Source organism: Arachis stenosperma, chromosome 1, assembly GCF_014773155.1.
Source record: "Arachis stenosperma cultivar V10309 chromosome 1, arast.V10309.gnm1.PFL2, whole genome shotgun sequence".
Taxonomy (NCBI): domain Eukaryota; kingdom Viridiplantae; phylum Streptophyta; class Magnoliopsida; order Fabales; family Fabaceae; genus Arachis; species Arachis stenosperma.
Genome location: NC_080377.1, coordinates 115767161 through 115911339, shown reverse-complemented (window position 1 = coordinate 115911339; position 144179 = coordinate 115767161). Strand labels below are relative to the sequence as shown.

At 33.9% G+C, this 144179-nt stretch overlaps 12 protein-coding genes, 1 non-coding gene and 1 pseudogene across 17 annotated transcripts; 7 read left to right on the top strand and 7 right to left on the bottom strand.

Annotated features, from left to right (window-relative positions):
- Window positions 1–4682: 4682 nt before the first annotated feature.
- Window positions 4683–5627, bottom strand: LOC130983952 (uncharacterized). The gene has a single exon (XM_057907563.1). The coding sequence runs from the start codon at window positions 5625–5627 to the stop codon at window positions 4683–4685; it is 945 nt and encodes a 314-aa protein (XP_057763546.1).
- Window positions 5628–45149: 39522 nt separating this feature from the next.
- On the top strand, window positions 45150–47297 carry LOC130967008 (serine/threonine-protein kinase RIPK). Its single transcript, XM_057891835.1, has 4 exons — window positions 45150–45731; window positions 45816–45951; window positions 46031–46167; window positions 46260–47297. Exons 1-4 carry the CDS (start codon window positions 45321–45323, stop codon window positions 46899–46901), a joined length of 1326 nt encoding a protein of 441 aa, XP_057747818.1. The 5' UTR covers window positions 45150–45320; the 3' UTR covers window positions 46902–47297.
- Window positions 47298–81846: 34549 nt separating this feature from the next.
- On the bottom strand, window positions 81847–81928 carry TRNAS-GCU (transfer RNA serine (anticodon GCU)). The gene has a single exon. It is a non-coding gene; the product is annotated as a tRNA-Ser (tRNA).
- Window positions 81929–84087: 2159 nt separating this feature from the next.
- LOC130941153 (subtilisin-like protease SBT1.8) lies at window positions 84088–86974 on the top strand. The gene is made up of 2 exons (XM_057869593.1): window positions 84088–85849; window positions 85926–86974. The coding sequence occupies exons 1-2, from the start codon at window positions 84220–84222 to the stop codon at window positions 86600–86602; spliced, it is 2307 nt and encodes a 768-aa protein (XP_057725576.1). The 5' UTR covers window positions 84088–84219; the 3' UTR covers window positions 86603–86974.
- A 783-nt stretch (window positions 86975–87757) lies between these two features.
- Window positions 87758–89661, bottom strand: LOC130962258 (guanine nucleotide-binding protein subunit gamma 3-like). Its single transcript, XM_057888465.1, has 5 exons — window positions 89251–89661; window positions 89117–89169; window positions 88988–89032; window positions 88837–88881; window positions 87758–88295 (listed from the first exon to the last, which is right to left on the bottom strand). Exons 1-5 carry the CDS (start codon window positions 89383–89385, stop codon window positions 87758–87760), a joined length of 816 nt encoding a protein of 271 aa, XP_057744448.1. The 5' UTR covers window positions 89386–89661.
- Window positions 89662–90417: 756 nt separating this feature from the next.
- LOC130983921 (uncharacterized) lies at window positions 90418–92783 on the top strand (annotated as a pseudogene).
- A 1655-nt stretch (window positions 92784–94438) lies between these two features.
- LOC130966994 (protein LURP-one-related 6-like) lies at window positions 94439–95407 on the top strand. The gene has a single exon (XM_057891818.1). It carries the CDS (start codon window positions 94609–94611, stop codon window positions 95245–95247), a length of 639 nt encoding a protein of 212 aa, XP_057747801.1. The 5' UTR covers window positions 94439–94608; the 3' UTR covers window positions 95248–95407.
- A 3088-nt stretch (window positions 95408–98495) lies between these two features.
- Window positions 98496–99226, bottom strand: LOC130967001 (uncharacterized). Its single transcript, XM_057891827.1, has one exon. The coding sequence runs from the start codon at window positions 99156–99158 to the stop codon at window positions 98667–98669; it is 492 nt and encodes a 163-aa protein (XP_057747810.1). The 5' UTR covers window positions 99159–99226; the 3' UTR covers window positions 98496–98666.
- LOC130966967 (protein trichome birefringence-like 16) lies at window positions 99200–106713 on the top strand. 5 transcript variants are annotated; one of them, XM_057891797.1, is made up of 6 exons: window positions 99200–99708; window positions 99812–100013; window positions 102667–102818; window positions 103436–103828; window positions 104662–104857; window positions 105292–106713. In XM_057891797.1, exons 2-6 carry the CDS (start codon window positions 99967–99969, stop codon window positions 106118–106120), a joined length of 1617 nt encoding a protein of 538 aa, XP_057747780.1. In that variant the 5' UTR covers window positions 99200–99708; window positions 99812–99966; the 3' UTR covers window positions 106121–106713. The 5 variants fall into 5 exon arrangements, with proteins under 5 accessions (XP_057747780.1, XP_057747775.1, XP_057747785.1 ...); XM_057891813.1 differs by lacking the exons at window positions 99200–99708; window positions 99812–100013 and adding exons at window positions 101674–101894; window positions 102107–102250; XM_057891792.1 differs by having other exon boundaries at window positions 99200–100013.
- A 729-nt stretch (window positions 106714–107442) lies between these two features.
- LOC130966953 (uncharacterized) lies at window positions 107443–111921 on the top strand. Its single transcript, XM_057891776.1, has 13 exons — window positions 107443–107999; window positions 108094–108249; window positions 108346–108558; window positions 108661–108750; window positions 108835–108951; window positions 109058–109327; window positions 109432–109588; window positions 109746–109823; window positions 110002–110102; window positions 110311–110481; window positions 110932–111006; window positions 111086–111190; window positions 111394–111921. Exons 1-13 carry the CDS (start codon window positions 107610–107612, stop codon window positions 111733–111735), a joined length of 2265 nt encoding a protein of 754 aa, XP_057747759.1. The 5' UTR covers window positions 107443–107609; the 3' UTR covers window positions 111736–111921.
- Window positions 111922–112107: 186 nt separating this feature from the next.
- Window positions 112108–112996, bottom strand: LOC130966963 (uncharacterized). Its single transcript, XM_057891786.1, has 2 exons — window positions 112734–112996; window positions 112108–112665 (listed from the first exon to the last, which is right to left on the bottom strand). The coding sequence occupies exons 1-2, from the start codon at window positions 112858–112860 to the stop codon at window positions 112220–112222; spliced, it is 573 nt and encodes a 190-aa protein (XP_057747769.1). The 5' UTR covers window positions 112861–112996; the 3' UTR covers window positions 112108–112219.
- A 343-nt stretch (window positions 112997–113339) lies between these two features.
- LOC130972592 (uncharacterized) lies at window positions 113340–115963 on the bottom strand. Its single transcript, XM_057897186.1, has 6 exons — window positions 115582–115963; window positions 115383–115490; window positions 114721–114882; window positions 114464–114635; window positions 113848–113921; window positions 113340–113749 (listed from the first exon to the last, which is right to left on the bottom strand). Exons 1-6 carry the CDS (start codon window positions 115882–115884, stop codon window positions 113669–113671), a joined length of 900 nt encoding a protein of 299 aa, XP_057753169.1. The 5' UTR covers window positions 115885–115963; the 3' UTR covers window positions 113340–113668.
- Window positions 115964–116727: 764 nt separating this feature from the next.
- LOC130965777 (pollen receptor-like kinase 3) lies at window positions 116728–118578 on the bottom strand. Its single transcript, XM_057890540.1, has one exon. The coding sequence runs from the start codon at window positions 118576–118578 to the stop codon at window positions 116728–116730; it is 1851 nt and encodes a 616-aa protein (XP_057746523.1).
- Window positions 118579–121402: 2824 nt separating this feature from the next.
- Window positions 121403–125757, top strand: LOC130941488 (probable polygalacturonase). The gene is made up of 5 exons (XM_057870021.1): window positions 121403–122058; window positions 123084–123204; window positions 123450–123698; window positions 124510–124663; window positions 124938–125757. Exons 1-5 carry the CDS (start codon window positions 121624–121626, stop codon window positions 125461–125463), a joined length of 1485 nt encoding a protein of 494 aa, XP_057726004.1. The 5' UTR covers window positions 121403–121623; the 3' UTR covers window positions 125464–125757.
- Window positions 125758–144179: the final 18422 nt, after the last annotated feature.

The following is a 144179-nucleotide window of genomic DNA, read 5'->3' as shown; positions in this document are numbered from 1 at the left end:
TCTAAATTTATTTTATATCACAATTTTATAATAATTCACTTACTTCGAAATAGTGGCAGCACAAAGACTTTTTCAGCATCATGATAACGACGACGAATGGTGGGACAAATGAGTGTAAGGTTAGGGTTTAGCAAATACAAACAATGAAAAAAATAGAAGAAAGAAGAGAAGAAGACATACCTGAATGAAGGAAGAAGGGTAACGTCGCAACTGACGGTGGCAACTGGTGGCAGTGAAATGACGGAGGCAGCAACTTGCAGGGAGAAACAATTTTCTCAACGGTAGAAACAAACTCCTAGTGGATGCTCCTCGATGGCAACGATGACTGGAGTCTTGGAAAGCAGTTGGTGACGGCAAAACAACGGTGAATGGTGGCGATGGTAGGGCTAACGGCAAGAGAGAAAGAGAAAGGGGAGAGAAGTGATATTGAAAATATTGCAAAAATGGGATAAAGAGTTCGCAAATTTGAATTTAGGGTCCATTTTATCGGTAAATTTACTAGTAAAATTTTTTACAAATAACATGGGGCTTGTGACCAGAATGGGGCATTTCCTTTAATTGTCTTACCATCAGTTTTTTCAATCGTAAATCCAACACTAAAATACACACCATCTAAATTTATTTTCGCGTCATTTGATACCGTCGATTTAGGATAAAAAATATTAATCCGACGATAATGTCTCGTGGATGACGAATTTAGTATTGTAATTATCGCAAAATTTGCTAGTAAAACCGACGGTAATAATATAGTAATACTTGACACTAAATCTAATTGTAAAATCGACCGTAATTAACGTTTTCTTGTAATGTATTAACCAATCTTATCAAAAATATTTTTTTATAAATAAAATATAAATAACTAATTACTAACTAATCTTACAAATTTGATTTTCATAAATAAAAATCCCATGACTAAGACATAATTTAGATACTTTTTTAATTAAAAAACATTTTATATGTATTTTATTTTTTTAATTAATAACAAATCTCATGATATTCATTAATTGTTAAAAAATATCATCATAAATATATTATATTGTTCACAAATAACGTTGAAAAGAGAGACGGATCGGATAAAAATTCAAGCCAAAACACACTACATTGATATATTATTGTTATGCATTTTAAAATAGTATAATGTGCATTTTAAAATAATATAATAATAAATACTTATTATGATTTTGACTGTCATTCAATTTCTCATTCTTATTTGAATGTAAAACAAATAAATAATTTGAATCTTTTAATATTATTAATAATTTTACATACATAATTTATATAGTCAAATGACATAAATATTATCAAAAAATAATAAAAATAAAATTTTTCATTAACCATCTGCAAAATATTGAGAGATGCTAGAAAATTAGTAAATTTTATGATCTGTTGTCATCAATTAATTATCATAAGTATTAATTATCATCTTTCTTTAAAAGAACAATATTAAAACTTAGTTGGATAAATTTTTTTGATATATATATATATATATATATATATATATATATATATATTAGATAAATAAAAAATATTATGTATTTATATTTTATACTTTTAGCATTGATAAATAAAAAAATTATGTATTTATACTAACAGATTTTGTGATCTGTAGTCATCAATTAGTCATCACAAGTATTAAATATCGTTTTTTTTAAAGAATAACATTAAAGCTTAGTTGGATAAATTTTTTGATAGAGAATATATATATATATATATATATATATATATATATATATATATATATATATATATATATATATTAGATAAATACTTTTAGCATTTAAAAGTAAAAAATACTCTTTAAAATATTGAAAAGAAATATTTTTATATCAAAATTTATTCTTATATTTATGTCTATTAGACTGTCTTTATTTATCAGGACAAAATATTAAGACATAAAAATAGAGACACAAAATTGTATTTGACAAGTAAAACATAGATAATTTATTATATATTTATATCTTAAAACACTAAATTAGTGTATTTTGTCAGGAAAAACATAAGGCTCTGGACGAAGAAATAACTTATTTTTTTATTTTTTATTATCACTATCAACTTTTTAAAATTCAATATTTTATCATTTTATTTTTGTTCTAAATTTTATTTAAAAAAAATAACAGTAAATTAGACTTCTTGTTATTTGTTCTATTTTATATTTAGTTTATTACTAAATAAAATATAAAAATATTAATTTTTATATTTTTATTTTCTATATTTTATTCTCAATATCTTGTCTTATTATATTATTAGACATGACTTTATTTATAGTCTTTTTAAATTTTATCAATTATTTCACGAAATATAATTATTGTTGCTTGTGCTTTTAAAAATAATTTTTAGTTTAATTTAACAAATATAAATTATTTTTTAAAACTAATTTTATTAAGTTAGTTTTAAAAAATAAAAATAAAATCCAAAACCAAGTTTAAAATACAAGATTCTATCGAATTTGGGAAGTCAAATCATACCATTTTTTTTCCTGGATTTAAACTTATATATTTAATTAGCAAATCAAAGAATTAATTATTTATATTTGAATATCTTAATATAAATTTAATTTATTCAAAATATGCCATTATAATTAATTGATATAAGATTGTGCAACTATAAAAGGCACACCAAAACAGTGTTGAAATACATTAGATAAATTCAAGAACTTATCGAGACAATATTTATTTAATCTCTCAAAAAAAAAAATGGCTGTCACTAACAACATAATTATTGGCATATTTCTCTTCTTTGCCCTGGTTTCTCAATGTAATTATTTTCAAATGCATGAATTTCTATTCTTTATCTTTTTCTTTTTTTTTATTTTATTGCAAAGGTGAGAATTTCAAATGAAAAAGTTTAGGAGGCCAGTAACTTTATAAAATTCTGGCCAGTATGTAAACAACAAAAAAAATAAGTCATTAGATAAAATTTCACATCATCAAATTATCATGGATAACTATTTGATGGCTATAAATCACAAAAATTGCTGGTCTCCTAGCACTCCTCATTTCAAATTAGGTGTATAATAAAAATGAGTCATAATATAAAATATATGTTAGAATATAAAAAATATAAAATAATATGTATGTATGTATATATATACCATTATAACTGATTTAAATTTTTTTTTACGATTACTGATTTTAATTTATTTGTTATTTTGGTACTAATATATATATATATATATATATATATATCATCAGGTTATAGCCAGTGCAGAGAGTCTGATCTTTTTCTTACACAAAAACCAACAGGGGCTAAAGTAAAAGGAAAGCCAGAGTGGCAAGTTGATATAAGCGCCAATTGTGCTAAATGTTATTTTCGGGGCGTAAGTGTATTTTGCTCAGGATTTCAAACCGTAGAGCCTATAAATACGTCAATTTTAGGCAAAGAGGAAGGAGGACTTTGTCTTGTTGCTAATGGTCGACCTATTACTCATTCGCAATCTGTTACCTTCAAATATGCATCGGACACTTCTTTTCCTTTTCACGTTCTCAAGCAACAAATTGTTTGCACTTGATTTTCCTGTACTTAAACATCTCTTTGGATACTTATATTATGTAATTAAAGAATAAAAGTTTCGTACTAAGAAACAGAAATAAAAGTGAAAATATATTATATATAATATTATCTTATCTTTTGATACACTATTTTTTATAATAATAGCATTTGAAAATTATCATTCTATATTATTCTATCTATGGTTTCAATACTATTAATATATTTAATTTAAGTTGTAAACAATAAATTGTATGTTTAATTTGTGATTTGATAAGTGTAACCTAAAATTATGGCTTTTACCTTTTATGCATAAATAAATTAAAAAATATTTAAGTTACCTGAATCTCCTAATTAAAATAAATTAATTACACAAAAATGTATTTTTATAACATTATATAAATAATATAGAATGATGTTATTTTAGTTTGTACACAGATAATGTTATAAGGTAGCACAATTTGTGTTAAAACTTTAACTCATTTAATATATAAATTATCCAAAAATGTAATAATTTATATTTGTGCATAAATAGTTTTGGTGATGTCAAATTTTTGTGTAAAAATTTTAACTCATTTAACATATAACATGTAAATCTTACGAAAAGTTATGAGTCTTAAATGGATATAGATCGTAGTAAGCTTTTTCAATTTATATCCTGTGGTTTATAGATAAAGACAAAAGTCCATCATCATAAATAATTTTAAATAAGATATTTTTTATATTTTTATTTTAAATATTTTGTGAAAAATAATAAAAACATATTAATTTATTTCTATTCTTACCTTTTCTTTATGAGATTCTAAAAAAAAACATTGGATATAATGAGATATATAACAAAAAAAAAATTAGTTTAAATCAAAGCCTGATATTTGTTATATTTCTCTTCTTGTCTCAATCTACAGTCACTGTTCTCATTTACTAATATTTTTCTCCTGTACAATATATTTTTTAAGAATAATAATGTTATACATTTTAGCATTTTTAAGAATAAAGTCCAATCAAATTAAATAATAAGACTTGAGATAATACTAATTCAGGGCGAAGCTAGACTAACTATTTAGGGGGGGCGATGTTTAATAATTTACTAAAAATATTTTATATTACTATTTCTATCGATAAAATAAAAAATTAAATATATAATCTCAATCAAAGTAAGACAATAATATATAAAAGTTACCACTTACAATTTTGTATCATGAAAATGCTATTCGACGTTTTTTTCTATTTTCAAAATCATCTATAATTGAATTTGTGTCGAAAATAGCTACTAATTCTTTTTCTATATAGATGACCAAATTGTCTGCAAGAAATTCATCAGCCATCTTACTTTTGAGTCTTGTCTTAACAATTTTCATTGCTGAAAAAGCTCTTTCTGTTGTTGCTGTAGACACTGGTAGAGTCAAAACAAGACGTATTAATCTATCAACCATGTGATAAGTTCTTGATTTCCCGGTTTCTTGCAACTTCTTGCACAATTCAGAAAGTGTACCAATGCCTTTCAAATGATTTGGTATATCATGCTGATAATGTTGCAACTGAGATTTCAAAATATTAAGCTCATTAGAAGGAAAGTCAAGGGGATAAAAATTCTCTGCTAACTTGCTAATTTCTTCAATATTAAATGATTTGAAATTGTCCTTAGGATCCAAAGCACAACTCAAAGTTAAAAGCTCTATTGTTTGCTCATTGAATCTACTATTCAACTCTTGTATTTGAGAGTCAATTGTTGCCAAGAATACATCTATTCGATAATGATGCTCAACTGTCACACTTGATTGACGAGATCGACCTCTTCCAAAAATATATTGTGCACTCATATTAGGGACTTCAATTTCATGTTTTTTACAAAAATCTTTAACATTTGCAAGAAAATTGCACCATCCACCACCTCTTAATTGTTGAAGAAGTAACTTTGATGTAGAAACAATATGCATTGCATTAAGAATATCTTGAGATTGTTGTTGCAGTGCTTGGCAAAGAACATTAGTGATTCCCATAATCTCTTTCATCAAGTGTAAAGTGAAAACAAATTCAAATGACAATAATATTTTACTAACACCATAAGCCTCACCTCTTTGTGCATAAGTTGTCCTGTCTTCAATGATATTATTGAGAACAATGTTGGTAGCAGTAAACATTTTAACCAAACTACAAATAGAATTAAAGTGAGAGCTCCATCAAGTATCCCCAGCTCTTTGTAAAGTGCTTATTTGATTCGCACCTTTGCCTATTTTTAATTCATTTTGAGCAACCAAGTTTGCATTTTCAATTGCTTGAACTTCTTGTAATTGATCATGTCTTTTTGAAGAAGCACTAACAATAGTGACAATAGAGTTTAATTGAGTAAAAAATTCATGAATTTGAAGTACCTCTCTTGAAGCTGCCACCAATGCTAATTGTAACCTATAAGCAAAACAATGTACATAATATGCTTGAGGAGAATCTTTAAGAAACAAAGCTTGCAAACCATTCCACTCACCCTGCATGTTGCTAGCACCATCATACCCTTGACCCCTAATATTTTCAACTTGGAGATTATAATGAGAAAGGACAGAAATCAATTCTTTCTTTAAAGTTGTTGCACAAGTATCAGTGACATGCACAAGATCAAAGAATCTCTCTTTAACAAAACCATCTAGAGTAACAAATCTCAAAACAATGACCATTTGCTCCTTTTTAGATTCATCTCTAGCTTCATCAACAATAATATAAAATTTGGCATCTCCAATCTCTTCTCTAATTGAATTTCTCACCTTAGTAGCAAGAATATGTAGAATTTCTTTTTGGACATCATTTGAAATATACTTAACATTTTTTGGAGCATTTTTCAAAATATTCTTTTTCATTCTTTCATTGTAAGATCCCAAAAATTTCAACATTTCCAAAAAGTTACCTCTGTTGCTTGAACTTTGCCTTTCATCATGTCCTCTGTATGCGCAACCTTGAAATGTCAACCATCTAATGCAATCTATAGATGCTCCTAGTCGAATTCGATTATTTTCAATCTCTTCTGATGTTTGCTTATAAAGAAGTCTGTCGATATGTTGTGATTATTTCATCAAATCATCACATGATTTCAACGCTTTATGATGGAATGAGTTGGGACCTTTGCCAATGTGATTCAAAAGAGCACATTCTTTTCCACTATTTACTTTCTTCCAATTTCTGAAACCATTCTCAATAAAAGCATTTGAACCCGTATTGATTGAAGGTTCCTTAGCAAAAAGAAAGCATGAAAAATAATATATAGCATCATCTTCTATAGAATATTCTAACCAAGATGGAAACAATTTAAACCATGAAGCTTGAAAGCGACGATGACTTTTATCACCAGAAAATAGATAATTATCAAGAATTGGTTGATTTGGCCCAACTTTAATATAAGCCCGACGGATTTCATCTCTTTGATTTGGAGAAAACTTCCAAATCATTGGTCGCATTCCAGGATCTCTTTCCAAACGAAAAACATCCAGTTGATTTGGAAGAAGTCGAGGACGCTTTGAGCTATTCAATGGAGAACTTGAAGTAATGAAATTTGATGACCCCTCAAGTATTGGAGTAGTAATAGTAGAAGCATCTTCATTCTCTTGATCTTTTCTTTTAAAAAATGTATCAATGGTTTTGAACTTACTCATAATTCAAATGGCCAAATAAGTTTCTATAATTAAAAATATATTTAGCAAAAAGTGTAAATTACAATCTAGATCTTTATAAAATATAAAAATTATATTTCAATTCAAAATAAGATATTAAAATTCAGAACAATAATACTAATATTGTAGTATAAATAATATAACCTTGTAATTAAATAGTTAACTAATAAAAAAAACTAAATATATAAACTAAAATATAATAACAAAAATTTAATTAACAAATAATAATAAATTAAATAAATAACTAAATATATAAAAAAATTAGACAAAACTAACAAAAAATAATAATAGAAAAGTCAATAGTTCAATAATTTTCTTAAAATAAAAAAGAATAAAAATAGAACCTTTTTTGATAAACAGAAGTAAATAATTACTTGTTGAATTACTATCTTTTTCTTAATCTGCAAAAAAAAAAGTCAAAGAGGTAAAAGATAAAAAAATTAAAGAGATAAAGAAAAAGAAAAATAAAAAAAGTCAAAAGTTGTTACCTGCAAAGTGAAAGTGAAAAGTATAAGAATAAAAGAGGGATTGGAAAAATATACAAACAAAACAAAGAGGAAAGAGGCTAGGCGGCTGGCAAATAAAAAAAAGGGGTGAGAATTGGAAATTGAAAAATAGGCTATTAGGAAGGGGGGTTGGACAGCTGGCAAATAAAAAAAGGGTGGGAACTAAAAATTGGCTATTGGAGTATTGGGCTATTTTTTTTATGAATTAAGGGGGCTGAGAAAGTAATATAAAAAAGAGAGAGGGGGGCCATTGCCCCCTTTAATAGCATGTCCTCCGCCCTTGTACTAATTATAATTAATTTTTGTTATACTAGACTAATTTGGCTGAATTTAGTTAACAAAAAAATTTAAATGTATAACATTATAAAAAAATATTATATAAAATAGACAATATTTTTAATCACTTGAAAATTTTTAACCAATCAATTATTCTCTACTTAATTAATATTTAGAAGGAATAAATAATATTATCTCTATTTGTAATGTTATCTTTCAAACATATTTATGTAATAAAAAATTAAGCATTATAAATTATTTTAGAAAATATACCTAAATGAATAAACTACTTATTATTTATCTCTCATATATTATTGATCAACTTAAAAATAGTAGTATGAAAATTTTGTTTTGTATAAAATTTTACTAGCAATAATTAACGAGTTGAAAATTAAACACATAATTCGTGACATTTTAGGATTATAACCTAAATAGTTATACCCTAAAATGACTTATGTGTTAAACGTTTTAAAATTTTAACACAAATTGTAAAATTTTAGGATTATTTTATATACAAACATATATAACTACATTCCATGATGATTTATTTGTTAAATGAGTTAAAATTTTAACAGATAAATTTGTGGCATTCTAGAAAAACAATTTATGTATCAACCAAAATTGACATCATCATATATAGGATGATTATTTATACTATATTAAATAGACGACATTCATATAATTAATTTTGTTTCAGAAGATTCTAGTCATTTGGATTTATTTTAGCTTATTTATGCAACAAAGTCTAAAATTACTTGCACTAAAAAAATATAGTTGTCTAATAACAAAAACTAATCATATCATTATACTAGAACAAAAATATTTAAATAATACTTGACTTATCTAACACTAAATCTTAAATACATATATGTTAAAGAGTTATTCTTAAAACAGCAACTAATGAAAATATTATAACTATATTAAATATGTAAAATTTGTACAAATTCAGATTATATTATATTTTAAATATATCTCATTATCAGTTATCCATAAATACAAAAAACTGTAATAACTACCACATTAAAAAAATTATGTTTACCTTTATGCTTTTTTAATGACAATGCATTAGTACACTAGATGGCTGAAAATTTTTGGAATGTTAAAAAATAACATTAAAATTTTGATAAATAAAATCACTTAGTGTAAAATATTTGATGAGAATTAAAAAAATTAAAAAGATAGAGTATTAAAAAACTTATACAAATCTTTCAGGTTGTATTTCTAATTTTGATACAATGTTTTTAAAAATGAAATCGAAAATAAAGGATCACAATCCTATTATATACTCCACTTTAAATATTTTTTGCTATACTTTACAAAAAATTATTAGAATAGCAACTAATATTAATGACTAAAAAAATTAATGGATAATAACGACTGATAAAATTTTTAGGATCAAAGATATAAGATTCTAAATTTTTGAAAATTAAATAATTAACTACTTACAAGCTAATATTTTATATTAAAAATTAGTTTTAGAAAAAAACTAGTTTTAACAAAAAATAATTTAAATAAAATTTTATGAATATTAAAATTTAATTTAATTATAATTTATTCTATTAAATTTAAATTATTCAACGGAAAATATTTTGATAAAACAAAAATTAAATTATTATTATTATTATTATTATTATTATTATTATTATTATTATTATTATTATTATTATTATTATTATTATTATTCCTAGTCCATCCGGCGGTGCATTAAAGGAACAAAGAAAAGCAAGAAAAATATTATTGCAATGATATATATATATATATATATATATATATATATATATATATAATCAAATGCCATAAGGAAACAAAAGCATACTTAAGCATAAACCGTGGAACATACTAAAGCATGCCACCTGACCATTTTCATCAACATCATCATCATCTAGCTAAGCTCAATCGGTGAGCAATAGAGAGAAAGATCAGAGTGACCGACAGAGAAAGAGAGAACGTAACCCCATCGAACTTATGGTTTCGATTTTTTGAGATCCGCAATTCGAATTAAAATTTAATTCGATAAAAATATTTATATTTTTTTTATTTATACGTTGATGTTACGTTTGTCTAGTAGAAATTGACGGTGACGTAGCTTTTCTTTTTCTTAAATTCGGCCAATTAAAATTTTAAGAGGCACATAAAATTATGTGAGACACCTTATTGAGTGTGTTGGACTCTTGATGAAATGAAGACTTTATTACTTTTGGATTTATTTTGATCTATGTAGTATTTTTCTCCACTTTTTTATATGTATTTGTATATTCCTCTCAGAATTTTGTATTTTAGAAAAACAAGTTGTATTATGTTTTAGCCTGTCCTTTTTCGCAGGACGAGACTAGTACTCTATGTATGTTATCTATGGATCTTATATATATATATATCTTTAGTTTTGTATACCAATGCTTTCTTATCTTATGCACTTCGAGTGTGATAACGGTTATCACTTTGTTCATCTTATATATGTATGTATCTTTTTTTTAGGTGTTGTAATGCCTCACCACCTCTGATTTACGACTATAGCGTAAGGTTTTGTGTGGTAGGGTGTTACAATTTCGTCAAAATTTCTTCTATAATTTGAACTCTCAGCCAAATATAATTTTTATTTTCTCACAAACCAAACATATTTTTAGATAATTTTAATGAAAATCGGCAGAGTTTTTCCTTAATTTAAAGACCTTTGCCAAAAAAAATTATCAATTTACGAAGAAAATTGTTACAGGCATAAATTAAACAAACATTAATTCAATAAAACATCAAATCCTAGCCGTTCTAGAGTGCAACCTTTTATTACTTTGCAATTTTTTTTAGCAAACAAAGATTTAGAGAAGGCTCCACTAGACAACCTTCTCCCACTTCTGTCCTTAATTTCTATCATAAAAAAATAAGTACAGCATAAAACTTAAACAATATAGCACATTTAGAGACAAAAAACCAATCTGAGTACTGCACGAACAACCCACGATTAAAACTACACGACGTTCAAACAAAAAAAAAATCCTAAAATAGAAATAAAGTTTGTGAAATATAAAAATTAATGATAAAAACTTATATATATTTGCAAAATTAATTAATCTAATCCCAAAATTCTAATTAATAATAAAATTAACTTAATTAATCTAAAATTAAGTCTAAATTAGTCTGAATCCAAACCTAAAATAATTTATATCCTAATTATCCTAAACCTTAACCTAACAAAATTTAAATCCTAAATACTCTAAGCATAGCTAATTTACTATATATCACAATTTCACAACATATTATTTATAAATGAGAATTAAAATACTATGTCATAATTAGAAATAAAAATTACGTAATAACTTTAAACTAATTATAAGATTAATTATTTTAAACTAATTATAAAACTAATTACTCTAAACTAAGTATTCTAAATTTATTTTATATCACAATTTTATAATAACTCACTTACTTCGAAATAGTGGCAGCACAAAGACTTTTTCAGTATCATGATAGCGACGGCGAATGTTGGGACAAATGAGTGTAATGTTAAGGTTTAGTAAATACAAACAATGAAAAAAATTGAAGAAAGAAGAAAAGAAGACATACCTGAATGAAGGAAGAAGGGTAACGTCGCAACTGACGGCGGCAACTGGTGGCAGTGACAAATGACGGAGGCGGCAACTAGTGGTGGCGGCAAACGACGGAGGCAGCAACTCGCAGGGAGAAACAATTTTCTCAACGGTAGAAACAAACTCCTAGTAGATGCTCCTCGATGGCAACGATGACTGGAGTCATGGAAAGCAGTTGGTGACGGCAAAACAACTGTGAATGGTGGCGATGGTAGGGCTAACGGCAAGAGAGAAAGAGAAAGGGGAGAAAAGTGATATTGAAAATATTGCAGAAATGGGAGAAAGGGTTCGCAAATTCGAATTTAGAGTCCATTTTACCGGTGAATTTACTAGCGAAATTTTTTGCAAATAACATGGGCCTGTGACCAAAATGGGGTATTTTCTTTAATTGTCTTACCATTGGTTTTTTCAATCGTAAATCCAACACTAAAATACACGCCATCTAAATTTATTTTCGCGTCATTTGATACCGTCATATTTAGGGTAAAAAATATTAATCCGACGATAATGTCTCGTGGATGACGAATTTAGTATTGTAATTATCGCAAAATTTGCTAGTAAAACCAACGGTAATAATATAATAATATTCGACACTAAATCTAATTGTAAAATCGACCGTAATTAACGTTTTCTTGTAACGTATTAACCAATCTTATCAAAAATATTTTTTTATAAATAAAATATAAATAACTAATTACTAACTAATCTTACAAATTTAATTTTCATAAATAAAAATCCCATGACTAAGACACATAATTTAGATACTTTTTTAATTAAAAAACATTTTATATGTATTTTATTTTTTTAATTAATAACAAATCTTATGATATTCATTAATTGTTAAAAAATATCACCATAAATATATAATATTTTTTACAAATAACGTTGAAAAGAGAAACAGATTGGATAAAAATTCAAACCAAAACACACTATATTGACATATTATTGTTATGCATTTTAAAATAGTATAATATGCATTTTAAAATAATATAATAATAAATACTTATTATGATTTTGACTGTCATTCAATTTCTCATTCTTATTTGAATGTAAAATAAATAAATAATTTGGATCTTTTAATATTATTAATAATTTTACATACATAATTTATATAGTCAAATGACATAAATATTATCAAAAAATAATAAAAATAAATTTTTTTCATTAACCATCTGCAAAATATTGAGAGATACTAGAAAATTAGTAAATTTTATGATCTGTTGTCATCAATAATTTATCATAAGTATTAATTATCATCTTTCTTTAAAAGAACAATATTAAAACTTAGTTGGATAAATTTTTTTGATATATATATATATATATATATATATATTAGATAAATAAAAAATATTATGTATTTATACTAGTAGATTTTGTGATTTGTAGCCATCAATTAATCATCATAAGTATTAAATATCATTTTTTTTAAAGAATTACATTAAAGCTTAGTTGGATAAATTTTTTTGATAGAGATATATATATATATATATATATATATATATATATATATATATATATATATATATATATTAGATAAATACTTTTAGCATTTAAAATAAAAAATACTCTTAAAAGTATTGAAAAAAAATATTTTTATATAAAAATTTATTCTTATATTTATGTCTATTAGACTGTCTTTATTTACTAGAACAAAATATTAAGACATAAAAATAGAGACACAAAATTGTATTTGACAAGTAAAACATAAATAATTTATTATATATTTATATCTTAAAATAATGAATTAGTGTATTTTGTCAGGAAACATAAGACTCTGGACGAAGAAATAACTTATTTTTTTTATTTTTTATTATCACTATCAAATTTTTAAAATTAAATATTTTATCATTTTATTTTTGTTCTAAATTTTATTTGAAAAAAATAACAGTAAATTAGACTTCTTGTTATTTGTTCTATTTTATATTTAGTTTATCACTAAATAAAATATAAAAATATTAATTTTTGTATTTTTATTTTCTGTATTTTATTCTCAGTATCTTGTCTTATTATATTATTAGACATGACCTTATTTATAGTCTTTTTAAATTTTATCAATTATTTTACGAAATATAATTATTGTTGCTTGTGCTTTTAAAAATAATTTTTAGTTTAATTTAACAAATATAAATTATTTTTTAAAACTAATTTTATTAAGATAGTTTTAAAAAATAAAAATAAAATCCAAAACCAAGTCTAAAATACAAGATTCTATCGGATTTGGGAAGTCAAATCATACCATTTTTTTCCCTGGATTTAAACTTATATATTTAATTAGCAAATCAAAGAATTAATTATTTATATTTGAATATCTTAAATATAAATTTAATTTATTCAAAATATGCCATTGTAATTAATTGATATAAGATTGTGCAACTATAAAAGGCACACCAAAACAGTGTTAAAATACATTAGATAAATTCAAGAATTTATCGAGACAACATTGATTTAATCTCTAAAAAAAAATGGCTGTCACTAACAACATAATTATTGGCATATTTCTCTTCTTTGCCTTGGTTTCTCAATGTAATTATTTTCAAATGCATGAATTTCTACTCTTTTTCTTTTTCTTTTTTTTCATTTTATTGCAATGGTGAGAATTTCAAATGGAAAAGTCTAGGAGGCCAGTAACTTTATTAAGTTCTGGCCAGTATGTAACCAACAAAGAAAAATAAGTCATTGGATGGAATTTCACATCATCAAATCATCATTGATAGCTATTTGATAGCTACAAATCACAAAAGTTGTTGACCTCCTACCACTTCTCATTTCAAATTAGGTGTATAATAAAAATGAGCCATAATATAAAATATATGTTAGAATATAAAAAATTTAAAATAATATATATATATATATATATATATATATATATATATATATATATATCATCAGGTTATAGCCAGTGCAGAGAGTCTGATCTTTTTCTTACGCGAAAACCAACGGGGGCTAAAGTAAAAGGAAAGCCAGAGTGGCAAGTTGATATAAGCGCCAATTGTGCTAAATGTTATTTTCGGGGAGTAAGTGTATTTTGCTCAGGATTTCAAACCGTAGAGCCTATAAATACGTCAATTTTAGGCAAAGAGGAAGGAGGACTTTGTCTTGTTGCTAATGGTCGACCTATTACTCATTCGCAACCTGTTACCTTCAAATATGCATCGGACACTTCTTTTCCTTTTCACGTTCTCAAGCAACAAATTGTTTGCACTTGATTTTCCTGTACTTAAACATCTCTTTGTATACTTATATTATGTAATTAAAAAATAAAAGTTTCGTACTAAGAAACAGAAATAAAAGTGAAAATATATTATATATGATATTATCTTATCTTTTGTTACACTATTTTTTATAATAATAGCATTTGAAAATTATCATTCTATATTATTCTATCTATGGTTTCAATACTATTAATATATTTAATTTAAGTTGTAAACAATAAATTGTATGTTTGATTTGTGATTTGATAAGTGTAACCTAAAATTATGGCTTTTACCTTTTATGCATAAATAAATTAAAAAATATTTAAGTTACCTGAATCTCATAATTAAAATAAATTAATTACACAAAAATATGTTTTTACAACATTATATAAATAATCTAGAATGATGTTATTTTAGTTTGTACACAGATAATGTTATAAGGTAGCACAATTTATGTGTTAAAACTTTAACTCGTTTAATATATAAATTATCCAAAAATGTAATAATTTATATTTGTGCATAAATAGTTTTGGTGATGTCAAATTTTTGTGTAAAAATTTCAGCTCATTTAACATATAACACGTAAATCTTGCGAAAAGTTATGAGTCTTAAATGGATATAGATCGTAGTAAGCTTTTTCAATTTATACCCTTGTGCCTTATAGATAAAGATAAAAGTCCATCATCATAAATAATTTTAAATAAGATATTTTTTATATTTTTATTTTAAATATTTTGTGAAAAATAATAAAAATATATTAATTTATTTCTATTCTTACCTTTTCTTTATGAGATTCTAAAAAAAATATTGGATATAATGAGATATGTAACAAAAAAAATAAAAAATTAATTTAAATCAAAGCCTAATATTTGTTATATTTCTCTTCTTGTCTCATTCTACAGTGACCGTTCTCATTTATTAATATTTTTTCTGTATAATATATTTTTTAAGAATAATAATGTTATACATTTTAGCTTTTTTAAGAATAAAGTCCAACCAAATTAAATAATAAGACTTGAAATAATACTAATTATAATTAATTTTTATTATGCTAAACTAATTTAACTGAACTTAGTTAACAAAAAAATTTAAATGTATAGCATTATAAAAAATATTATATAAAATAGACAATATTTTTAATCTCTTGAAAATTTTTAACCAATCAATTATTCTCTGCTTAATTAATATTTAGAAGGAATAGATAATATTACCTCTATTTGTAATGTTATCTTTCAAACATATTTATGTAATAAAAAATTGAGCATTATAAATTATTTTAAAAAATATACCTAAATGAATAAACTACTTATTATTTATCTCTCATATGTTATTGATCAACTTAAAAATAGTAGTATGAAGATTTTGTTTTGTATAAAATTTTACTAGCAATAATTAACGAGTTGAAAATTAAACATATAATTCGTGGCATTTTAGGATTATAACCAAGGTTGCGAGAACCGGACCGGTCAAAGAATCGGTGAAGTTACTGGTTCAATGATTTACTGGTTCGACCGGGGTTTAACCGGTTTAATTAAATATTAAATAAAATTATTAAAAAATTTAAAAATAATTTTAAATAATAAATTATTATAAATATATAAATTTAATAATTTTTAACTTAATAAAATTTAAAATATCACATAATAAAGAACAAAACTTCAAGAAGAAAGCTGTGTAGAGTGAGCACCTAAGCATAAATATGCAGCATATACATATAGTATTCTTCCATACATTTTTTGAAACAGAGGAAATTTCATTCAGGATAAAGGAAAGACATCTAACATAGCCAAGTTCTGAACATGGCTTGGGGCATCTTCCATCCACATGCAATTTGGTGTGGTAAGAGCTAATGTTGCTAATTCATGAGCTACTCTATTTCCTTCCCTCTTAACATGACTAAATTCCACAAATCTAAAATTTCTAATAAGTGAAATGACATCAGTAATAGAAGTTCCAAAACAAGAATTAAAACACCTTCTCTGTTTGAGGACACCCATTACTTCTATATTGTCACTTTCAAGAATCACCTTTGAAAAACAACAGTCTTTTACAAAATTCAACCCCCAAAATGCTGCATATGCTTCTGCTCATGTGCTTCAAGGGGATAAGGTATTGCCTGGGTTGCTGATGCCTCCATTATGATTCCCATCTCATTCCTAATTACAACACCAACTCCTCCATTAATATCGTGTGACTCATTATGTATTCTTCCATACATTAGTCTTTGAAACAAGACTAAAAATGCACAAGCACAAGCATAAAAATCAAAATCATATAAATAACATGACACTTATGTTTAAATTGTTAATAACCACAACACCAGCAGCAGTTTAAATACAACACCAAGAACAACACAGCAAGATTATTAACAAAAAAATACAGATTATTGTGTAATATAAATTATTAACAATTAATCAATAACACAGCAAAAAGAACAATTATTAACACCATAACAAGAACACAGTAACAACCAAAAACACAGCAAAGAGGATTGCAACAGCATACCATTCCATACCATAACACAGCAAGAACGACTTTCCAATACACAACACAGCAAGAACACAGCAAAGAGGAGAGGACTCACCTACCAAAATCTTCAGCGAGCACGGAAGAGCAGAGGGAGGCGACCACGTCAGAGCAGAGGGGGCTGGAGAAATTGCGGTGAGCAAGGCAGAGCAGAGGGAGGGGACCACGGCAGAAGATCAATAAAAAGCCTTTTGAATTGAAGTTCAACATCTTCAGTATCTTGTGGTTGTGGGTTACTTTGTGATTGTTCTATCTATAACAATCAGAAAATCAAATTCATGAAGCAGCAAATAAAAATCAGAAGCAGCAAACAAAAATCATGAAGCAATCAAAAACAAATTCACTGATGAACAAATAACCTCAGCAAATAAATCAAAAAATTCATTTAACATAGGAAGTTACGAACAGAAGCCAGAAAAATTTATTCAACATTTCAACAAATTTATTCAACATACAAAAAATTGAAGAACAAATTTATTCCTCTCACAAAAAATTGAAGAACAAATTTATTCAAAATTCGAACGGAAGCTAGAAACCCAGAACTTACCGCAAGTGAAGAACGAAAAGAAGCCAGAAAAATAGCACGAACAGAAGCCAAAAACCCAGAAACCCAGAAGCCAGGAACCCAGAAACCGCAATGTGCTTCACAACCAGCGACCAAAACCCAGAAACCCAGAAGGCAGAAACCCAGAACCCGCAACGGTGCTTCACGACCCGCGACCAAAACCCAGAAACCCAGCAGCCGCAACGGTGCGCGACGACCTGCGACGGTGGGAGTGTTCTTCACGACGATCGTCAGTTGTCCGTCGTTTGCAGATTATCCAGCATCGAGCTTAGGGTTGGGAGTGGAGTGTTGAGTGTTCTTCGAAGATTAGGGATTGATTTAGGGTAAACTGATGCTTCTACCCGCGTTGCTCAGCGCTTCGGCCTGTTTTTCTTTTTTTTTTTATAAAATAGCCAAACGACGCCGTTTCAATAGTAGGAGGAAAAACCGGTACTTGAAAAAACCGGTCCGGTTCGCCGATTAACCACCGATTCGTCCGGTTTTTCCACTGATTTTTTGCAGCGCGGTTTTACATGTGGACCGGACCGGCTAGGTGACCGGTTTTCGGTTAACCCAGTTGAACCGACCGATCCGGTCTGGTTTTTAGAACATTGATTATAACCTAAATAGTTACACCCTAAAATGACTTATGTGTTAAACGTTTTAAAATTTTAACACAAATTGTAAAATCTTAGGATTATTTTATATACAAACATATATAACTACACTCCATGATGATTTATTTGTTAAATGAGTTAAAATTTTAACAGATAAATTTGTGGCATTCTAGAAAAACAATTTATGTATCAACCAAATTGACATCATCATATATAGGATGATTATTTATACTATATTAAAAAGAGGACATTCATATAACTAATTTTGTTTCAGAAGATTCTAGTCATTTGGATTTATTTTAGCTTATTTATGCAACAAAGTCTAAAATTACTTGCACTAAAAAAATATAGTTGTCTAATAACAAAAACTAATCATATAATTATACTAGAACAAAAATATTTAAATAATACTTAATTTATCTAACGCTAAATCTTAAATACATATATATTAGAGTTGTTCTTAAAACAGCAACTAATGAAAATATTATAACTATATATATTAAATATGTAAAATTTGTACAAATTCAGATTATATTATATTTTAAATATATCTCATTATCAGTTATCCATAAATACAAAAAACTGTAATAACTACCACATTAAAAAAATTATGTTTACCTTTATACTTCTATAATGACAATGCATTAGTACACTAGATTGCTGAAAATTTTTGGAATGTTAAAAAATAACATTAAAATTTTATTAAATAAAATCACTTAGTGTAAAGTATTTGATGAGAATTAAAAAAATTAACAAGATAGAGTATTAAAAAACTTATACAAATCTTTCAGGTTGTATTTCTAATTTTGATACAATGTTTTTAAAAATGAAATCTAAAATAAAGGATCTCAATCCCATTATATACTCCATTCTAAATATTTTTGGCTATACTTTACAAGAAATTATTAAAATAACAACTAATATTAACGACTAAAAAATTTAATGGCTAATAATAATTGATAGAATTTCTAGGATCAAAAATGTAAGACTCTAAATTTTTGAAAATTAAATAATTAACTACTTACAAGCTAATATCTTTTATTGAGAATTAGTTTTAGAAAAAAAACTAGTTTTAACAAAAAATAATTTAAATAAAATTTTATGAATATTAAAGTTTAATTTAATTATAATTTACTTTATTAAATTTAAATTATTCAACGGAAAATATTTTGATAAAACAAAAATTAAATTGATTATTATTATTATTATTATTATTATTATTATCGCTAGTGTTAATTACTATTAGTATTACTATCATTGTTATATCATCATTATTATTCCTAGTCCATCCGGCGGTGCATTAAAGGAACAAAGAAAAGCAAGAAAAATATTATGAGATTATACTTGCAATGATATATATATAATCAAATGCCATAAGGAAACAAAAGCATATTTAAAGCATAAACCGTGGAACATACTAAAGCATGCCACCTGACCATTTTCATCAACATCATCATCGTCTAGCTAAGCTCAATCGGTGAGCAATAGAGAGAAAGATCAGAGTGACCGACAGAGAAAGAGAGAACGTAACCCCATCGAACTTATGGTTTCGATTTCTTGAGATCCGCAATTCCAATTAAAATTTAATTCGATAAAAGTATTCGTATCCTCCTTATCTATATGTTGGCGTTATATTTATCTAGTAGAAGTTAACGGTGATGTAGCTTCTCTTTTCCTTGAGTTCGGCCAATTAAAATTTTGGGAAGCACAGATAACTTTTGACGTTTTTTTCTTCAGCAACTCAGTTAGAAAGCTTATCCAAAATTTTCGTTGATTCTGATTTCGTACGAAGGTAGGAGATTTCATGTTGAAATTAACTGTTTTAATTTATGAATGCCATGGAAGTCTAGTGGATATTTGCAAATAATTTATGATTGTTTAGAATGACTGAATGATAATTTTGAATTGTATTTGTGACTGAATGTGATGAATATGTATTTGATTTCTTAATTGTTTAGGAATGCTAAGAATTCTGATTGTTGAGTTGGAAAGTCGGTTTGATTTGTTGGTATTGAACTGAGATTTGAAAATGATTTCTGATTTTGGAAATGTTTGAAAAGAGGTTGAGAATGGTTTGGTTGAAACTCGAAAAGGGTGACAAAGTCCGAATTTTAGGGGAGATACTGTTGAAATTTTATTATGAAACTTAAGACTTTGTTTGAAATATTTAGAAAAAGGTTGGACTTGAGAAAATGTATTATTTGGCTTTTGATTTATTAAGAAAAGATTTTTGTTTGGGTTTGATTTATTAAGAAAGACTTTATGTTTTGAGTTTGATTGTTGTCCTCTCTAAAGTCTCGAGACTCTGCCGTGAGATTTATTTAATAAATGATTTTTTTAAAAAGGTTTAAATCTGAAATGGTTTTGAAGTTGGGTTGGAAAAATCATGGTTAAGAAAGAATTGGTTTTTGTATGAAAGAAGAACTTGTTATAAGTAAAGTAGTTTTGGAGGTTTGGAAAGGTTATAAAGAGAGGTGTTAGTTTTAAATAAAAATGACTTGAATCTGGTTTATTAAGTTAAAGGACCTCTGCCATAGAAGAGCAGAGAGCAGTGACTGAAAAGATATTGAGTGTTGTTGGGCCTTAGTGCCAAGTATCGAGTGAGGACGGTGATACGTAACGCTCACTAGAGGCTGTGGGCTTTATGTGTGAATGATTGTGCGGAGATGCTCGTGTGTATAGAATGGCTTCCAAGAAAAAGTGGTACATGTTTCAGCTGGAGAATCAGCGCCTGCAAGAAGAAGAAACTTGCAGAGGTTATGCCGCTGCAATGCCTTATCTAACTTGCGAGTTGGATTGCGTCGGGTGCGGGTCGAAACCGACAAATGAGCTCATTACCTGCGATAGGACTAGACATGCATCATTATTGTTTGCACATTTGCATTTGATTGTGTTTGCTTTTCTTGTCTCTTTGTGATTGTGCTGTTTGTCTTATTACTATTTGTTTGTGTGTTGATCTGTTTCCTGTGCTATTAGTTTGTGTATTGAGGTGACTGAGAACTGAGGTTGTGATTGAGATTTGTCTAAAGTTCGGAAATTTAAAGAAGGTAATTAATTATATAAAGTAATAGTAAAAAGTATTTTCAAAAGGTTTGATAAAAAAATATAGTTTTATTGAGTAAAGTTAATTATTTGCATTTTATTTCATTACTCTTACGGTATTTTCATTCCTTACTGAGAACGCATGGTTTGTTCTCACCCCAAAATCTTCCACCCTTTCAGTGACACAGGTTCGAAGACTCAGTTTGAAGTTGCGAGCGATTATTAGTCTTATTTGAGTTAAGTTTATGTGTTGAGTCGCTTTCCTAGAATTACATTGCCTTTGTTAGTTAAGATTTTATTTTATATAGAGGGATAGGAGTTGTATCTGAATTTCATTTGAATTCTTTTGTATGATATTTATTATTCTTACTGACTATGTGACTAGTATTGCTTGGAGATCTTTGATATATGATTTTAATTAATAGAAATAAAATTTTTCGGCTTTTTCTTAAAAATTGAAACGTGAAATCGAACTAAAGACTCAGTATTAAATAGTAAATACGGAAAACAGGTCAGTAACGTCTCACTTTTGGTACGATCATGATGTGCTGAAAGTTAGGGTGTTACAAGAGAAAAGTTGGTCGCTAAATCGCTCGCTAAATTACATTCAGCGACCAACAAAATCGGTCACTAATAGCAATCGAATTAGCTATTGATTAGTTTTTTATACAACTAGAATGAAGTTGGTCTCTAAATCGGTCGCTATTTTTTAATTTAACGGCTGAATTAGCAACCAAAACATGAGAAGTAGCATCTTTGGAACTCTTGGTCACAAAATCAGTCGCTATTTTTAATTTAGCGACTGATTTTATAGCCAATAGAGAGATAGGGTGAAAAGTTTTCAGTTGCTAAGGTAGTGGTCGCTAATAGCAACCGAATTAGCGACTGATGACTTTTTTATACAACCAGAATATAGTTGGTCGCTAAAATCGGTCGCTATTTTTAAATTTAGCAACCGAATTAGCAACCAAAATAAAAGGGCAACGTCTTTGGGACTCCTTGTCGTTGCAAAATAAAACTTTATTTGGATTATATTGGTCGTTGATATTCAACCCTTGCAAAAATTTTTAAAGAATAAAAATCTTTATATAAAATATATATATATATATATATATATATATATATATATATATATATATATTTAGTCTTTATTAAAATTGTTACTAGTTGAAAAATATAAGTAGATCTAGAGATACTAACATGAAAAACGGACGTGCTAAATGATTTGATTTTGGAAGCGGTTTGATTTTTAATTGGTTTTATTTTATAAATGTTTTGATATTAGAAATGGTTTTGATTTAATGAAAATGATTTGAAAGAGTTTGAGAAATGGTTTGGATGGGACCCGAGAAAGGTGACAAAGTCCGAGTTTTAGGGGAGATGTTGCCGAAATTTCTATAAAATCCGAGGCTTTGTTTGAAATGTTATTTAGAAAAAGATTGGATTTGAGAAATTGTATTATTTGATTTTTGATTTATTAAGAAAATAGTTATGTTTCAAGTTTAATTCATTTAAGCAATGTATATGTTTTGAGTTCGATCTATTTAGAAAAGAATTATTTTATGATTTAAATTATTTAAGAAAAGTATTATGTTTTAAGGTTGATTTAAATATGAAAAGGGTTTATATTTTGAATTTGACTTAAGAATTTTATTCGGAGGAGTTTTAGTGAACTTTAAAAGTAATTGAATTTGAATTGAATGATTTCGTTTTGCAAAGTCTTGAAAAAAGTTAGAGCATTAATTTTAAGGACGAAATTGGGATTGGTTTTGGTTTTAAAATTGATTAGAAACTTTTGATTTGTATGATTTGGTTTTGATTTGATTTAGAAACTTTATTTGATTGAATTCAATTTAAGAAAACAATGATTGTTAAGGATTTCTAATGAACGTAGAAAATGAGATTGGTTGTCATTCCCCTAAAGTCTAGAGGCCTTGCTGAGGCGTTTAACTAATAGATGGTTTCCATTTTTTTTTTTTGAAAGAAGAATTGGTTTAAGTGAAATTGTTTTAAAGGTTTTGGAGAATGTCACAAAGAGGTGATTTTGGTTTTAAAATAAAAAGAGAAGATAAATTGGCACGTGTGATTATGATAATGATTGAAAGGTTACGAGAGGGTGACGGAAAGTAAATAGTTATGGTGCCGATGTGAAAATGTTAAAATGATTGTGCGGGGACGCCCGTAAATATGGAATGGCTTCCAAGAGAAAGGGTCACATGCTTCAGCTGGAGAATTAGTGCCTACAAGTACTTGCAGAGGTCATGTTTGGCATACTTCAGCTAGAGAATCAGCCTCTGCAAGAAGTTTGAACCTTGCAGAGGTTATGCCGCTGGAATGCCTTATCTGACTTGCGAGTCGGATTGCGTCGGATGCAGGTCAAAATCGATAAATGAGCTCATTACCTGCGATAGAAATAGGCATGTGATGAATCCATATTTGACAATATATTTTGGTTTGATTTGAGTGGATTTCATCATATAAACCCACATTTATTCATCCAAATAGCATACTTTTGTGTTCTCTCCCTAAATTGAGCTTAATTGTAAAAAATGCTATTTTGTCCCTAAATTAGTCAATTTTATCCCACTGTTATCCCATTCGATGCCTTGATGGTTTGTTGAGTGATTTCAGGTGTAATAGGTTGGAATGGCTTGATAAGAGTGGAAGAAAAGCATGGAATTGGAAGAAAACATGAAGAAAACAAAGGAGAAGCACACATTGGAGTGTGCGTGCGCACAATCTTCTGTGCATACGCACAAGAAGCACAAAGCCATGCGTGCGTACGCACAACCATACATGCGTATGCACAAGAAGGAAATTGGCATGCGTGCGTATGCACGACCCTCTGTGCGTACACATAAGAAGAAAATCAGCAAGTGTACGTATGCACACATCTGTGCGTACGCACAGGTCCCAGTGCATGACTCATTTATTATAAATTGCTGGGGATGATTTTTGGGCGTCCAGGAGCTAATTTTGGGACTTTCTGAAGCTGATGAGTGCTATATCAAATAAGCCCTCTTTCCAAGTGAAAAGGGGGGGGGGGGAGCAATTAGGTTTTAGTTTAGCATAATGTAATTCATTTTCTAGAGAGAGAAGCTCCCCCATTGTCTCTAGAAATTAGTGTTCTTAGTTTACTTTCCTTGTAATTTTTCTTTTTAATTCTTGTTCTAATATAGTTTCTTCTACCTTTCCTTGTTTTCTTATTTTAATTTTCTTAGCTTATCTTGTCATTTTCTCCATTTTTGCCACTTTTATGTATTTGCACTCTTGTTACTTTAATTTACATTTAATGCAATTTTACGTTTCATGTCTTTTATTGTTTTATTGAATTGCTATTTTTATTATTCTTGCTTTTGGTAGTTGTAGAATTTATATTTCTTGTTATTTTACCATGCTTTATGTCTATGCACACCAAGTGTTTGATCAAATGCTTGGCTTAGTTTTTACCTAATTTTTTTCCACTCTTGGCTTGGAATTGATGACTTTGGTGATCCTTGAGTCATTGATGTCCATTCTTGTTTGATACATTTGAGTAGTTAGTTGATTTGGTCTCCATTGACTCTATGTGACCCTTAGTGTTGACATAGGACTTATGGATTGAAATCAACTATGCCTATTTGACTTATCTTCGATGTAAGGTTGACTAAGTAGGATTAACTCTTCATAATCATCATGTGTTTGTGGTCAATGATTAGGATAGGTAACCTTAGCTCTCAATTACTTGCCAAGAGCTTTCTTGCATTTTAATTTTCCTTGTTTTGACTTTTATTGCTTTGACTTTTAGTTTCTTGCATGTTTAGTTTTCACACTCTTGGTTGAGAAATTGGGTGTTTTGGTGGAATTGAGTTGTGGATGTCCATTCCACATTGTGTATGAATTGTTAATTGGTTTGATTTTCCTTGACTCTAAGTGACCCATAGTGTTGAATTAGGACTTATATATTAGAATCAATTATGCCCTTTTGACTAATTCTCAAGTAGGATTGACTAATTGGGATTAATTCCACACAATTATATTTGTGGTCCATAACTAGGATAGGAATCCTTAATTCCCCAATTCTCACCAAGAGCTCCTTTTAGTATCCAATTTCCATTTTCATTGACTTGCTTTTCATTTAATTTCATGCATGATCATTTACATTCCTTACTATTTACATTTCTTGCTTCTCTCTTGCAATCACAATCTCCAATCCCTCATAGCCAACAATTGACACTTAATTGCAACTCTTAGGAAAGAAGACCCGAGAGTCTAAATATTCTCGGTTTATTATTGTGTTTTGATTGTGACATATCCTTTGGATTAAACATTTGATTAGGGAATTAATTCTTGGTCTAGACTATACTTTCAATGATGGAATTCTAATTTGTGAAAATCTAGATCAATGATAAATTCCTATTATCAACATGCATCATCCTTGTTTGCATATTTTACATTTGGTTTGGTGTTGTGAATTGTTTATGATTGCTTGAGTGTGTTTGTAATTTTCATTGCTTGTTAATTTGAACTTCTATGATTGGTTATTGTTCTGGGTCCTTGTGTCGGGCTGCAAATGTTTGAGATTTGATAATACGGATTTAATTATCTACTCCCAACCCTACTAAGAACTCTCCAATTCTTACCCCTATTTCCACCCCTTTCAACTATAGGTGTGAAGGTTTACTGTGGAGCTGCAAGAGCATAGAAGAGTATGTTTACGAGTTGAGTTGTTAGAATTTATTTTTTACTCATCGTTTATTCTTTTAGTTTTTAGAAGGGTAGGACTTGTAATTGAGATTCTTTGAATAAGTCTATGTATATAAAGCTATCTGAATATATATACTTTTGTGATTAAGTTATTTAAAATAAAGTTTCCTTTCGTTTTCTTAATTAAAACTTCGGTTCGTATTTATCCTCGATATTGACCATCTCGAAACCATTACCTCCGTGGATACTTCCATACCCAGTCACTTCTCTTCCAACATGGTCATTTAAATCTCCTCCTAAAAAAATCTTATCTCCCAAAGGTATATCTTGGAACAACCTCTCTAGATCCTCCCAAAACCTTAGCTTGTGTTGCTCCCGAACCCACTTGCGGTGCATAGGTGCTAATCATATGAAAAGTACCTCCTTCCACCATAAGTTTGATAGAGATGATTCAATTACCCACCCTCTTGACAACTACTACGTCCTTCTTCCACTGCTTATCTACGATAATACTTACCCCAGTCTTATTCTTCACCTTTTCATGTATACCAAAGTTTGAATCCGGAAGTATCCAACTCCCTAGCCTTCGCGCCGACCCATTTTATTTCTTATAGGTACATGATGTTAATCTAATAACTTGTGAATTTGATTAAAGACCATGAATATGATTGATTTGGTGAGGACAGCGGTCTCATCCTGTTCACGGATTAGGCAAGTTTAGGATGAAGAATCCCCTCTCTTGTGTTATGATTATGATTGAGAATTGATATTGGGCACAATCTCGTGAGGACGGTGGTATGCAACACTCACTTGAGATAATGTGCATGAGGCTCAGTGGGGACGACGATACATAAGGCTCATGGAGAAAACGAATTTGATAAGTGAGAACGACGATACATAACACCCACTATACTTGAAACTAAGAGTACAGTTCTGTGGAGACAGCGATACGTAATGTCCACGTGAAATTGTTAGTACAACTCTGTAAGGACGGCGATACGTAATGCTCACTAGAGACCGGATGAATGATCCCCCATGAGGATGGTGATATATAGCGCCAATGGAGGGAATGTTTTCTGAGATAGGGACGGCCTACCAACCAACATGTGAGCTCATGGCCTATTTAGGAATAGACATGCATCATCTATATTTGTGTGTATTGATTGGGTGTGCATCTTATTTTTGGCTTGCTTTTGGCTTGATTTGTTGAATAATTGTATCTATATGCTATTTGAACTAATTGCGTTATCTGTTCTCTCTACTTGTGTATTCTTTGTATTGTTTTGTATGTGTTCGAACAACTGAGAAATCTCTTATAATAGCGATGGTAACGCTGAGGGTTGTTCGTGATGTGATATATTGATATAATTGGATAATCAAAATGAGTTTGATTGATACTTGAGTTGTTTGGGTAGAAACAAGGGTTGTGATTTGTCCCACTTGCTTTGGGTTGAGATTTGAGATCACTAGTATGATTGAGACTTAGTCTATTTACCTTGTTTGAATTAGAAAGGATCCTAGGCTTGAACCTTGAATGATTGGAGTTTAGAATTGCCTAATGGGTTCATATCTTTTTACATAGTCTCTATTTGGTATTATCACCTTATTGGAAACTTTTGGGTTCTCACCCGTTGTAGGATTTTGTTGATTTTTAGATATAAGATGTGAGGCACCTCGCTAAGTGTGCTGGACTCTTGATGAAGTGAAGACTTTACTACTTTTGGATTTATTTTGATCTATGTAGTACTTTTCTCCACTTTTTTATATGTATTTGTATATCCCTCTCAGAGTTTTGTATTTTGGAGAAACAAGTTGTATTATGTTTTAGCCGGCCCTTTTTTGCAGGTCGAGACTAGTACTCTATGTATGTTATCTATGGATCTTATATATATCTTTAGTTCTGTATACCGATGCTTTCTTATCTTATGCACTTCGAGTGTGATAACGGTTATCGCTTTGTTCATCTTTCTTTCACAGGCTCATAATTATATTATTCTTGTATGTATCTTTTTTTTTAGGCGTTGTAATGCCTCACTACCTCTAATTTACGACTATAGCGTAAGGTTTTGTGTGGTAGGGTGTTGCAATTTTAGTAAAGTTTCTTCTATAATTTGAACTCTCAGCCAAATATAATTTTTATTTTCTCACAAACCAAACATATTTTTAAATGATTTTAATGAAAATCGGCAGAATTTTTCCTTAATTTAAAGACCTTCGCAAAAAAAATTTATCAATTTACGAAGAAAATTGTTACAGGCATAAATTAAACAAACATTAATTCAATAAAACATCAAATTCTAGCCGTTTTAGAGTGCAACCTTTTATTACTCTGCAATTTTTTTTAGCAAACAAGGATTTCGAGAAGGCTCCACTAGACAACCTTCTCTCACTTCTGTCCTAAAATTCTATCATAAAAAAATAAGTATAGCATAAAATTTAAACAATATAGCATATTTAGAGACAAAAAACCAATCTGAGTACTGCATGAACAACCCACGATTAAAGCTACACGACGTTCAAACAAAAAAAGAAAATCCTAAAATAGAAATAAAGTTTGTGAAATGTAAAAATTAATGATAAAAACTTATGTATATTTGTAAAATTAATTAATCTAATCCCAAAATTCTAATTAATAATAAAATTAACTTAATTAATCTAAAATCAAGTCTAAATTAGTCTAAATCCAAACCTAAAATAATTTATATCCTAATTACCCTAAACCTTAACCTAACAAAATTTAAATCCTAAATACTCTAAGCTTAGCTAGTTTACTATATATCACAATTTCACAACATATTATTTATAAATGAGAATTAAAATACTATGTCATAATTAGAAATAAAAAATACGTAATAATTTTAAACTAATTATAAGATTAATTATTTTAAACTAATTATAAAACTAATTACTCTAAACTAAATATTCTAAATTTATTTTATATCACAATTTTATAATAATTCACTTACTTCGAAACAGTAGCAGCACAAAGACTTTTTCAGCATCATGATAGCGACGGCGAATGATGAGACAAAGGAGTATAAGGTTAGGGTTTAGCAAATACAAATAATGAAAAAATAGAAGAAAGAAGAGAAGAAGACATACCTGAATGAAGGAAGAAGGGTAACGTCGCAACTGACGGCGGCAACTGGTGGCAGTGGCAAATGATGGAGGCGGCAACTAGCAGCGGCGGCAAACGACGAAGGCAGCAACTCGCAGGGAGAAACAATTTTCTCAACGGTGGAAACAAACTCCTAGTGGATGCTCTTCAATGGCAACGATGACTGGAGTCATGGAAAGCAGTTGGTGACGGCAAAACAACGGTGAATGGTGGCGATGGTAGGGCTAACGGCAAGAGAGAAGGAGAAAGGGGGAGAAGTGATATTGAAAATATTGCAAAAATGGGAGAAAGGGTTCGCAAATTGGAATTTAGGGTCCATTTTACCGGTGAATTTACTAGCAAAATTTTTCGCAAATAACATGGGACATGTGACCAAAATGGGGCATTTTCTTTAATTGTCTTACCATCAGTTTTTTCAATCGTAAATCCAACAGTGAAATACACGCCATCTAAATTTATTTTCGCGTCATTTGATATCGTCAGATTTAGGGTAAAAAATATTAATCCGACGATAATGTCTCGTGGATGACGAATTTAGTATTGTAATTGTCGCAAAATTTGCTAGTAAAATCGACGGTAATAATATAGTAATATTCGACACTAAATCTAATTGTAAAATCTTATCAAAAATATTTTTCATAAATAAAATATAAATATCTAATTACTAACTAATCTTACAAATTGATTTTCATAAATAAAAATCCCATGACTAAGACACATAATTTAGATACTTTATTAATTAAAAAACATTTTATATGTATTTTATTTTTTTAAATTAATAACAAATCTTATGATATTCATTAATTGTTAAAAAATATCATCATAAATATATAATATTATTCACAAATAACGTTGAAAAGAGAGATGAATCGAATAAAAATTCAAGCCAAAACACACTACATTGGCATACTATTGTTATGTATTTTAAAATAGTATAATGTGCATTTTAAAATAATATAATAATAAATACTTATTATGACTTTGACTGTCATTCAATTTTTCATTCTTATTTGAATGTAAAATAAATAAATAATTTGAATTTTTAATATTATTAATAATTTTACATACATAATTCATATAGTCAAATGACATAAATATTATCGAAAAATAATAAAAATACATTTTTTTCATTAACCATATATGCAAAATATTGAGAGATGCTAGAAAATTAGTAAATTTTATGATCTGTTGTTATCAATTAATTATCATAAGTATTAATTATCATCTTTCTTTAAAAGAACAATATTAAAGTTCAGTTGGATAAATTTTTTTGATACAGATATATATATATATATATATATATATATATATATATATATATATATATATATATATATATATATATATATATATATATATATATGTTAGATAAATAAAAAATATTATGTATTTATACTTTTAGCATTGATAAATAAAAAATATTATGTATTTATACTAGCAGATTTTATAATCTGTAGCCATCAATTAGTCATCATGAGTATTAAATATCGTTTTTCTTTAAAAGAATAACATTAAAGCTTAGTTGGATAATTTTTTTTTTTTGATAGAGAATATATATATATATATATTAGAAAAATACTTTTAGCATTTAAAAGTAAAAAATACTCTTAAAAGTATTGAAAAGAAATATTTTTATATCAAAATTTATTCTTATATTTATGTCTATCAGACTGTCTTTATTTACCAGGACAGAATATTAAGACATAAAAATAGAGACATAAAATTGTATTTGACAAGTAAAACATAGATAAATTATTATATATTTATATTTTAAAACACTAAATTAGTGTATTTTGTCAGAAAAGACATAAGACTCTGGACGAAGAGATAACTTATTATTTTATTTTTTATTATCACTATCAAATTTTTAAAATTAAATATTTATCATTTTATTTTTGTTCTAAATTTTATTTGAAAAAATAACATTAAATTAGACTTCTTGTTATTTGTTCTATTTTATATTTAGTTTATCACTAAATAAAATATAAAAATATTAATTTTTGTATTTTTATTTTCTATATTTTATTCTCAGTATCTTGTCTTATTATATTATTAGACATGACCTTATTTATAGTATTTTTAAATTTTATCAATTATTTCACGAAATATAATTATTGTTGCTTGTGCTTTTAAAAATCATTTTTAGTTTAATTTAACAATATAAATTATTTTTTAAAACTAATTTTATTAAGTTAGTTTTAAAAAATAAAAATAAAATCCAAAACCAAGTCTAAAATACAAGATTCCATCGGATTTGAGAAGTCAAATCATACCATTTTTTCCCTGGATTTAAACTTATATATTTAATTAGCAAATCAAAGAATTAATTATTTATATTTGAATATCTTAAATATAAATTTAATTTATTCAAAATATGCCATTGTAATTAATTAATATAAGATTGTGCAACTATAAAAGGCACACCAAACAGTGTTGAAATACATTAGATAAATTCAAGAATTTATCGAGATAACATTGATTTAATCTCTCAAAAAAAATTAAGATGGCTATCATGAACAACATAATTATCGTCATATTCCTCTTTCTTGTCCTGGTTACTCAATGTAATTATTTTCAAATGCATAAATCTCTACTTTTTTTTCGTTTTCTTTTTTTTTTCATTTTATTGCGAATGTGAGAATTCAAATTAGGTGTATAATAAAAATGAGTCATAATATAAAATATATGTTAGAATATAAAAAATATAAAATAATATGTATGTATATATATACAATTATAACTGATTTAAAAACTATTTTTGTTACGACTACTAGTTTTAATTTATTTGTTGTTTTGGTACTAATCATCAGGTTATAGCCAGTGCGACCAGTTTCTTGATCTTCATTTTAAGCAAAACCCAACAGGGGCTAAAGTACAAGGAAAGCCAGAGTGGCTAGTAAATATAAGCACCACATGTGTTGTATGTGATTTTCGGGAAGTAAGTATATTTTGCTTAGGATTTCAAACCGTGGAGCCTATAAATACATCAATTTTAAGCAAAGAGAAAGGAAGACTTTGTCTTGTTAATAATGGTCGACCTATTTCTAGATCGCATCCTGTTACCTTCAAATATGCATGGGACACCTCTTTTAATTTTCCTAATATAATTTCCAAGGCAAAAGTTGTTTGCTTTAATTGACTTTATAATACTTAAACATCTCTTTGTATACTTATATTATGTAATTGAAGAATAAAAGTTTCGTACTAAGAAACAAAAATAAAAGTGAAAAAATATTATATATGATGATATTATCTTATCTTTTGATATACTATTTTTTATAATAGCATTTGAAAATTATCATTCTATATTCTACCTATGGTTTCAATACTATTAATATATTTAATTTAAGTTGTAAACAATAAATTGTATGTTTAATTTGTGATTTGATAAGTGTAACCTAAAATTATGGCTTTTACCTTTTATGCATAAATAAATTAAAAAATATTTAAGTTACCTGAATCTCCTAATTAAAATAAATTAATTACACAAAAATATATTTTTATAACATTATAATATATAAATAATTTAGAATGATGTTATTTTAGTTTGTACACAGATAATGTTATAAGGTGGCACAATTTATGTGTTAAAATTTTAATCATGTGTTAAAATTTTAACTCGTTTAATATATAAATTATCCAAAGATGTAATAATATTTATATTTGTACATAAATAGTTTTGGCGATGTCAAATTTTTGTGTAAAAATTTCAACTCATTTAACATATATAACATGTAAATCTTGTCGAAAACTTATGAGTTTTAAATGGATATAAATCGTAGTAAGCTGTTGCAATTTATATCCTGTGATTTATAGATAAAGACAAAAGTTCATCATCATAAAAATTTTAAATAAGATATTTTTTATATTTTTATTTTAAATATTTTTTAAAAAATATATATTAATTTATTTCTATTCTTACCTTTTCTTTATGAAATTCTAAAAAAAATATTGGATATAATGAGATATATGTAACAAAAAAATAAAAAATTAATTTAAATTAGAGACTAATATTTGTTATTTCTCTTCTTGTCTCATTTTACACTGATCGCTTATATTTATTAAAATTTTTCTCTTGTACAATATATTTTTTTAAGAATAATACTATATATTTTAATCTTTTTATAAATAAAGTCTAACCAAATTAAATAATAAGACTTGAAATAATATTAGTTCTAATTAATTTTTGTTATGCTAAATTAACTTGGTTTAACTTAATTAACAAAAAAATTTAAATGTGTAGCATTATAAAAAATATTAAATAAAATAGACAAATATTTTTAATTTCTTGAAAATTTTTAACTAATCAATTATTCTCTGCTTAATTAATATTTAGAAAGAATAGATAATATTGCCTCTATTTTGTAATGTTATCTTTCAAACAGATTTATGTAATAAAAAATTGAGCATTATAAATTATTTATGTAATTAAATAGTTACACCCTAAAATGACTTATGTGTTAGACGTGTTAAAATTTTAACACAAATCGTAAAATCTTAGGACTATTTATATACAAACATATATAACTACATTCCACGATGATTTATTTGTTAAATGAGTTAAAATTTTAACAGATAAATTGTGCCATCCTAAAAAAACAATTTATGTATCAACCAAATTGACATCATCATAGGATGACTATTTATACTATATTAAAAAGAGGACATTCATATAATTAATTTTGTTTGAGAAGATTCTATTAATTTGGATTTATTTTAGTTTATTTATGCAACAAAGTCTAAAATTACTTGCACTAAAAAAATATAGTTGTCTAATAACTAAAACTAATCATATCATTATACTAGAACAAAAATATTTAAATAATACTTGACTTATCTAACGCTAAATCTTAAAAACATATATATTAGTTATTCTTAAAACAACTAATAAAAATATTATAACTATAATAAATATATAAAATTTATACAAATTTAGACTATATTTTATTTTAAATATACCTCATTATCAGTTGTCCATGAATACGAAAAACTGTAATAACTACCACATTAAGAAATTATGTTTACCTTTATGCCTCTTTAATGACAATGCATTAGTACACTAGATGGCTGAAATTTTTTGGAATGTTAAAAAATAACATTAAAATTTTATTAAATAAAATCACCTAGTGTAAAGTATTTGATGAGAATTAAAAAAAAAATTAGAATATTAAAAAACTTATACAAATCTTTCGGTTTGTATCTCTAATTTTGATATAATTTTTTTTAAAACGAAACCTAAAATAATGAAGGAGCTTAATCCCATTATATACTCCATTCTAAATATTTTTTGTCATATTTTACAAGAAATTATTAGAATAGCGATTGAAAAAATTAATGGCTAATAGCGACAGATATAGAATTTATAAGATCAACGAAAAGTTGGTCGCTAAATCGGTCGCTAAATTACATTCAGCAACCAACAAAATCAGTTGCTAAGGTAGTGGTCGCTAAATCGGTCACTAATAGCAACCGAATTAGCGACCGATCACTTTTTTATATAACCAGAATAAAGTTGGTCGCTAAAATCGGTCGCTATTTTTTAATTTAGCGACCGAATTAGCAACCAAAATAAAGAAGTAACATCTTTGGGACTCCTGGTCGTTGATATTCAACCCTTGCAAAATTTTTTAAAGAGTAAAAAATCTTTATATAAAATAATTTATATATATATATAAATAGTGAATAACTAGTTTTTATTAGAATTGTTACTAGTTGAAAAATATAAGTGAATCTAGAGATACTAACATGAAAAATGGACGTGCTAAACGATAAAGGCACAAACAATAACAAACTTTACTCATATCAAATAATCATGAAAAAAAAACCACAATTGCAATCACTTAATAAAAATAAAACAAGACACACAAAAAATCTTAATTCTCTTAATTTGTATAACTATGACTAAAACAATCGCCTATTCTTCCTCCTTAATATGAATTTGGGTAAGCACTTAACGTTTCGTATCTACGTCCTTAATTAATATCTCGCTTCTAATTGTACACTTGTCTTTTCACCTCAATTGAGCACTGTATTGCTTTGTATTGTGTCGTTCCTGCAGATGATATGGAGAGAGGGGGGTTGAGAAATAAACGTTTCTCAATAGTTTCTCTATATGGTGTCATCATATCCATCCCTAACTACTACTCCGAATTTTAAAATAAAAATAGTGATGATGCAATGTTATTCAATTATTATTTTCAAAAGTCTTTGTTAGTCGGAGTGGTGTGACTTTTAGATGCTTCTCATTTACTTATGTTATGACACATGTGATACATAACGAAATGTCTATGACATTAAAATATATAGAATGCAAACTCATTAACCTTGATTTAATTTTCTTGTAGGTTATAAAGTAAGGCAAAATAAATAAGAAAAAAATAATAATATTGGCATTGATAAATCAAACAGAAAAAATCTTTGAATAAAATAATGATAATAAACATAATAATATATTAAATAGAAATAATCTTTAGATAAAAGAATGATCTTTAAATGAAATAAGAAAAATAAACATAATCATAAATCAAACAAAAAGGATCTTTGAGTAAAAAAAAAAAATCTTTGAATAAAATAAGAATAATAAACAGAATTATAAATCAAACAGAAAAAATAAAAGAAGAATAATCATAATCACACTTTTCTTTGTACTTTTCATTACTTTTTCTCGTAACTTTTATAGAAGGTATTAAGCTCAAATCGATACAAAAGGTGGGAGTCTCCTTCTCTTACCGAAGGTTCTTATCCCAAATGTTTTGGCGATCGCCTTCGTTTACCGAAGGATCATATCGATATCTTGTCCTTGGGGTCACCTTCCCTTACCGAAGAATTATTCCCTCAATTCAATTTACAATCAAGCTTATTTAGACATACAAAAAAGGGAGTTATGTCAACAAAGGGATATTATTATATAAAATTGATGGGAGTCCCCTTTCTTTATTGAAAGTTCTTATCCCAAAAGTTTGTCGATCATTTTTTCTTACTGAAGGATCATCTCGATTCGATCACCTTTCCTTATCGAATGATCATTTTGATTATCTTGTCTTTGGGATCACTTCGCTTACCGAAAGATCATTCCCTCGGTTCTTTAATGCACATAAGATGGTTATTATAATGCATAATGCATATGAAATAAAGAGACATTATATAATAATATACAATGCTAACATCTATATTCAAAACATTTAAGATAAGACATATATATAAAAAAGATAGTATAAAACCCCTACCTCCAATGAACTTCCTATATATATTCCAATGCAATTAGATACGATTCGTTAGTGAAGAGAGACTTGTTCCACGGCTAGATTTTGTGTATATTTTGATGTAGGTATGAATCTTTGACTGGATAGAAAGGAAATCTCCATATTTTGTAGTTTGCATAGTTTAGAGAAGATATATTATCGAACAATATATGAGTGAAATTTGTAAATAATTTGGCATAAGATTTAGAGTGAAGGTAATAAGAAAGTGAGAAGAGATAATGATTTTTCTTATAATAAAGTGAAAAAAGTATATGAATGACAATTTATAGAAATAATAGAATATAAAGAAGATAGGTTACCTAGAATATTTTGTATAAAAAAGATGAAACATAATAAAAAAGAAAATACTCAAATAGCTCTTAGAAATGTACAGATTGTATTAAAAAAATGTAATTAAGTGAAATCTCCAATCTGAATCCTCACTTTGCAAGTCCTATAAATTTTTTGTCCAAATACTCATCCCATTAAAAATTCGTTTCGAGCGGATTGAGGGGATGAATACCCACAAATTCAAATAGTGTTGTTACCCGTGTCTATTTTACTTACTGCTAGTTACTATAGTACTATCAATTATGTGATATATTCAATTTATACAAAAATATTACTTCTGTATTAAATCTAGCCATAAAAAATAGTTATTAACATAAAATATATATTAAAAATAAATTAAATTATATATTTTTATGTATAAATATATAATAATTAATTTTAATGTATACTTAATATAGTAGCATCCAGAGTTTTTTTTTTTGGCTAGGACATTTTATTTCAGTGTATAGAAAATAAATCTTACATGTTAATATAATGCAGTGTATTTTTTTTTGGTCAAATGAATTGGACAACCTCCAATTCTAGATATCACAATATACACCCACACTATGAGATTTTATCAAACCTCATCTCAGTCTCAGCTAGAGTTCGAACTTAGTGCAGCTTGTTTAAGAGACAATATAATTGCCACTTGGTCTAGACCTCCGCTGCCTCAGCTGCATGCAGTGTGTTAAATTGTTAAATGGAGCCGTCATGCTAGAAAAGTAGGAAGCAGGAACAAATTCCCACAGAAAAATGTACATTTTTTCCTGAGTTAAACTCCAAAATGGTCCTTGAGATTGGCGTTTTGCACTGAAATCGTCCCTGAGATTCCAATTGCACCAATTACGTCCCTGAGATTGAAAAAAATGCACCATAGTAGTCCCTGACCCATTTTCCATTAACGACGTGATGACATGGCATGATAACGTGGAGTGTAAGTGACACGTGTCACTTCATGATTTGGCCACGTGTAATGGTAGGATGATGTGGTGACCAGTGACACGTGGCATGCTGACGTGGATAGTTGTGCCACGTGTCACAATGTTATTTGGCCACGTGTCCCGTTATGCCACGTGTCGCAATAGTATTCGTCCACATGTCATCCATTATGTCATCGTTGTATATGCACCAAATTAGTCCATCACTTTGCATTAAGTGACTCATTTTAGTCCCTGAAATTGAATGTCGTGCACCAAACTAGTCCCTTCACCAATTTTTTCTCATTTTTTTTTCTATAAATTCAAAATTCTCAATATTTTTGAATGCATTAATTTCAATTCTATTTTTTCACACATTCTTCAAATAAAAGTGTTTTTATAAAATGTTTTTTCTCTTGCGAATACCCTATTCGCCGACTTGGAGTTAACGTGAAGGCTTTTCAAGCACCTTCACTACCATCTCCAACCTCTTTCAGTACTTTTATAAAATATTTTCTTTCTTGCGGATACCTCTAATAGCCGCCGTCTTGGAGTTGACGTGAAGGCATTTCAAGCTTCCCTTATTATCATCTCCGACCTCTTTCGTCTAGATTGCAGAGATCAAAAGTGGTAGTGAGAGTGGTTGAAGTGCCTTCAATCTAGCTCATTTATACATAACGAAAATGTGTATTTCATAAGAAAAAAATATTTATTTTAATTATTAATTTCTTGTTAAAAACACATGTTTTTTTATAAAAAAAATGTGTCTAATCAATCATATAATTATTTTTTTTATAATAACATACTTATATATTACAAAATTTACCAATATTAAATTATTAAAAAAATTATATAATTAAAACTAAAATCTTAAATTTTTTTATAAAAGCACTTGTATTTAAACGATATATGAAAAAATAGAATTGAAATTAGTGTATCCAATATATTAAAATTTTAAATTTAAAAAAAATGAGAAAAAATTTGTGAAGGGACTAGTTTGGTGCACGACATTCAATTTCAGGGACTAAAATGAGTCATTTAATGCAAAGTGAGGGACTAATTTGGTGCATATACAACGATGGCATAATGGATGACACGTGGACGAATACTGTTGCGACACGTGGCACAACTGGACACGTGGCCAAATAACATTGTGACATGTGGCACAACTATCCACGTCAGCATGCCACATGTCACTGGTCACCACATCATCCTATCATTACACGTGGCCAAATCATGAAGTGACACGTGTCACTTACAGTCCACGTTATCATGCCATGTCATCACGTCGTTAATGGAAAATGGGTCAGGGACTACTATCGTGCATTTTTTTCAATCTCAGGAACGTAATTGGTGCAATTGGAATCTCAAGGACGATTTCAGTACAAAACGCCGAGACCATTTTGGGGTTAACTCTTTTTTTCTCTTCCATTTTTTCTAAAATATGAGAGAGAACAAATTCAGACTCTATATTAAATAGTGTCACTACATTTTTTTAGCGGCTTTTGTTTTCGGTCACGAATCTCTTTTTTTTTTTTCGTCATGGGTCACCAATCTGAATTACCTTTGTTAACAGACCCAAAAAGGCCCTAAAGCCTTGTATTCATATTAAACGTAGCATAGCTTTTACCCTTTTTGTTGGTTCTTTTTTTTTTTTTTTTGGACGTGGACCGTTTTTGTTGGCTCAATTAGTTGCAGTTACTCTCTTGCTCTGTTGTGCCTTCAAGCCCATTATCACTTTAGAAGTGCGATGCACAGTATAGATTCTTTGGTGCCTCAATTTTTGCACCGATATTTCTATACAAATAATTGATGGTTGGATTAATAGAATAGAGATTTAATTGGTAATAATTGGTGACATTTACTCTTCATATTTTTCTCTAAAAATTTTTGTTATTTATTTGGTAAATTAATTCCAAATATGATATAAATTAAATATCACTGCCCAACTTATTATTTATTTATATACACACTTAAACATTCTTTTAGTTCCCGAACATAAGAGTTAATAAGGCCAAAAAACATCATCCCATTTTACCTTCTAGAATCCTTCGTTTTCTTTCTGATCGATCACATCATGTTAGGTGGTTTAATTAACGTATTGATAGAACGATGCTATAAATTATAAGTTATTATAGTATAATCGGGGTTAGTTTGTGTTGTTTTTTCAACCTTTAATTTAGTTGCACGTACTCTAAATTTTTTTCTCGAAAAACTGAATGTGAAAAATGTCCTGATCAACACGTTAAAAAATTCAATGAAATTAAATAAAATAATAATAAATATTAAAATATTATCAAAATTTATTATTCTTATCATCAGTTAGCTATTAATTTTAAAAAATATAAAATAAAACATATTATTAAATTACTAAATTAAAAGAATTAGATTAAGAGTTAAAATGCATGCTTAAATAATAATTTTTCTAAAACAATTTTAAAATGCATGCCTAAACACTATTATTGTGAATCACAAATTTTAGATGAAGAGTGTGATTTGTAGCTATTAAGTAGTCATTAATAATGTTTTTAATGATATGATATTTCATCTAATAGTGTAAGATTATTCACTTTTATTTTGCTGATCAGAATTTAATAAAGTTGTTGATTCTAGAATTTTTCATTTTATATTATATATCGATGTAACATACGTTTTTTAATAGTCAATAATCTAGATACATGAAAGATGTATACATACATATTCACCAGACCAAAGTCGTAATGCATACATAATATCTAGATAAACAACAAAATATGTCATCTATATTTATGATTCGTGAGAGAATATAGTGATTCTTGCAATGCACGCAATAGCAGAAAATAATTAATAATCCTTCACTTTAATTTTGTAATCTAACTCTTAACAAAAACACCAATATACGCGGAACTTGATCTGCTACTAAAAGAGACTCACCAATAGCTCCTCTATCGCAAAAATCAATTGTGTTTCACACCAATATGAAAAAATTAAATTTATTATCAGAATAATTATTAAACGGGAAATTAAAAAGAGTTGCCTGGCCGATTATAGTAGTAACTATGTAATAATTAAACAACAATCTGATAATTACCACAGAGGGGCGGGCACAAAACTCACCATCCAATTTTCATTGAATGATATGGTTTGGTCATATGAGAATACGGAATTAAATTATAACGCATAATGTGATGGTCCAAGAAAGGCAACTGGAGTTTGACATTCACATTCCCATTGTGAGAGTACGTTGACATGATGACCTAGCTATAATTTAATTAATTTATTTGTTTGATAAAATCAACTAAAAAACAAAATAAAAAATGAATCATCCCCAAGTGTGCTACAGCTCCTTATTACGCGCAATTAACTAAGGTCTAAGACTACTGAAAATGGAAGCATCTAAAGCCTCGGATCGGAGAATTCATGAGAATATGATTATTAGTGATTTAGGTAATCAGTATCTAGAAAAAACATTCTTCTTCGAATTCATGAGAATATGAGATATAGATGATTCACGAATTTAAGAAAAACCAATTTATAATTGACTGTATGTATCTATTTAATTATTCAATTATATTAATTTTATATGCCATGTATAACATCTTAATTTACATTAGAAACTGGTTTAGATAAAAAAAATATTAAAAAATCACATTCCTATGATTATGTATATGTCAAATTGTCAACTTTTATGACTCACATTACAAATATGAGTATGATTTAAGAAATAATTTAAATTTTAATAATTAATAATATAAAATATTTTATAGAATTATTATTTAAATTTTTGTGTATAATTATTTGCGTATTAAAAAATAATTATTTTATAGGTAATTAATTAACAAATAATTTACTTTTTTTATACCTAACAAACTACATACTTTTTTTTGTTATGGTGGTTAACTAGAGATTAATAAACTGGGCTTGTATGGTTGACCCAATCGTTAGGAGGAGGTGGTTTTTGACTTGGTTTACGTACCGTCCGACTTGTGTGTATCAGCATGGAATAGAAGTGGTACCTGCAAGAATACTCTGATGCCTAAGTCAGCAAAATATTTTAGAGGTTTTGAGAATATTGGAACTTAGAGATACCTGAGGGATGTTAGTGTATTTATAGTGGTGAACCAATAACCACCATTGAAATAGTTCCACCTTTTAAGGAGGATAACCGTCGCTTTATCTTATGGTAGTTGAGATATAGCTCTTGGAAGTGGGTTGAGAGATTTTAGAGACAGTTACTTATTTGAATAAGTGTTATCTGCCGGTTATCATTCGATCACAACTTCTTTAGAGTGGAATCTGTATTCGATCCGACCTCTTATAGGGAGGTCGGCTGGTAGCGAAGGCCAATTTTTAGATTGGGTCTGGGCTCTAGCGTTGAATCAGGGTATTAACACTTTTCTATGTCAAATAGTTAATATAAAAAATTAACTATGTTAGATATACACTAAAAATTATTTATTTACATATATATTAAGGTGAAAACTCAAATGAAGTTGACTTTAATCAGTCAAATCATTTAACAGCTCTCAGATATCAATTTCACGTGAAGTCGACTGCACCTGAGTTTTACCATATATTAAAATATAAAATATATATTAAAATAAATTAAACACTATATATTTATATATAAATCCAGAAGAATTAATTTAGCAAGTGATTTTTAGGTAAGAAATATATATGCAGATTTTTTACAATTTTTTTATTGTATTATAATATTATTCCTATATATATATATATATATATATATATATATATATATATATATATATATATATATATATATATATATAGTTTAATAGTTTTCATCCTTATCATTTTCACGTGTTTGTTTTTACTCTGAAATTTTGATAGATGAATTAAAGTACCATTTGACTGTTACTAGCTACCTGCATGCATAGACTATGTGATAAAGAAAAGGGTATATATTTTTGCAATTAATCATTGAAGACAGAAAAATAAATATAATAAGAGTCAGGAAAGAGAATATAGAAATACATTACTAATCAGACAGTCTGATTAATAAGTTTAATTTTTTTTAACGAAAAATTGAACTGATTTCTTCATTCCTGTTTCAAAAAAAACTATTCTCACATTCATATTTAACACTTATATTTTTCACAATAATAAACCATACACACATACTTCTCGTCTCCAAAAAAATGAGCCTCTAATCGAGCACCACCCTTTATTCCTCACTTCTTCGAAATGCATATCATGATATCGTTTAAATTAAAGAAGGATAGGTAGCCTTCGTCGTAGTGTACACTTAATTTCCCATAAACTACTTCAACGACTGTTACTTTTTCTTCAATTCTGCGCCTTTTGAGTTTTGACCGCTTAATTCCTTTACTTTTTACTTGTTATAATTCTAACACAAGTAATTGTGTGTATGTATGACAAATATAATATCATATTGTATTATATTTGGGGAAAAAAGTTTTGTAGCATTGGGTACTTCCGTACTTATAAAAGAAATGGTAATTAATAGTTTAATACTACAGAAATTGGATAATTGCATAAAGATGAAGATTTTACCATCACATGCTAAATTAAATTAAATTAAGTTAAGCCCTTTATGACTTTTTGTTAATTTATTTGTAATGACACGCATTGACTTTTAGTGAGGAAACACCTCCCTATCCTTCCGCCAAAATCGGGTTTGGTGATTTGACCAAATTGTCCTCATTCCGCGCACTCGTTGATTTGCAGGAATCGTAGTTTGTTACGCACCGCGGTTTTCAATTCGCCCACACTCAACACAACATTTAAGTCCAAATTATTTGGATCATATCAACGCATAACTCATTTTTTTTTATTTTTCTATACTAAATTAAATCCTCTTCTTAATAACAATTAATATTAATAATTAATATACTACAATCCACTCATGCGGCGGATCCCAACTACCTTCCCCGCCGCCGCACGGCCATGACTCATTGACTCACACTCCTTCCTTTTCCCTATAACAACAATTAACTCTCAAACCACATAGCATATATGTAACTGAGCTAATTCAATTCTACACTGCTTGATTTTTTTTAAAGGATAAGTTGGTTAAAATTAATTTCATAAATTCATCAGGTGGATCCATTAAAATCAAGCATCCTATTTATTACTTGCTGTCAACTTTTGTGGATTATGGTGTTTAACTTTTCTCCCGCACTTTGTTCTATTTCTACTAACTACATACCAAACAATTTCTCAAATTATGTTTCACTTATACGAAGTGGTCACGAAATTAAAGATTCCGCTTGCTATATATGTATGTGGAGATGTTCCAAAAAAAAGAGTAACTTGAATAATCTAAGTTTTTTATAAAAGGGCAATTGGCCATTAACGTGTTGCATAAATAATTCCTCCTTGTTTAAGTAATGTTTTTCATCTAAACCACCTAATTCATTAGTCAAAACAATAATTAGTATTTCGTCTATTATTTTAAATGAACTCGCGCGCGATTCATCCAAATAAAATATAACTCTTGATTATTTATTTTTTTTTGTAAAAAATTAACGTAACTAAACATAAACTAATTAATAATTCGTTGCCGTTGAACCGCAGGCATATAATTCCAAGTTTCCAACTACTATGATTTTTTTTTAAATTTATGTTGCTGTTTAATAAACATTGATGTTTTCTCTTGTATGTATATAGTGGAACGTAGAAACTAGAAACAAATTAAAATTTTCTATAAACTATAATCTAACAATGTTGCAAGAACATCGACTTTGCTTGTTCCATTTCTCTGCATCTGAAAGAAGAAACAAATTAAATCATGTTCACACATTGCTTGATCAAAGAGTCGCCTATTTATTTGTTTACGTCATCTGTCTACCCCTTTGCTAGCTGCCAAATATAGTGATGAAATAGATAACAAAAAAAATGGGAGTTTTAGATAACAAAAAAAAATATTGTGTTTAGAAAATACATATACATCGGGAAAAAAAAAAGGATGGCGCCGGCGTAAAGGCAATAAACAATTTAGATGAAATGGAGTTCTATTTTGCTATGTTTTTACATAATTATGGAATTTTTTTTTTTTTTAAACAAGATTGACTGAAAATATGAGTTTTTGTTAAAAGAAAAAAATATTTTTTTCTGGCGAAAATAAAATTGTAAGATTCATTTATTTACTTACAATTTATTATTTATTATGTAGTATATTCCACTATTGTAATAGCTTTTTAAAGCGCCACTTATATTATAGCATTTGAGTGTTATGAAATGAAAGCTAAGGAAACATTCTGGAAGATGGCATTCCTACTAAGAAGGGAGAAAGTCAAGGAGGGGTAGACATGTCATTTTACCGAAACCCAACATCTTAGACTTGAGAATAAGATATACTCGGTTCTCCATTAATCCAATTATTTAAATTTAAATCACTTTCAAAGGCTTTGCCAAACACCACAACCACCGCACCCCCCTATAAATAAAGAAATGGCACATAGAAGAAGAATAATTCCATTGCGTATAGGAGCTACACAAATCAAAGAGAAAAATTCAACACAACCAACAAGTTCTGCTGCCTAAACACTTTGTATCTATATATGTCACCAATTCTCTGAGGTTCCTCAAGAAAAAACAAACATTATTCTTTAATTCTTTCTATTCTTTTGGTTAGATGAAGATGACATTGAGTTCCTTGTTCCTGAGTTGTTACAAGGGTGATCATTCTGATTACCCACAGTCTCCTAAGAAATCAAACAACAAAGTGGTGGCAACCAAGGGTCATAGTACTACTAGGAGCGGTTCTAACAGGGTTTCTGTTACCGATTTGAGTTTTCCAAGTGCTACCACGCTCTCTGAGGATCTCTCCATATCTCTAGCAGGGACCAACCTTTATGTGTTCTCACTCGCTGAACTCAAGATCATTACTCAGAGCTTCTCATCAAGTAACTTTCTTGGTGAAGGAGGCTTCGGACCTGTCCACAAAGGCTTCATTGATGATAAGGTAAGGCCTGGTCTTAAGGCTCAGCCTGTTGCTGTTAAGCTTTTGGATTTGGATGGAACTCAGGGCCACAAGGAGTGGTTGGTAAGTCCCTTTTCTTTTTCTTTTGATTCATTCTGGTTTGTTTAGTAGTTAATTAAACCTTACAATTGTTCTGGTTTATGACAGACTGAAGTTGTGTTTCTGGGTCAACTGAGTCACCCGCACCTTGTGAATTTGATTGGATATTGCTGTGAAGAGGAACATAGGCTTCTGGTGTATGAGTATTTACCACGAGGCAGCTTAGAGAATCAACTCTTTAGAAGTAAGTTGTTGGGTTAGTTATTACTGTTTAATTTGTTTGACTGATAATGTATTTAATATGCTAATGTGTGAAATTGCAGGATACTCTGCGTCATTGCCATGGTCAACAAGAATGAAGATTGCTGTTGGAGCAGCCAAAGGTCTATCCTTTCTCCATGAACAAAAGAAGCCAGTAATCTATAGAGATTTCAAGGCTTCAAACATCTTGTTAGACTCTGTGAGTGTCACAATACAATACAATCTTTCTCTTGCATTATTATGATTATTGTTGTTGAAGTAAGTGATGATGATGATGGTAATGATGATCAGGATTACAATGCAAAGCTATCTGATTTCGGGTTGGCAAAAGACGGGCCTGAAGGAGATGACACACACGTGTCAACACGAGTGATGGGGACACAAGGATATGCAGCACCGGAATACGTGATGACAGGTCACTTGACAGCAATGAGTGACGTGTACAGCTTCGGAGTGGTGCTGTTGGAGATGCTGACAGGAAGAAGATCAGTGGACAAGGGGCGTCCATCAAGAGAACAGAATCTGGTGGAATGGGCGAGGCCTGCACTCAACGATTCAAGGAAGCTGGGGAGGATCATGGATCCAAGGCTGGAGGGACAGTACTCTGAGATGGGTGCAAAGAAAGCAGCAGCCTTGGCTTACCAGTGCCTCAGCCATAGGCCTAGGAACCGTCCTTCTATGCCCGCTGTCGTTAAGATTCTTGAGCCACTCCAGGACTATGATGATGTCCCCATTGGACCCTTTGTTTACACTGTTCCAAATCATGCTGATACCAATGCTACCACAGAAGCTCAAACTCCCAAGGAGAGGAAGAGGACTCACCACCATCACCACCGTAGGCATCCTCTCAAGTCGCCAAAGTCTTCACCAGATTCACACAATCATCATGCCACAACAAGTGCCTCTACTTCACCCGATGACAAATCCAATTAATTAATAATTAAGCTCCAATATTATACTGTAAAATGTAAATAATACATACATACATATATAGTTAAGTAATTTTATGGTCACTGTAATGAGCCTTCAAGCCCAAAGGAAAGCAAAGGAAAAAAAAGTTAAATGAGATATTATTATTATTAGGTGAAAACTCAGGTGTAGTCGATTTTAGATGAAGTGGATAGCTGAGAGTTGTTAGATGATTTGACTAAATTTTCATCTAAAGGCTCTATCTCAACTATCAACTTCAAGTGAAGTCGATTGCACCTGAATTTTTACCTTATTATTATTATTATTATTATTAAATTAGAGTGTAATGGGGCGTTTTGAAAATTTGAAGTAGGAGAAGAGAAGAGAGACTAGTTCAGCAATTGGACAATTATTTACCAACTACGATTTGTTGTGTTTGAATGACTAATGAAGTTGAAAACATATCTTCAAAGAAAACGAGTACAGCTAGATTACATATATAGATATAGCTGACCGGTTTGACCGGAACACATACATGTGAATAATATACACAACAAATTGCCAATCAGATCATACCCCAGTGCTGGACAGCACTAACACCTGCCCCTCCTATATAAATTATTAATATATTTTTTTTTCTACTTTTGTATTCTTATGCCATATACATACACTTCAATTAGTACATGAATTAAATATTGAACACGATTCAACTCCTCAACTTATTAACTTGCTAGCTATCTAGCTATATATCTTGGTTTCTGATAAATTATTATTCATGCAAATGAAATTCGTTATAGTAATAATTTATTCCAGCCATGCTCAATCAATCAAATAAAATCATAGATAATTGACGATAGTATCTTTGTATCGTGTTAACTGCTAGGCCGAGTGTTATAATTAATTTAAATATTGACTGGATATGTTTAACAAGCTTCATTCTTTAACTAATTTATTGAACGCTGTCTTTACTGTAAAATACTAAAATTTATAGTAAAAATTGTTACATAATTTAATAAATTTAATTAAATTTTTATTGATTTTACATGAAAATAATTGAATGTGAATTTTTATTGTCTAACTAATTTATTGAAAGAGTTGTGTCAGTTGAGACTTTGGGAGTATTATGAAGAGACAAAATAATGGGGGAATCTTTAATTTCAATAAGGTTTAATTGCCATCATGTAAGGCAGTAAGACTCTGATTAACCGAGCGAACCGCAAATTTGGTATGTTATAATGTTATTAGTCATGCTAAAAAAATAAAATAATCTAAACTTATTTTATTATTCATTAATTATTGTAATATTAAATAAAACAAATTTTAATTATTTTGTTTTTGTTAGCAAATATGTCCGTAAATATTATATAGTGTGAACAAGTACAAGGTTTGTAGAAGAAAAAGATATAACATACATTATACATATGTTCCATGATAATATTATGTGGTCCTCATAGTCATAGAGAGTAGCAATAATAGATGCAAGAAGATGAAAACGTGCATGTCTGAGTGACCGTATGATGCGCAAAAGCCTGGAATTCATCAATTTAAATATTTAATAAATTTTAGACACAATGAATAATATCATCAATTAGCCCACATCCCTAGCTACCACAAGAATTTATGCAGATATTTTCCCTTACAATGGCAATCAGGCCATATTTTCCAAAATGGAAGACAATATTATACTAATATGAAAATTAGTAGCCGTTGTAGTTGACAAATTAACAAGGGCTGTCTCTGCAATTCTGTGGGTTTTTCGACAATAATATTTTATTTTATTTTATCCACTTGGGTAATTCTCTATTCTTATAAATTAAATACGACAAATTAAACGCTTGGGTGATTGTCAAAGATAGATATTTGTAGAATGACATACATCATTATTACCTACCACAAATATTTAAATTTGATTAAGAGGCCAAGCCAGCTAATCAGAGCTCGTAAACGTTGAAATGGAAGACCAATTCCTTGGAAAATTATACAATATAAATAATGTACGCAATAATTTTTACTTCCTATTAAATTTATCTTGAGAGTGTTCATGCAATGCTCCAGTAAGCCAAGAAATATGTTGGCGGTGGTGGCTGCTGTGATTTTTTGAGTTACCAATATCTCAACTTGGTTTCATTGAATTCTGAGTTACTGTGGTGGCTGCTATGCTTGAATTTGTTGGTAAAACTATATATATATTTATGCCACTATAGTTCTGATAGATCTAGAATTTGTTCTCTCTGCACGCATATTATTGTTGCATTAGTGGCTTTCTAGCTAGCTAGTCATGATTTTATGGTTGACTTTTGTTAATTTTTAATCGTCTTTTTGTTTATCACATTTTTATTGTATTGAGTATTGACATGTATTAATTTATGATCGTAGCGAAGCAACCACCAGTTTTAAAAGATTGTGCGTCAGTTGCGGTGTTATTTACTAGGTGGCTTAATTAATAATTATATTGGATGTTGTTGGTTGATTACTCTGTTCTGAATTCTGATATCAAACATCCTCTTCAGGGATTGATGTCTAACTTTATTCAAAACTAATCCAAACGTGACTCTTATCATCAAATTAAAGGAATCAGCGGCCTTCTTGAATCTTGACACTGCAGATATTATAGTTGCCAGCCAGTTGTCATAAGTGATAATAATATAATAATGAGTAATACTACATATTTAAGTCTTTTTATAAACTAAGTTAAACAATAAAATTTAGAATAATATTAATCATAATTGATTTTTATTATGTTAGATTAATTTAGTTGAACTTATTTTAACAAAAAAAAATTGAATATATAGTATTATTCTAATATAATATTCACAAATTCACTCAAGTGCAAGGGAAAAAAAGGAGGTATTGGGGGCGCATTATTATTAATCCGGTGCATGATCATCATATCTAACATTAGATATATATTAAGTTCAACATCAAATTAACATGTGTATGATAATGTTTTTCTGGCGGAAAACATGTCTTAAAGCAAACCAATTATAAATTAGCATAGCAGTAAATTAAAGGAGTGGAAAAGGAGTTGGGATCTGTATATATGTAGGCGCACATAATCAATCAAACAACAATATGTAAGTCAATAATAATGATGAAACTAAGGTTCATATTCAACCATCTTATATATAACCCACCGCCACACATATCATTATCATGATTTAACATTTTAACTCATTGCATGATTGGGTTATGTCAGATTCCTTGTTGTTACATGAAAAATTTTAATAAAATAGTACATGTGGAGGAAAGATAAGGTATTATTATTTTATCTCGGTCCGCAGATGATTTTAAGAATTGAATATAAGATATGTACTTAATGCATTTACTATTCACTGATTGTAAGTTCACATGATTTTCGTGGGCATTCATGCAGTCGTATAGATAAAATTCTGATTAGCTTAGAGTGGCTAGAAGAGTTTTCTGAGACTCGGTTACAAAGTGAACCTAGGAACTTATCAAATTATTGTCCTATTTTAGTGGAAGACAAGAAGTTGAGGGGAGATCCAAGGCGATTCCGAAGCCTAGATTCTTGATTTACACATGAAGGCTTTCTCAGAATGGTGAAAGAGAAGTGGAGAGGATTGGGGGAGATACAGTTCACGGATAAATTGAAGGCTTTGACGACTTTGATAAGGAGGTGGCACAAGGCCAACTTTGGTGAGATGGACAAGAAGATTACGAAGTTTGAGGAATAAATTAAAAAGATTGATGATATGGTAAGCAATGTAGTGTATGATGGAAAGATGGAAGCTAGAAAAAAGACGCTAGTTACTTGTTGAGAGGTGGTATATGAGAAAAGAAGTTCACTGGAAACAGATGTCTCGGTCTAGGCAAGCGAAGGATATGGACAAAAATACAAGATACTTTCACAATATAGCTTCAGCAAGAAGGAGGAATGATGGTTATCAGTGGCTAAGAGAAGGGGGGTTGAATCTTAGCCCTCTTTCTCTGAATGTTACTTTCTGTTTTTTAGAATAGCTCCAGGAGATATTTCTACTTTTTGTCTCATGACTGATCAAGAGACATTTTCTTTTTGTCTTCTAACCGGTTAGGAGATATTTTTCAATTTTGTCTCCCACGAATAGAAACAGTAAAAGAGTAGAAGAGAAAGAGAGAATCACACCCAGAAGTATCCTGGTTCAACTGCTCAGTACAATGCAGCTTACATCCAATCTCCATCACAACTGTGACGGAATTTCACTATAATCAAACTGATTACAGACACCAATTCTCCCTAGGAACTACCCTTCCTATCCGGAACAAGTCTAGAATCTATTCCTAACCCTGAACATGACTTGGTCACCTACCAAGCTTTCAACTACTAAGTGCTAACCCAACTTGCTATGGGAACCGAACGTGTGCTCTCACTCATTGTCTCAAGCCTTGGCCGTTCACCCTTATTATAGAAGGAGAAGCTTCCAAGGTTGAAACGGTTGAACCGAGCCAATTTTCTTCTTCTTCAAATCAAAACCGGTTCGGCCAGAGAGAGAGGAGAGGAAACTGAACACTAAAACCAACATGCAATTTCCTCTGTGTCATCCCTTCTCACCAAGCTTCATTAATCCGGACCTTCCATCTTGACTTGCTCCCAAGAAGGATTCTTGACCCTTGATGAATCCTTGATACTTGACAGCTCCTCCTACTCTTATATTCTGCCTCTTCCTCTACGTAGCTATAGTAGCTACCTCCTGTGGTGGTTGATCAAAAGTAGAGACGAGCCATGCTTCCAAGGGATCTTCTTCCTCTGACCGAGATGGATTTCTTTCATTTTCGGGTATGGAGAGCTTGAGACTTCCTCACCACTTCTTACCATAAATGGCAAAGATCTCAGCCACACCTTACTGTGGATCTTCTTTCTGCTAATGTCATCATCACAATGGCCTCTTCCTTGCACATAGCTTCACTGCTACAGAACTTTACCTCTGATAGCTTACTTCTTCTTCTTTCATGTGACATGACCGAAAATAAAGAGAGAGAGGAGAGAGAAGATACAAAACTTTTCAAAGTATAATTAAATGAATTGAAATTCCATTCACATTACTCAATGAGTGGAGTAATGTATGGAACCATCAATGCAATTAACTCCATTTAATTTTTCTATTCAGTTACCAATACATGGAGTTTAATTTATTTAAAATTTGAATTTCATATTCTATGGAAGTAGGTAACCGAATGGTGCATCAACAAATTGGACCCCTTTGTTTTATCATCACCGTATGACTTTTTCAATGCAAATAAATTGAATTGAATTGATTTAGGGTTTCCAAAGCATAAGGTCATGTGTCAGACTTTTGGTTACCAAGGAATAAAGTTAATTGAATTGAAATTTGAATTCCAATAACCAAGGTATGGAGCAACGAAGCATGCTTGAGATCCTTGGGCTCCATTCTTTGATTTATCAACTTTGGTTTATGGGCTTTTGATTTGGGCTTATCTCAATCTCAAAATTTAGCAACTTATATTTGAATTAATTTTGCCCAAGACTAAATTTTCTTTAATAATCCATTTGGGCTTGTGATTTGGGCCAATTTGGTTTTCTTTTATTTCAAAGCACATCCACTTATATTAATTTTGTACATGGCTTGATTAATAACAAGTGAGGCTCATATTTCCTTTTGACCCAATATGAAACTAAATTGTTTGCCTGCACACTTGAACAAATATATCAAACAACTCATTGGAAGCAATTAACAAATTAATGATTTTTAATTAATATTTTAATAATATTTTATCATCATAATAATTCAAGTTTTCCAAACTCAACAATCTCTCCCTTGATGATAAACATTATTAAAACTGAATTGAAAAGGATTAGGATTAGAAGAACTTCCCTTTGCTGATTTGACCAAATCCTCCCCCTTTCCATTGTTCAAAATGCTCCCCCTTAATGTGTGCCTGATTAACAAAATATTCAAGAAGGCCATCACCTGTATACAAGCTCTAAAGAGTTCCAAGAAGATAGAGATTTCAAAACATGGAACCTTTAAGACTGAGCTATTATTTTCACAACTTGATCCAAACAGCACATATATGTATACTTGAGCAAATAAATTTTTTAAAATATAATCAGAGCTCAAGTTGAAATTCTCTAACACAAAGTGCTCAAAACAATGAGCCAAAACAGAGCACAAAGCAAAGCACAAATATGAAACAGAATGTTCATGTTCAAACAGGACAGCAAAGAAACAGTTTCAATTCAGCAATTCAACCCTTCTTTCATTTTTCTCCCTCTTTTGTCATCAAGGAGGGACACATCATTTGTCAAAATTTGCAAGGCTCTTATCAATTCACAAAAATCAATAGCCAGCCTTAAAAATATGCATGAATCAGAGCTAAACCAAATATTAATTAAATGCTACTCATTCACAAGCTCATATGCTAAGTTATAAACAAGATTCACAACTGGATCAAACTGCAATTTTTAAACACAAATTCAAATAATAAATAGCAGCTTCAAATTAAACATCATCATCATAGATCACACTGAAAATAAATAGCAGTCTTCCAATTTATTTTTCTTTCTCCCCCTTTTGTTATTAAGGAGGGATACCTGCATGAAAAAATAGTTCAACATATATACAAAAAGTGTAGAATAGGTAAAATTGCAAAAGCTAAGTTACAGACACCCAACAGAGATCCACAACTAAAATCCAAAAATAGGACAAAAATAATGATAAATCAGTGCTTCAGAAATAGTTTTTCAGCAGCAATATCATGGAGCAGCCTTAAAAAAAAACTCAAATACCAAAATAAAACAAAAAAATATAATAAGTATAAGCAATATTCACAATCAGACCAATGTGCATACTCATAGCTGTGTGAAATAATAGTGTAAAACCAATAAAATTACAACCAGTCTCAAGCATCATAAGTTCAACTATTTCACTATAACTGTTTCAATTTATTTTCACACAAAGCTTACTCCCCCTGTTGTTATCGAGAAAAGTAAACTTGCACACAAAAATAGTTTAATATGCAATCCATAAGTGAAAAACGGGTATGAGTGTTAGTGTCAACAGGAGTTGTAAAATGTATCATCAAAAAACAAATTATAAGAAATCAGCTGCATCAAATTGGGCTAGACATCAGATCCCTCATCCTCGATTGAAAGAGGATCTTTCTCTTCTTTCAAAATCGTATCCTAGGCTGTCTTTGTGCCCTTTTTCTTAGATTTCTTTACAACACCACTAACTTTAAGATATAAAATTCTGTCTTGGATTTCATTACTCAGATCGACATCAAAATACTCAAAAATGCAAGTTAAAAACATTCTATATGTAAGGAAAAATGGGAGTAGTGGAGAAGATGAGAAGTTATCATAATAACTGCTTTAAATGTTCGAAAATTCTTTGAAAACACAAACCAATTTAATAAAACGAGATTAAAGGAATTTTGAATTTTAAAAAACAATATGGGCAGTTTTAAAATGACAAGTCAAAATAAAAATTGAAAAGAATTTAAAACTTATTTGACTTAAAAAATGATGAATGCAAATACTCCTCTTTTTGTGTATGTGATCAAAACAAGCAATGAGACCCACTTCATAAAAGAAAACAACTTTCTCTTGGGCTTAGTGGTAGTTTTAAAGAAACACATTTGACCACCAAGAATTTAGTTCAGATCCAAATTCATTTAAAATTATCAACACATAGTCTGAACATTATGGAACCTAGAGGGAGTCATCATCTGTCCAGTTTTGTCTCCTTGTAATCTGAGAGACAAAAACAACCAAAAAAATCTTTAAGCGTAATTAATTCAAAAAACTCAACAATGAACAGTCCCTAGAGTAGTTCTCAATTTTTCAAATTGAATGTCAATTGTTCCCTTTAGCACATGTTCTTTTATGGAATGAAATCTTACTTTAATGTGCTTAGTTCTTGAGTTTAAAATATAATTTGTTAAAAAGATTTATTGCACTCAAGTTATCACAAAACATAGGGATACTATTGACTTGCAATATATAATGTGCAAGATGTATTTTAAACCAAGTCAATTGAGAACAAGAGGAAGTTGAGAATTCAACCTCAGCCGTCGACAGAGCAACAGTAGCTCGCTTCTTGCTTGTCCACACATGAATTTTCTAAGACAACAACAAATTTTTGAAATGCTGCTCCTATTCACACGATCTCATCAAGATCTTAAATTGGACCAATTCTTCCTCCTTTGCTTTTATTCAAGAAGAATTTTCAATGATGAATTCATGTGGATAGTTCTTCAAGAACTTCCATTCTCTTGGCTTTTTTTGAGGTGATCTCAGGTTGAATATGAAGATGATCTGTTCTATTGAGATTTTCAAAAATCTCTGTGTCAGGAAGAGACAAAACAAAATCATCTCCTAGATTCTGGTTTGCAGAATTGTGATCAGCATCTTGACCATTGAAGGTTCAAATTTGTCTTTTCCTTGAATTCTTCTGAATTTTGTGCAATCTTAGTTCATGCATCAATTTTCTCAACAACACTTGAAATAAAGTTAATAAGAAAATGGTATGTATGAACTCCCCAATTATTCCATGTTTCTTGATGTAAACTCTATAAACTTTACTAGTGGTTAAATATTCAACAAAGATACCTTCATAAGATTTTTTGATCAATTTTCTAAAAATATCTTTAGTGTTTAACACAAAGTATTTGCATCCAAAAGTATGAAAGTACTTAAGATTGGGTGGTACTCCTTTTCAAAGCTCATATAGTGTTTTCTATAAAACTTTCCTAATGATGATTTGGTTTAAAATATAGCTTCAATCCAAAAGAATTTCGGAATTTTATTTTCACCAAAACATAGCCCTACTCATTTTTTGAAGGCCTCTATTTCTCCTTTCAACAACTTTATTTTATTGAGGTATGCTAGGACATGAAAAATTATATGAAATACCAAATTCATCAAAGTGTTGTTTTCCAAACTCATTTTCATGATCACTTCTTAAGAAAATAATTTTTATTTTGAATCTTTTTGCATAGAGTTAAAAAAAGCAAGAAAGACATTATTCTTATGAGCTAAGAAAAAGAATCCATCCAAACTTAGTATAGTCATCAAACACCACTAAGCTATAGTGCTTACCACCAAGACTTTAAGTCCTTGTAGGACCAAAAAGATCAATATGTATCATTTCCAACGTTCTTTTGGTTGAGATGTCATCCTTGGATTTGAAAGAATTTTTTTTGTTTATTTACCCAATTGACAAGCATCACAAGTGATGTCATTGTCAAATTTTATTTTTAGGAAGATATTTAACCAAATTCTTTTTCACAAGTTTAGAAACTAGAAACATGCTTGTATGTTCTATTTTCTTATGCCATAATTATATCTCAGATTCCATGGAAATAAAACAAGCTACATTTTGTTCTTTTAGTTCCTCTAAGGTTAGTCCATACACATTATCGCCTCTTATAACTTCAAACAAAATTTCACCAGATTTTTCACACACAACCAAGCATTTTAATTTCTTGAAAATAGTCAAACAACATAAATCACACAATTCGCTCATGCCTAGAAGATTGTGTTTCAACCAATCAACTCAAAATACAACATCAATGAAAGTTGAGACATTCTTACCAACCTTACCTACAACCACAATTTTTCATTTATCATTGTCACCGAAAGTCACAAAGCTTTCGTCAAATTCATCAAAGAAAGTGAACTTTTCGGTCATGTGCCTAGAGCATCTCCTATTCAAGTATCACATGTCTTTCTTTTTCTTGGATGTTAAGCAAAACTGTACAAATCTTTTAAGTGACCTTAGATATCCAAACTAATTTGGATCCTTTGAAGTTAACCCTTCTTGGTTGCCTAAGAGCATTAAAATCACAAACAACCTTGTATGTTTTGTTTCCTACTCTTCTTTTGTCAATAAAAAATTTAGAAGAAGAGTGACCAGATTTATTGCAATTAAAACAGTAATTTGTGTGAGCATGTTGCTGAACACACTTTAGGATATGATGCTGATGGTGATCAAAAGATTTGAATTTTCTGGTATTTGAAAAGGTGCAATTCTTTTGAAAGATCCATCTCTAACATTAGTACCTCCTTTTGCCAGAAACTTTAAACCAGAATTTCTTGACACAGATGGGTATCTAGAACGTGAGGCTCTTTTGTGAAAGAGAAATTTTCTAAAAATGTCATCATTGTTAGAGATGTAACCTAGACCAGAGTTTATTTGAAGCAGGTTCAGGTTTTAAATAAGATGCATTTTTATCAAAAGTATGGCTTTTCAAAATCAGCATCAATGTTAGATGAATATTCAAGACCAAATTTATCAAAAGATGATTTTATTTTTCAAGATAATGCTGTGAATTTGCAAGTGATTTTTTTAAATGCATCATTTTTCATTACATACCTTAAACTTGATTTTTCAAACAAATTTCTTTGATTAGCAAGTAATTTGTCTAAGTTGCTTGAATTATGTGCAAATTTTGCTAAATCATGATTCAAACTTTTGATCATTTAATCTTTTATTTTTAACAACAGATTTTTGAGAGAGATCAATAATGCGCTTTTCATTAAACATTTTCAAATTTAAAAAAATATATTTTCTTTAATGAAAACAAAAGCACATTTGGTCTCCTTCACTTTTTTCTTTCAAAAAACTCATTTTCAGCATTCAAAACTTCATTTTCAAATTTACATTTGTTGTATTTATTCAGCAATATTTCAGAAAGGTGAGAGAGATCATCAATAGTCACATGCAAATCATCAAGAGATAAGTCATAGAAACTTACCTCTTCTTGTTGATTTTCATCAGTCATGAAACAAATTTGTGCTCTATCTTCGGAGTCCTCTTCCTTATCTGAGTCAATCTTGAGATCCTCCCAAGGAGCCATAAGTCCTTTTCTTTTTGGTTCCTTTGAGTTGCATCATCTTTCCAAGTTTCCTAGCAAAATATGCAAACTCGTAATCTTATAAACAGTCACTGGATTCATCATCTAATGATTCAGTGCAAGATTTAAGAGCCACTCTCCCCTCCTTTTTTTTTCACCATTATTTTTTTTCATATGCTAGTAACTTTTCTCTCAACTCATTACAGGTTATTTCACTTTTCACTCTCTTGTCAAGCTTCTCAAGATTTTTCTCACTAGCATCTGTTCAAAATGAGCAATCCCCATAGCTTCCAAGCTATTACTGAAGATCGATAAAGAATGTCATCAATTGATTCTCCTTTCTTCATAGAGAATATCTCATACTCTTTGCTCATCATGTCAATGTTGGTTTCTTTTACTTGTGTGGTGTCCTCATTTGTGACTTGATACTTTATCCCAGATTTTTTTTGCTATTTTGCATCTTGAATCCTTCTGGTATTCCTTGAAGCTGATTACACAGTTCATCATGTTGACAGCATAGTTATCAGAATCGAACCGATGATCGAACCGGTCAGGTTACTGGGTTACTGGGTCACTGATTCAATCGGTGAGTCACTGGTTGAATTGGTTAACCCGGTATATATATTTATTTTATTATTATATTATTATAGGTAAAAACTCACATATAATTATTTTCATGTGAAATTGATATTTAAGAACCGTTAGATGATTTGACAAGTTTGACTAAATATCATCTAAGAATTTTCAACTATCAACTTCATATGAAGATAACTGCATGTGAGTCTTTACCTATTATTATATACTAAAAGTATTTATTGAAAAAATAATATTAATAGATATCATATAATCATGAAAAGAAAAAATAAATTATGATTAATAATTTTTTTGTTTATATTTTTAATTTGTATATATTTAATAAAATTTATAATTAAATAAAATATAATTAATTTAAAAATGAGTGGCTTTAAAATTAAAATAAATTGAATATAAATAAAATAGAAACTTGGTATATGTATTATAATCTTTATATATTAGCAAGAAGGGTGTCAGCTTTGTGTAAGCCATTTTGAAAAATTTTTTAAAAATTCACAAGGCTTGACACTTCGCAGCTGATGAGCGGATAATTTATACGCTTTTTGGCATTGTTTTTAGGTAGTTTTTAGTAGGATCTAGCTACTTTTAGGGATGTTTTTATTAGTTTTTATGCAAAATTTAAATTTCTGGACTTTATTATGAGTTTGTGTATTTTTCTGTGATTTCAGGTATTTTCTGGCTGAAATTGAGGGACCTGAGCAAAAATCTGATAGGAGGCTGACAAAGGACTGCTGATGCTGTTGGATTCTGACCTCTCTGCACTCAAAATGGATTTTCTAGAGCTACAGAACTCCAAATGGTGCGCCCTCAACTGCGTTAGAAAGTAGACATCCAGGACTTTCCAGCAATATATAATAGTCCATACTTTGTTCGAGTTTAGACGACGCAAACTGGCGTTCAACGCCAGTTCTATGCTGCATTCTGGAGTAAAACGCCAGAAACACGTCACAAACCAGAGTTAAACGCCAAACAGACGTTACAACTTGGCGTTTAACTCCAAGAGAAGCCTCTGCACGTGTAAAGCTCAAGCTCAGCCCAAGCACACACTAAAGTGGGCCCCGGAAGTGGATTTCTGCACTTAAACTTATTTCTGTAAACCCTAGTAGCTAGTTTAGTATAAATAGAACTTTTTACTATTGTATTAAGTGTCTAGGAGACCACTTTGTCTTTTGACCACGTCTTGGTTATTCCGGTTCCCTCTCTGGGGCCGAAGTCAATGAACACCATTATCACTTATGTATTTTCAACGGTGGAGTTTCTACACACCATAGATTAAGGTGTGAAGCTCTGCTGTACCTTGAGAATTAATGCAATTACTATTGTTCTTCTATTCAATTCAAGCTTATTCTTATTCTAAGATATTCGCTGCACTTCAACCTGATAGATGTGATGATCCGTGACACTCATCATCATCCGTCCTTATGAACACGTGACTGACAACCACTTCCGTTTTACCTTAGATCGAGCGTGTATCTCTTGGATTCCTTAATCAGAATCTTTGTGGTATAAGCTAGAATTATTGGCGGCCATTCTTGAGAATCCGGAAAGTCTAAACCTTGTCTGTGGTATTCCGAGTAGGATTCAGGGATTGAATGACTGTGACGAGTTTCAAACTTGCGATTGTTGGGCATAGTGACAGACGCAAAAGAATCAATGGATTCTATTTTGACATGATCGAGAACCGACAGATGATTAGCCGTGCTGTGACAAGAGCATTTGGACCATTTTCACTGAGAGGATGGAAAGTAGTCATTGACAACGGTGACACCCTACATACAGTTTGCCATGGAAAGGAGTAAGAATGATTGGATGAAAGCAGTAGGAAAGCAGATATTCAGAAGGAACACAGCATCTCCATACTTTTGTTTGAAATTCCCACCAATGATTTACATAAGTATCTCTATCTTTACTTTATGCTTTATTTATCTTTATATTCAAAAACCATTATAACCATTTGAATCCGCTTGACTGAGATTTACAAGATAACCATAGCTTGCTTCATACCAACAATCTCTGTGGGATCGACCCTTACTCACGTAAGGTATTACTTGGACGGCCCAGTGCACTTGCTGGTTAGTTGTGCGAAGTTGTGACAAAGTGTGATTCACGTTTGAGAGCTCCAAGTCTATTGGCGCCATTGTTGATTATCACAATTTACGCGCACCAATTTTTTGGCGCCGTTGCCGGGGATTGTTTGAGTTTGGACAACTGATGGTTCATCTTGTTGCTCAGATTAGGTAATTTTATTTTCAAAAAGTTTTCAAAAATCTTTCAAAAATATTTTTTTTTCTCTTTTTCGTTTTTCTAAAGATTATTTTCGAAAAAAACCAAAAAAATTTATAAAATCATAAAAACCAAAAATATTTTATGTTTCCTGTTTGAGTCTTGAGTCAATTTTTAAGTTTGGTGTCAATTGCATGTTTTTAAAATTTATGCATTTTTTTCGAAAAATTCATGCATTACATTCTTCATGATTTTCAAGTTTTTCTTGATAAGTCTTCTTGTTTGATCTTTAAATTTTCTTGTTTTGTGTATTTTGTTGTTTTTCATATGCATTTTTGCATTCATAGTGTCTAAGCATTGAAAATTTCTAAGTTTGGTGTCTTGCATGTTTTTCTTTTCTTGAAAATTTTTTAAAAATAAATCTTGATGTTCATCATGATCTTCAAAGTGTTCTTCGTGTTCATCTTGACATTCATAGTGTTCTTGCATGCATCATGTGTTTTGATTCATAATTTTCATGTTGTGAGTCATTTTTGTGTTTTTCTCTCTCATCATTAAAAATTCAAAAATTAAAAATATATTTTCCTTATTTTACTCATAATTTCGAAATCTTTGGGTTAACTTAGTCAAAAATTTTTAAAATAAGTTGTTTCTTGTTAGTCAAGTCAAGATTTCAATTTTAAAAATCCTATCTTTTCAAAATCTTTTTCAAAAATAAAATCTTTTTCATTTTTCTTTTATATTTTCGAAAAAATTTTTATTTGATTTTCAAATTCTTTTTCTTATCTTTATTTCAAATTTTCAAAAACTTTACTAACAATCAATATGATTGATTCAAAAATTTGAAGTTTGTTACTTTCTTGTTAAGAAAGGTTCAATCTTTGAATTCTAGAATCATATCTTTTAGTTTCTTGTTAGTCAAGTAATCAATTTTAATTTTAAAAAAATAAAATCTTTTTCAAAATATCTTTTCAATAATATCTTTTTAATCATATATTTTTCAAATCATATCTTTCTCAAAATCAATTTCAAAATCTTTTCTAACTTCTTATCTTTTCAAAATTGATTTTCAAATCTTTTTCAACTAACTAATTGACTTTTTGTTTGTTTCTTATCTTTTTCAAAATCATCTAACTACTTTTCTCTCTCTAATTTTCGAAAATCACTAACTATTTTCAAAAACTATTTTCGAAAATCATCTCCCTCTTTTTCAAAATTCTTTTAATTAACTAATTGTTTCAAATTTTAATTTTGATTCTATTTCTTCTCTTAACTTTCGAAAATCACTAACTATTTTTCCAAACAATTTTCGAAAATTCTTTCCTATCATCTTTCTATTTATTTATTCATTTACTAACACTTCTCTTCATCTCAAAATTTGAACCCTCTCTTCTCATCTGTGTTTGAATTTTTCTTTTCTTCATTCTTATTCTTCTTTTCTTCTACTCACATAAAGGAAGCTCTATACTATGACATTGAGGATTTCTCTTCTTTCTTTGTTTTCTTTTGTTTCATATGAGCAGGAACAAGGAAAAAGGCATTCTTGTTGAAGCTGATCTTGAACCTGAAAGGACCTTGAAGAGGAAGCTAAGAGCAGCTAAAGTACAGTACTCTGAAGAGGACCTAACTGAAATTTTTGAACAGGAAAAGGAGATGGCAGCCGAAAATAATAACAACAATAATGCAAGGAAGATGCTTGGTGACTTTACTGCACTAAATTCCAAATTACATGGAAGAAGCATCTCAATCCCTGCCATTGGAGCAAACAATTTTGAGCTGAATCCTCAATTAGTTTCTCTAATGCAACAGAATTACAAGTTTCATGGACTTCCATCAGAAGATCCTTTTCAGTTCTTAACTGAATTCTTGCAGATCTGTGATACTGTTAAGACTAATGGGGTTGATCCCGAGGTCTACAGACTTATGCTTTTCCCTTTTGCTGTAAGAGACAGAGCTAGAGTATGGTTGGACTCTCAACCTAAAGATAGCCTGAACTCTTGGGATAAGCTGGTCACGGCCTTCTTGGCCAAGTTCTTTCCTCTTCAAAATCTGAGCAAGCTCAGAGTGGATGTTCAGACCTTCAAGCAAAAAGATGGTGAATCCCTCTATGAAGCTTGGAAAAGATACAAACAGTTGACCAAAAAGTGTCCTGCTGACATGCTTTCAGAGTGGACCATTTTGGATATATTCTATTATGGTCTATCTGAATTCTCTAAGATATCACTGGACTATTCTGCAGGTGGATCCATTCACCTAAAGAAAACGCCTACAGAAGCTCAAAAACTCATTGACATGGTTGCAAATAACCAATTCATGTACACCTCTGAGAGGAATCCTATGAGTAATGGGACGCCTCAGAAGAGGGGAGTTCTTGAAATTGATGCTCTGAATGCCATATTGGCTCAGAAAAAAATATTGACTCAGTAAGTCAACATGATTTCTCAGAGTCTGAATGGATGGCAAAATGCATCCAACAGTACTAAAGAGGCATCTTCTGAAGAAGAAGCTTATGATCCTGAGAACCATGCAATGGCAGAGGTGAATTACATGGGTGAACCCTATGGGAACACCTATAATTTCTCATGGAGAAATCATCCAAATTTCTCATGAAAGGATCAACAAAAGCCTCAAGAAGGCTTTAATAATAGTGGAAGAAACAGACTCAGCAATGACAAGCCTTTTCCATCATCTTCTCAGCAATAGACAGAGAATTCTGAGCAGAGTCCCTCTAGCTTAGCAAACATAGTCTCTGATCTGTCTAAGGCCACTTTAAGTTTCATGAGTGAAATAAGGTCCTCCATTAGAAATTTGGAGGCACAAGTGGGTCAGCTGAGTAAGAAAATCACTGAAACTCCTCCTAATGCTCTCCCAAGCAATACAGAAGAGAATCTAAAAAGAGAGTGCAAGGCCATTGATATAATCAAAAATGGCCGAATCCAAGGAGGAAGGGGAGGACGTGAATCCCAATGAGGAAGACCTAATGAGACGTCCTCCAGAAAGAAAGGAGTTCCCTATTGAGGACCTAAAGGAATCTGAGGCTCATATAGAGACCATAAAGATTCCATTGAACTTCCTTTTGCCATTCATGAGCTCTGAGAACTATTCTTCCTCTGAAGAGGATGAGGATGTAATTGAAGAGCAAGTTGCTCAATATCTAGGAGCCATCATGAAGCTGAATGCCAAGTTGTTTGGTAATGAGACTTGGAAAGGTGAACCTCCTTTGCTCATTAGTGAACTAGATACACGGGTTCAGCAAACTCTACATCAAAAGAAACAAGATCCTGGTAAATTCTTAATATCCTGTACCATAGGTACCATGACCTTTGAGAAGGTTCTGTGTGACCTGGGGTCAGGTATAAATCTTATGCCACTCTCTGTAATGGAGAAGCTGGAGATCTTTGAGGTACAAGCTGCAAGAATCTCATTAGAGATGGCAGACAAGTCAATAAAACAAGCTTATGGATTGGTAGAGGACGTGTTAGTGAAGGTTAAAGGCCTTTATATCTCTGCTGATTTCATAATCTTAGACACTCGGAAGGATGAGGATGAATGCATCATCCTTGGAAGACCCTTCTTAGCCACAACAGGAGCTGTGATTGATGTTGACAGAGGAGATCTAGTCCTTCAATTGAATGGGGACTACCTTGTGTTTAAAGCTCAAAGATCTTCCTCTGCAACCATGGAGAGGAAGCATGAAAAGCTTCTCTCAATACAGAGTCAAACAAAGTCCCCACAGTCAAACTCTAAGTTTGGTGTTGAACTCCCACAACCAAACTCTAAGTTTGGTGTTGGGAGGTCCCAACAATGCTCTGATGATCTGTGAAGCTCCATGAGAGCTCACTGTCAAGCTATTGACATTAAAGAAGCACTTATTGGGAGGCAACCCAATTTTTATTTATCTATATTTCTATTATTCTTTTATGTTTTATTAGGTTTATGATCATGCGGAGTCACAAAACAATTGCAAAAATTAAAAACAGAATCAAAAACAGCAGAAGAAAAAAGCACACCATGGAGGAAGAGCTTACTGGCGTTTAAACGCCAGTAAGGAGCATCTGGCTGGCGTTTAACGCCAGAACAGAGCATAAAGCTGGTGTTGAACGCCAGAAACAAGCAGCAGTCTGGCGTTTAAACGCCAGAATTACACCCCTAGGAAAGCTGGCGTTAAACGCCAGAAACAAGCATGGAAGTGGCGTTCAACGCCAGAAACATGCTGCAGATTGGCATTGAACGCCCAAAACAAGCATGAAAATGGCGTTTAACGCCAGAAACATGCTGCAGTCTGGCGTTAAACGCCAGGATTGCATGCAGAGGGCGTTTTACACGCCTAATTGGTACAGGGATGATAAATCCTTGACATCTCAGGATCTGTGGACCCCACAGGATCACCTCAGGATCTGTGGACTCCACAGGATCTCCACCTACCTCAACTCACCTTCTCTCTTCTTCACACAATCCAATAACACTCTTCCCCAAATACCCTTCACCAATCACCTCAATCTCTCTTCCCCATCACTTCTTCACCACTCACATCCATCCACTCTTCCCCATAAACCCCACTTACCTTCAAATTCAAAATCTCTTTCCCACCCAAACCCACCCTAAATGACCGAACCCCATTCCCTCTCCCTCCACTATATAAACCCCTCTATCCTTCTTCATTTTCACACAACACAATCCTCTCTTCTCCCCCTTGGCCGAAACCCCTACATCTCTCCCTATCCTCCATATCTTCTTCTTCTTCTTCTATTCTTTCTTCTTTTGCTCGAGGACGAGCAACATTCTATGTTTGGTGTGGTAAAAGCATAGCTTTTTGTTTTTCCATAACCATTGATGGCACCTAAGGCCGGAGAAACCTCTAGAAAGAGGAAAGGAAAGACAAAAGCTTCTACCTCTGAGTCATGGGAGATGGAGAGATTCATCTTAAGGGTCTATAGCTCAGTAGTAGAGCATTTGACTGCACATCAAGAAAGCCCACTCATGAACCTCAACAAGAGCATGAGGAATTCTCTCATCAAGAAATCCCTAAGATACCTCAGGGGATACATTTTTCTCCACACAATTATTGGGAGCAACTAAGGATAGGAGCACCAAAATCACTAGGGATCAAGCAACAGAGGCAAGGAAGAGACATAGAGGAGCTCAAAGACACCATTGGTCCTTCAAGAAAAAGGCGCCACCCTCACTAAGGTGGACTCATTCCTTAACTTGCTTACTCTTATCTCTCTATTTTTCGATTTTTAAGCTTCATGATTGTCTATGTTTGTGTCTTTATTACATGATCATTAGTGTCTAGTGTCTATGTCTTAAGGCTATGAATAATTCCATGAATCCTTCACCTTTCTTAAATGAAAAATGTTTTTAATTCAAAAGAACAAGAAGTACATGAGTTTTGAATTCATCCTTGAAATTAGTTTAATTATATTAATGTGGTGACAATACTTTTTGTTTTCTGAATGAATGCTTGAACAGTGCATATTTTTTATCTTGTTATTTATGAATATTAAAATTGTTGGCTCTTGAAAGAATGATGAAAAAGAGAAATGTTATTGATGATCTGAAAAATCATAAAATTGATTCTTGAAGCAAGAAAAAGCTGTGAAGAACAAAAGCTTGCAAAAAAAAGTGGCAAAAAAAGAAAAGAAAAAGAAAAAGCAAGCAGAAAAAGCCAATAACCCTTAAAATGAAAAGGCAAGGGTAAAAAGGATCCAAGGCTTTCAGCATCAATGGATAGGATGGCCCAAGGAAATGAAATCCAGGCCTAAGCGGCTAAATCAAGCTGTCCCTAACCATATGCTTGTGGCATGCAGGTCCAAGTGAAAAGCTTGAGACTGAGTGGTTAAAGTCGTGATCCAAAGCAAAAAGAGTGTGCTTAAGAGCTCTGGACACCTCTAACTGGGAACTTTAGCAAAGCTGAGTCATAATCTAAAAAGGTTCACCCAATCATGTGTTTGTGGCATTTATGTATCCGGTGGTAATACTGGAAAACAAAGTGCTTAGGGCCACAGCCAAGACTCATAAAAGTAGCTGTGTTCAAGAATCAACATACTTAACTAGGAGAATCAATAACACTATCTGAACTCTGAGTTCCTATAGATGCCAAAGCTGTTCAGAAGCAAGAAGCTACAAGTCCCGCTCATCTAATTAGAACTAATATTCATTGATATTTTGAGATTTATAGTATATTCTCTTCTTTTTATCCTATTTGATTTTTAGTTGCTTGGGGACAAGCAACAATTTAAGTTTGGTGTTGTGATGAGCGGATAATTTATACGCTTTTGGCATTATTTTTAGGTAGTTTTTAGTAGGATCTAGCTACTTTTAGAGATGTTTTTATTAGTTTTTATGCAAAATTCATATTTCTGGACTTTACTATGATTTTGTGTGTTTTCTGTGATTTCAGGTATTTTCTGGCTGAAATTGAGGGACCTGAGCAAAAATCTGATAGGAGGCTAACAAAGAACTACTGATGCTGTTGGATTCTGACCTCCCTGCACTCGAAATGGATTTTCTGGAGCTACAGAACTTCAAATGGCACGCTCTCAACTGCGTTGTAAAGTAGACATCCAAGGCTTTCCAGCAATATATAACAGTCCATACTTTGTTCGAGTTTAGATGACGCAAACTGGCATTCAACGCCAGTTCCATGCTGCATTCTGGAGTAAACGCTAGAAACACGTCACAAACCAGAGTTAAACGCCAAACAGACGTTACAACTTGGCGTTTAACTCCAAGAGAAGCCTCTGCACGTGTAAAGCTCAAGCTCAGCCCAAGCACACACCAAAGTGGGCCCCGGAAGTGGATTTCTGCACTTAGACTTATTTCTGTAAACCCTAGTAGCTAGTTTAGTATAAATAGAACTTTTTACTATTGTATTAAGTGTCTCGGAGACCATTTTGTCTTTTGACCACGTCTTGGTTATTTTAGTTCCCTCTCTGGGGCCGAAGTCAATGAACACCATTATCATTTATGTATTTTCAACGGTGGAGTTTCTACACATCATAGATTAAGGTGTGGAGCTCTGCTGTACCTCGAGAATTAATGCAATTACTATTGTTCTTCTATTCAATTCAAGCTTATTCTTATTCTAAGATATTCGCTACACTTCAACCTGATGGATGTGATGATCCATGACACTCATTATCATCCGTCCTTATGAATGCGTGACTGACAACCACTTCCATTTTACCTTAGATCGAGTGTGTATCTCTTGGATTCCTTAATTAGAATCTTCGTGGTATAAGCTAGAATTATTGGCGGCCATTCTTGAGAATCCGGAAAGTCTAAACCTTGTCTGTGATATTCCGAGTAGGATTCAGGGATTGAATGACTGTGACGAGCTTCAAACTCACGATTGTTGGGCGTAGTAACAGGCGCAAAAGAATCAATAGATTCTATTCCGACATGATCAAGAACCGACAGATGATGAGCCGTGCTGTGACAAGAGCATTTGGACCATTTTCACTGAGAGGATGGGAAGTAGCCATTGACAACGGTGCACCCTACATACAGCTTGCCATGGAAAGGAGTAAGAATGATTGGATGAAAGCAGTAGGAAAACAGAGATTCAGAAGGAACACAGCATCTCCATACACTTGTCTGAAATTCCCACCAATAATTTACATAAGTATCTCTATCTTTACTTTATGCTTTATTTATCTTTATATTCAAAAATCATTATAACCATTTGAATCCGCCTGACTGAGATTTACAAGATGACCATAGCTTGCTTCATACCAACAATCTCCGTGGGATCGACCCTTACTCACGTAAAGTATTACTTGGACGGCCCAGTGCCCTTGCTGGTTAGTTGTGCGAAGTTGTGACAAAGTGTGATTCACGTTTGAGAGCTCCAAGTCTATTGGCGCCATTGTTGATGATCACAATTTATGCGCACCAGCAGCACTGGAGAGCATATGGAGTATGGTGTTCTTCAACAACGCTAGTGCATCGTAGGCTCTCCTTCAGACTCGACCGATTCGGTTCGGTCCGGTTTTCACCGGATTTGTTCGGTTTTTACCGATTCGTACCGGGTTTGACCGGTTCAGTACCTTAAGTGGTCCAAAGGTTGGATCGGACCGGTATTAGGTCCGGTTCACTGGTTTTCGGTCGAACCTGCCAGTCCGGTCCGGTTTGGATAACTATGGTTGACAGCATTGTCATTTAGTTTTTCTTTCCTTTTGTCATCTTCATTCCATTCTACTTTCAATTGGGGAGAGACAACACCACCAGTACCATCCTTTATAGGAACTTGAGGACCATTTATGATTATCTTCCACATGTTGTAATCCACTGACTGAGAAAATATCTTCATTCTTTCTTTTCAATAGTTGAAGTTTTTTTTTTGAAGAATGGATATCTGTTGTTGGACTGTCCTTCTATCAGAATATAAGCCACTGAATTTGAACTCATGTAGTTCACCATCATGATCTTTTCCTCCAAGCTATGAAGCTTGATCTCTTTGAGACCAAGCTCTGATACCAATTGATGGTTATTAGTGGCTAAGAGAAAAGGGGGTTGAATCTTAACCCTCTTTCTCTGAATGTTACTTTCTGTTTTTTAGAATAGCTCCAGGAGATATTTTTACTTTTTGTCTCATGACTAGTCAAGAGACATTTTCTTTTTGCCTCGTAACCGGTAGGAGATATTTTTCAATTTTATCTCCCACGAATAGAAACAGTAAAGGAGTAGAAGAGAAAGAGAGACTCACACCTAGAAGTATCCTGGTTCAACTGCTCAGTGCAATGCAGCCTATATCCAGTCTCTATCACAACTATGACGGAATTTCACTATAATCAAATTGATTACAAACACCAATTATCCCTAGGAACTACCCTTCCTATCCGGAACAAGTCCAGAATCTATCCCTAACCCTGAACTTGACTTGGTCACCTACCAAATTTTCAAGTGCTAAGTGCTAACCCAACTTGCAAGGGGATCCCCTCAGGATCATGACAACAAAACAGAAATACATACAAAGAATTTCTAAGATAATAATGGCTTTTTCTTTAACTCTATGCCTTTTTTCACTCATTGGATTTTTCTTACAAAATATTACAATTTGCCTTTTACCAATGAAACACAGACAGACTCACTGAGAAAAAGAAATATTCAATAAAAGCCATGAAGGAGAAGAATAAACAGCTCCAAGAGCTATGGGAACCCGAACATGTGCTCTCACTCCTTGTCTCAAGCCTTGGCCGTTCACCCTTATTATAGAAGAGGAAGCTTCCAAGGTTGAAACGGTTGAACCAAGCCAATCTTCTTCTTCTTCAAACCAAAACTGGTTCGGCCAGAGAGAGAGGAGAAAAAACTGAACGCTAAAACCAACATGCAATTACCTCTGTGTCATTGACGATTGGATTTTTGATGGTATAGAATCTTACAAATGAATTCTCGTTGCAAGTATAGTTTCTAAACCAATCAATAATCCTTTCATACAAAAAGTTGTTTGTCACTAGTACAAACCCCTAAAATTTATAAACCGAAGTATTCAAACCTCGGGTCGTTCTCCCTAGGAATTACAATAAAGTGTCTTGTTATTGGTTGTGAGTTATTTTGGGGTTTTGATAAGAAGCATGAAAGATAAATGACAAGAAAGTAAACTAAGGCCTAAAAAGATCTTGGCAAGGGTTGGTGGTCAAGGATCTCTATCCTAATTACTAACCACAATATGAGAATTGGCAAGGATTAATCCCATTAAATCATCCTCTAACTAGTAGTAAAGCAAAGTCAAATGAGCTATATCAATCCTAGTCTATAAGTCCTAACTCTCCACCAATTCAATTAGTGAGAACTAGAGTCAATGGCTTCCAATCATCAATCACTTGGACATTAGTAACTCAAGAGCTCCTAAGTTACCTTTCCAAGCCAAGAGTATAAAATTCTACTCTAAAATCCAACCAAGCATTTCATCAAACACTTGGAAGGCATAAAAGAAAAGCATAATAAATTGACAACAAGAATTAATTCTAACAACAATCAAATGTAAAGAATTAACAACAACAATTAAAGGAAGAAGGATCTACATGAATTACCTCTTATTGAATTGAAAGAGAAAGGAAGGAACAAAAGTAGATCTACAACAAAGCATAAGAACAACATAAAGGAAATTACAACAAAAGAATAGAAGAAGATGAATGTAGCAACAAGGAAATGAAGAGTAGAAGTAGAAGAATGAATAAAATCTAGATCTAAGAACTAAACGTAATCCTAATCCTAATTCTAGAGAGAAGTGAGAGCTTCTCTCTCTAGAAACTAACTCTAAACTAATCCTAATGTGTGTGTAATGAATGGGATCCCCTTTTCTCTTCAATCCTTGGCTTTAAATAGCATCTTTGGCGCCAAAGTTAGTTAGGATTGGGCCCCACAACCCTTCAGAATTCGTTGGCCACGTTTTCATTAAAAAAATCATAAACCAACACCGACGCGTACGTGCACATCACGCGTACGCGTCCATGGGATAATTCGCAGGTGCGCGCAAGTGCCAGGTGCGCGCGCGCGTCCATGGGCGAGTTCAACTTCTTTGACTTTTCATGATTTTTCCACTTTGCATGCTTTCCCTCTTCACTCCTTTGATCCATTCCTAGCTCTTTTCAATCTGAAATCACTAACAAACATATCAAGGCATCTAGTGGAATCAAAGGGAGATTAAAACCATCAAATTAAGGGTCTAAAAGCATGTTTTCACATCTAAGCACAAATAAGGAGACAATCACAAAACCATGCTATTTCAATGAATAAATGAGGATAAAAGGTTATAAAATCCCCTAAAATCAATACAAGATAAACCGTCAAAACGGGGTTTGTCAACCTCCCCACACTTAAACCAAGCATGTTCTCATGCTTAAACCAAGAACGAAGTAAAGGGTATGGTATTTATTCAATGGAACTAACTAAATGCAATCTACCTATATGCAACTATCTAAATGAATGCAATTGCTTGGTCAAAATAAATCAATTCCCAAGAAGCATATATGCACAAGGGCTAAGGACTAGCAAGTCTAATCCACAATTGAATTGAGTTATTAAATATTTTTACAAACTTGCATGAAAATTATGATCATAGGTGGAAACATGTAATTGAGCATCAAACCCTCACCGGTAGTGTTTGCACTCTATTCGCTCAAGTGTTTAGGGTTGATTCACTCAATTCTCTCCTACTCATGCTTTCTAAGATTTGTTTTTCTTCTAACAATCGACATATATTTCATGCATGCATACAAGTATCAAGAGGTCTTTTCTTTGGTTGTAATGGGGCTAGGGTCAAGGTAGGATGCATATATGGTTAAGTGAGCTTGAAATTTGAATCTTTGATAAGCTTAAGCTTCCCACCTAACCTATGACATCCTATACAATTTCAAAGCTAACCTAACTACCCATTCTTTACTTTTTCACATACTCATGTATCCCTTTTCATTTCTCAACACTTATGCATTGATCTTATTGAGCTTCGCTTTGGGGCATTTTGTCCCCTTTTTATTTCTTTCTTTTTCTTCTTTTTTCTTTCTTTTTCTATATTTCTCTTCTTTTTTTTCTTTTTCTTTTATTTTTCTCATTTTTTTCTTTCTATATACACAAGAACATCAATGCATAAGGTCTATACATTTAATCAATACATGAGCATGTACCCCAATTCCCAATAATTTCAATAAAAATACAAACTACCATTTTATTCCCCCAATGTCCCAAGATTTCCACACTTGAATGATACTCACACACACTAGCCTAAGCTAATCAAAGATCCAAATTAAGGACTTTTATTATTTTTCGCTTTAAGGCTTGTAATGTGCTAAAATTAAGAACAAGTGGGTTAATCGTAGGCTCAAATTGGCTAACAAAGGAATATAAAAGGGTTGGCTATTTGGATAAGTGAGCTAATGAAATGATGGCCTCAATCATATAAATGCATGTATACACAAAATAATGGACATAAAGAATCAAACAAATCAAAGATTACATTCATAGAAAGAGAATAATATACACAAAAAGGAAAATAAGTGGTTATAGGATGTAACCACACCATTAGGCTCAAATCTCACTTGCTTGTGTTCTTAGCACAAAAATATGATCCACAATATATATATTTCAAGCAAGTTCTATGAAAAGTTTTCACTCAAATCAATTAAGGTGCCCTATAGATAGAAATCTTGAAAATTTTCATTATTTTGACTAAGCTTATTGTGTATACATATGCAAAAATTAAGAGAATGCAAGTAAAAATCCTAAAATCCTAGAATGAAATGCAAAAGTGTTGGGATTAGAAACTTGTCACCCAAAATCGCCGAACGGTCGGACGACCTCCCCACACTTAAAAGTTTGCACCGTCCTCGGTGCACTCAAAGATGAGCAAGGGGGTACGACGACTCTCCGGATTGCTACGTATTCTTAGTCTTGCTTCCGTTATTGCTTGTGGTGCATTCATCATGAAAAACAAAAATATAACACCATAAGATGAGAAGATATAAAAGCAAGGAAGCATACATTGTTGGAATGAGGTAAATCACTAGAATTGAGTGAGTGAATTAGTGTGACATTAAGAAATATTAGGTGTGTGAATTCTAAATTGCGCGATTTAGAACACACATTAGCATAAAAAGCTATGTCACCAAAGAATCATGCACTTTACTCATTCTAGTATGCTTGAGATGCTTTAAGTAAACTTGTAAGGTAAAACAAGCATTAAAGAAGCATGAAGCATTCAAGTCAAACACATATGGATGCATATGATCATGAAATACCATGCATTAAGGTAAATGCACATCATCATCCATCATCAAGAGGTTGCCTAATCACAAAATAAGGCTCAAATCACATGGTGACCAAATCATGCAATTCAAAAAAATTACAAGCTCGAAGGCAATTCTCATCACTTGGTATTTTTCAAAAGATAAGCATGAAAAACTCAAGACCAAGTAGCAAAATATAACCTCAATCATAGGATCCAACAAAGATTATCTAAAAACATTAATGCTAAATTAGCATTTAGGCAATAAGGGGGAAGCAATGCATAGTAAACAAAGTCAATAATCCAACACTTATGATGAAAAGAGAGAAAATAAAATGAAAACTAAACTAAAACTAACTAACAAACTAACTAACTAACTAATTAACTAACTAAAATAAATGGTTATCAATGGTGTTTGGAAGTGTTGGATGAGGGATAGGAAGAGGGAAAAAGAAAGGAGGAGGAAAGAAATAGAAAGAGGAGAAGAAAAGAAATGTGGTGAAGGAAGGAAATCCACGCGTACGCGCGCATGCCGCGCGCGCGCGGATGGTTTATTTCGAGAGTGGCGCGTACGCGTCATGTGCGCATGCGCGCAAGTGGGGTTGTGCCAAAGGCACAACGTTGGCGTGGCGTAGGCATAACTCTCTGGAAAATGTATGGAATGTGGAACTTCTCAATCCACGCGTACGCACGCATGGCGCGCGTGCGTGGATGGTCCAAAATGCATGATGTGCGCGTACGCGTGGATGGTGCTCTGTTTTTCAAAAAAAAAATTTTTGCTATGTTTTTGCACCAATCCAAGCATTCTAAACCTCCAAGCATCTACCAAAATACCATAAAACCTTATTTGACATGATAAAATACTAATTAAACTCAACCAACTAATCTAAACATGAAATTAAACTAGTTCTACCAATATGTACAAAAAAGAAAATGAAAGGATTTTACCATGGTGGGGTGTCTCCCACCTAGCACTTTTGTTTATTGTCCTTAAGTTGGACTTATGGGGAGCTTCTCTCAAGGTGGCTTGTGCTTGTACTCATCTTGGAACTTCCACCAATGCTTGGACTTCCAATAAGCTCCATCATTCAAGATTAATATCTCCAAGCTTTGATGGAGTTCTTCACAAACCATGGGCTCCCAATGTTGATCCTCATGTGTTCCCGGATCCCATATTTTGTCTTCACACCCATCTCTAAGTTGATTATCATTAATCCATGTGGGTGGTGAGCAAGGTGAATTCTCAACAAAGTGACCAAACATTCTTCTAGACCCATGTACTCTAGTTATACACCAACCTTTGCTATCAAGCTTTGGACATGTGACCATAATGAACCTAGAATAATGCTTCCAACCACTAACCATCTCCTTTTTACTCTTAAAGCCACAAATATATCTAAGTTGACCATCCGTTTCAAGCAAACCATATTCAAGGGGAATAATAAAGCTTGAGAATAAGGAATTTACCCACTTGAATGAGAGAGTGGATGGTGGTGGCTTGGGGAAAGGTATTTCCAATGTGCTAGTAAGCTCCACTCCCTTATTTTCTTCCTTGTCAATCTCCACCTCTTCATAAACTTCTTCATTCTCAATCCTTTGTTCATCAACTTCATCTAACTCTTCTCTATCACTCAAGTCATAAATGGGAGGTTGAGAGAAATCTACCTCCACATCACTTTCAAATTCATTGGGAGAAGGTTCTTCAAATTCAAAAGATTCTTCACCAAGAAGATTGGATGCATGATCTTCATCACCAAGGGAACTCAATTCTTGCTTCACTCCTTCCAAGTCTTCATATAGGATATGCCATGGAGGTTGTGCACATTCCTCCTCAACATCAACTTCAATCTTCTTGGAGGAGTTTTCTATAACTCTAGGTTCCCATGGAGGTTCCGCATCTCCTAAGTCTTCAACCACTTCTTCCTTTTCTTCAATAATCATAGGCTTCTCCAATTGTTCTAATACAAAGTGGCATTCCTCCTTTTCCACCGGAGTTTCCAATCTCTCTTTCATTCTATGTTCCTCTTTAGATTCTCCACATGTAGCCATGGGAGTTCCTTGAGTGTCCAAAAGTTGGGATGCTAGCCGGTTTACCACCTCATCCAAGGCGGTCATGAATTGTTGCACATCCCTTGTCATCTCCTCTTGTCCTTGAAGAAGAACACCGAGGGTTTCATCTATTAGAGGTTGGGGTGGATGGGAGGGTTCATCATATTGGAGAAAGGGTTCATTATAGAAAGGTGGTTCTTCTTGGTAAGGTGGTGGTGTGTATTGAGGTGGTTCTTGGGAGTAGTAATCTTGGAATTGTGGTTCCATATATGACTCATATGGTTCAAAAGGAGGTTGATATGGTGGGTAAGGATCATGGTCATATGGAGGTGTTTGTTGAAAATAGGCTTGTGAGTGTGGTTGAGGGTCATGTTGAGGATATGACTCATAGGCATATGGTGGTGGTTCTTGAAAATCACAAGGAGATTCACCATAGCCATTGGATTGATATGCATCATAGAATGGCTCTTCTTCATAGTGCATTGGTGGAGGTTGTTGCCATGAGGATTGATCATATGGCTCCTCCCACCTTTGGTTGTCCCATCCTTGATACACATCTTCATTGTAGCTCCCATCACCTACAACATAGTTGTAATCACACTCATAGCCAAAATGAGAATTCATGGTGAAAAGAGAAAACAAAAATCAAAAGCTAATAGAAAATAAGAGAAACAAAATTCTAAAAATTGCAAACAAAGCAAAAAAACAAGATATTCACACTATTCACATATGTACAATAACCAATAACACAACACCATTGCAATTTCCCGGCAACGGCGCCATTTTGACGATTGGATTTTTGATGGTATAGAATTTTACAAATGAATTCTCGTTGCAAGTATAGTTTCTAAACCAATCAATAATCCTTTCATACAAAAAGTTGTTTGTCACTAGTACAAACCCCTAAAATTTATAAACCGAAGTATTCAAACCTCGGGTCGTTCTCCCTAGGAATTACAATAAAGTGTCTTGTTATTGGTTGTGAGTTATTTTGGGGTTTTGATAAGAAGCATGAAAGATAAATGACAAGAAAGTAAACTAAGGCCTAAAAAGATCTTGGCAAGGGTTGGTGGTCAAGGATCTCTATCCTAATTACTAACCACAATATGAGAATTGGCAAGGATTAATCCCATTAAATCATCCTCTAACTAGTAGTAAAGGAAAGTCAAATGAGCTATATCAATCCTAGTCCATAAGTCCTAACTCTCCACCAATTCAATTAGTGAGAACTAGAGTCAATGGCTTCCAATCATCAATCACTTGGACATTAGTAACTCAAGAGCTCCTAAGTTATCTTTCCAAGCCAAGAGTATAAAATTCTACTCTAAAATCCAACCAAGCATTTCATCAAACACTTGGAAGGCATAAAAGAAAAGCATAATAAATTGACAACAAGAATTAATTCTAACAACAATCAAATGTAAAGAATTAACAACAACAATTAAAGGAAGAAGGATCTACATGAATTACCTCTTATTGAATTGAAAGAGAAAGGAAGGAACAAAAGTAGATCTACAACAAAGCATAAGAACAACATAAAGGAAATTACAACAAAAGAATAGAAGAAGATGAATGTAGCAACAAGGAAATGAAGAGTAGAAGTAGAAGAATGAATAAAATCTAGATCTAAGAACTAAACGTAATCCTAATCCTAATTCTAGAGAGAAGTGAGAGCTTCTCTCTCTAGAAACTAACTCTAAACTAATCCTAATGTGTGTGTAATGAATGGGATCCCCTTTTCTCTTCAATCCTTGGCTTTAAATAGCATCTTTGGCGCCAAAGTTAGTTAGGATTGGGCCCCACAACCCTTCAGAATTCGTTGGCCACGTTTTCATTAAAAAAATCATAAACCAACACCGACGCGTACGCGCACATCACGCGTACGCATCCATGGGGTAATTCGCAGGTGCGTGCAAGCGCCAGGTGCGCGCGCGCGTCCATGGACGAGTTCAACTTCTTTGACTTTTCATGATTTCTCCACTTTGCATGCTTTCCCTCTTCACTCCTTTGATCCATTCCTAGCTCTTTTCAATCTGAAATCACTAACAAACATATCAAGGCATCTAGTGGAATCAAAGGGAGATTAAAACCATCAAATTAAGGGTCTAAAAGCATGTTTTCACATCTAAGCACAAATAAGGAGACAATCACAAAACCATGCTATTTCAATGGATAAATGAGGGTAAAAGGTTATAAAATCCCCTAAAATCAATACAAGATAAACCGTCAAAACGGGGTTTGTCAGTCATCCCTTCTCACCAAGCTTCATCAATCCGGGCCTTCCATCTTGACATGCTCCCCAAGAAGGATTTTTGACCCTTGATGAGTTCTTGATGCTTGACAGCTCCTCCTGCTCTTATCTTCTGCTTCTTCCTCCACGTAGCTACAGTAGCTACCTTCTGTGGTGGTTGATCAAAAGTAGAGACGAGCCATGCTTCCAAGGGATCTTCTTCCTCTGACTGAGATGGATTTTTTCCAATTTCGGATATGGAGAGCTTGAGACTTCCTCGCCACTTTTTACCATAAGTGGCAAAGATCTCAGCCATACCTTACTGTGGATCTTCTTTCTGCTAATTCCATCATCACAATGGCCTCTTGCTTGCACATAGCTTCACTACTACAGAACTTTACCTCTGATAGCTTACTTCTTCTTCTTTCCTATGACATGACCGAAAAAAAAGAGAGAGAGGAGAGAGAAGATACAAAGCTTTTCAAAGTACAATTAAATGAATTGAAATCCCACTCACATTACATAAGGAGTGGAGTAACGTGTGGAACCATCAATGCAATTAACTCCATTTAATTTTCTTTTTCAATTACCAATACATGGAGTTTAATTTAATTAAAATTTGAATTCCATATTCTATGGAAGTAGGTAACCGAATGGTGCATCAACAAATTGGACCCCTTTGTTTTATCATCACCGTATGACTTCTTTCAATGCAAATAAATTGAATTGAATTGATTTATGGTTACCAAGGCATAAGGTCATGTGTCAGACTTTTGATTACCAAGGAATAAAGTTAATTGAGTTGAAATTTGAATTTCAATAACCAAGGTATGGAGCAACGAAGCATGCTTGAGATCCTTGGGCTCCATTCTTTGATTTATCAACTTTGGTTTATGGGCTTTTGATTTGGACTTATCTCAATCTCAAAATTCGGCCACTTATATTTGAGTTAATTTTGTCCAAGACTGAATTTTCTTCAATGATCCATTTGGGCTTGTGATTTGAGCTAATTTGGTTTTCTTTATTTCAAAGCAGACCCACTTATATTAATTTTGCACATGGCTTGATTAATAACAAGTGAGGCTCATATTGCCTTTTGACCCAATATGAAACTAAATTGTTTGCCTGCACACTTGAACAAATATATCAAACAACCCATTGGAATAATAGGATTGATACACTGTTAATCAATGGCAGACTGGTCAGGAATCAAGCTAGAATAAAAATTGTAATTATAGAGTTCTATAAGGATTTATATCACCAAGAAGATTCTCCAATGGTGGGATTCAGGGACAGTCTGGTGGGTAGGATAGACCAGGAAGATTCTGTGAATTTGGAGACGTTGCCGTCGACTGAGGATATCAGAGAGGCTGTGTGGGATTGCGAGTCTTCTAAAGCACCAGACTGTGATGGATACAACATAAATTTCATTAAGAGGTGTTAGGGCGAGATTGGAGCTGAATTCACGACAGTTGTGATGAGATTCTTTCAGACATCCAGGTTACCGGCTGATTTCAATGTCACCTGGGTGGCGCTGGCAACGAAGTTCATTGGTGCAAGGGAGATTAAGGACTTACGACCTATTAGTATGGTTGGGTGTGTATACAAGGTTATTTCCAAGGTGCTGGTTAGGAGGATGAGATCAGTGATACCAGAGTTAGTAGGGGAGACTCAAAGCGCATTTGTAAAGGGAAAAAAATACATGATAGGGCACTTATCGCGTATGAAACTGTAAACTGGCATAAACTGAGGAAAAAAGAGGCTGCAATAATCAAGTTTGATTTCCAAAAAGCATATGATAGAGTCAAGTGGAGCTTTGTGGACACAGCAATGCAAAAGATAGGTTTCGAATATAGATGGAGATCATGGGTTATAGAGTGTGTGGCCACAGCATATATGTCGGTTTTGATAAATGGTTCGCCGACTAAGCCGTTCAAAATGAAAAGAGGGCTGAGACAAGGTGACCCACTTTCTCCTTTCTTGTTTGTCCTGGTTATGGATGTGCTGCATGGAATGGTTGGAGAGGCAGTGAGGAACGGCCGTATATCACCTTTGTTGGTTGGGAGAGATAGTATAGAGTTGTCACATCTACAGTTTTCTGATGATACAATTCTATTTTGTCCATTAGAAGAGGAGACTATCAAGAATTACAAGCGACTCCTGAGATGCTTTGAGTTGATGTCCGGGCTCAGTATCAATTTTGATAAGTCGAGCTTGATTCCAATAAATTGTGACAAACAGTGGATCCAGCGTATATGCCGCTTGTTGGGTTGTAAGCGTGATTCCCTTCCAGTTAAATACCTGGGAATTCTCTTAGGAGCAAATTCGATGTTAGTGAAGACCTGGAAGCCTATAATAGACAAAGTGGAGGAGAAGCTCAGCATGTGGTGCTAAACAAAGCTGAAAAGTTGGTGCTGATCAAATCAGTTTTAAATAGTCTACCAGTATATTATTTGAGTTTGTTCAAGATGCTGAAAGCTGTTGCTGAGAAACTAATTTCACTGCAGAGAAGGTTCCTGTAGATTAAGGAAGATGGTAGTAATGGGATGGCATTAGTAAGATGGGAAGTGGTGCAAGCTCCAAAGAAACTTGGTGGGCTGGGAGTGGGAGATACTATGATTCGTAACACAGCTATGCTGTTTAAGTGGTGGTGGCTATTTGCGAAGGAAGAGTGCCCGTTGTGGAAGAAAGTGGTATGCTCCTGCAATAATCTAAATCCTAATGAGATTCTCTCAACTCAAGTGCTACCTACTAGAGGCGGGCCCTGGAAGGATATATGCCAGATGCAGATAACGAATCAACATATAAGGGAGAAGATGGTTACTGGCTTATCTATAGAGATTGGTGATGGGTGACGTACTCGATTTCGGGAGGATGTTTGGTTACTTGGTGGATCTTTGAAGGATCGGCTCCCCAGGTTTTTCTCTTTTTCAAACCAATGTGGATCTGTTATAGGGAATTGCGGGGGTTAGAGTGGATTTGGAACTTCTAATGGCGGAGAGAGCTCTTTCAATGGGAGCTAGAACTTCTGAGTCAATTACATGAGGTATTGAGACCTGTGAAACTAGTAAACAGAGAGGATAGAGTGGTATAGAAATATGATAGATAAGGTGTTTATTCAACTAACTCATTTGTGCAGGTTTTACAGTAGAAAATTATCCCAGAAAAGGTTACCAGCTACAACTTCACTAAGACTATCTAGAAAGGTTTAGTGCTACCAAGAGTGAAATTGTTTACTTGGTTCGTCCTGTTAGGCAGGGTGAATACAAAAGAAAGGCTAAACCGGTTTGGAATTATCATCCAGGAAGATAATGTATGTGTTTTATGTAATAACGATGTGGAATATGTCCACCACTTGTTTCTAGGCTGTGATTTTGCTTGGCAGGTGTAGAGTGCTTGGATATCGATGTTATGCTGACAGTGGTCCTTTCCGGGTTCGATGAAAGAACATTTTCTATGTTGGACTGAGGAACTGAGGAGAAAGGTGGATCAAGAGCAACAATTAAGGTGCTTCTGCGCAATCATTTGGAACATCTAGCTGAAAAGAAATAGAAGAATATTTTAGAATAAAAGCAAAGGTGTGGAAGAAATAATCAACATGACCGTAGTGAGCTTCAACGAGTGAAAAAATGTGGATTCCGTTAGTTGTTGATGACTATGCCAAAGATGATATAGAATTTCTTTTTGTGATATCTTGTACTTTCTCTAAGTGATTGTTGTTGAGCTCCTTGCTTCAAACAAAAAAACTCATTGCTTTCGTATGCATTCTTTGAGCTTTAAATAGTTTATCAAAGGTAAGTATGTGTATTACACAATAATTATTGTGATTTCTTATTAGTTGTATCTTGTATGTGTTAGGCCGAAATCATTCTGCACGTAGAATATAATAAAATCCTGATATATCCTGCTGCTTTTGCACTAGAGGGGCTACATATATCTTCAACTGCAACACAAACAAAAGATGGTCCATTATTTCCCGTGCTTTTGCCAAAAATTTAGTGCAAGTAACTAACTCAACCCTTCCTATGAGTAAAAATTAAATAAACAGAAGAAAAATATAGAAATTTATATTTAACAAACAAATATGTATGTCTTCATAAGAAATGATAAAGAATAACGACCTTAGATGCACATATTCGTGTGTGACTTGTAATTTACAAATTATGATCTGATGTTACATTGAAGCTAATTGTATGATGAGGAGCCCAATGGGCCAAAGTCCCTATTGACTAATGATTTAGTTTGCAAAACAAGATGTCTTATTTTCAGTTTGATTGCATTATTATATTAGCTGCAGATCAGAGGTTTGCGGGGCAAAATATTAAACACATCGTCGCCTGAGAGATTCGAACTCTCGCGGGGAAACCCCATGTACTTAGCAGGCACACGCCTTAACCACTCGGCCAAAGCGACTCTTGTTCATGTTTCGAACATATTAATTTACAAGCTAAGAAGCTTCAAACCAAGTTAAAACCATATATATAAAAGTAAGTTTAAGTTTACCTAAAAATTAGCCCTAGGTATTAAAAAGAAGCCCTTACTAGTTAGGTAAATGAATACACATTTTTGCTTGTTAGGTATCAACTTTCCTAATAACTATGTATAATACTATGTTTATGGTTATAATTATACAAATACTAGGCTAAGAATAACATCATCTAATTGTTAGAATAAATACACACAGTATCATCTGTTTCACCAACCTTAGATGATACTCTAAAAATATATATTCTTTTTCAAGAAATAATTAATTAATTACAAAGGTACTTGTTATGTAACCCTATTTTAGAGGAGTAACAATTAATTAATATCATTTTTGCTTTTGATATCCATGGGCCATGTATCCATGCATGCATCTCTTTTATTCAGCTGAACCCGTGAATTTGTGTCAGACAAAGAACACGATGACGTTTTGTAGATATTTTACACAAGGGGACAAACCACTGAATAGGGAGATTACAATGCAGTGAATCAGTGATGAGGTACCCAGGTTAATTCAAATGGATTTTCCCCCTTAAACTAAATCAATAAGGCACAAATACATATATAATAATATATAATGAACATAAATACAAAGTTATGCAGTGTATGTCTGTATTGTGTATAGTTCATCAAAGTTGTGGAGGCACACGTGCAATGTGTAGCTTTATGAACCACTTTCAGGTTGATTTCCATTAACATATCCATACATATTATTTAGTAGTAGACATGCCAACAAATTAATGTTTTAAATTAAATAATTACAATTACCGATGGCTTAAATTAAAGGAGTATCTATCTATGCATGTGCAATCTCAGAAAGAGTCAAAAACAAATGCAGGCACGGAACATTCTGATTTGTACCAATACCTACCCTGCCTGATCCTATCCTTCATCAGTTGAAACGAAAGCACTTATTTTTGCATTTCTAACTTGTTATCTGCAAGAATTCCATTCCATGCACGACAGCAATTACACTAAAGGCAAACACAGATGATAGATATAATTTAATTTATGAATTTTCAAGTTCAATAAAATAAAATAAACACGGGAATTGAAGATAGTTTAAAACCAGATGAACTTTAATAATTTTTCTCACTATGCTTCCTTTTATTTTGATTTTAACCGCATGAATCTGTTACCAATAAGCCAATAATGGCACAGCTTTCTCTGATGAGGAATAAATTGTATGAAACCAAAACACTTGTTCGTTCATTCAGTCATAATTATATGACTGCTGCATAGTGCATCATACTGTATGTGGTCTGTCATTTCTTTTTACTAAAATTCTTGCTTCCACCACAATCCATAGTGCTGTACTTCCTTTCGAATATACTATGATTAGATTTCTAAGAGATTTTCTTTTTTAGAAAAGAAATAACTCTCATGCAAACACTGTTGAGCTTATGAGTGGGGCAAATTAATAAAGCATGCACGTACAACAAAATATCTCCTTGTCTATCTTATAACTCCTGCTCCCTCCCGTTTTGTATTATTTTTTATTACAGTTGCCAAGTCCGTGAATGGACAGGACAAATTAAAAACCCAATATTCAATATTTTATCGCCAGCAAGAGTGTTTTTATATTTAGATGGAATTTGGATCAATGAAGTGTTAAAAAACAAAAAGGTTTGCTTTAATTTCATCCATGCATATCATAAGGCTAAGTTAAGGGAAAGAGGAACGATTGAAGGCTATAATATTCGGCAGGCATGAGCGTATCAAAAGAAGAGATTTGGTTGAACAACGATTTGCGCTAATAAAACATTGTCTTGCATCACCAAAGAATGGCTAAGATTGGTGGACCCTCAACCATGACGCGTTTACAGCTGTTTTTGTTTAACCCATGCATAGTGAAGACAAAAAATTACTCTGAATTCTGAAATGTATCCCATGCACTACAAAACCATATATTTTCACGCTAATTATGAAATTGATGTAAGAAGGAAATGCAATGCAACGTATATTTTTATTACTCAACTAATTTGGACTCTTTTGAGCGCTGGTCAAAGCGATGTTAGCAAGTAGTTATAAGTGTATGCAGTAGTTGCATGAGGGCAATTAAATCATAGCACTACCTTACAAAATTAATAATAGAAAACTTAGCTCTCATTGGCTTGGCTAAGCTGCTTGCATTGTATATATATATATATATATATATATGTGTGAATTAACAAACATTGGGGAGAAGTGAGTTAATTAGCAACAAGGCAGGCAGGCAGGGCATGGCCTCAACGTGTTCCATCTCCATGGTTATGATAGCGATGATGCTACAATGTCTATTATGTGTAGTGATGGCCAGCAGCACAAAGAAAACTTACATAGTTCACATGAAACACAAACATCACAACCCTTCCAAGCGAGACTGGTACACAGCCACACTCGAATATCATAACTCCCACTCCGATTCCCTGCTCTACTCATACGAAACCGCTTATAACGGCTTTGCCGCTTCCCTCAGCAAGGACCAGGCACAGTTACTACGCCGTTCCGATTCGGTGCTTGCGGTTTACGAGGACACACGCTACACCCTCCACACAACAAGGACACCGGAGTTCTTGGGCCTCCAGAAGGCTTCAAACTTGTGGGAAGGCCACACCATTCAGGATCTCGACCATGCTTCCAACGACATTATCATCGGAATCCTCGACACCGGGGTGTGGCCGGAGACAAACAGCTTCGACGATTCCGGCATGCCTCCGGTTCCCACAAGGTGGCGCGGACAATGCGAGCCGGCTCCGGATTTCGATCCTTCCCTCTGTAACAGAAAACTCATTGGCGCCAGGACTTTCTCCAAGGGCTACTTATTGTCCTCCGGTGGTGGTTACATGGTTAGGGAGAAGGACCAAGTGTCTCCACGCGACCGTGAAGGACATGGAACCCATACTGCTACTACTGCTGCAGGCTCCGCCGTCCCCAACGCCACTTTACTTGGTTACGCCACTGGAACGGCGCGTGGTATGGCCCCACAGGCGCGCGTCGCGGCGTACAAGGTCTGCTGGACAGGCGGCTGCTATGCCTCCGACATTCTCGCGGGGATTGATCAAGCGATCCAGGACGGCGTCGACGTGCTCTCGCTCTCTCTCGGAGGCTCCTCCACCGCCTACCACCGGGACACCATTGCCATTGGAACCTTCGCGGCGGTGCAGAAAGGAATCTTCGTGGCTTGCTCGGCAGGGAACAATGGTCCTCGTCAGGGATCTGTCGCCAATGTGGCTCCCTGGGTGATGACCGTCGGAGCCGGAACCCTAGATCGGGATTTCCCAGCTTATGTTAAAATCGGAAATGGAAAACGATTCAGCGGTGTTTCTCTTTATGGTGGAGAAGGTTTAGGAGACGAGCCGGTCGGATTGGTTTATTTCACCGATAAATCCAATTCGTCGAGCAGCGTTTGCTTGCCCGGTTCGCTGGAACCGTCGCTTGTGCGAGGGAAGGTGGTGGTTTGCGACAGAGGGCTCAATGCGCGGGCGGAGAAGAGTGCGGTGGTGAGAGAAGCTGGAGGTGTGGGGATGATACTGGCGAACACGGCGGCGAGCGGCGAGGAAGTGGTGGCGGACAGCCATCTTGTGCCGGCCGTAGCTGTGGGGAGAAGCGCGGGAGATGAGATCAGAGAGTACGCTTCGTTGGATCCTAATCCAACGGCTGTGCTCAGCTTCGGTGGAACTGTTCTGAACGTGAGGCCTTCGCCAGTTATGGCCGCTTTCAGTTCCCGTGGGCCCAATGGAGTTACGCCTCAGATTCTTAAGCCCGATATTATTGGGCCTGGTGTTAACATTTTGGCGGGATGGTCCGAGGCTGTTGGCCCATCTGGGTTAACGAAGGATACTCGCAAAACCCAATTCAATATCATGTCAGGTAGTTACAAGTTAGTTAGTTTTGATCACGTGAGATGTCATTATTATTATAATTTGACCTGGGAATTGAATTATAGGTACGTCAATGTCGTGTCCACACATAAGTGGATTGGGTGCGTTGTTGAAAGCAGCCCATCCAGATTGGAGTCCAAGTGCTATCAAATCGGCACTCATGACAACAGCTTCTACACACGACAACACCAACTCCCCTTTTAAGGATGCTGCCGGAGGAGACTTTTCAACGCCGTGGGCTCACGGTGCCGGCTATGTGAACCCTCAAAAGGCATTCTCTCCAGGGCTTGTGTACGACGCAACCACCGATGATTACGTTGCCTTCTTGTGCTCCTTGGACTACTATACGCCTGAGACTATACAGCTTATTGTTAAGAATCCCAACGTGAATTGTTCCGTGAGATTTGATGAGGCGGGGCAGTTGAACTACCCATCATTTTCGGTTGTGTTTGGGAGCAAGAAGAGGGCTGTCGCGTACACTCGGACGTTGACCAATGTTGGGGCAGCAGGATCCGTGTATGATGTGGATGTTGATGGTCCATCCGTGGTGGCAATAACGGTGAAGCCCACAAGGCTTGAGTTCGCCCAAGTTGGGGAAAAGCAATCTTACACGGTCACCTTTGTGTCCAACAAGACTGCTGATGATTACTCTCTTCTTTCCAAATTCGGTAGCATTGTGTGGAGCAATCAAGTGCACCAAGTTAGGAGCCCAGTTGCTTTTGCATGGACTGATGATTCGTGATTCGTGATTCGTGAACTTAATTATTATTCCTTCTATACCCAGTACTAAAAGTAAAAAGCTAACGTAGCAAACACACAGTCCTTGCTATATATGTATGTAATATTATGATGTTCAATATAATGCTCCAACGAGTATTATATGCAGCTTATTATGCCTGTTTTTGTTCCCTCATGCCTAGCTAGCTAGTTTCAGAATTTGTTTTAATTTTTAAGAATGCTGTGTGTGTGTGTGTGCGATGTGAATATATATTTACCCACTTCACAAATATGGAAACATAGCAATGACAGTTCTGTGGTCTGAACACCACCCCCGTGTGTAATCACTGTTTTCATTGGATATTTTTTTAGCATTCTAGTTCTAGTTCTACCGCAGTAGATCTCTATAATACGCACACAAAAGGGGGTCATTTTCTGAGTGAAAACTTACTCTGAATTGAATTTCTAATTTCTATATTCTTTTTTTCCGAAATGTCTCATTCCAAACGATCTAAAGCCAGATTGGCTTCAAATCTGCGTACTGAATGAATGAAAAGACATTTGCTGAGTTCTGTGTCATTGTCAGCAATGCAGAAAAAAAGTAGTTCACGCCCATCACATATTTTCCTGACTTCTTTTCCCGTTTGATCACTTCATTGATCATCAACTTTCTTCTAGGACCACCGAGATTAAAACTTGTAGAAAATAAAAGATAATAGGACAAAAAAGAAATCGCTTTTACACTTCTCTTTTCGGAGATAAAAAGTAAAAACTCTTATATGCTTGTCAAAGTTTTCAAGAAGCTGCCACTGCCATTCCTTACCATAAGTGCCCAAAGAATCTCATTGGATTTACTAATCAAAACACTCAAAATTAAGCAATAAAGCTGAACAAACCATCAAGCCATATTTCAACGGCCATTTTTATAAATTTATACTATTGCATCTTCCATCTCACATGCAACACTGAAAAATGCTGACAATAAAGGACCAAATTTATCTGGCCCACAAATTACAAAGCAGAACTACTACATTTGCTTCAACTAACTATACAAATACTTCAAAATCTAACTTCGCTTATAACATTTATAATAAAAAAAACTCCTTTGTATTTCCAAAATTTATACTCTAACTATATCATAATTGCAAATTGAGCAAGTAATATAATATAATTTGAAAATCTAACAACAGAAACAGCAGAAAGCACTTCTCCAAAAGGACTTTGTACAGCAGCAACAAGGGTGTACCTTGGGACAACTGGGGCAAGAACAAGTGCAGGAGCATTTGCAACTGCAGCAAGAAGGGCAAGATGGACACTGAAAACTGCAACTGCTTGGGAGAATGCAGCAGTTTCCGAAGCCGCAGCTACCTTGGCAGCATTTTGATTCAGGACAAGAGCAACTGAAGCAGCTCCTCCTCCTCCATTTACAGCACTTTGATCTGGAACAAGAACAGCAGCTACTCCATCTCCAGCAACTTGATTTGGAAAATGAGCAGCAGTTACTCCCTTTACAGCAATTTGATGACGAAGTGGGACACAAGCAGCAGCACAGCCATTTTGGCAAGGAGCAATTGATGGAGGGAAGACAATTGCAGCTGCAGCTGCAGCAACTGCATGGCCTGCAGCAGTGGCAGCTTGGTAATTTCAGATGTACAGGTAAGCCTTCACAGCAGAAGCAGCAGCAGCAGATCCAAGACAAGTTTAAACATGGCAAACCACTGTACAGTGAAAAAAAATAAAAGTTACTCATATGTTCATTTTTCATGACAGTAAATAAATAAGCATACTTGGACAGAGGTTGCTCTAGCTTCATCAATAATTGAGCTTAACAATTAAGGCATAACGGAAACTAATAATGAACAAGGTAAACCTATTACTCTTCAAAATTAGGGATGGCTCAGAGTTTCAATCTTCAAAGCTAAACAACATTAACATATTATTCATCAAATAACCTTGATTGTCCTTACATGCTAGTAGCCTGATTATCTTTATTATGCTTTTTATTATATAAAATATTCAGTGGAAAATGGACTACAAATACTGCACCAAACAGCAGGTATCAAGAAATGAAAAATTACTACTGAAAACTAATTTTATATGGCACACTAGCACTTTATGCATTATGTATTAAACCTTTTTTTTTCCAATAGCAACTAAATTTTCATGCGTGCAATGTATTTTAGGTGCATCTCTCACATTGGTTTCCAATTTGGTATCTACACTCTAAGTAAGAAGATGAAGTAGTAGTAGTAGTAGTACCAGAGCCACTTCCAAAAGCGGCATGACCTGCGATTCTTCTTGCTTCTGCTTGAGAAAGAAAAAGAGAAACAAAAAAAAAGTATAAAAACGATGATGCCATTTTGAAAGTAAGAAAGAAAGATTGTGGAGAAGTAATAAGAACATTGATTACGAAGGTAAGAGAGGATCAGAGTTGGCGACCACGAAATCAGCAACCCTGCAAATTAAAGTAAAGAAATTTGTTTAGCTTGAAGAGTTTGATAACGAAGGAAGTGGAGAAGAGAGAATGAACATAACATACTCTTTGCAGCATGCTGAAGCTGGTTGAAGGGCTTCAACATTTTTCAACTCAACCTGACAGATGCAAAGATAGTTGTGAATAAAGAGAAATGGTGCAGTGCGGATACATGAAAAGTGAAAAGAAAAGTGAGAGACCTCGAGAAAAGTGATTTCTCTGTCCAGCATGTGAAGCCTGGCGGTGTCGCGGCGCTTGCCGTACAAGTCAGGGGGTGACTTGGGGGAAGGTGGTGGGAGAGAAGGAAGGGAGGAAGAAGAAGCAGCAGTGGCCATGGCTTGGAGTGGAGGGATGAAAGAAAAGGGAATAGGCACAAATGAGTGAGTGCAGAGAAGGAGAAGAAGAAGAAGAAGAAGAAGAAGAAGAAGAAGAAAATAAGGTTAGGTTAGGTGCAAGTGAGTGAGAGTGGCAGGGTGCAGTAAATTGGGTCCTCTGACATCCCCATACATAATTATGAAACACCCAGAACAGAGCCACCACTAAATTATTTCTTTTTTTGTTTATTTACAACAAAAATAGCTTCAATTTGAATTTCAACCACCATTTGCTTTTGCTTCAGTCACTGAAACTGAGCCTCAAGCACCACGGCAAACAAAACCTGCAAACTAAGCTACTAATCCCTGCTTAGCGCTGCTTAATTACGTTTTGACAATTTCTTAACTTACCTGAGACCGCACGTGACGTCAATGCAACTTACAGTTACATATTGTGAATTTTCAAGTAAGACATTTTTATTTTATATAGGCCCAATAAAAGAAATTAAAAAGGAAAGGGAAGCCCGGTATAAGAAATCTTCTCCATTTGGGAATTGGGATCGTATTCCGTGCCCTGCGCTCAGCGATTCTGTTCCCTTCCGTGATCACATTTATTTAAGGAAAATACTCACGTAATGATATGTTTATATGAAAATGATATTATAAATTTTTAGATGATTAGTTAAATATATTAATTTATTTAATAGTTTATAATACTATTTTTATGTAAAGATGTCATCATGTATTACCTTTATTTAATTCAGTCACACACACAAAATAATAATACAACACAACCTCACCATTTGATGATCAATTACTTAATTTTTAAGATAAAATACAATGAGCTTAACAAAGAGGTAATAAACTTAAAATTGTTACAACAATGAAATAGATAATAGCTCTTGAGAAACGTGTTAATCTCTTAAGCATGTGCCTCTGACGCAGCTTCTGCATAATAGTTCAAAAGCACAAGCAGATCTATTACATTTGCTTCAACTATACAATTTACAAATAGTTCAAAATCTAACCTACATTACAACATTCTAACATAATATGCAAACTAGCAACAATAACAACAGAAAGGCGTACCATTGGACAACTGGGTCAAGAGCAAGTGAAGGAACATTTGCAACTGTAGCAACATGGACGGTTATTTAGACTATTTCTTTATCAATAATAAATTTATTATTGTAATTATTTTTTAATAAAAATACATAAAAAATATATAATATGTAAGGTGTAATAATTTAACTTTTTCTTTTGTCCAGAAAGAGAAAACTTTGTACATTTTATAAAATAAGTATTTAACATGTATATGTGCATGAGTCCAAAGGATTAATATATACATACCATCATTAAGCTATACAGTCAGATCACTCTACAAAATTACAAATCTTTCCAACATGTTTAATAATTGTAAGATTATACAACAATCCGAAAAGAAAATAGACCATATGACTATATCCAACATGTTCTTCCAATTTGGTTTAACATTCTTGAGTATCTACCGAGAACTTCATGCTCAAGCCTTTTCCCAGCTTGTCCGGTCTTTAATTGGTCTTTCTTCTTGAATTTCTTCCAATTTTTCATCCTCGGTTCTTTCTACTAGCCTGCTCTTTCCAGTAAGCAACCAACTTCTTCAGTGGTGCTATCTCTTTCGAAGAAACGTTCTTGCTAGGATCATTCACTATTGACCTCCCTCGATGCATACATAAGCGAGTTATGTGTCTCGTCTAAGTTTGATGCCACTGGAGAAACATTTACAAACACGAGAGTTTTAGCATTACCACCAAGGGAATCACTCATTAACATAGTTAATTTGTGATTCCTATAAGGAATGTGTTGACCACCATTAGACAAAGCACTAATCACATCCCCAAGTGCTGATAACAATTTGTTAATGCTTTGAACTTTCTTAAGAACTCTCTTATTAACTGAAAGAGTAAAAAGCAAATCACAGTTTTAAAGATCAACTTGCTGATTTTCTATGTAAAATTCTATTACCGGATCCTTTTCTTACTAATGTTTCCAAGCTAAGATTGTTAGATTTACGCAATTCTAGCTTGCGGATGAGTGTTATCTAGATTATTTCTTTATCAAGAATATGTTTACTATTGTAATTATTTTTTAATGAGAGTACATAAAAAATACATAGTATATAAGGTGTAATAACTCAGTAGGTGAGAGTAGAGGAAGCTAAGCGAAAACGTGAAGCTCCGATATGGACTGGATGGGAAAAAGGTAGAGATGTTTCAAGTTGGACCATGCCAAGATCCATATCAATTAGGATTTTTAATTGGCAAAAGATTCTCCAAACTCATAAAGACTAGACTGCCACTGACCTCATTCTTCATAATCAGCTTCTACCTTTTGCCAATAATATCCTTCAATCCCAATCACTCCTCCAAATTCTTTTTGACAGTAATCAAAGAAAATTTCTAAGATATTGGGATGAACTCTTGGGTACTGCATCAGGCAGCGCAGTGCCTCTTCTTCATATTTTACTTATCAACTTCAGGAAGGGGATTCTTGCGTTCATTCCAAAAGGAGCAGAGTTCCAGTACAGATACCTTGGATGACTGCTCTGATGTTCTTGTTGTGGGCGAATCTATGGCCATTGCTGCGCACAGTGAGGATGCAAATGTTGGCTTGTTGGCCACACCTATTTAATCAAAGGAATCTTGCCAGATGGAATGTTCTTCGTTAGTTACACTTATGCTGGAGAGCTTTCAAGCTGTGCCTTTGGCTTCAATACCCATGGATTAGCCTTCACTCTGGATTCTGTACCGCCGACTGAAGATGAGATCGTGACCGGTGGCATAGGCCGCAACTTCATCTCTCGAGACATTCTTGAAGCTACATGCATAGAGGATGCCATCAGTCGGATCCGGTCATCAAAAATTTCTGTCGGGCATTGCTACAACTTAATTGAAACAAGTACATGCAGAATACTCAATGTAGAAACTGCCTCTAGGAAGCGGGATTCAGTTTTTGAGGTGGGGGAACCACCTTTCTTCAATGCAAACATGTATCTTCACCTACAAATTAATCAGGTACATGATGAGAACTCAATCAGCAGGCAGAAAAGGGCAGCTGCCCTGCCCAAAAAAATCAAAAGAGGATTTCCTGTCACTATTAGGAGATGTAGATGACAGAAAATACCCCATCTACATGACAGGTCCACTGCTTCACACGCTCTGCACTGCTGTTATTGATATGGACGAACAAACACTATCAATTATTGAAGGGAATCCTAAAAAAGGAGATGTTTCTCATGTCTTCTCTATCAAACGTTGCCATGGTAATCACCCTAATGCAATTTAACTATTATATGAATTGCAATAGATAAAGCTGTTAGTGGAGATTCTGTTATACCGACTCATAGAGGCCCAGCATATGACCATCAAGACACCGCATAGCTGCAACCTGATCACAAGCAAATGACAACAAACCAGTTTCATTATTCACACATTGAAAACTTTGAACATTTAAATGTTAAATGGATCACATTCATTACCAAAATAAAAATTTTTATTCTCTTCAACAATGAGAAGAACTTATTTTTCTCCAAAACAAAAAATATTTATTGAATTATTACACCTTATATATTATGTACTTTTTATATACTCTTACTAAAAAATAATTGCAATAGTAAATTTATTATTAATAAAAAAATAATCTAGATAACATTAATACTCAAGAGTTGAAGAGAGGAGACCTCAAGAAAGGTGATTTTTCTCCTGTGAAGCAGAAGCTGTGGACATAGCATGGCATGGCAGAGGAAGAGCATGCATATATTTTTACGTTTCTGATGTAATAAACATTTAACATGAACATGACATGAAACTTGTGTGGTCCAATCCAGGTTGAATTTGAGAATGTTGCACTATGCTTCTTCCACATTTACGATACTCATCCATCCATCTATCTACTCACCACTCACCACAAAACGTGCTCCACTTTTCTCTCCCAATGCTTACACTTTTTTCAACGTTAACCCGGATGCACAAGAATCGAATATATGGTCTTTTCCTGTTTTTGGATAAAAGCCACAACTTAACCTATTTTACCTTTTTATATATATGCTTTATTCCCTCTATTTAAAACCTTGGCTAAACAATAATCCCATATAAATATATTAATTATAAATGAAACTAGAGGAAAATAATATTTTACCTTTTAATTTTATATACTCAAGAAATTTTGTTCACTTTTTTAAGAGTCATTTTTTTTGTAAAAAAGAATCTCGCAGATGGTTAATTAGAAAACAAGTTGATAAAAATTGTGTGTAAAAGATTAGTGAGTGAAAATTAGATTAGTATGCCTCTTATATGTATAATTCATCAACGATGTTAAATATATACTAAAATTAATTATTACAAATGAATTAAAATATCCATATATTTATACACAAATATATAATAAATTATCTTAGTATATTTAACATTTTTAATAATCTACTTGTATAAATATTCATAATATATAAATGAATAAATTTTGAGAAATTATAACCTTTATCAGTTAGTTATACTATTTTCATATAGTTGTGTTATTTAACCTCGTTAACTTTGGTTATCCAACAAACTTGAATTAAAAAAAAAAAGAGGGTAATGGATATCAAATTTAAGGTACAAGTAAATAAATAATGGGGTTGAAGGAGGTGTAGGGAATTTCAAAAGTTTGCATACATTTATTGTCTTTAAAACAACTTGGTAAGTATTTGAAATTGCCACCAATGCTTAGGCCAATAAAATGTATAGTTTTTGCGTTTGAAGTGAAAAGCACTTAACTAAATGCTCCCATCCATGCTACCTAGCAAGCCAGCTAGCCACAACACAATATTCAAACTCACACGGCTGCACACAATTTCAACGCCTCTGGGTATCTTAATTAACTTACGTACATAGATTAACAAAAATGTTATTCCCACACTAAAATCAGCTACCAATATATTTGTGTATAAATATATATGTAATTTAATTTATTTTTAATGTGTATTTATATTCTAATATATATTTGATGCTGAACGCGTAACATAACATAGTCGATATATTAATTCAGTCTATATCTCTTCCACAAGCAACCTCCTCGGCAATATTATCCATGCATCATGTCTTATCTCCCACGTCAAAAACTTGCCAAACCCTTCAACAAAATCCCCCTTGATCTCTCGATCTTTCTCTCTCTTTGTGTGTGTATATATACACACATATACATATATATTGTAGTTTGAGAGACGCAAAGATGCTGCCTGTAATTAGCAAGTTGTACTGTCGGGGTGGTGAGACGGAATTCGTGGTAAGGATGAGGCCGCATGCGGTGTACGGAGGGGGTTTGGTGGTGACAGATTGTAGCAGCCACAAGGTTGTGTTTAGGGTGGATGGTTGCGGTGTTCTTGGTAAAAGGGATGAACTCATTCTAAGAGACGCTGACTCTGTTCCTTTGCTTCTCATGCGTCGAAAGGGTGCAGGATTCGTTGAAGCGCTCTGCTTTAATAAGGTTTGGAAAGGTTACCGTTTAGATCAGTTGGAAGCCTCTGGATCCGTGGTGAAGAAGCAGCTGGTTTTCAGTTTGAAGGAGTCATCATCATCATCTTCATCATCTTGTTTTATTTCAAAAGGAGGTGGGCCAATCAGAATCACCACTCAACCGAGGAGTTTTAGTAACAAATCCTGGGATTTCGAGATCAAAGGATATTTTCCTGACAAGTGTTGCAGCATTCTTGATTGTCAAGGCAACGTGGTTGGGATCACCAAGGAATTGGAGACATTCAAGGATGTGTACCATGTAGTCGTCAATCCAGGGATCGATCAAGCCTTTGTTTTCGGTGTCATTGCTATCCTTGACTACATTTACGGCGAATCTACTATCTGCCCATCGTGAATCCTAATTTGAATTCAAATGTACAGATTAAATATTCTTTTGAATGAGAAGAACATGATCCCATGATGGGTTTGTCTTACTTTACTTAGCTTGTTTATATATTTAATTTGCTACTTTGATTAATATGATGTGAGTAAGTAATATTCTATGTATGGTGTGGAATGAATGCTTTCTATTTTGATTAGTTAATGTATTTTTAAAAAGAGTGGCTGAAATGATTCTTTGGTGACGGAGGGATGCTCTACAATCTATATACATGCATGCATTTTTTTCTTATTCGTTGAAGGGGGAAAATGCAACAAGTACATGAATTAGTTTCAAAATAATATGTAATGCACATTCACCACTACTATAATTTTGTCAAAATTATAGATCAACACTTGGTCCAAAAATGTCTTGCTAATCTCAATCACTCTGTTTTGGGTCAAACACTATTGCTCTTCTATCACCGGGGATTGGTACTTCTTTGGGTCAAAAAAAGCTTGGCCCAATGCAATTAGACTGAGTGTTGACCAAAAACGTCAAGAAGAAGAGAGTAGAGCCAATGAGTTTCAGACTGACCATTCTAATTAAGGTTGTGAATTTGAAATTAAGATATTGATCAAGTGATTGAAGCAAGCAATCATGCAAGATTATGGTCGTACTGAATATACAAATTATTGAGATTTTGCCAGCTCTATGTTATTATGATGAGTCTTCAAATAGAATGTAGTCTCTTTTTGTCTATAAGTGCTTTTGCAAGCTTAGATGAATTATGAAATTTGTCTTGAGCAATTTCCATATTTATACAAAGTCATGATGGCCTTCACTGGACTCTTGCATTATTCCCTGAAATTTTGGCATTGATGCTGATTTTACAAAGAAAAAGGGACTGCAAAGCCATGCTCTTCATCAGAGCTCTCTGGATTCTGTAACTTCTGATAACTTCCAGTGCTTTAATTTGATGTACCACGCTCTTGCTCTTGTTCATTTGTCATATTTTCATTGATCACTTTCTTCAATAAGTTTATCACAACAGAATAAAGGAGAGATCAATCTCACGTTTTGCAAAAGTATAATTGTATTAACAACTAAATAAGGTGATAAATAATGTTGTTGCAACCTAAACATACAAGTCACATTCATGATAAGAGAAACTCCAAAATATGCAAATCTAGAGCAGTTAAGAAGTTCTTCTTGGACTTGCTGCAATGGTGATGTTTATTGATCTCTATGGTCAATATAATGTGGGGTCATAGAAAATCACATGATGCTTTTGCACGTTCAGTCCCTGTTCCTTAGCTAAGGTCCTAGTAGAAAAATGGGGGGAAAAGAGAAGTCTATGATGTTCTTTTTTAAAAGGGCAGTATTATTGGGTTAAAATTGGATGTTTTTCTTTCAGAGTGGACTTGCACAAGAAATAGAACAAAGGGCACTATATGAGGGGTTAGGTAAGCTACCTTTTAAACAAAAGAGCATATATAATGGAAATTGTTTCTTGGTGACCCATATGAATAATAATTCAGTTTGACTAAATTACTTTGATGACTAAGAAAATGGATTATGGTGCTATATGTGAGGCAATAGCATTAGGAAAATTGGAAAATGATAAATATCTTGGATTCTTATGTTCTTTGAAAATCAAAAGTAACCTTTCCTTGGAAAAATTCACTTGGTCCCTTAAGTCCTTTTCTTCTGCTGTTTTACTTTATGTTTTTTACTACTTGCATTGCAAGTAGGTGAGAGTGAGAAAATTTCTGCTGAAAATGGGCACCGTTGTACTCTGAGTAATACACTTATTTATCATTATCTTGAGATACACCACATTTTAATGCACCCTTCAATGATAGATGGCTTTGGTGCATGCATGTGGCACCGTACACCGTTACGTCAATAAAAGTTCGTGTTGGTTTCTTCTGATTCTGGTTTTGAACCTGAAGATACCTGTTTTAATGCTTTTTTGCTTCTAATAGGAGCTGCTTTTTTAACTTTTGTAGCATCAAACCAAACTAATCAATTCACAAAAGAAACTTTCCATGGTGAATTGATATATAATATCTTCTAGATTCTAGATATCTGATCTTAGCTAAGCAATTAGCAATGATCGTAACACAATAAAACGTGATACCATGAGTAATTGACTCTTCAATATTTAAATGAACTACTAATTTAGTTTTTATATATATATTAGCATTAGATAATATCAATAATCCACTCCAACAACAACACGTAAACACAAACATTGAAATATCTAATTAAGATGTGGTAGCAAAAACCTTGATTGTTATAAGAAACGTAGAGTGAATGAGATCCAAGTCTCCAACACAAACACGCAAACCGAAGAACCAAAAAGGACATCATCATAAAATAATAACAACAATTTGCAATGATAATCCAAATGGTTTGGGGGTGTGTCCCCACTCACACTCGATCCCTTTGTCAGAACACACATAAACACCTGGTGGATACATCCGGAAGGTTCAGATCACTCTTACTCTTTTTCTTTTTTATGTCACTATCTATCCATACAGACAACAAGTAAATTTCGGTCTCAAACTGATAAATAAAAATTACTGCTATATTATTGGTCTCAAACTGATATTTTTATTAATGTAGTAATATATGCTTAATTATCTGTGTTTCTTAATCACATCTCACATAGGAATTAAACCAATTATTATAGCTTTCATGTAAAAGAACCAATTAAGTAGTGCAATTTATGAAGCATGTAAAGGCATTAGAAGGCCTTGGGGTTGAAGGAAGAGGCAGAAAGAAAAGACAAAATGGAAAATTTGACAGCTTCATTCGAATGCATGCTTTGCTTCATGTACCTAAGTAGTTAAAATTTGCCCTGAAAAGTTAAATACTCTTGCACCAAAAAACAACGTTGGGAATTTTCCGTGCACTTTCGTTTTCTGTCACCTTCCCCCCTTTTCTTTTTTCTTTCTTGTATGGAAAAAGAAAGAAAGAAAGAGAGAATCTTTTGATTGAGTATGGTTAATAATGGGGATGCTGAAAATGGACATTAACAGCTAAGAAAGTGAGAATCATTAGTTTGGAAAGGCTTAGGAATTAAGATTCGTCATACAACTATAATGTGATCATCACTCATGGATTGTAAAATTCTTTCTTTTTTAAAGGATTGAGGCTGGAGTTTGCGCTGTCTTTTTTGTTCTCATTCTAATTCAATACTCTTAGCTTAACTCATAAGCTTTGTTTTCACAAAAAGAAATATATATCTAAATTACAAGAAGAAATTCATGGAATATTCAACATATTCTTTTGTAGAAAAGAAAATTAAGAAAAAAAACAGAGAAAATTAGAGAACAAGAAGGAATTAAAAGTTTGAAGAATTTGTTAAGCAGTCTAGATGTATATACAGTAAAGATGAAGGATTAAAAGAAAGAAAGAAAGGAAGTGATCGTAATCATGGAGTTGTGTTATACCCCTGATATAGATGAGAAGCAACTGTCGGATCGAAGAAGAGCGGCTGGTGGAGCAGTTTGAACACGATGAAGTGGTGGAAGTGCCCCGGTGGAATTGGTCCGGAGAGGCCTCGGAGAAGAAGAAGAGGAATCCAAACTTCTTCGAAGGATTCGTGCCATGGCGAAGAGAGGGTGCTCTGGTTTGGCTGAAGCTCTGAAGTCTCTGCAGAAAGAGATGTGGCGGTTGAGAGCTTCTTCGGTGGAGATGAGGGTGTCGGATCTGAGAAGCTCGTCCTTGACAGCCTCGACGCAGAGGCCGCAGAGCCACCGTCCCTGGTAGCGCTGCCGCAACCGTGAAATGTATGCCGGCGTGCATTCTTCCGTGAAGCCGCATGAGTCGCATTTCACGCACTCTACTTCAACTGCGTTCCCGTTACCGTTACCGTTACCGTTACCGTTACCGTTGACACTGTTACTACCTTGCTCACACTCTGAAGAAATTCCCATTCTCTTTTCATCAATTCTCTCTCTCTTTCTCTTCCTAACCTAATGTCAATGTCTCCCTTCTTTAATTATATAAATAACACAAATATTATCACTTTTTTTCGTTTTTTAAACAAAAGGTTTGTGATGGACAGATGTCGGTAAGGAATGTGATTGGAAGGTACTAGATCACCTATGACTTGCCTAAGTAAAGAAATATAAAAATGAAAGGAAAAGAATTTCAAAATTTCAATCCTCCTCTTGTTAGTATCATTATTTGCTGCTACTAACATTGTAGGCATTGATTGATTGGCAATTACTTTAACATGTGAAAAACAGCTTTTTGTTTCAATGTATTTTATGAGTTCTTATTAAGAGTGATATAACTAACTGTAACTAATAGTAATACAAGCGCCTAGCGGTTCTTATTTATTTCATTTCATGTCACATGCAAAAGAGAGAGCATGGTCCTATCATATTCACAAATAATGAGTCTAGAATCAATGGGAATGTGAATCATAATTCTGCCATACACAAGAATAAGATGCTGACACTACTGTTTTCGTTTCTTAAGGTTGCACACATGCTATACTACTCCTCAATGTAGTTAATTTGCTATATATATACTGTTTATTTCCATCATCTTCAAATATTTTTATGTGAAACTGTCGTTGTAGGTTCTAGTTTGTTCCAAATTAAAGGGCAGGGCTGCGAGTTATTAAATAGCAGACTTAAATGTTTGAATAAAAGACACTAGGTAGGGTTTGAAGGTGGCCTGGGGAATCCATTGCAAGCTAAGAAAGGGACAAGAGGAAAAGGAACTACCATCACAATGCATGCAGGACTTGGGAACTTGCAGCAGAAGATGACAAGAGTGAGGTACAACTCTCTGATATATTAAGGGAATCTCTTTTACTTGTATTATTATTGGCAAGAGTCACTACCTACTAACAAATTTGATATGCATATCCATAAATACTATATAGCTATACACATTTCATACTAACTACTAACATAGAGAGTTGCATGCATCCATTCATTATAAATATTGTTAGACAGAAATATTTTTAAGGGCAAAACTGGAATTATTGATTGTACTTGTACAGCTAAAGATCATGAGGGCGAAGTGATCTGGTCCAAGTGGTTTCATTGGTTGGTTCTTGTTGGTCCCATCATTGCTAAACTCTTGGTTCATGTTAGTACGGTATCCTAATACATACATACATATATACCTAGACATACATATAAGCTTCTTTATGGTGGAGCCACTATGGCTGCACTACAAGATCTGTTGTTGAGCAAGTCGTACTCAAAAGTATCATATGTGTCTTTTGTAATCTTGTTACATGCAACCTTAAATAAACAAGTGACATATTTTCTTAATGCATGCACTGCTCTTATATAATGTATTTTACACATTATTTTATGAATACATCAAGAAAGTAAAAACAACTTATCCCAATGAATCTTTGTCAAAGTGGTGAAAAAGATGTAAACAAACTAAAGTATGTTATTACTACCCGTAATTCTGAAATAAAGGAGTTTGTGCGCCACTCCATGGTAGAATAATATAAGGATATAAATTTGATTAGCGAGGTCAATGCATGGAGGGTAAATAAGTGGCAATGGTAGTAAATGTGGTAAATGAATTCAACAAGATCAGAGCAGAATTTCTGAACACACCATATGGGAAGGTAATGATTTCTGTGAAATAAGCTTTGGAGTTTTCCAATTTCACTGAAAACTTATTTATTACCATTGTTGCAAATGTTCATCACCTTCCACTGAATGAATGATAATAAAGGACGTTTTCTTCCAATTTTCTATTATTACTAATAAAAATAAATAAAATCATTTTTAATAAATTAATTCCTTCACGTTACTCTTTTAAAATAGATTTTGTAAGACTTATTTTTTTAAGTAGTGGCAGTGGCACAATCAAAGTAGCTCGAAGTTCCACGCTTTTTATTTAAGAAGAGAATTATGAGAAATTTAGTAACAATAAACAGAATTTCCTGAATATTATAGTGTGTGAGACTAAACCTATTTTAAGACCAAAAAATTAAACTAATCATAAATCTCAGATTATTAATATGGATTAATGCATGGCCCCTTGGAAAGCGTTTCTGAAGCCGAAGAATATCCCACATTATCGTATGGACTAAGAAAGAATGGTTAAGCAGTCTCATCATTATCTATATTCTATACGATAAATGCTCATAAATAAAGAAAATAAAAAATCTTTCCAAATTTAGAAATATACACAACAAATGTAGATTACTAAAGGATTATTCCTTTAATGATGGTCAACTTAGGAGAACAAAATCAGTTACTGTATCTAAAACTAAAACTAACTATATTATATTGAAAAGGTTACAAAGTGATAATTTATATCAAGTTGTTTATTACTATGATTAAATCATAATTAATTAACTATAACCTGACATAATTCACCAACATTATTTTTTCTGTTGGTTAAGAATAGCACATGAGCATGATTATATGATTATTTATATTGTTAAAAAGAATAAAAGCATTGAACTTTTGAGGAGTGACGGTGAAGCGTTGCCGCGAACTGCGTTGTTCTTCGTACACCGTACGCTCAGAGGTACATAGCTCCTTACCTCTCTTCTTCCAGGTTTTATTCTTCTTGGCGTTGGCGACATTGTTCTCAATTCGGCATCTAATTTCTTCCGCATTCGGCAAAGTTGATTTTTCTATTTTCCCTTTTTGGGGTGATTTTGATCTTACCTAGAACAGGTACCGTTATTGTTGTTGTCTATGCTTGTGAACTTGCCAGATCCATTGTCAATTTCGTGCGAGGTTTGCGATGTATGAATTATGTGCCATTGTGATAGGCGTATAGCTAGCTCGTGAACTTTGATTTGGGATTTTTTTTTAACAAAGAAAAATTATGTTTTGATGTTCCTGAGATTGTGTCATACTTGGCTTACAAGATGGTACTTGCCCAGGTTTCGATGCAGAAAGTTTTCGAATTGGGCATAAAATTTTCCTCTTTCAGATTAGTAAGATCAGGGTAGAGGACGCGTTCAGGTTTCAGTTTTTCCACAATTGGGAGGGTGGCTCTTACGTGATTGGGAGGAAGGACTTCATAGGTTGAGATTGTTATTTTGGATTGGTGTTTAACTCTAAGGCAGTAAAATCTATTTATTTTGGATGATTAAGCTAATAAAAATATATGGTTAAGGTTGTGTATTTTTGTTCCTTTTGTCTGTTTGTAGATTGAGCTTAAAATGTTTTTAAACTAATGTTAGTTGCTGGATTGCTGGGTTGCTGTTTCAGTTTCTGGTTCTGTTTGCTGCATTTTAGAGTTAACATATTGAGCTTCTATTGCCAATTCTTGATGTGTGCAGTGTCCATGTGTTTGCTGAAATTGAAGCTCTCTGTTCTTGCTAGTGATCATTGTTTATTCTTATTTTTGCTGATGCATGTCCACTTGACTTTTAGATGAGAGCTTGCTCTTCTCTTCTTCCTTTTTGTTCTTTTGATTTTATGTTTTATGTTTTTGCAGGATGAAGACAGGCTTAAATGGATTGAAGGGTAAAGAAATTACTCTTATTACCATTGTTGTCATGTCTGCAACTATCATTTTGTGGAACTGGGAGAAAACACCCCGTCTTACTGCCCTTTTCCCTCCGCAAGATCCATTGCAGCTGTCTTCAGGTTTGCTTCCATATGTATATAAAATAGTTCTTTTTCAAAACACACTGATATGATACTCTATCAGTATGACAAATATTGTTTTATAGACTTGAACAACTATCTGGCATATATTTTTCTGCTGTATGTTTTTGCAATCTTTCTGTCAACTTAGAATTAAAATATCTCTCGCCACATTTTGTCCCTGTGGGTGATGAAGCTGGAAAGCAATCTTTAGCTTGTTGTTCAGCATAATCTCATCTGTTTGGAATTTCGATTAGAATATCCTTAATATATCTTTTTGTACCAATGTTTGATTGATAGTTCATGCTGCTTAAGAAAAACACTATTAGTACTAAGTATATTAATCTGGTCAGAATGCTGCACCCACTGTCCTGTTAAGCTTAGTTGATGCCTTGATGGGGGTTCAGTTGAATATATTGCTAGATGTTGGCACCTTGTTATATTGAATTCTCGATTTTTTTTTCTTTTGTCTTGGTGGTGGTGGTGGTGGTGGTTGGGGGGGGGGGGGGGGAGGGGGGGATATAGCCTTACCACAACCCTCTTCTTTAATCTTTTTAAGAAAAAGGAATCTCATTTTGACTTCTGCAGCTTAACATGTCTTCTATGTGATGGTGTAGAAATTCTTTCAAGTGTGCCAGATGAAGTAAAACATCCTTCGTATGTATCAGATGAAGAAAAACATCCTTCAAGTGTGTCAGATGTAGTAAAACATCCTTCAAGAGTGTCAGATGTAGTAAAACATCCTTCCAGTGTGTCAAATGAAGCAAATCAGTCTTCCAATGTGTCAGATGAAGAAGTAGAACATGACAGAATTTCGGAAGCTGGGAAAAATCATGCTATACAAACTTTTCCGAATCCAACAGCGCATAAGACTGAAAGGAATGAAGCACAGGCGGAGAGAACTTCAAAACAAGAAGAAAATATAAAACATCCAGCAAACGAAGATCCACAAAGAAGCTCTTTAATTAGTGGAGAAGACAAGAATTCAAATAAGGCTACAGAAAGTAAAGGTGCTGACTACTCTTCATTCATACTTATTTCTATTAACTCTAGTGAAAAGTTTAGTTGCTTGGGAATGTTTTGATGGGTGAATCACACAAACACACACACACACTTGTCAGCATGTTCTATAGATTTTTTTTATCAGAAACATTTTTCTTTATTGTTTCTAAACGAAGAAGTTATGCTAGGAACAAGGATTTAGTTGTCTTTGTGTGATCTCAAGATCATGGATTTAAGCCATAGAATCAACCACTGACATTCGCATAAGGTTAGGTTGGATATATTACATCCTTCAGGTGTCGGCTTACCTGATTCTGCGTAATGGGGGATCCTTGTGCAGTCCTTGTTGTTTTTCGAGAAAGCTCGATACATTATTGTAAATTTAAATTGGTTCCCAATTGTCATGATGTTTTCTAATAATAAGCTTTCTATTGAAGGATACCTCCTATATTTACCTTTTCTTTTGGTGTATTTTTAAGAAACCTTTTATAATTAGTTCAAGTTAGAATTTGTCTGTTTCTTGTACTCTTTCCATTTGTTACAGGTAGACTATTATCTTGATAGCCCTTGGCCACTATTTTAAACGTGTAATTAGCAAACAGAAAAACATACTTTAGACTAATATTTGGATAAGAAAATTCTCATATTAGACATGCTGACTTATGTTGTACGTTTTTCTTCCGATATTATTGCATCTGTTGGTTTCTTCATTCATTAAAAGATTTATCAGATCATTATCTTGTTCAGGAGGGTGTTTCCCTGCACATTTATTGGAATGATGGGTTATTTATTTATAAGCACTGTTAACTAATGGATGTTCCCTCCCCAACTTTTTCTGCAGTCTGTAACTACGCAAAAGGAAAATGGGTTCTAGATGACAAGCGGCCTTTGTATTCTGGATTTCATTGCAAACAGTGGCTGTCAGCGATGTGGGCATGCCGCATGATGCAACGTACTGATTTTACTTATGAGAAGCTCAGATGGCAGCCAAATGATTGTCAAATGGAGGAATTTGAAGGTTCTAAATTTTTGACAAGGTATTCTCTATTTCTCTCGATTGTATTTGAATATATAAATTCTATGCTTATGTAATCGTGAGTCTACCCTCAGGGATTTGATTCTCAAAATTGTGAGTTTTTGTTTCTTTTGCCTGTAACTCACTTATTCCAAAAGGATTGAGGAATAGGATGCTTCTCAATGGACCTGAAAGAGGATAGGTCAGCTTTGGTTGGGGCATGTGTTAGCATATTATTGAATGATTCCCTCAAATTATTTTTTGTGGTCACATGTGACTATTGCTTTTTGAGATGCCTTTACTCTTTAAGGCAGCTTTTGATATATAGAGGAACAAATTTCCCCTAATTTTCACATCTACATTTCTTTCTTCTTAGTTGTCTATTTAAGTTCAAGTTCAACAGTAAAAAGGCCAACAAATGCATCACTAATTGATAATAAGCTTTTGTGCATTTAGGATGCAAAGCAAAACTCTAGCATTTGTTGGAGACTCATTGGGCCGGCAGCAGTTCCAGTCTTTAATGTGCATGATCACTGGTGGTAAGGAGGCCCCTGATGTACAAGATGTGGGTGCGGAGTATGGATTGGTTCTAACAGAGGGAAATTCCCGCCCTAGTGGATGGGCTTACCGTTTCCCAAGCACCAATACTACCATTCTCTACTACTGGTCAGCAAGTCTCTGTGATATTGAACCAATTGACATAAACAACCCAGAAACAGAGTATGCAATGCACCTGGATCGGCCACCGGCATTTTTGCGCCAGTACCTTCACAGGTTTGATGTACTGGTTCTCAACACAGGTCACCACTGGAATCGAGGAAAGCTCAATGCTAACAAATGGGTAATGCATGTTGGGGGTAAGCCAAATACCAATAGGAAAATAGCAGTGATATGGGTTGCCAAGAATCTTACAATTCACAGCATTGTTAGTTGGGTGAATTCGCAGCTCCCAAAGTACCCTGGTCTGAAGGCCTTTTATCGGTCCATTTCTCCTAGGCATTTTTTTGGTGGGGAGTGGAACACTGGAGGCAGTTGTGACAATACCAGACCAATGTCAATAGGAAAGGAAATATTGGGTGAAGAGTCTACTGATCAAAGTGCTGCAAGTGCAGTGAAAGGAACAGGAGTGAAGCTCTTGGACATAACAGCTCTTTCTCAGCTTAGGGACGAGGCTCATATATCACGGTACAGCCTGACAGCACAGCCGGGCGTGCAAGATTGCTTACACTGGTGTTTGCCGGGTGTTCCTGATACATGGAATGAACTAATCTTTGCACAGATCTAGTTTGTTGACCACAACAATTGGAGAGTATTTGGTTGGCCTTAAAAAACATTACCACCATTCCTCGAGTTGGAATGGGTCACTTAACTTCGAATACCATAGTTTTGCAGAGGATGTTGTCATGGGGTTACAATGTATCCAACTCTTGAGGTAATATTATGAGATATTTGAAGCCGAAAAGCTCAGAGACACTAGAATATAAATTAAGCACTAGTTGGCATGGCCCCTTGGAGTCCTCAGCAGAAAGGCCGATGACAAAGGTGCAGTATAGGAGCTCTTGAAGAATGTTGGCGGAACGTGAGTTGCTATTGTGTGGTGTAGCAGTAGCAGTAGCAGCAGAGGTTCTGGTCAGTAGGATAGGAAGATACTGTTGCTCTTTTTCATTTATTTAGTGGAAAGGAATAGTGTGGTCTTTTAGTCTTAGATTTCAGATTTGTCAAACCTTAAAGGGGTTTCAATTTCAACCCTATTACACAAAAATATGATGATATGTTATTATTGAATGTAATGTATCTCTCCCAGGCGGGATTGAGTATTATATGTGGGGGTCCCTCCTTTTGTTGAATACTTCTTTTTTTTATCAAGTTCTGCATATCCATTGACGCGTTTGAATTTTAAAAAAAAATTACTAAATAGTAGTTTGATTATCAGAAGTTTTCAAATCAGAAAATGAACGAAGCAATGGACACTTGGATCTCTCAAAAATAAGTGTGTTAATAATGGCAAAATAGATGTCACCTTTGATGTATGTTATCCAAGGGAAAAAAGCACAGAAAGCGAAATACGCAGTCTCTCATAAATGTAGGCATGTAGGGAGTGTGGTGCGCAAATCTGTGAGACGAGTAAGAAACAAACAATTCATGAATTTCTCAACGGTCAAGTATGGGAAATATAGACAATTGGAGTGTATTTATTAATCAAGTTAAGCATCACATGGACAGGACCCTCACATATCAAAATTTAATAGTAGCGATCAGCGTCCCCGCTGGTCTATCTATTATTGTTAATAATGCTTAATATCATAATGAAATCGCGTAAACTATAGTAATATATCAAATCAATGTGTCAATTATGCAAAGTCATGAATTAAATTCAATTGCAAAAGTCGTTTTAACAACAATATCTTTTTTTTTTTTACTTGTTTTTTCAACTAATTGATCAACTTATAGTTATGCAGTTTTAATGGAGTGAACACACAACACACAATTGCCGACATGGAAGAGGAACACGTGGCAGAAGAGGAACGGTCCAACGGACCACATAACGGAAAAACAGAAGGTGTGTAGTTTAGAAGAGCATAGGGATTAGGGAATAGGGAATAGGGGAGGGCCCCACCACAGCACAGCACTACTACACCATAACAGCAGAACGTTATTACCCTCCTTTTATTTTTGCAAAGATATTCTGCTCCCTTTTCTTCTTCCAAACTCTTCTTCACCCTTTTCGTAATTCTTCTTCAAGCTTTATTCATTTCTCACACACGAAAACTCTAATGGCGGAGGATTTTGCCAGAGCCGTTGATGATGGGATCAAGCTCTCCAAGCGAATATACTTCGGCAAGGACAGGGCCGTGGCACCGCCCAATCCGGTGGTGCCGATGGCCAAGTCAGCCAGGGCACTCCTTCCTTCGGGGCCCATGGTTTACGCCGTCATTCAAGACCCAGGGATCGTTGACAACCCGGACATTCCGAGCTACCAGCCGCACGTTCACGGACGCTGCGACCCGCCGGCGCTCATTCCGCTTCAGATGAACGCCATCGCCGCGGAGGTCGATTGCCACCTCGACACCGCGTTCGTCACGGTGACCGGCGTATGGCGTGTCCATTGCATCATGGGAAGCCGAAGCTGTGATTGCCGTCTCGCTGTTCCCATGGGTTCCCGGGTGAATTCCTCTTTTCTCTTCTTCTTTCTGATCACTCTATTTTTTTATTCATTTGGATGATTATTAAGTGTTTCTAACGTCATTTGGCTGACAGGGTTCAATTCTAGGTGTTGAGGTTGAGGTTCCAAGGAAATCATATTCAACTCAGCTGGTTGTTATGGATGATGACACCAAGAAAAATGAGAGTGGCACTTCCCTTCAAAATGGAGGCTTTGTCAACTCTAATATATTTACTTTGACTATACCAAAGGTGAATCAAATGCTTGCTCTCCTTCCAAAACTAGTTTTATTCTGATGCTGTTTACTTGTTAGTAACTGTGGCCTTCTGTTTCTGTGGTTGTTACAGATTGATGGGGGTACCAATTTATCTATTAAAATTAGTTGGTCTCAGAAATTGGTCTACGCCGAGGGTGAGTACTGTTTGGATTTGCCGTATACCTTTCCTGATTTTGTCAACCCTGCTGGGAAGAGATTATCCAAGAAAGAGAAGATACAAGTCAATGTAAATGCTCTTCCTGGAAGTGAGATTCTTTGCAGGACAATGAGCCATCAACTAAAGGTGCATATTTGTTTGTGTGTGTGTTTGGTACGATCATAGTTGAACATTTGAAAGTTTACAAATTGTATGATGAATGAACCATTTGAACCTGACTTGTTACAGGCAATGAAGCGCCATGCTGGGAGTATGGGTTTCTTATATGATACCGAAGTTCTCTCGTGGTCGAAAACTGATTTTAGATTTTCATATGCTGTAAGACTCGATCAATTCTTTTTTAATAAATTATAATTTCAGCTGTTGAAAGGTTATCTTATTGGAATAGCTATGTCTATTTAGGTCCCGACGAATTATATAAATGGAGCCATCCTTTTGGAAGGTGCATCTATGCATGATTTTGATCAGAGACAGATGTTCTACATATACCTTTCTCCAGGAGATATAAAGCGTGACAAGGTTTGTGTAATATCTGCAATCTTCATAGGTGTATATATTATCTTATTTTATATATAACTATTAAATTTTCTTTTTCTTCTCACTTCTGGTCCTACTCTATTTGTAGGTATTCAGAAAGGATATAATATTTGTTATCGACATCAGCGGAAGCATGCAGGGAAAACTAATTGAAGACACAAAGAGTGCCTTATCTGCAGCACTCTCTAAGCTTAATCCCGATGATTCATTTAATATTATCGCCTTCAATGCAGAGAGTCGTCTATTTTCGAAAACAATGGAATTGGCTTCCAAGGATACTGTTGAAAGGGCCATTGAGTGGATTAATGTGAATTTTGTGGCTGGGGGTGGTACAAATATTTCACATCCCTTAAACACGGTACATTGAAATATTCAATACCATTTCTATGTGAATATTATTGAACTGTTATTACGTACTGAATCTATTGAACATCAAATCAATTATTATTTTCTTCATTTCAGGCAATAGAGATGCTATCCAGTGCTCAAGGTTCAGTTCCAATAGTTTTCCTAGTTACAGATGGAACTGCTGAAGATGAGAGACAAATTTGTTCTATGGTAAAAAATCATATGGCAGATGGAGAGTCAATATGCCCCCGAATTTACACTTTTGGAATAGGTCTCAGTTTCTAGGCCTTGAACCTTTCAGTTCTTTCCAGTTGAAATAATCTGTTAGGCTATGACATTCTTTTTGTCCCAAAAAAAAAAAGGGTTAAATCGTCTTAAGTTCTTTTTATTCTTCATTGTATGTTATATAACACCTTATTCAACCCCAGGTTCATTTTGCAACCATTATTTCTTGAGGATGCTAGCTGTGATTAGTAGGGGACACTATGATGCAGCTTTTGATGTAGGTAAGTTCTGAATTGACATTGTTGGTATGAAATTTTGGTTTGGCATTTTGGTATTTATGTAGGAACTCTTCCTTTAGGCATTAAACAGGAAAATTTTCTTAGATTACTTTGTATGAATTTCTATTCTTTCTGCATTTATATCTAATTTGACAGCTGCCCTCTTTTTTTGGATTGCTAGATTTGGTTGAGCCTCAAATGCTGGCATTGTTTGACAAAGCTTCATCTCTTGTTCTAGCAAATATCACAATAGACATATTTGATGATCTTGATGAGTTTGAGGTAAAAACTTTTGGTACCTCGCTAGATTGAATTGGAAAAAAGTATGCTGTGGATGAACCTCTTTATAATGGCCTGTCCTGAAAATAATGACATTTATTATACTCCGCATACCCTTATTTAATGTTACACATACTATTATATATGTAGAATGTTTGTCCAAAGAGTTTATGCCTCTTTCTTATGGAGTTATCTGCAATGTTTGTGATAGGTACACCCCTCTCATATTCCAGATCTTTCATCAGGGGGTCCGTTGACTATATCTGGAAGGTACAAGGGAAGTTTCCCCGAAACTGTCAAAGTCAAAGGTATCTTGGCTGATCTCAGTAATTTTACTGTAGATATGAAGATAGAAACAGCTAAGGACATACCTTTACAGAGGGTAAAGTGTTCTATCACTATGTATACTTATTTTTAAAATTATACATACAATTTCTGGACAGGAGATGCCAAATTTGTAGAGGGTGCTTGGAGAGCTATTTATTGGTTCTATGTGAAGTTTTTTTGACTTTGAAGAATCTGTTTGCTTATGAAACAATATAATTAGTAGTTGCTTCAAGTTTTAACCATTTAGAAGGGATTCCTCTTATAACCTGTCTTTATTGTGTTTTTCTGCGTGTTCACAAAGAACCACGGTCTTGTTTCCCTACTTTATATTTCTGTGGTGTGTCCATCATCATACTCTTGTCATCAGTTCATCTTTTCTTGCATTCATCGTCTTTGGATCTTTAGTTGGATGCTGCTTTTTAAATAATGCGCATATATTTACCATTCTGTCTCCTTTCCGTTACTACTGTTTTTCTTTCAATTCCTCATTTCTTCTCTTAAACAGGTTTCTGCAAGAGATCAAATAGAGCTTCTAACCGCTCAAGCATGGCTTTCAGAAAATAAACAATTAGAACAGAAGGTACTTTGTAATCTATCACTCTACTTGGTGCATGGGACATTCAGTTTTATATTTCTCACTCCAATCCTTTAATTGGCAGGTCGCAAAACTGAGCCTGCAGACTGGCTTTATGTCTCAGTACACACGTATGGTAATACTTGAGAGTGATCATCTAAAGAAAGTCAAGGAATCTGGGAAGAAAGAAGTACGTGTAATGAATATTGTGGATTTTGTCTCTTTCATTTTCAAATTCTGTAGAAAAACATTGGTGTTTTGAAAATCTATTTTCTTCCACTGAATCCTGGAACAACCCTTGTTTGGTTTTTGACTAATACCGGTAAAACATCTTTAGACGAATAAAGTCATTTAGTCTTCTGTAATCATATCTCTTTGATTCATTGGAAACAGGCATCGAAAAAGAGCCAGCCCCAGTATGAGGAAAACGTCCAAGAGCAGAGGATGATTTTACTCCCACATTTAGGTGTTGGCTTTGGCAACTTGAAAGCAACGGCTGAAAATACTCCTCCAGGAGATGTATCCAAGGTACCTGAAGTGGCTGAAATATTTAAGGCGGCCTCAAATTGCTGTAGCAGGATGTGCAGTTACTGCTGTTGCATGTGCTGCATCGATTGCTGTTCGCGGATGAACAACCAGTTTGCAACTGCATTGACTCAGCTTTGCATTGGTCTAGGATGCTTCGGCTGCCTCACATGTTGTTCAGAGATATGCTGTTCCGGAAACGATGGCTGATGAAATCCCAATTTTGTTGTATGATGGTTCTTGTATTTTATTGCACAGAAAATTTCTCTTTGTATAGTATAGTTTCAGTTGTTCTGGCAATGTATATCCGTATATTACAAATGCAATAGAAAGTTAATTGTACACTCGTAGCAAAAATAGAATATGAATATACGAAAGAGTCATTTTCCAGTCAAATGTGTCCTTCTTCTTTGCCTTCATCGTTTTGTATTTGATTGATACTGAGTGCTTGCGATGGTTGATAAATGATAAGTAATAACGAGCTTCACAAAGTGGTTTTAAGTCTTCATTTTTTTTTTTCTCCTAGTTTGTGAATTGAGTCCAATACTTGAGAGCAGAGCCATGAGGCATCAAAGACAACCATACAAGGAAGGAAGCGTTTCTAAATTTATTATTAAAGAGTAGAGATTCTTCAGTTGAATACAAAGCTGGAAAACACTCATTTATTTATTTAAATAGGAGGTGGAATGAGTAATCACTCGGGAATAGTGAGTGCAGTGATGAGTTGGTCCAGCTGGGGAAAGCGAGAGACAAGGTCAGAGCGCTTAGCAAGCTCAAAGTCCTGGAACTGAAACGCGGGTGCACACGTGCACCCTACCAGAGAGTAGTGCCTCTCAGAGTCCTTTGCTTCGCCTCTCACGAACGACGAGCCTTCCGGAGACGCGTTGAAATCCCCGGTGGGGAATGAACCAAACCACACGTTGGGAGGAACAGTATACTGCGGCACCTCATTCTCATTTAGGTTGGATCCCAGCTGGGTGAATTTGACACTTGCATCCTTCTCATTCAGTTCAACTACGGTTATGGGGTCACCGATGTAGTGGTGCCAGGTTTCCGCACAGGGTATGCGGTGCAGGCGAGACACGCTGCCAGATGGAAGCAGAAAGTATATGGAGGTTGATACCGGGCGATCAACTTTGTCTGTTACAGCAAATTCAATTTCAAAATCTGAATCAGAGTGGAATTGTAAAAGGTCATGAAATACTTACATTGGGGTGGAAGCTGAGACTTGGAGAGTTGAACGGATCCGTCGCGGAATGTCTCGGCGTAGAAGCCACCTTCAGGGTGGGGCTGCAGATTCAGCTTCGTTGCCACCTGGGATGCCTTCAGTGACATGCTTGCTTCTTTGCTTTAATTATCACTGCCCTGCGGCCTGCGCTACTCGCTAAGCTGTCTTAACTTAAGTCCTTGCCTGAGACTAAGATCAAAGGTTGAGATTATATCTTAGACTATAAACCAATTGAACTGTCTACCGTCTCCAGTCCACACCTACCCACTTATTTTTATTTTTATATTCATATATGCACACTAATGGTTAGACACGTAATGAAAGCAATAAAGAGTTTACACCTAGATAAACAATGTCTCTACACTCTACTTCCTTCATTTCGGCCTCTCGAATCTCGATTAATAAAACACCAAGGTAATGACTATCTAGTATTTTACCATTTGCTTTAATATTATTTCGTCAAATTTTGCGGAAAGTAGCATTGTCAAGTACGAAATAAAAGTTTGAATCAATAATTTCCTATATAAACAATCAAACCAAAATGGATAGCAAGCGTAAAATTATTATGTAGCATAACTGCACAAGGTGAGAACCAAATTATTTGCAAGCACATCCCTTGATAATACGGAAGGTTACAACATAAAAATTAACACTAAATCAATACAGTTGTAGAGTCCAAAAGAAACTCATTAAAAAATGTGTCCCTTGCGCCATAAAACCAAAATGGGATTATTTACAAGAGTGAAATTATTGTGTTAGCATAAGGCACTCGAGCGCTGACCGAATGAAGTGCCCAACACAGAACAAATGTGAACTTATCCAAACCATAAGTACTAGTAAATATAGCATCTCCTACAAGTGATAATCATGGTTTCATTGTTCAAGAGAAACATGATATGACCGCGGAGTGGAATATTATCTACGAAGAACTTTCCCCACAAACCCTTGAAATGTGTTCCCGAGTCCCGCGCTCACCGCTTCTGCCAAATGCTGTGCCTGAGAAAATAAAGTATCACTGACTCAAGTCCGGAATGCACCAAGCATGATGGTAAATAACTCAAATTCCAAAACTCGAAGGACAGATTCAGAATTACCTCTTGAATGGTTTTCTTTAGATCGAAAGCATCTTTCACTCGAGCATCCAGGAAGGCCCATGTATCACGGAAGTCTAACAAGAAACAAACGAAAGATGCATTAAGAAATGTCCTCACGTGTTACAACTCCACCACATCAGAGCCACAAACAGCTAGTTATCCATCCAAATTGGACTTTATTCAATATAAGATACTATATTAATGGAGTGGGGTGGGGCATAAAAGAATAAATTCCATTGTTTTCCCCCTGATTACATACTTTATCAAATTACTACTCAAATTGGTTGCCATGAGAAAATTGGCTACTATGACAGGCTCAGTTCAAGAAGAAAATAAGGAGTTTGAGAGAATGGACATTTGAACCCAGTTAATATTTTTGGTCTATTCACATACTAAAAAAGAAAGAGAGAAGGAGAGAAGGGGGGAAATCAAATGGAACTGAATAATCGATGAAAGATGTCATAGCATCATTGAACCAGGCTCCACGACAGTCGACAGAGTAATTACCATAAATAGAAAAGCACAAAAAAACACCAAATAATGGATGGAAAGTTTAAATCAAACAAAAAATACGAGAAAACTTGTATGCTCAGAAAGAAGGGGCAGAAAAACAAACCAGGAGAGGTATCTGTCAGCATATAAATCTCGGTTGTTGAGTATATTCCTGCCAGGACAGTGCGCTTGGCATACCAATCAATATCAGAAGCAGTGTCACCTGCAGCATGCCAAATCTCATCCACAAGCATTGCCCTCTGCTTAAAACTAGTTGGAACATTCACTGGTTGTGCCTGTAATGAAATCGGTTTTAGAAAATTAGGAAATCTTTAATCTCTACAATCCAGATACAAAGTTTGCTTAAGTACATTGGCAGACCTGGATACTAAGAGCTTGAGGCCATGTTGATATATATGGTGCCTGCATTTCTAGACGAATTCTGATAAGCTTAGAGATACATTCACTTGGTGTCAAGGTTTTCAAACTCTCATCAGAGTCAATTCTATCGATAAGCTTTTGTAAGCAGTCATCCATGAAAAACTGGCACGGGAAAATTTTTTAAGAAAAAAAATTAGTCATAACGAACAATTTGCACGAAGAGAGTCGCATGAAGCCTTCCAAAATTATGGCAACCCATTGGACTGATTATACTGATAGTCTGAAAGACAGGTAATCATGCATTGAAAATATATACTAATACATACCATTGACAACTCCTGAAATTGAAGCTAGCCAAAGGTCATATCTTAGATCTTACAAGGATATGCTATCACCGGATTTTTGTTTAGGAGATGCATGTATGCCATTATGTTCATAAAAGATTTCAGTTCATCCTTTACTTTTCGTAAAATGAGATGGTAACACGGTGCATCATTATAATTAAAAATATTGTGAAGCAGCTTAAAAACAGTATTATCTAAGCACAATCCTGTTTCGAATTTAAGGTGTGAAGCAATTTCAAGCAACCAATCGTGACAACATTTAACAGTAACGATTAATGTAATCATGGTTATGAAATAGTAAATAATGGAGATACCTACCTCAACCAGAGCAGCTTCCTTCCTCGGCAAAGAACCAACAATGGAAGGGGAGAGTCCAACATCCTTTGCTCCTGCAATCAGCGCAGCTTCAGTCCATCCCAACTTTATCTGCAAAATTAGAAACACCGCAATTTCTCACTCAATTAATTCGCAACATACATGAATTAATAAAATGAAAGAAGGAAGAGAGAGTACGAACAACGTGAGTGAGGGAGGCATGGAGCACGCGAGATTTTTCGTCCTGGTACTTGTCTCCTCTGGTTCTGGGATCCTCATCCGGCGACGGCGATGGCGATGAAGATGGAACTGAATCTGATATGAGAGGGGTTTCAGGATGAACGGGAGATTGTGGAATAGGAAATGGTTGATCCTCGGATGTAGAAAAGCAACGATAGGGTATGAAGATCTGAGAGTGTGGAGGGCGCAACCGGAGGCGGTGAAGATTACCATGATAGGAATGAGTTGCAGCGGAGAATAATCGTTTCGCCGCGGTTCGGTACATTATTATTATTGTTATGATTGTTATTAAGGGCCGCCGTTCGGTGAGTGAAACACAGAGCCAGGGGAAGGGGTTAGCAGATGTGTTTGTGTGCCAAAGAAGATGAGACAACAGAATGTAGTGCCACGTAGATCACCGTTTTTGGCGCCACTTGTCGCACCTTCTGCCACCCACCAATTGCAACATTTAAAAAATATATATATATATCCACCGAGAGAGTACAGTCTATGCCTATTGAGTACTCATTTTCAAAACTTGTTGGCATCTCTTCAATACCTATGACAATTTCATAACAAAGAATTTTATTTTATATTTCTTTTTTTTAATTTATTTTAAATAATTTGACATATATAAAAATTAGTGATTATTAATTAATTGTGTAAAATTATAAATTAAATATAAAATATATATTAAAATTATATGCAATCATATATAAAAAAGTATATATAAATATATAATAATTAATTTGTTGATTAATTTTTGACGTGGAGAGAATATTTTTGTTTTCTTTGAAGAAATTAAATTTGCACTATGTCCAAACACGGCAGAACAAATGAAGGATGAGAAAAGAATAAAATAACAGCATTGAACATTATTAAACATATTTCTTAGTAGCTAACATTAGTTATAAAACAATTTACAAGAAATGAAAAGAAAAAAAAAAGGAAAGGAAGGGAGGCCAAAGAAAAAAAAGAAAGAAAGCTAAGTTTGAAGGCATAAAAGTGATTTACACATTGAATTGAACAGTTAAAGTTGCATGGTGGTTGTTGGTGTTTCCTTCCCTTCCTTTCCTAGGCCTGCACTGAAACTAACATAAACTAATTTGAAAATACAATAGAAATTAAATTAAAGTTGTAGTTCCTCTATCCTCCTAATGGCTTCCTTCATGGGAAGACGTCGTTGGGGGTTGGGTTCCGTGCAGTCAGCTCCAATGCGGACGAGGTGCAGCATCTGAGGGAGAGAGCTGCTGTTAGGGTGCAAGTCCGGGTCGATTAAATCGGCCTCTCTTTTCTCGGAAATGGCGGTGGACACCCACTGCACAACATCGGTGCCGCCCTTGCCATTGCTGTGATACTGAGAGGGGAACTTGCCGGTTATGATCTCGAGAATGATGATGCCAAGGCAGTACACATCGGTCTTCTGAGACACGTGTTTGTATTCGGTGTAGTCTGGAGTTTTGTAGGCAAACAAGGTTTGAATGGCGTAGTTGGGATTCATGAGCGAATGGAATCCATAGTCGCTGAGGAGAGGGTCATACTGGTTGGTGAGGAGAATGTTGCTGGATTTGAGGTTCCCATGGGGAAGCTCTTCGGTTGAAAATTCAGTGTAGAGGAAAGCCAAACCTTTTGCGATTCCCTTGACAATGGCGAAACGTGTTGGCCAGGTGAGTTCGCCATGGCTGGATCCTCTATCTCCATGCAGCACATAAAGCAAGCTTCCTTTGGGAATGTACTCCGTCACAAACAGCTTCTCCTCCTTGCGATAATGGTAAGCAAGAGGAGTCAGGATGTTACGGTTTCTGATCCTTCCAAACCGTCTCATCTCCGCGTCGAATATGTCTCTGCTCACCTTATTCATCTCCCTCATCCTCTTAACCACCACCGATATCCCGTTCGCCATCGCCGCCTTGTAAGCCGACCCTAGTCCCCCGTTCCCCAGCACCTCCGCTGCCGCCTTCATCAAGTCCGTCAGCCCAAACACGCCCTTCTCATCGTTCACCATTATGAGGTCACCCATCCCCCCTCTCCCGCCACCTCCTCTCTTTCCGCCAATACCTGTGCCGCTTCCTCCTTCTGATCCCTTAACGCTCTTCGCCACGTGCACCTGCATCACCTCCTCGTCCACATGGCTGTTTCCTCTGCTCATCACGCTGAAGTTATCGCTTTGGTCCCGTTGATTCTTCACCAACACGAACACTCCTGCCAGAATCGCCGCCAGCAGAATGATAAACAGGATCTTCCAGAACCAACTCAATCCACCGCCGGCGGTGCCCCCAGAGCTCGCCGGCTCAGAAGGAGCGGCGTCCCCACCGCCGCATTCCTTGAGAGGCTTCCCGCAAAGAGCTGGATTCCCGGCGAAGGAACTAGCGTCAAATCCCGCCATGGATGGTGGTATTGGACCTTCTAGCTTGTTGTTGGAAAAGTCGAGGATTCTTATTGGTTGGGTGAAGTCAGGTAGAGTCCCTGAGAAGTCGTTTTTGTCGAGGCGCAACTCCGAAAGGAAGCGAAGCTTGGTCAATGATATGGGTATGTTACCGGAGAATTTATTGTCGGAGAGCCATAGCTTCTTCAAGGAGGCTAACTTGTCGAAGTAATCAGGCGGAATGGAACCGGAGAATTGGTTGGTGTTGAGGTAAATGGCTTTGAGGGCGCCGATCCTGTTGAGGTTGGGAATGGGGCCGGATAATGAGTTGTTGATGAAGCTGATGGTCCTGAGGGAGGGGATTTGCAAGAGGGCGTCGACGTCGATGGTGCCGGAGAGTCCCATGTTGGCGAGGTTGATGCCGTTGATGGTGTCCTTAGCGCAGAGGACGCCAACCCAGAGGGGGAGGGCGCAAGGGTCCTTGTTTGGGACCCATGAGGAGAGGGCGGGAGGGTTATTGAGGGCTTGTTTGAGTTTGAGTAAAGCTTCGGCGTCGGTGATGGAGAAGGAAGGGAGAGGAAGGAGGAAGAAGAAAAAGAAAAGAGCAGCGGCCATTGCCGAGGCGGGTAGAAATGGGCCGCCGCTGGGAGAGTTTGTTGTTGTTGCTTGGCAGCAATAATGTTGTGTTGTTGGAATTGATGAGGGTGTGACATGTTTGTTGGTTTACGTGGTTGCATGTTGTGGGGGTGGAAGAAGATTAGGGAGGCCTCTTTCTTCTTGCACTCACTATTCTTAGTCATCTTTCTCCCTGTCTTCACCCTTTCGTTGACCCCGTCAAACCCCTTTTCTTGCCTCTCCTAATCCTCCTATTCTTATATCATATATATTTATAATTAAGCATTTTTATCATTTCTACTAGGCACTTGCTTCTGTCAGCGCAAACAAGTAAATAAAGCCAACATAGTGAATTTTCGTTACAGACATGCCAAGATTGGTATGAGCTCTGCGTATATGCACCACTTTTTGCATGTATAAATAAATAGACTTACTAATAAGTCTAATATCAATTGGCTTAGTCAACTGCAAGAAGAAAATGATTTTGAGTTGGGCAATCATAATGCGATAATGTTGTTGAGGCACTCATATGTCTGTCCTGATCATAACCCTTAATATTATCCTCATATTCAATGGATTAAAGGACCAATAAAACAGCGTTACTTGGAAGTTTAGAGATAATTATATATATATAATTTTGTTTATTGTCATCATCCACTAATTTTATGAATCAAAAGAAAGGAATGTACCACCAGTTCACCAACTACATGAGCTGATTAAAGATGACAATAATGCTTGGTAGTGCCGCAAGAGAACATACGTCTAATTTGCTAATGAATTTAAATAACTATTTTATCATTTTAGTGTATGCATTTCGAGATGAAATTTCTTATGTAATATACAACTAACTGGCCTCTTTTTTAACGTGAGTAGTTGGTTTTTTAAGGTGAGTTCATAAGCAAGAATATCCAAAACTGGGAGATAATTAAATGTTACTAAAGAATAACATATTAACCTTGGAGAAAATACGCCACTTCCGTATACTCGTTAACTTGAAGTCATTTTTTCACTCACTAAAATAATACTCAACCGACTCTATTTGAGTTAAACCCCAAAATGGTCCCTGAGATTGGCGTTTTGCACTGAAATCGTCCCTGAGATTCCAATTGCACCAATTACGTCCCTGAGATTGAAAAAAATGCACCATAGTAGTCCCTGACCCATTTTCCATTAACGACGTGATGACATGGCATGATGACGTGGACTGTAAGTGACACGTGTCACTTTATGATTTGGTCACGTGTAATGGTAGGATGATGTGGTGACCAGTGACACGTGGCATGCTGACATGGATAGTTGTGCCACGTGTCACAATGTTATTTGGCCACGTGTCCCATTGTGCCACATGTCACAACAGTATTCGTCCACGTGTCATCCATTATGCCATCGTTGTATATGCACCAAATTAGTCCCTCACTTTGCATTAAGTAACTCATTTTAGTCCCTGAAATTGAATGTCGTGCACTAAACTAGTCCCTTCATCAATTTTTTCTCATTTTTCTATAAATTCAAAATTCTCAATATTTTTTAATGCATTAATTTCAATTCTATTTTTTCACACGTTCTTCAAATAAAAGTGTTTTTATAAAATATTTTTTCTCTTGCGAATACCTTATTCGCCAACTTGGAGTTAACGTGAAGGCTTTTCAAGCACCTTCACTACTATCTCCAACCTCTTTCAGTACTTTTATAAAATATTTTTTTTCTTGCAGATACCTCTAATAGCCACCGTCTTGGAGTTGACGTGAAGGCATTTCAAGCTTCCCTCATTATCATCTCCGACCTCTTTCGTCTAGACTGCAGAGATCAAAAGTGGTAGTGAGGGTGGTTGAAGTGCCTTCAATCTAGCTCATTTATATATAACGAAAACGTGTATTTCATAAGAAAAAATATTTATTTTAATTATTAATTTCTTGTTAAAAACACATGTTTTTTTATGAAAAATATGTGTCTAATCAATCATATAATTATTTTTTTTATAATAACATACTTATATATTACAAAATTTATATAATTAAAACTAAAATCTTAAAATTTTTTATAAAAGCACTTGTATTTAAACGATATATGAAAAAATAGAATTGAAATTAGTGTATCCAAGATATTAAAATTTTAAATTTAAAAAAAATGAGAAAAAATTGGTGAAGGGACTAGTTTGGTGCACGACATTCAATTTCAGGGACTAAAATGAGTAACTTAATGCAAAGTGAGGGACTAATTTGGTGCATATACAACGATGGTATAATGGATGACACGTGGACGAATACTGTTGCAACACGTGGCACAACTGGACACGTGGCCAAATAACATTGTGACACGTGGCACAACTATCCACGTCAGCATGCCACGTGTCACTAGACACCACATCATCCTACCATTACATGTGGCCAAATCATGAAGTGACACGTGTCACTTACAGTCCACGTCATCATGCCATGTCATCATGTCGTTAATGGAAAATGGGTCAGGGACTACTATGGTGCATTTTTTTCAATCTCAGGGACGTAATTGGTGCAATTGGAATCTCAGAAACGATTTCAGTGCAAAACGCCAATCTCAGGGACCATTTTGGGGTTTAACTCACTCTATTTTTATGTATAATTATCTTATGAAGATAAATATTCAATTCATTATTATCTTATTCTTTTATCTGACGTCTAAGTTGATAAAAATATTGAGAATTATTCTATTATATTTTTCCTTTCTTAATTAAGGATTTTAAAATATTTTTACTTTGAAGGGGTTATTAATTACGTTGCAATTAACCAAAGTGTTGAAAGTAGAAAATAATGATAAGAGTGATGATCTATGGTTTTGCAATTTTAATGAATAAAGAAAGAGACGCCATCATTGTCCGAGCGACCAACTGAGTGAGACACAGCTTCCCTTTGAATTCACTCCATCGAAGCAGATCCCAAAAAGGGTCCTTCATTTCTCACACACTCACTTCACAATCTTCGATTCAGAAGCTCCAATCCCTCTCAAAATCAATGCTGCCAGACACCCGAATCGTCGCCGCCTGCTAAATCCAACTCCGTCTTCGCAATGATGGTGGACACCTCAACGCTTGGGCGCTTCCACCACCAAAGACTCGAATTCAAGCGCTGTCTCCCCGCAATCATAACCTCCCACAGAACCCTCTTCACCGTCCTCTGGATCGCCGCCTTCGCCTCCGTCTTCATCTGGCAGAGGAACGTTGTTGTCGGAGGCTTCTTCCTCTTCGGTCGGACCCTCCCGCCGCGCCCGATTCCCAAGCTGAGGCCGGTGGCTTTCAACTTGACGGATTTCGGGGGTGTCGGCGACGGTGTCACCCTCAACACTGAGGCATTTGAGAGGGCCGTTTCTGCGATTTCCAAGTTGGGGAAGAAAGGTGGTGGCCAGCTCAATGTGCCTCCCGGTCGCTGGCTTACTGCGCCCTTCAATCTCACCAGCCATATGACACTTTTTGTAGCTCAAGATGCTGTTATTCTTGGACTTGATGTGAGTTCATGCTGTTATTCCCAATTCTTAATATTTTTGTTGTTTGTGCTGCTTCATGTTTGAAATGAAAACTTTGGGGACTCTGTTGATTTTACTTCTAGTAATTTAACAGGTCAGTCAGCAGAAATGATAGTATTGTATCTAACTGCCACAATTTTTCCATGAAGTGAAATGCTCCAAAAATGGAAATAAAAGTTCAAAATAGAACTTTTAATGATCGTTTGAGTATATCCTTATTCTCATAAATGACTAAGCTTTGAATGTTATTTTCAGTGTGGGTTCTCCCTTTCTTTAAGAATGTTATATTGATTTTTCCCCCCTTCTATTGAAGGCACTACATGCTGGTTTATTTATGTCTTCGACTAAATTTGTGAAGGTTACATAGGATTGTGAAACAGGATGATAAGCTTGAAAACTTATGTGCTAGGATGATAGTAGTATAACAAGCTGTTAATTATTGATTCTGCTTTCTTGAACACATTGCTCATGACTTGTGTTCCCATTATGTATGTTATTCGGTCTCGTACATTTTGGTTCCTGTCTCCACAAATAAAGGAGATATACAAATTTGTGGAAATTACCCAAATATCAAGCTCATGAGTCATATCATAAAATTATGGGAGAGGGTGATAGAATGTAGGTTCAGATAGGAGAAACAGGTTTTGGAGAACCAGTTTGGTATTTTAGAGACCAAAGCTATATATCTATTAAGAGAATGATGGATAGGTATTGGAGTAACCATTGTGTTTATTAACTTGGAAAAAATATATGATAGGGTACTAAGAAAAGCCTTATAAAAGGTTTTGGACAAGAAGGGAGTAAGGGTTGCATATGTTTGTACAATTAAGGACATGTAAAATGGGGTTACAACATAAAATCTTCTAATTAACGCTTTAAATGGATGAATTTGACTTGCCGAATTTCTCTTTGATTAAGCATACACTAGAATCTAAATATTTCTGCCACTCTTGTAATTGAACAATATTTCTTACATTATATTTATCATCGTATTTCTTGGTGAACAGGATGAGAAGTATTGGCCACTGATGCCACCATTGCCATCGTATGGGTATGGGAGGGAGCATCCTGGACCACGATATGGCAGTTTGATTCATGGTCAAAATCTTAAAGATATTGTGATAACAGGTTAGGATTTACATCCTGCTTCCACTGTGTGAAAAAGTAGGTTTTGAACTTTTGTTTGTCTTGATCTATCAATATAAAAAAGTGTATTTTATGTACTACTATGTGACTTTGTTATGTAGTTAAGAACCTTAGATAGCAATACTCCAAAGGCTTAAGCTAATGGTGAACTATAGTTTTGTTGATTGATCTTTTGTTATGTTAAATTTTCATGTTGATCTGATTCATCTGTTGTAATAAACTGACAGGGCATAACGGTACCATAAATGGACAGGGACAAACCTGGTGGAAAAAGTATCGTCAAAAACGTCTCAACCACACAAGGGGGCCACTTGTTCAGATCATGTGGTCTAGTGACATTGTCATTGCTGATATTACTTTACGCGACTCTCCTTTTTGGACACTTCATCCATATGACTGCAAAAATATCACTATAAGAAATGTTACAATATTGGCTCCTGTAACTGAAGCTCCAAATACTGATGGCATAGATCCTGGCAAGTGATATTTTTACTGAGTACAAATGTTTATTCATATCTTGATCACATAGGATTGATGATATTAGATTTGTTAGGAATAGTGGATAGTTGTTGGGTTTTTGTCATGCGACTATTTTGTGGCAGTGGGAACATGAGTCTCAGAAAAAAGTTAAAGGATTAATTTACTTATTTCTGAAAATATGCATGCATTTATCACCTAATGGTATACGATGGAGCTGGGTATCTAGGGCGTTGGGAAGCAACCTAAGAACCCAAGCTATTCACCCACGCTTACTGTTCACACTTCTCCAAAAAAATCAACAGTTTTTCCACTTTTTAAAGCATCAATGTAGGATAGTAATGTAGCTGATTCCACCTAGTGGCATAAGGTTTTGTTGTTGTTGGTTGAGGATAATTTTGGTAGCTTAATCTAGATGGTTGGCAAAGAGTGAACTTGAAGAGGCCACATTTATGTTGTGGATATATTTGATGCAATAATGTAGAGAAGCTCTATCCTGTTAATACTTTGAATTTTCTGGTCAACTGAATGATTTCTCGTGACCAATATATATTCCAACTGAGTCAGGCAACTAATGATTAGTGAGTGAGTTGACCTCTGTTTGCAAGTGTCACCAAATCATGAAGGATAATTTTGGATTTTCGACATGGAATTTCTTTAATATGCATAAAATGTTTGTCTGTTAGTGGTCCAATAAGATGCAAACAATTTAACCTTCCCCAGTTACAAAACCTGAGAATGCTAATTGTATCTATTAGCTTTGTTGTTATATGGCAAATTAACAAGCTTCAAATTCTTTTGCATGAACAGACTCTTGTGAGGACATGTTGATAGAGGACTGTTACATAAGTACAGGAGATGATGCAATTGCAATAAAAAGTGGCTGGGATCAGTATGGAATTGCTTATGGAAGGCCATCCATGAATATAATGATCCGGAATCTAGTTGTTCGCTCCGTGGTCAGGTTAATCCTTAACTCACGCAACTTGCACTTATGGCATATCTTTCAACATCCTATTTTTGGATAGCAACTAGCTGTCTGACTGCTATTCTGCATAAATCTAAGAGCCAAAATGTAAATAAATCTGTCTTTCTGAATTACAATTTCTTTATGCATCTGGCCATGCTTTATCTCAATGTATCACTTTTGGTGTGTGCAGTGTTTACAAATTTGATCACTGCATCTTTGTTAGCTTCTCGTCATTTAGATATCTGACTTGTTTTTTGAAATGGAACAGTGCTGGCGTTTCAATAGGCAGTGAGATGTCTGGTGGGGTGTCCAATGTGACTGTGGAGAATCTTCTTGTATGGGGTTCTAGGCGTGCCGTGAGGATTAAAACGGCCCCTGGGCGAGGCGGATTTGTTCGCCATATTACTTACCGGAATCTAACATTTGATAACGTCCGTGTTGGAATAGTAATTAAGACAGATTACAACGAGCACCCTGATGATGGATATGACCCTAGTGCACTTCCTGTACTCAAAGACATAAGTTTCACCACCGTCCATGGCCAGGGTGTTCGTGTGCCAGTACGAATTCATGGCAGCGAAGAGATCCCAGTGAGAAATGTGACGTTTCGGGACATGTCAGTTGGCCTGACTTACAAGAAGAAACATATCTTTCAGTGTGCCTTTGTCCAAGGGCGCGTAATAGGGACCATCTTTCCTGCTCCCTGTGAGAACCTTGATCGGTACAATGAGCATGGACAGCTAGTTAAGCATTCTGCTTCCCAGAATGTAACAGACATTGATTATGATTTTTGAGGTTTCAAGTTCACAAATTTACCGGCCTTGTTCCATCATCCATCGGATCCTCAAGTTTCTGTCTATCAGATCATGTTTTTGGAGTGTAACAGTCGAGTTAATTTTCTTTCTTTCTTTCTTTCTTTCTTTTTATGGGGAAGTTAAATGTTCTATTTCTTCTTTTTTTTTTTTTTATTTGTAACACTCCAATTTATAGCTTTATTAAGTAGAGTTGTATATACGGAAAATTTTCAGATGCTTACCTGTGTTTACTAGAATATACAAATTCAGAACTCGCTGCTATGTGCTATCATTCATTCTTGATTATTTATTGTTAGCAAGAGTTACTCATGTTACTTGAAGCATTATTTTTGGGCTTAGATTCATTGCAGCATTACTTTCCGGGTCAAAATAGTGGTGCGATTGTGCCAATGGAAAAAAGACTAATTTTTATGTAAATCGTGTAATTTGGGACGCTATTTTAACACTAACAAGCACATGGTTGGAGAACTGGGGGCTTGATATTTTTCACGTGGCTTTTACTAAGCTCTAATAATTCCGCTAGACCCGGCAGCTTCTTAAGGTTTATGGTGGCGGGTGGGTAAGGTTAAAGCATTTATCACATTCATGCCACTTTTTTCACTCCCAAGTCCATGAGATACTTACTTTCATTTTAAAGTGAGCACAAATCTAGTAACAGGTAGAGACATAAGCTACAAGGGATTCCGTAGAAAAATATTCAATATATGCATATAAAAAATGTGAATTAAGATGGACTAGTGGATGAAGTGTCCACTATTGTGAAATCTTAAATGCTTTCTACTTGTAACTCTAGAAGTTCAATACTTTGACTATATTAGAAACTAACAAAAAACAATTATTTCGTTAATATCTTAGTCAGTCATAAAATTCTTTAAATAACCATGTTTGTATCAATTTGGTCTAGATAAGAAACTTGTGCATATGATTTGGTCGCGCTGTCGCTGATTCAGAGTTTTGACTGGTCTGTGTCGGAATTTGGAAGGAAAATATGGGCTCAATGTGGGTCTAACACGTTCTATCTAGACGGAAACAGCATTGGACTCGAGACCCAGTCCATTGCCTTTAATTTCAAATATATTTGCTTTTTAAAACCAAAATTAATACTAACTTTTTCCAAAGAAAGGAATTAACATTTTTAATAGAACATAAATTTTAAATAAATTTATTATCAACCTCAATTATGATTTTAATTATATGTATACTGTTACTAATTTAAATTATTATCTCGAAATTATTATTTCACAGTTAATAAGGACGTATAACTAGTAATTATTTAAAACAAGGTTTAAATAAATCTTTTGGTCAGATTAAATTATATAATGTTAAAACTTTATGCAACTCAAGATTAAAATCTATTTATAGAGACCAAAACAAAAAAAAAGTATTTCCTGTGTACAAATCATATATGAATTTAAAGAAATAAAAATAATCGATACATAAAATAATAATAATAAGAAGAATTTTTTTTGTAATTCTTTTTATATATTCCCAATTTTTTTTATTTTTTATTAATCCATCCCAATATTTCATTCTTAATAATAGGGAAATAATTTCTCCACCTAAAAATTTGTTCCACTATTTTTTTTCTTTCTTTTCTCTCACATGTTTCACTCCAGTAATCTTCTTTATCCCTTTTTTTTCTTCTTTTTTTTCTCATAAAATTTTATATCCTGTTAGAAGAATAAATTTGCTAATAAAAAATATGGTCTATAGAAGAAGTAAAAGAAATTTTCTGGTCTCAGTTTTAAAAAATCATCAGAAATTAATGAAATTATTCAAAATTTTTATCCCGAAAATAAAAAAATAGAAACGGAACAAAAAAAGGAGTATTAGCTCGTTACTTTATTTACTGAGTCATTATCAAAAAAAAGAATCGAAAAAATACTATAGTGTTCGAAATTTAATATGAGAAACGACAATAAAATAATTAGAATCTCGAATATCAAATCGATGTAAATCATGAATCTCGAAAATTAATGGGGGGATTTAGTCCACTAGTGATTGATAATTGATGTAGTGATGTAGAGGTTAGAATTTGTAATTGTTGATAAAGGGGAAGGGTGTTTCGTAAAGAAGGATCAAAGGTGCAGTAATCATGAGTCACGAGTATCACGTGGACATTGTACAAGAAAAAGAATAATGAAATAATGAATGGATTGATGAAAAGTAGATAGATATATTATTAATTTATTATTTATATGCTGAAATGCTGAATGAAGAAGAGGAAGAATAACAAGCGAACCACTCCCTTAAGACTCAGTCTTCACCCGTGACACCTTCATCATATTATTGTATTCATATTCTTTGTTTTGCTTTTTCTTTTCTTTTCTTTTATTGCAAAATTCAACACATGTTCCCAACGCAACTATGAAGTATGAACTAACAAGTAACGGCTGATTTTTTTTTTTTATATGATTTAGTGGTGTGAGTTATGCTGCATTATGATTATTAGGGGGAAATTATACTGTTATGATAGCGTTATTTTTAGAAATTTGGGGAGAGGAAAAAATCGGGGATCCGATTTCAAGGAGAGAGAGAGGAGGGAACACAAATCAGTCCCACTAATTTGTGGAAAAAAGATGAAGTGAAGGAATACAAATCGGTCCCATCGATTTGTGTAAGAAAGATATCAAATCGGACCCACCGATTTGTAAGAGTCCTATTTTATAAACAGATAGCATAGTAATCGGATCCACCGATTTAGGGCAGGAAAAAATTTTTTTTAATACGGGAGTGCACCAATCGGATCGAGCGATTTGTGTGGTACGCGGTCGGTGGGTCCGATTTGCCTGTAACTGCTTACATAAAATGAAAAAAAAATCATAGAAGCCTCATTTCTTCATCGCCAGTCTCAGTCTCAGTTGATGTTCTTCCTCCTCTCCTCTTATTCTTCTCCGTCATTCTTGCAGAAAAAATTTCAATGAGTGTGAGAATAGGCAAGTACGTATACTGATATGGATGATAGAGTTGTGTTGAAGATTTATTGTTATGGGCAGATTTTGTTGCAAACATATGAAGGAGTTCAATTTGTGTGTGAAAATTCAGTAAATGTTGTTATTCCGTTCACATTGTCATTTGAGGAATTGAAAGGTGTGATTTGTGAGAAGATAGATTCACAAAGATCTAGGAGAGTATCCTGTATTTTGTACAGGTATCCTTTATCTGTGTTTGGTGGGTTCGTTCAATTTCAGACTAAGTACGTGACGGATGAAGCGAGTATGCATGAAATGTTTTCAATGTATATAGAAAATCGCCACCGAATGTCTTATATCTAGTTGTATGTTGAGTTTGAGCAATTTGAAGCGGACCGTAACATTGTGTTGGAAGATTATAATAGTGAAAGCGAGGATGAATTTGAAAGTAACTATGAGATCGTTGGTCCAGGTGAAGACGAAGATGAAACTGGCGGCGCCATGAACGCAGATGTGGCGGCAGTTGTAGATGCACTAGCAAACCCACATCCGTTTCAGGAGCCTTCTTTCATGCGGTCGTTGGATTTGGAGGCTATGCACGCACCGGAGTTTCCGCAATATATGAATCCAGGTGCGTAAAGCTAGATAGCTATATGAAACTCTTAAGTAGCAGATCATTATGTCAGATAAGTAATATATGTGATATGTAGATAGTCATTTGTGAGCATAGCATTTGGTTTTTTTATTAATTAATAGTTCTTTGTTATGAGTTATAATTAGTTGTTCTTTACGTAGATAGAATAGCGACAAAAAAGACTATTATGATCTTACATGGTAAAGTGTGTTTATTAATTTAGTTGTAATAAATGATTTATTACTGAGTACACAATAAAGAATTTATTATTTTTGATGTATGTAGTGCTTCCTGTTATGGCGGATGGTGAGTTCACAGTGGAGATGGAATTCAGTTCAAGGGAGGCAGTAATCAAGGCAATGAAAAAGTAGTAGTTACCTTTTTTTACATTTCATTTAAATTTACATTGACATTTAAATTTACCAACTCGTGCTTATATTCATTTCAAACCTGATTAACATACTCGATAGAAAAGTAGTCATAATAACGTAATTAACATATTCGATAATTAACATACTCATTAAGTAAATAATACAACTTAATTTTTAAATAGTAGTAACAACCTAATTGACATACTCATTAAGTAAATAGTACAACTTAATTTTTAAATAGTAACAATTTAGTTTTCACAGTAGATTTTACAATTAATTCACTTCAGATTTTACAACATACATGTCCTTCTTGTAGATCGTCCAACAACCTCTGGTAGTGCGCAAGAAAATTATATCGGTAGGCATAGTTTTCACGGTCCCAGCTACACCACCTGCCATCGGACAATCCATTAGTTAACTAATCTTGTGAAAAACATAAAACAATTTCTATCATTTCCTTCAATGCATACTTTAATCAAACTTACCTGTTTGCAATTGGAAACACTCGGGGATTGCCGGGAATAGGCGCTAGAAATGGTAGCCGGATCCAAGCCCAAGTGAGCAAGAGTGCCAATGGACCGTCCATCTCCTTGCAGTCGACATGAGTTGCCCTACACAATGATCTATACAAGTGTGCCAAGCATGTCGAACCCCAACTAAACTGTATGATCTGACAAAAATTACGGAGCAAAGGTAAAAAATTTCAATGAACAGCTGAACTCAACTTATCTTCAAACAGAACTGTCCCAAATAACAACATTATGTGACACTTTACATACATCTGAATATGCACAGCATCATTCAACACTATACAATCTCTCAAACCCCTAAACCATGTTAATTTTATAAAACTCCCTCTACAGTCTGTCTTCTTCGATGCAACTCCAAATTGGTGCAAGCACTTGGCTTCCAATGCCTCAAAACTACTCATGGTCGGTCCTGTTACCGGAAGACCATTTGTCGGCAAACCGAGAATCATCGCCACATCCTCCAAGGTCACGGCACACTCATCAACTGAAAAGTGAAACGTGTGAATTTTAGGCCGCCATCTCTCAATCAGAGATTAATCATTGCTGACTGACATGGAATAAATCCAACTTGTGAAACATAATAAAATCTAGTCTCGCGTAAGTGTGACTCAACAATTTGGTTGTATGAATCCGGGCTTTAAATGATCACACAGCAACATCCGTGAACCCTACAATATCACATTTCCACTATAAGTCCCAGTATAATATAACTATATTCTCAAAAACACAATTATCGTTACATGTCCATTATAACTAATTCCAGCATAATTGCATTTTACATATACGCAATAAATCTATTATACAAAAATCTTTCAATCATATTCATTACCTTATAACAAAAATTATTTAACCTTAACTAACTAACCAGAATAAATTCTGATAAACTATTTATTCGTAAAACAGCATACTAATTTTATTATTGTTATTATTATTATTCATAAAACATCATATTAATTTTATTATTATTATTATTATTATTATTATTATTATTATTATTATTATTATTATTATTATTATTCATAACATAACATAATAATTTTTTAATCTAAGTTTAGTTACTACTAATTTATTGTCTAAATTTTAATGAATTAAAATTCATTTATTAATGATCATAAATAAAATAATTTATTAAATTTTAATTATTAATCATAATAAATTATTAAACTCAATTACTACTGCTAATAATAACTACAATCTACTCTAAGAGAGCATGTACAGGATCTGATTTCATTAGTTCATTAACTATAAAAAAAAAAACTAATTATTATTTACAGCTTACCATACCATACATACATACATACATACATACATATATGATTAATTTTTATTTTAATTTCTATTTCTAACCACCTAATAACACTACAAGAAAATAGAGTTATTTTGACACTTTATTTTTTAACACTATAATTAAATGTCAAAATTAATATATATTTTTGACAAATATCACAAATGTCAAATTTTCTATATTTTTTTGACGAATAATTTGACCGTAGAAAATTACTACTCAATTTTGACACTCATTTATTTTCAATTTACTCTACTATTTTTTTTCTTCTTTGGACTCTGTAAATTTTGACATCACACTGCTTTCAGTTTAAGATTATACTACTTATTCTTTATCTTCAAAATCTCAATTTATTCTTTAGTTTCAAGATCACATCTCATTCTTTGTTAAAATTTTTTGTTGAGAATATTGTATAGTCAATAAATGTCAAAATAAATAGTATTTTTGACAATTAATAAGTATCACAGAAAATATGTTCTCAAAATTTTCTAACAAATTATTTTTGACAGCCAATATTTATCAAAATAAGATTTAAATTTTTTTCACAATCGCTTATATGTTAAAAATACTATTTTTGACAAAACTTTTATTAACATATTTTCATAGTTAAAATAGTGTCAAAATTTGTTTTTTTGACAAATTTTAATTTTCTTTTACACATTATAACCCTAAAAAATAATCTATATTGTTGTAGTGTAATAAAATCATACACACATATATGAGTTAATTAATCTCTACTTAAGGCCATTACAATATATATTGCTAATTAAATTTAATATTTATCACTATTATTATTATTAAATTATATTATTAAAAAATAAAAATTTACATAATTTGGATCTCCAAGATAATTAACAATATGAAACTCTGGTTGATTTACTTCTTTAATTTTTTGTCTTCTTGGCATTTTCTTTGAATTCTATTTAAAATTTGTTGTAGTTCAACAATGGTGTGCAGCAAGAAAATGGTGGGGTTGAGGGTGTTGAAGAGAAGGAGACGAGAGTGAAAGAGAGTGATAGAGAGTGAAAGGGATACGGATGAGGAGGAACATGAGTCTTTTGTACCAAGGGAGTCACGGGCAATCAAGGGAGGCAACTGCATGCGTGACGCGTGACCAAGGAACACAAATCGTGCCTCCGATTTGTGCACCCACCGCGCCCTGAAATCGGTGCCTCCAATTTCCTTCCTATCCGTCGGTGCCACCGATTTCTGTTACCCAACTGTCACAAATCCGTGAAACACCAATAATCCCCATATCGTTACTATACTCCATCGATGAATTTATATCAAAATTAAAAAACTCACAAGTAACGACTCTTTCTTTTTCTTTCTTTTTTTTATATAAATTTATAAATATATCTAATGATCGAATAAACTTTGGTTTAACTAATCAAATTAAATACAAATATTTCCAAAATAATTTTTATGATAAATTAAATCTAATACTTTTATATTTTTATATCATATAAAATATAATTAAAAAATAAATTTTTAATATTTTATTAATATAATATACCAAATATTCGATATATTAATTGTTCATATTATTTAATATTTTATTGTCTATGTATATTTTTTTCTATTAATAAAGAAGGGCGACACTAAACGTCTATACCTACCTATGCCTTGTTAAGCAACCAAGCATTATATTATGAGTTATGTGTATTATATATGCTGCTAATTGGGTCACTCATAACAATTCACAGTTGTAAATCGATTAAATTAAAGCTGCAAAAGTTAATTAAACGCGTTCTAAGGATGCATATCATTATGCCACGTGTATGATTCTGCTTGTTTATCAATTATTTAGGGGCTTCGAAGTGCACCAGCTAGCTTTCCTATTGTCTCCGCGTTTTCCACTGTTTTTATTTAACGATTAAAATGTTACTTGTATTTAAAAGTGAGGAGCATTACGAGTGTGTTCTTTTTTAATTTGTTTTCTATCAAGACCTGAGAGAGGAAATTAACAAAAATGAGAGGAAATTGAAGAGCACTTTTAAGATGGGACATAATGTATTATCATAGTAGTTATGTGTGAATTATGTGTCTACAAAATAATGCACAATAATGAGTGGATATTTGTTAAATGTTAAAAATAATCTAGTTGTATTATTCTTGAGTTTATCCATGTAAAATTTAATATAAATATTTTGATGGAAAGTTTTGAGGTGATTGTTCAATTAATGTTGAAAGAATATAATGTATCACCGGAACAAGTAATTTTCAACATAAAGAAATCATGTTTGATCAACTGGACATACAGTGATGATAATAATTATTGGAAGTTGAATTTTAGAAGAAATAGATTTAAGAATTTTATACAATAATGTATCAGAGTGATAATCTAATACATTTTTTTGGAGTTTAGATATATATACATCAATAATATTGTTGGTTATGTATATTTTTTTTATAATTAACATTCTAATAGAATTATTTAAATATAATAATCGTAAATTGATAATGATATAATAAATGTATGTGTCTAAATTAATGACTCTTTAATAATAATATCGAAGGAGAATAGTTAATTTAAGTGTATTAAAGTATTTAGGTGTGATGAAAGGACGGATTTAAGTGAGTGTAAGTAGTGGTCTTAACCCCCTAACAAATTTTAAAAGTTCATATATTATTATAATTTATAATAGATATTTTGTATAGAATAAAATTTAATAATATAGTGATAATAAAAAGAGTTATTATTTTTGTCAATGAACTATAATTTAAATGACATAGTCTTTCCATACTTAATTAAGAGATTGTGGATTCGAATTTTTGTATTTTTTGTAAAAAAAGAGTTATTATTTTTTATATAATAGGGTTTTAAATTTTTTTACATATATTTTTATTATTTGTATTTTTTATTTAATTCGAATTTTTTTACATTTTTATCTTAAGATTAATTTTAACATTTATAATCATATAAAAATACTTTAATATTATTTATAATAATATTTTTTTTTCTAATTTTATTTAGTTGTTTATTCTTTTTTAATTAATTTTTATCCTATTATTATATAAAAATACTTTAATATATTTTAAATTCACGTAACAAAATTGTTAGTGCAATTAACTTATATTATTTTATGTCATATTTCTTAATGATATAGAACATAAAAATATAACTTATCGTTACATAAATACTTAATAAAGTAAATTAATTAATAAAATATTTAAAAATATATAATTTTATATTTTATTAGATATAAAATTATAAAAAATTATGAAAAAATTATAAAAACTGAGATAATTCTTTTATTTGACAAGTATTTATTATTTTTTAAATTAAAAAATTAATTATAATTATATCTATTATCAAATATGTAACATTATATTTGATTATACAATATTTTAATTTTTGAACCTTCTACTCTTAGATTTTTGGATTCGTCTCTAGATGTGATAGTAGTATTTTAATTAATTTTTATAATGTAATTGAACTGAATTTATCTTCTACTATTTTAGTGGTTAAAAGTACTAATTATAATTGAATAAAAAAAAGTGACTAATACTAATTAATTGATGGTGTAAAATAATAAAATTTACGTCTCTTATAACACTAGTGATTAGGATTAATAGTAAAAAAAAAAGTATAGAGTATTAATATATTATCTGTCAACTTATTACTAATAATAATTAATTATTATATTTTAAACACAGGTATTATTAGATATAGCTATAAAAAATATATTTTTATTAGACACATCTACGAAAATACTTTCATTAAACATAATTATAAACAAAAATTGAATCAAGTTGGCAGATATACTATTAACTCGTCAAAAACATCCATGTGCCATCATTTAACTAGCAAGAAGGTCAATATAACTTACCCATATATGTGTTATTAATCATTAATCTTTGACGACCAAAATAGAAGCATGACATAATGTTTGAGAGATACTTTTAACCCCTAATAGTTACACACAAAATAAATCATTCCATTTCCATGACTAGTCTCAAAAACAAAATTGACTTGAGAGTAACATTCTGCACTCAAATTAAAATGTGGGGGAGGGGGCGCTGTTGCATGCCATGCAAAATTACAAATGCAGTTGCCTGCTTGTCAGTCCTCACTCATCACATGTAAGTATAGCTATATATATATATATATATATATATATATATATATAGAATGTGATCAAAATATAGTGCATTAATGAAAGAGAAGGAAGGAAGAAATTTGGGTGGGTGGTGTGAGGACCCATAAGCCATAGCAATAGTGGGAAAATTTAATACTCCTCATTTCCTCTACAACTTCTTGCGCGTGAATTGCGTAACTATGCCCAATTCCACTATAGGTAGATAAGGGAAAATTTGAATAATGTAAATAATAGACTGAAAATTTTACTCAATAAAAATAAAAAAAAAAACGAAAATTTGAACAATATGAACAATTTAAACACGGTTTGCTCATGTAACCCTTGTTTCTATACCATAGATTAAAAAAGCACCTCGCATGCATTCATGTGTTGGACGAACGCGGCCGTAAAATAAAAGGCATAGGAACAACAGGAAAAGCCAACCACAAAAGTGTACCGCTTCCGTTCTGCCTACGCAAATACAAACGCAAACAACACGTGTTGGAAATTACTCCACACAAAGTTCTAATAACAATTAATTAATTAATGTGTATTAGAGCAATTTCAAAACTATTAGGATTCGTTTCTTTTTCTTTTTTTTTTTACGTAAAATTTTACCATTTGGGCCCAACTGTTCCCATACCAATGTGTCGATGTCAATCATCAAATTATTCCAACTTTTTTTTTTATTAATTTCGTTTCTTTATTACTGGATTTAGGTTTGTGGTCTCTGAATTAGCTGAAACTAAAATGAGGAAAGTAGGTCTGGACGTGAGTGTTCTAGTCCACTTTTTAGACAAAGATGAAAGGTAAAAAGAGCGCGTTATGGATCTGGAGAAGCATCCTACATAGAAGAGAGCTACTAAGGAAACGCGCAAAGTGGAGCATAGGAGACGGTTCCAACGTCAGTATTTGGAAAGATAATTGAATTGTTGGGAGGAGCGGGCCTCTTAATACAAATAGCACAGATGATTCAAGGGTAAAGAATCTCATTGTAAGCGAGAAAGGGTGGAATAAAAGGAAGATTGAAAGCAAGTTTTTCCAAAAAATCTGCAAAGAGATTCTCAGCACCCCGGTTAGTGTAATGAACAAAGAGGATCATTTGTATTGGCCATAGAGGAAAGATGGAAATTACTCAATAAGAACTGGATATTATGCTGCAAGAAGAGTTGGGCAGGGCATGAAATTTGGAAATCCATCAACAAGTGAAGATAAAAGGGAGATATGAAAGGAAGTGTGGAGAATGAAAGTCCCACAGAAGATCAGAATGTTTTTATAGAAAGCATGTCATGATATATTACCAGTAGGCTCTAACTTATACAAAAGAAAGATGGCATCAGATCTAGTCTGTCAAATATGTTTAAAAAGTTCAGAGACAGTAGAACATGCACTACTACTATGCGATTGGGCTAGGGCAACATGGTTCGGAGCGGAATGCCAATGGACCCCAACAGATGAGACAGTTACCTCAATCGAAAATTGGATGGTCGAATGCATAAAGAAGTTGAGAGCAGGTGGTGGAGAGGACCAGGAGAGGAGAATTAGTAAACTAGGATTTCTCATGGGGAGATATGGAAAACGAGGAACAACAAATTGTTTCAACAACAGGAGGTAAATTCTAGATGGACAATTTGTAGGACAACAGCACTAGAGACAACATACTGAAAACTAGCAGATAAACAGTAGACACAGAAAACATAAGCAAATAGGAGCAAAACTAACCTGGTGAAATGGAGACCTCCCCTTGAGAACTGGTTGAAAGCAAATGTTGACGCAGCCTTCAAGAAGGATACTGGAACAGGTGCAATATCTGTGGTTATCAGAAATCACAAGGGGAGGATTATATTAGGTTTCTCAGAAAAAATTCAAACCAAATCAAGTACTGTTGCAGAAGCTCAGGCTATGAGGCAAGCATTGATCATAGTGAATAATCTACAAATAGGCAGAACTCTAATAGAATCCGACAATTTAAAGCTAGTTCAAGCAATTAAATCCAAGACAGCTTTAGGTGAGGCATTGGCCATAATCCACATTCAGATTTTAATGGAAAGTTTACTTGAGAAGAGAATAACTTGGACCCCCAGGAACGGAAATCGGCTAGCCCATTGATAAACCCCATTTTTAGGGTTTATCTTGTATCAAATTTAGAGTGTTTTGATAACCTTTTGTCACATTTAGCCTATGAATTAGCATGGTTTTGTTATCTCTCCCGTATTTGTGCCTAAGTATAAAAACATGTTTTTTAAGCCTTATTTTGATGAATTCTAATTCATCCTTGATTCCATACGATGCCTTGATGTGTTTGTTAGTAATCTCAGGTTGAAATAGGCTAAGCATGGATCAAAGGAGCAAGGAAGGAAGCATGCAAGTGGAGAGAAGCACAAAAAGCCAAAGAAGTGATCTAGGCCATGCACGCGCACGCGCACAAGGCGCTCGCGCGCACAAGGCGCTCGCGCGCACAATGCGAAACAAGCCAAGGACGTGCATGCGTACCGTGCGCGCATGCGTACCGTGCGCGCACGCGTCGATGACGGCACATGACCTCACTAATGCAACACGTGCCTGGCGATTTGAGAGGGTTTCTGAACCCATTTTTGGCGCCAATGGCCAAGGGAAAGGAATATAAGGATGAAGGATTAAGGGGAAGACATACAATACAATAGAATTATACAATCATACAATTAGGGATAGAATATACTTAGGATTAGTTTTAGAGTTTTAGAGAGAGAAGCTCTCACTTCTCTCTAGAATTAGGATTAGGTTTAGTCTTAGATCTAGGTTTTAATCTTTGCTTTCTTCTACTTCTACATCTTAATTCCTTGTTGTTACATCCATCTTCCTCTACTCTTTTGTTGTAATTTCCTTTATGTTGTTCTTATACTTTGTTGTAGATCCACTTTTGTTCCTTCTTTTCTCTTCCAATTCAATAAAGGTAAATCATAATAATTGTGTTCCTTTTGATTTGTGTTGTTAATTCCTTTCAATAATTGTTGTTTGATTTTGTTCTTGTTGTTGATTTACTATGTTTTCCTTTTATGCCTACCAAGTGTTTGATGAAATGCTTGGTTGGATTTTAGTGTAGGTTTTGTTCCTCTTGGCCTAGGTAGAGTAATTAGTGACTCTTGAGTTATCTAATTCCGTTGTTGATTGATAATTAGAAGTTGCTAATTAATTTGAATATCTCTAAAGCTAGTCATTCCTTTAGGAGATGATTAGGGCTTGAGGAATCAAATTGATTCATCCACTTGACTTCCCTCCATAGTTAGAGGTTAACTAAGTGGTAGCAATGAACAATTCTCATCACAATTGAGAAAGGTAACTAGGATAGGATTTCTAGTTCTCACATTTTGCCAAGAGCTTTGTTAGTTGTTAGTTTATTTCCATTACCATTCACTTTCATGCCTCTTATCCAAAACTCCAAAATAACTCATAACCAATAACAAGACACTTCATTACAATTCCTAAGGAGAACGACCCGAGGTCTAAATACTTCGGTTTATAAATTTTAGGGGTTTGTACTAGTGACAAACAACTTTTTATATGAAAGGATTATTGTTTGGTTTAGAAACTATACTTTACAACGAGATTTCATTAGTGAAATTCTAAACCGTCAAAAATCCAATCATCAAAATGGCGCCGTTGCCGGGGAATGCAATGGTGTTATGTTATTGGTTATTGTACATATGTGAATAGTGTGAATAGTTTGTCTTTTACTTGTTTTCTAGTTTTTGTTAGTTCCATTTTTTTGCTTTTCCACCATGAATTCTCACTTTGGCTATGAGATTGGTTCCAACTATGTTGTAGGTAATGAGAGCTATAATGAAAAGGTGTATCAAGAATGGAATAACCAAAGGTGGGAGGAGCCATATGCTTATGATCAATCTTCATGGCAACAACCTCCACCAATGCACTGTGAAGAAGAGCCATTCTATGGTGCATGTCAATCCAATGGCTATGGTGAATCTCCTTGTGACTTTCAAGAACCATCACCATATGCCTATGAACCATACCCTCAACATAACTCTCAACCATACTCACAAGCCTATTTTCACCAAACGCTCCCATATGAACCCAATTCATATTCACCACACCATCCAACTTTCGAACCATATGAGCCATACATGGAACCAAAATTCCAAGATCACTACTACCAAAAACCACCTCAATGCACACCACTTCCACAATTTCACCAAGAAGAACAACCTTCCTATTATGAACCCTCTCTCCAAAATGATGAACCTTCTTATCTACCACAAGCCCTAATAGACGATTCTCTCACTTTGTTACTTCAAGGACGAGAGGCCATGAAGCGGGATACACTTGAGTTTGTGACCAATTTGACCAAGGTGGTACATACTTTAACCCACCAATATTTGAATACTCAAGGTAGTTCCATAACGACATTTGAAAAGTCAAAAGAAGAGCAAAGTACGAAGGAGACATCGGGCAACACGGTAGAGAAGGAGAAGCCAAGCTTTATGTTGGAACAATTGGAGGAGCCTATGATCATTGAAGAAAAGGAAGAAGTGGTTGAAGATTTAGGAAATGTTGAAAGTCCAAAGGAATGTAGCATCATGGAGCATTCTTCCAAGAAGCTTGACATTGATGTTAAGGAGGGTGCGCAACCTCCAAGGCATACCATCGTTGGAGATGTGGAAGAGGCTTATCAAGAGATGGATTCAATCATGGATGAGTTTCTCTCTACAATGGAATCCTCTCCCCTTGGACATGAAGTTAAAATTATAAAAGAGTGTGCACAACCTCCCAAGGAAGACGGAAATGGCATGGTGTATATCGAAATTGAAGAATATGAAGAGGTTGATCGAGAGATGGATTCATTCATCCATGAATTCCTATCCCAAATTAAATCGCCTCCCATTGACCAAGATGAAGTCCTTGAAGACAACACCAAGCCAAGCGAAAAAGGGGATAAGGTTGAATTCGAAGAAGCTTGTGAAGAGGTGGAAACAACCAAAGAAGAGCCTAAAGAAGTGGACCTAGCATTGCCTAAGTGTGGGGAGGTTCCCCTCCCTAAATCAACTTTCAAGTGGGTAAAACTCTTATCTCTAAGCTTTACTTTCTCACTTGAATATGGTTTAATTGAAAATGATGGTCAACTTAGAGCTTTTTGTGGAATTAAGAATAGGAAAAAGTTGAGTAGTGGTTGGAATTTCGGTATAAAAATCATAAAGGTCAGGACTCTACAGTGTATGAGTGAGGATGGTACAAAAATTACCATATATGGGCTTAGAAGGAAGCATTGGCGGAATAAAGAGAATTCTATGTGTCAATCACCCTTATGTCAACCACCCATCCGACAAAACCATGAAACTAAACCAACGGACGGATGCGAAGATAAGATATGGGATCCCGGTTCGCTATGTGAAGACCAACTATGGGAACTCATATCTTGGGTAGAACTTTGCCCAAACTTGATGAAGATGGTTGAAAATTCTGTCAACCAATTGAGAAGCATGGATCCTTGGAGATTCAAGGATGAGCACAAACATAAACCACCATGACAACAAGCATCTCAAAATGTCCAACTTAAGGACTTAAACTAAAAGTGCTAGGTGGGAGACACCCCACCATGGTAAACTCCTTCCACTCGCTTTTAAATTTGCTTAATAAGTGAATTGAGTTGCCATTGTAGGTAGATGTTTCATACAAATTTGTTTGTATAACTTAATTGTTAGCTTAGTCACATGTATGCTGTGTTTAATAGTAGATGAATAATATCAAAATTGCATTTTTTTTGTGCATTGTATGATGGTTGATTGAATAAAGAGTTGTGAACAGTATGGGGAGCACCCAGCAAAATTTTTCTGAAAAAAAAGGGGGTGGACGCGCGCGCACCATGTACGCGCACGCGTCCCTGTGCGGATGCATCATCGTCCACGTACCCGAGAGTTGGGCCTCTCTTAGGCAAATCTTATGCCCTGAGCCCAACATGACCCACGCGGACGCGCACTACGCGCGTGCGCGCCGATTATGCGAACATGGAAGTTCGCGCGGAAGCGCACCTGCCGCGTCCGCGCCCATCCGCTGTTGCAAACTTTTGAGCCAATCCACAGAGAGTTGAGCCGGTTCTGGGCCAACTTTAGGCCCATAGCCCAACTCGTTCTGCGCGGACGCGCCCTCGCCGCGTGCGCGCCCATGCGCTCAAGAAAGAACAAACGCGAGCGCACGCATTGCGCTAGCGCGCCTTATCAAAGATTGCCAATGTACGCGCACGCGCACTCGCCGCGCGCGCGCCCCTTACCTGCTGCACCACTCTAGGCTTCTGACCCGAGAGTTGGGCGTGCCTCAAGCCCACTCTAAGCCTCAGGCCCAACCCCATGTACGCGTGCGCGCACTGTACGCGCACGCGCCGTTGCATGATCTTAGAGCGCACTGTACGCTCACGCGTGGATCTCCAATTTCCCCAATACACGCGGACGCGCAAGGTGCGCGCCTGCGTCGATTCAAATAAAGGGGTAACCCTAAGACGCGAAGAGCGTTGCGCCGCAGCGCACTCACCTCTCCCCCTCACCATTTTCATCTTCTTCCTCTCTTCCCCCATAACCATCACCTCTGCTTCACTGCAGCTCCGCCGGCAGCCACCACCGGACGTCCACCTACTCTCATCACCACCTCCTCTCTCTCTCTCTTTCTCCCTCATCCATCCCGTCCACCTCGGCCGCCGCAGCGACCGCCGCCGCCGCCCTTCACCGCGGCCGCCATTGTTAACCACCCAACCTCTCTCTCTCCATTCACTTCGTTCTCTCTCTCCTCCACTCACTCTCTCCTCTTCCTTTTGGTCGAAACCATCGCAGCCGCCACTTTCACCGCCACCAGTCGCAACCTCCGCCGGCCGCCACCGTTACTTACACGCCCCTCTCTCTCTCACTCATCCCTTCCGCCCTGTCTCTCACATGCCGCCGTGAACATCCCTGCCCCATTCTTTGATTTTTGCTCTGCTCTAGGTTTCTGCTCCAACTCCTGTTAATGTTGATTTTGTTAGCTACTGTTAATTCTCTGTCATTAGTTAGAATTGATATTCTGCATGTTAGGTTAGATAGAAATAATTGCGGTTAGATAGCTAGGGCTGGATAGAGGATTCTAGGCCTGATGAGTGCTCCGTATGTGCCTATTTTCTGTTTGTTGATTTGTCTGATAAGTGCCAATTTTAAGCTGCTTTGTCTGAAATTTATGTTGCTAAATACTATCTTCTTGCTGCTGTGCGTGATTGATGTTGTTTTCTATGCTATCTGTGCTATGTTGCTATCCGGGAACGTCCAATTTTAAGCCGGAATGCTGCCCAATTTTCAAGAAAATTGTTTTTTTTCTTAATCTTTATTGTAATTTGGGCTAATTTCCGTTTCCTTTCAACTTCCCGGATTTGCATCAATCATGGTGAACATGAACCACAACTTCTCTTTTAATTGGGCCTAAATATCATCACACTACTAAGCCACTTTCCTAACTCACTAATTTCCTTAACCATTTAACTTCTACTCACTTTTAACCATCTTTAACCATTCTTTCTAAAGTGTGAGGATTTTATGTTTAATGAATAGGAGTTGTTGACTCTAATGAAAGATTGCATTCTTGGTACTTGTTCACTTTTGCATATTCTTTGCAACATCATGATTGCTATTGCTAATTGTATCTTGAACATGCTTTTTTTGTTACATGCTAAGTGTTCAATCGCTTATATTCTTTCATATTTTTCAGGATGTCGGACAAAGGAAAAGCTATAGCCACTGCCACCTCCTCCAAGAAGAGAAAACACTCTACCCCCTCCATTCCTTCCATCTACAAGCATTATGCTAAGAATCCGTTAAATGACGAAGAAAAAGAAAATCAGCAGTTACCTTCTACCGATCCAACCAAATTCCCCAATCTCTACTGTGAGCTTTGATTTTCCAAATATCGAACAACAAAGCTGAATACTGAGAAGAAATTGCTCCTACCTAATGATGTGAGACGGTCCATTACTGGTCGGATCCTTGAGTTGGGCATCGACTTTGTTGACAGAGATTTGGGGGATATCAATATATCTTGGGTGAAGGAATTCTACTGCAACTTCTTCCGTCCGACCTTGGATTCAGTTCAGGTGCGGGGTAGAGAGATTATGATCACTGAGACTGCCATTGGGGAGCCACTACAGTGCCGACATATTCCTGATGACATGTGTGCCCATCAGCAGGCTGAGTTAGCTATCCATACCATGACCTTTGCTTATGAGGCGCTTAGGCGCGTGATTGGGTTACCAGATGCGGCATGGGTTATGGATGCGACGAACACCAAGCCTAAGGGGATGTTATTTGCTCACTTGACCAGAGAGGCCAGGACTTGGCAGATGATCTTTGCCCACTACGTCTTGCCTACTACCCACTTCTCTGAGATCCCCATGGAGATGCTTCTGCTGATCGGGTGTGTTATGGAGGGAAAGGATGTCTCTTTCCCTCGACTTATCCGACAGTGCATGTGGCAGGCGCATACTCGTGGCCTACTTCCATTTCCTACTTTGGTCACAAGTATGGCGGCCCTAGCTGAGGTCCCATGGTTAGATGATGATGTGCGACCACCACCCCCTGATGCAGATGACAGAGAGATTACTATTCCCTGGGGTGGTTGGGTGCACGAGAGGCCCCCTGCTAGACGCCGTTCTAGGGCCAGAGCAGTAGTGGGGACACCTTCACCATCAGCCCCTACAGCAGCCCCATCCTCTTCTACAGCCGCAGCTCCATCTTCATCTAGAGCTCCTCCTGCAGCACCTGAGCCTACTTATCTCCTGGTCCAGCGTCTATTCCGATTCCTTGAGCGAGAGAGACTCCATGTCAGACGCCATTTAGATCGGATGGACCAGGCACTTATTTCTTTGGGTGCTGAGTTA

Bases quoted from the DNA above. Each gene is read 5' to 3' on its own strand.
- LOC130983952 (XM_057907563.1), bottom strand. From the start codon at position 5,627: ATGTTTACTGCTACCAACATTGTTCTCAATAATATCATTGAAGACAGG.
- LOC130967008 (XM_057891835.1), top strand. From the start codon at position 45,321: ATGAAGATGACATTGAGTTCCTTGTTCCTGAGTTGTTACAAGGGTGAT. The intron at 45,732-45,815 runs GTAAGTCCCTTT...GGTTTATGACAG, and splicing joins AGGGCCACAAGGAGTGGTTG to ACTGAAGTTGTGTTTCTGGG. The intron at 45,952-46,030 runs GTAAGTTGTTGG...GTGAAATTGCAG, and splicing joins AGAGAATCAACTCTTTAGAA to GATACTCTGCGTCATTGCCA.
- LOC130941153 (XM_057869593.1), top strand. From the start codon at position 84,220: ATGGCCTCAACGTGTTCCATCTCCATGGTTATGATAGCGATGATGCTA. The intron at 85,850-85,925 runs GTAGTTACAAGT...ATTGAATTATAG, and splicing joins CCAATTCAATATCATGTCAG to GTACGTCAATGTCGTGTCCA.
- LOC130962258 (XM_057888465.1), bottom strand. From the start codon at position 89,385: ATGGCCACTGCTGCTTCTTCTTCCTCCCTTCCTTCTCTCCCACCACCT. The intron at 88,882-88,987 runs GTAATCAATGTT...TTTCTCAAGCAG, and splicing joins TCTGATCCTCTCTTACCTTC to AAGCAAGAAGAATCGCAGGT. The intron at 88,296-88,836 runs GTACTACTACTA...TTCACTGTACAG, and splicing joins CGCTTTTGGAAGTGGCTCTG to TGGTTTGCCATGTTTAAACT.
- LOC130966994 (XM_057891818.1), top strand. From the start codon at position 94,609: ATGCTGCCTGTAATTAGCAAGTTGTACTGTCGGGGTGGTGAGACGGAA.
- LOC130967001 (XM_057891827.1), bottom strand. From the start codon at position 99,158: ATGGGAATTTCTTCAGAGTGTGAGCAAGGTAGTAACAGTGTCAACGGT.
- LOC130966967 (XM_057891797.1), top strand. From the start codon at position 99,967: ATGCATGCAGGACTTGGGAACTTGCAGCAGAAGATGACAAGAGTGAG. The intron at 100,014-102,666 runs GTACAACTCTCT...ATGTTTTTGCAG, and splicing joins CAGAAGATGACAAGAGTGAG to GATGAAGACAGGCTTAAATG. The intron at 102,819-103,435 runs GTTTGCTTCCAT...GTGATGGTGTAG, and splicing joins TCCATTGCAGCTGTCTTCAG to AAATTCTTTCAAGTGTGCCA.
- LOC130966953 (XM_057891776.1), top strand. From the start codon at position 107,610: ATGGCGGAGGATTTTGCCAGAGCCGTTGATGATGGGATCAAGCTCTCC. The intron at 108,000-108,093 runs GTGAATTCCTCT...TTTGGCTGACAG, and splicing joins CTGTTCCCATGGGTTCCCGG to GGTTCAATTCTAGGTGTTGA. The intron at 109,824-110,001 runs GTAAGTTCTGAA...TTGGATTGCTAG, and splicing joins TGATGCAGCTTTTGATGTAG to ATTTGGTTGAGCCTCAAATG.
- LOC130966963 (XM_057891786.1), bottom strand. From the start codon at position 112,860: ATGTCACTGAAGGCATCCCAGGTGGCAACGAAGCTGAATCTGCAGCCC. The intron at 112,666-112,733 runs GTAAGTATTTCA...TTGCTGTAACAG, and splicing joins GTCTCAGCTTCCACCCCAAT to ACAAAGTTGATCGCCCGGTA.
- LOC130972592 (XM_057897186.1), bottom strand. From the start codon at position 115,884: ATGTACCGAACCGCGGCGAAACGATTATTCTCCGCTGCAACTCATTCC. The intron at 113,922-114,463 runs GTTTGTTTTTCT...GTTTCTTGTTAG, and splicing joins GCTGACAGATACCTCTCCTG to ACTTCCGTGATACATGGGCC. The intron at 113,750-113,847 runs GTAATTCTGAAT...TTATTTTCTCAG, and splicing joins TAAAGAAAACCATTCAAGAG to GCACAGCATTTGGCAGAAGC.
- LOC130965777 (XM_057890540.1), bottom strand. From the start codon at position 118,578: ATGGCCGCTGCTCTTTTCTTTTTCTTCTTCCTCCTTCCTCTCCCTTCC.
- LOC130941488 (XM_057870021.1), top strand. From the start codon at position 121,624: ATGATGGTGGACACCTCAACGCTTGGGCGCTTCCACCACCAAAGACTC. The intron at 122,059-123,083 runs GTGAGTTCATGC...CTTGGTGAACAG, and splicing joins CTGTTATTCTTGGACTTGAT to GATGAGAAGTATTGGCCACT. The intron at 123,205-123,449 runs GTTAGGATTTAC...ATAAACTGACAG, and splicing joins TAAAGATATTGTGATAACAG to GGCATAACGGTACCATAAAT.